The following is a 122,920-nucleotide window of genomic DNA, read 5'->3' as shown; positions in this document are numbered from 1 at the left end:
AAACTAAATTTAAGAATTTTTATAATCATTTTTATTAATTTGACTGGACTACTCGCCGATCTGGTTGAAAAGGATTTTTCCTCGACTCGCCGGCTAAACGAAGGTAAGATTGAGAGCGAGTGAGAGGTCCGAGAAAACTATACCCCTCTATCTCGCACTCACTGGTTACCGAAGGTGAATGAAGTGAAGCGGTGGAAGCCGAAACATGCACGCATCGAGGTAATGGTGTGTGCCTCACCGATAGACGAGGCTACCTGTGGGGCTGTGAGAAGCTGGTAGTCATGGTGGGGGATAGTTTCATAGGCATTCTGGCATCACTGCCCCTGCTCTGTATAGAGACCGTGCACACCAACACAATGATAGCGAAGTGTCAATGTATAATTGTATACGTATAAATAAATTACACTGAAAAACTGCGAAAATTGACCGATAGTTTGCGCTGATAGTATGCATATATACACCAATATACATTATTATCTCACCGTCATTGTATAACTGTATACGTATAAATAAATTACACTCAAAAACTGCGAAAATTGACCGATAGTTTGCGCTGATAGTATGCATATACACCAATATACATTATTATCTCACCGTCATTTTATAACTGTATACGTATAAATAAATTACACTCAAAAACTGCGAAAATTGACCGATAGTTTGCGCTGATAGTATGCATATACACCAATATACATTATTATCTCACCGTCATTTTATAACTGTATACGTATAAATAAATTACACTCAAAAACTGCGAAAATTGACCGATAGTTTGCGCTGATAGTATGCATATACACCAATATACATTCTAATGATGATCGGTTGGACACGGTACGAGTTTTAGCGGGAATAGGTATTAAGTCTACTTTATACTAAATAAAATAGCCAAAGTATTATTATCAATTATAGAACATAAAAGATTGATATAATTAATATAGAATTTTCCAATAACGATATTGACTTATATATATATAAGAACATAATTAGAATATTGGAACAAAACCATACTTAATCTAACATAACCTACCATTTCAACATGGGAGAAGATAGATTAGGATATTCTAATCCCAGTGTGACAAAAGAAAAAGGAACAAATGACTAAGTCAATCCAAACGTTTCTCAGGAACAAAGAAAACTAAAGTTACCCAGATAACATTTTGTGTGCAGATTGGCAGCAGATTGCTAACAAAAGTGCTCAAATGTTGTTGTCAGATTGCCATCAAGTATAGAAACATTTGACTTGGTATTTGCCGTCAGAACCAGCACATACTAGTCTTCTAGCAGAATGGCGCCAAAAACAAAACGGAATCTGTATACATAACCTGAGCGCAGATTTATAGCAGATTTGCGACAGAGTCTGCAGTACAGGCTCTGACAGCAGATTCAAAACAAAAACAAAGCAGGATTTGTTACTCTATGTACGCTCTTTAAAATGTTACCCAATAAAACCAAAAATGTTGAATCAACGTAATTTCTTAACGCGTTATCTATAGTTGAAACAACGTGCCCTATGTCGCCAAAATCCACGTTTCTATCAACGGTTGATTTAACGTTTACACAACGGTTAATTTAACGTTTCTGTCCGCTTGAAAAAATTTTAGGATGAATAAATTGAATCGCGTGAATAATTTAACACTTAAATTTGCATTAAAATCACAAAATATTATAAGTTATCATTATACAATCAATTTTTACTAAAAAAAAAAAAGAAAAAATATTAGGAGATGGCTGGACGCGAACCTGCGTGCAGCAGGTTTTTCCTCCTACACGTAATCTATATGAATTAATTGTCTTTATATTGATTTCTATCAATCATCGAATCTTACACACTATAATAATCTGCATCCTAGAAGCACAGCGGACGATCCTTCGAGTCTCCTTTCTCCTGGAATTGGCTACAAATCGTAAAATAGCTGAAAGAATTTCTAACATGGCGCGCACCTTAACCACTAAGCTACGTTAGCATATGATATATCGTTACAATTTTGATGAATATGCAACTGTTATTGAAAATCACCTTACATTATTTTTTATTTCGAATTAAATCCTAAAAATCTTTGTTGTTAAATATTTTTATAAATTACAATTTTTTAATCATTTGAATAAATATTACTAAAAACAATATTTGAACTGTTTCCTTGACATAATTTCAGTTCACGAAGAAAACGTTGTGCTAACATCATTTAATCGTTGCATCTATAGAAAAAATCAATATTTAAAATACATTAGAAAGATTCCATCAATTCTACCGTTTCATATTAGTTGTGGAGAAAAACGTTGCTTCATCAACGGAAGTTAAACGTTATTTCTCTTGGAGAATACAACGTACGTTTAAAAAATGTTAGAAAGATGCCTTGTTTTCAACCGTTTCGAATTGGTTATGGGTAAATACGTTGTTCCCTCAACGTCAATTAAACGTTATTTCTTCTGGATATTTATCATTATATGTTTAAAAATTTTCAGATATTATAATTAATATAATTTTAAACGATGTACCACCTAGTGGCTTTAACGTTGTTCTAAAAGACGGCGTCATGTTTATCGTTCTGCGCATGCGTCATACGGCGTAAGACATTTAAATCAAGTACGCAGAGTCTGCTGTGTTTCTGCTGCAAATCTGCTGCAGGCTCTGCCGCAGAGTCTACTGCGTTCCTGCTGTAAATCTGCTGCAGGTTCACTTGCGTTTCTGCTACAAATGTACTGCAGGTTCTGCCGCATAAAGCGATATCATATTGTTGTTAATCTGTTAGCAGAAACTGACAAGTCAGGTTCTGTTTCAAATATGGTGTCATTTTGCTGACTAGATTTTGTAGCAGAATTTCGTTTAGTTTTGCACAATCGGATAAGGCTATCTGGGAGACTTACATAATAATAACAGACTCAATGAGCTCTATACTCAAGATTAAATCCACAAATTATAAAAACATCTTCAATTTTTTCCTGTTGAATATAAATCTTATACTATTCCAACTATCAAAACGGAATATTAAAATTGTATTAGTTTGGGCTCCAGGTCACATGGGTATAGCAGGCAATGAAAAAGCTGACAAAATTGCATCGGATACAAGCCCCTATACCCATGTGACCTGGAGCCCAAACTAATACAATTTTAATATTCCGTTTTGATAGTTGGAATAGTATAAGATTTATATTCAACAGGAAAAAATTGAAGATGTTTTTATAATTTGTGGATTTAATCTTGAGTATAGAGCTCATTGAGTCTGTTATTATTATGTAAGTCTCCCAGATAGCCTTATCCGATTGTGCAAAACTAAACGAAATTCTGCTACAAAATCTAGTCAGCAAAATGACACCATATTTGAAACAGAACCTGACTTGTCAGTTTCTGCTAACAGATTAACAACAATATGATATCGCTTTATGCGGCAGAACCTGCAGTACATTTGTAGCAGAAACGCAAGTGAACCTGCAGCAGATTTACAGCAGGAACGCAGTAGACTCTGCGGCAGAGCCTGCAGCAGATTTGCAGCAGAAACACAGCAGACTCTGCGTACTTGATTTAAATGTCTTACGCCGTATGACGCATGCGCAGAACGATAAACATGACGCCGTCTTTTAGAACAACATTAAAGCCACTAGGTGGTACATCGTTTAAAATTGTATTAATTATAATATCTGAAAATTTTTAAACATATAATGATAAATATCCAGAAGAAATAACGTTTAATTGACGTTGAGGGAACAACGTATTTACCCATAACCAATTCGAAACGGTTGAAAACAAGGCATCTTTCTAACATTTTTTAAACATACGTTGTATTCTCCAAGAGAAATAACGTTTAACTTCCGTTGATGAAGCAACGTTTTTCTCCACAACTAATATGAAACGGTAGAATTGATGGAATCTTTCTAATGTATTTTAAATATTGATTTTTTCTATAGATGCAACGATTAAATGATGTTAGCACAACGTTTTCTTCGTGAACTGAAATTATGTCAAGGAAACAGTTCAAATATTGTTTTTAGTAATATTTATTCAAATGATTAAAAAATTGTAATTTATAAAAATATTTAACAACAAAGATTTTTAGGATTTAATTCGAAATAAAAAATAATGTAAGGTGATTTTCAATAACAGTTGCATATTCATCAAAATTGTAACGATATATCATATGCTAACGTAGCTTAGTGGTTAAGGTGCGCGCCATGTTAGAAATTCTTTCAGCTATTTTACGATTTGTAGCCAATTCCAGGAGAAAGGAGACTCGAAGGATCGTCCGCTGTGCTTCTAGGATGCAGATTATTATAGTGTGTAAGATTCGATGATTGATAGAAATCAATATAAAGACAATTAATTCATATAGATTACGTGTAGGAGGAAAAACCTGCTGCACGCAGGTTCGCGTCCAGCCATCTCCTAATATTTTTTCTTTTTTTTTTTAGTAAAAATTGATTGTATAATGATAACTTATAATATTTTGTGATTTTAATGCAAATTTAAGTGTTAAATTATTCACGCGATTCAATTTATTCATCCTAAAATTTTTTCAAGCGGACAGAAACGTTAAATTAACCGTTGTGTAAACGTTAAATCAACCGTTGATAGAAACGTGGATTTTGGCGACATAGGGCACGTTGTTTCAACTATAGATAACGCGTTAAGAAATTACGTTGATTCAACATTTTTGGTTTTATTGGGTAACATTTTAAAGAGCGTACATAGAGTAACAAATCCTGCTTTGTTTTTGTTTTGAATCTGCTGTCAGAGCCTGTACTGCAGACTCTGTCGCAAATCTGCTATAAATCTGCGCTCAGGTTATGTATACAGATTCCGTTTTGTTTTTGGCGCCATTCTGCTAGAAGACTAGTATATGTGCTGGGTCTGACGGCAAATACCAAGTCAAATGTTTCTATACTTGATGGCAATCTGACAACAACATTTGAGCACTTTTGTTAGCAATCTGCTGCCAATCTGCACACAAAATGTTATCTGGGAGCATAAAAGGAACGTTAATTATGAACATGGTCGACGCCAACAGCATATTCAAAATAGAAAAAAATAAATATATTGAAAATTTTATACTTCACATATACAATCCCAGAAACAAAACGGATTACGAATTTTTTCAGATATTTAAAAAATCAAAATTTAAAACGCGATGGTTTGACAATATAGTAATGACAAGACATGAAATATGTACAATGAACAAAATTCTCACAAATCAATTTATTTGTAATAATTTTCTTTTCAAAATTGGAGCCATTGACTCCCCACTCTATGATTTCCAACATAACACAAATCAAACTCTAGAGCATATTCTCTGGGACTGTCCAAAACGGGACAAAAATAGGCACATGCTTATCAATATTATTAAAAACATTCCAGAGAAAACAATATTCAATGTCAAGGAAATATTTGAACAGGGGAACACAAATAATATAAAAACGCTTTATAAATTTTTACATAACAAAACATAAAAGGAAGGATGTAGGAGTCCAAAACTCTTAAGAAGCTTTCAGAACAAATTCATAGATGTCATCAGCAATGCTAATACCACAAAAAGAATGGAAGATCACCACCTAACAAGGTGAAATCCATACCAAGGATATATAATAATAATAATACATTCTTATCTCACTGTCATTGTATTAGTGTGCACGGCCTCTATAGTGCCGAAAATGATGTATAAAAAGTATTCAAAGACTATTACATGTTTTCACCAAAAACAGCAAAAATGTTAATTTTAACAGCTCGTATCTCCAGAAAAAAAATATTTTTCACTTTAACTTGCAGTAAAACTTGTATTTTCTTATATTTTAACTTATACTTAAAAAAAATCGACGGTGTACTCCAAAACCTGTCCATTTAGACGTGAAATGGCCAATAGGCCTCTTACAACATTCGTGTTCCGATAAGAAATAGCATATATCAGATATAGGAAATTTGCTTGTTGTAAAATTATTCCCGGATTGAACCAAATTACGATACTGACCATTGCCAAACCCTTTGTTGCTCCGGATAATCACAAAATGTATGTAGCCTTCATAGTACACAAAGGTCGTCGAATATTCATAAGATTTATCCATAATCAAAACTCGTTTGGAAAATCATTTTTACTCATTTTGAATTTTGACATCAGATATTTGGCAACGAATGCTGATCAACATAATAAGCCTCTCAAGTCAGATCATCAGAGGTATACAATAATCTATACGGCTCTCTGTCGTTAGGTATTCTCTACGCTAGGACACTTTAGCAAAGTTGAAATAATTTAGATGAAAATGGCAGTTGGTTTTCGATTGCCAAAATCTTGTAATGTAAATAGTGTTGGCGATGATGCAATAGATTATTAATATTATGTTGCATATATATTTATATAAGACAAAAAATTAAATAAACATATTCCAAGAAATTCTCTTAACATTTTCATTTTAATAGTTTGTAAATTTACAACCTATTCATATTAAATCAATTTAAATAATACATTTCTTTCTAAATTAAGTAATAACATTTTTAATGATAATCCTGAAATACTTTGAAAAATATAGTATTTTCTTAAACTCTGTATCCATGATTCAAGGAATTGGTCCAAGTTTTAGCTCCAAGAATTATTTAGCAAATCAATTTAAAGTTTTAACGTAAAAGCGACAATTCAATTAAATGTATATTTATTCAAATTAAAACTGAAAACGAACTCTCGAATTGTGGAAAAGTGTTTTATACCATTATTAGAAAAAAACCTGGTAACATTATAAGCTTAAAATAATGATTTTTCAATATCTATGAAATATATTTAGATGTTATAAGCTTACATTAATAACATTTGCCAGGTATATTTTTTACAAAGATTTTATAAGGAATAATTTTTATGCTATAATTATATAAAATAGATGACGCTGTTTTAAATATGCTTTTGTAGGTATTCATCGAATAAAAATACAGAAACAGAAGCATCGCGTTCAAGCAGCATACTTTTCAAATCAATGGTATGACCAGCTAATTCACGTACACGCTCAGCTTGACCTTCCATAAACTGCTCTTCCATGTAATGGGCAACAGATGCATCTAGCTTAGTATGGTGTTGAGCTTGGGAATGAATGCGTAGTGCTTCTTCAGCCAGCTGCTTTTGAGTATCCAAAGCTTTAGCTAAACTGTTCAACTCATTTAATTCCAAAATTCTACTCTCTTTAATCTGAAATAAAGTGATTCATATTAAATTACACATATTGAATAAGAGATTATTACAGAATTATATCTACTTACTGCTTTCTTAAAACGAGGAAGCTGATTGAAGTTCATTCTGCCACCTCGCTTAGCAATAAATTTAATGACATTAATAGCATCGTCCCAAGCTTTATCAGAGAGTTGACGATATAATCCTTTAAATCCATTTCGGTTAGCTTCATAATTTCCAAAATGTGTGGACATTAATAAATATTCAAAACTAGACTCAATGTTAGCATTTGCATATGCTTGAAGATCCGCTTGTAAAGCTTCAATAGAGCCATATTTGGCATTACAATTTGCAAGAAGTTTGATATCTACAAAAACATCATTTCTAATATTATAAAATGTATTATATGAAAAATTACCTTCATTGTATTTAATAGTTGAAATTAGACCAAACCAGTAGTTCCTGCCTTGACCCCACAAATGCCTTCTATATCATTATAACAAAATTCAGCTGTAGTCATTGCCAATAGAGTAAAAAGTACTCCAAGTAGATACATTATGGTATAAAAGTATTGTAGATAGGTGTTATTTACTAAAAAAAAATTGATTAAATCTTAAAGCCTGTACTTTTATGCAATTGTATAAAAGATTTAGTAGATCTCTTAGTTTAAGCAAATAAAAAATTATGGAACATTCTTTTTCAATTGAGTATTATTTGAATTATTTCATTTTTTAGTTTAACCAATAACATAGTATAAGGGATAGAGATAAGAACCTTAAAGGCTAGCAATTTTGTTCTTTTTTCCATTACATACGATGTTTCTATTAATTTCTAATTTAGCAAATAATATTAATTAATTAGTAAGATCAAGAAATAGACATAACGGCTAACACTTTTGCTCGCTTTCTTACAATTACTACAAAAGCTGTATTATTAGCTAAACTAAAATATATCATGTGATAGAAAATATTATAACCTATGATTGACACATTGATTATGATATATTCCATATAACACACCTTAGGCCCGGTCTTACAGGTCTCAATTAAATTAATTATGCTATAATAAATGTCACACGGAATATATGTAGAGTATTTTGTATGATATATTTTATGTTAAATATAATATAACATAATTAATTTAATTGAGACCTGTAAGACCGGGCCTTAAAAAGAATAGAAGTAGAAGAAAGTGTAGGTAAAGAAAGATCCAACAGATTAATATGGAGGTTAGAACATTTTCTTACCTGTATTTACTATGTAATATATAGGTTATAATAATTATAGATATCGAATTTAATTCTTTGAACAAATAGTAAAGTCAACCTAAGTGAAACAAAAATGACAATGCACAATCCACATATGAATAAATATATTAGTGTAGACATATTCGAAGTTTTTAAAAATAAAAGCAAGTGTAATAGAAAATACTAAGGCAGTTAAGCTAACTATTACTGAAATGCGTTTTAATCAGAGAAAGACTTTTCAATGAACAACTGAAATCCACCTAATAACGTACCTTCGAAAACACGATACAAAAGATTAAAAACAAGTGACGTGATACACGCTCGTCTCGTTGCCTTTTTAACAATGATATTTAATAGATAATTCTAGTCTCTTGTAATACGACCGCGTTTCATTACGATAAAACGTGATTTATCGATAAGGTCGCGAGTTACTGCGTGTTACTATTCAGTAATTAAGTATTGAGGAATAATTACGTTGGTCACTATTCTGCTTCGTCTCTTCTCTGTCTTCTCTGATGAGAATGACGGATTTAGGCAATCTGTATAATCTGGTATAATTTAATACACATACAGTCATACAATCTCAGTTGACTATTAGTGACGGTTTTCGCGATAGAACACAAAGCAGCAAACATGTATGTACAGGCACCGCCAGAAATGGCGTTCTAGTTTAGTATACTTTTTGCATACCTTATGTATATTATGCGTATGTAAAAAGTGTACTAAAGTAGAACGTCATTTTCATTTTTAACATTTTTGGCAGTGCCTGTACGCCAGAAGAGAGCGAAGTTCACAGGATAAGTCATTTCCAGTTATTTCATTTCAACAGATGCGATAGGACAGTTAGTCAGCTGATGTGACGATGCGAGTATCTGTACGGCGCATGATCAGAGTCAAAGATATAGCTATTAGCCATCTCGTTGAAACATTAAGATAAAGCTACAATTGCTTTTCGAGAAAAACTAAACAACACGCGTCTTCGTTTTAAAATTGAGAAATAAATTACAAAGAATAAAGAGTGATATTTTAATGCGTATGCACATGTGTATTTCTATTACTACCACAACACTGTATCTGGAACGCTAATTAACCACAGGTCTGTATCTATGCTTGTATATACTGTTCAGCGTAAATGTGTAGAGATGATACAAGTAAATCCTGTTAATTAAACACTTGCTCTAACCGGAACCAGATAACTCGGGTTATTCCTTTTTCCTTTACATATTTATCTGCTTTAATGAAAAACATCGCAATAAAATGAGAACAAGAACGAATGACGGGGAAGACTTTATTCGTACATAATACTTGTAGTGATCAGTGATATAGCAATAGCATTGACTATAGGTATTTAGTGGTTCTCATTTATTAAATAAGCTAATGTTGAATTATTTTCTTATCTAGTTCTACCAGAAGTTATACTTGTCAGCCTTCTATACCAGTGTGTGTAAAGGTGTCTTCCAATCATTGTCTCTACGAACGGCATCCATCAACGTTCATTTCATAACCTTATTCTAACAATACTACGATACAATGAAACTACTTTTTCTGTTTTTCGTTGTTTTAACATCGCTTGGCTCTACTTTAGGAGACGGCCTAAAATGTAAGTTTATATTTCTCTTTTCTTCACACATTCTTTCATATAAGTCAAAAGTATTTTATATATATATATATATATATATATATATATGCTCTTCTTATCTTTATTTTTTATGAAATTATTTATTTGTTATAATTTCATGAAAAATAGTATTCTTTTATATTTCATGTAGATTTTTTTTAAATATTTAATTGGTACTGACTTTATTACTATTAGGGCCGGTTGTTCCACCTATTGGTAAAATTTATCTGTTTGGTAAAACTTACAAACTGTAGTAAATTGTATTCAATTTTACAAGTTTTATTAAATGGATAAATTTATTCAGACATTTGCCAATAAGTGAAACAACCAGCCCTTAGAAGTACCATGTTGAATCATAATAAACAGTTTTTGCCATGATATCAAGTTTATCTATACAGAATTTATCATGTTACTTTGATTGGTAAGGGTATTTATGTGATATCATAAGCAAATTGATCATTTCTATGGAGAATGTTAACACATACGTTTAAACAGTTGATAAATTTGCTAAATTATTAAGTTAGTTTAATCAATACTTATAGTTATTTTTAAAATAAGAATAATATCAGATCGAACAAAAATTGTTCAAATGTCTTTAAAGACCCCTACATGTTTTTTATTACATAATCCTTTAGCTATTGCTAGGAAGCTTCTCAAATACTAAAATTGAATATATTTTGTACAAACTTAATTTTCTTGAATTGTCCATCAATAGGTTAATATATTAGTTAATGTAAACTGTATAGTATTCAGCCACATACATGTACAATTGATATTTTATCAGTATATAACTTTGTTTTTTCTTCTATTTTGAATCTTCAATTGCATTTTATCTTAATTGATGGTGTTTGAATTATGTCGTTTAGTGCTATATCTGTTTCTACAGTTGGCTCAAATTATTTTATACTAAAAATATATAGGGTAAGGTACTTAAAATACCTCAGAGTTAAAATATAAAAATTCATTTATTTCTGTAATTATAAAAAATATAAACTTCTTATAAGGTTCCTCTCTGAATGTATATACAAACGATTTTCTAAAAGATTCTATAAAAAAAAAAAAAAACAATATTTATTGTAGCGGGAAAGATACATTTATTCTTTTGCCAATGGTCTGTGTCATCCTGAGAGCTCTAAGTATCTCACCCTATGTATCATAGATGACAAAGCTAGTAAGAAATATATAGGAAATATTAGATTACTTGAAATAAAAAGGAAGAAGTAGAGATACTAACTATAGGAAGATAACTTTTGAACCATATGAAATCCCAGCCTTTAATTAAAAAGCTGTTCAGGCTTCATTGTTCACCAAATCGACCATCCAATATTTGGCTATGAGCAAAAATAAAATTAAAAAATATTTTATAAAACTAATTGCCAAGTTTTAATTTTATGTTATCTCAAAAGTATAAACTATTGTTTAAAGTATTTTCATCATTCAAGTTTATATTAATTATTCAATGATTTGACATTTCAAAGCTAACATTATTGTTAGAGAATATTAAGTTAAAGATGTTGTCAGGTAGCAGGGAAAATCAAAACAAAATAGGATATTATTCTAATGAAACTGATTTATGTTAAGATATCCATGAGTATGCAAAAATTTAATTCTGGTACATTTTTGTATATCTGCAGCCATTACATTGTAAATTAAACATTACACGAAGGAAACTGAAAGTGGTGCCTTTCCATGGTTAAATTCTATGGTTAATATTTATTACTTTTGATTAATTCCAATAAAATTTTTACAATAATCAATCTAATTTTATTGATCTTATCAGATGCGGAAAATAAATGTTATAAATATGCAATAAGAGCTGACTGGAACTAATAGTTTATAGGCTTCTTTATAATAAGTTATATTGGATTTTATCGGAACCTAATGGTATATATTTTTACTGACTTTTATAAGAATTTATGAAAAAAAAGATTACAAATTTACATTGATTTTTGTAATAAGAATGTAGTGGATCATTACCTATAGGTTTTTATATGATTGCAGAGGAAAATACAAAGAGCTATGTTACTATATTAGAATTTGATTAGAGTCCATAGGCAATTTTTGTATTGGTTTCTATACAGGGCGTTTAAAATGTCTTTATACCTCAAGTTATCTCGAAAACTAAGTGTGTCAGGAAATAATGTGATAAACACTTATTTTTATTATTTTTAAAATTCTAATCAATGAACATATCGGTTTGATCTTGAGACGTACACTATAAAGGATACACAAAGGTCATCTTGAGGTTTTTAAATAAGTGCCCAATTTTTTATATCAAGTGTGTGTGTGTGTGTATGCTTATAGACGATCTCAAGACTTTTCCAAAATATATAAATGCATTATTTCATCCAGTAATTCATTAGATATTTCGAGTTGAAATTAAATATAGATGTAGGTTTGGCTGAAGTAGTGTAGGTGATCACCACACGTTTTTCCGCATAGTCAACATGTAATGTCAACTCGAAATATCTAGTTAATTACTGGATGAAATATTGCTTTTATATAGATAGTGTTCTGGAAAGCTCTTGAGATTAATTAGAAGTATACCCCTATACCATAAATATCCCTAGGACTCTCTGAGGATATCTATACACCCGGTGGAGATGCTGAAGATGATCCCTGACTGTCGTATCCTATCAGGATATGCTAAAAAACTTGGGCGTTTATTTTGAAAAACTCAAGATGATCTTCGTGTATCCTTCAGCGTACCTCTCAAGATCAAACACATACGTTCATTGATTAGAGTTTTAAAAATAATAAAAATGAGCATTTATTACATTTTTTTCTGACATGCTTAGGTTTCAAAATAACTTTGGGTGCAAAGACATTTTGAATACTATTATTTCTCTATAGATAAACAATATCTGATGAATCCACAAAATTATGCAGGAATATTTGTTTTAATTTTTCATAAGAATAATTTGGAAAAATGTCTGAATATTATTGTATTCAATTTGAAGAAAATTTGTGAATGTTAATTGTGTATTTGGTTCTGAAATATGACGAGCAAAACACGAGAAAACGAAGAAAATTCTGTCGATTTCACTTTACTTTAAACTTGAGATTAAATATTTAATAGAAGTAGGTTTTTTTATTCCATACCAAAACCAAATATGTCGCATAAAAAAAAAATTTAGTTTCTAAGGATTGGTGTCTTTGCCCAAAAAGCCGGGATTAAGTATGTGTATCAACTTAAATTTTTAATAGTAATAATAGCTCTCACAATGTTTTTCTCCTCTACATATCATTTTTTTATTTTTAAATAAATTCATATTAGTTCATACATATAAAATTTCATGGATTAAACTATTAAAACAAAATATATTTGGAAATTGGTCTACATGAAATTGAGGCTGATACACCTACTTAATCCCGACTTTCGAGCGAAGACACCGATCCAAATAGTTTGAGATTTGACTTTAATCCTAGCAGTTGGGTGTAAGTAAACTTAAAGATTAAGAGAATGCATTGAGCGTTGAAAAAGTACTTCTAAATTATTTTCTACAATTTTAGAAATTTTAATATTTTCATAGGGACCAAATTGGTCCGTATTGATTTGCTTAATTGACGTAAAGCTTACTTTTTGGATTAAAAAAAATCGGATATTAATAATTATATTTTATTTCCCATCAATAATTTCGAAAAAGGGAGCCTTTACGATGCTGCGCCAAAGTTCAACGAGTAGTTTGAGACCGAAAAGAAACAAATATTCCCATAAATGTAGAAGATGATTTGGAAAAATTATAATAGCGCAACAAATTTAAAAATTGACTTATAGTTACGCTATTATATAGTTTTTCCAAAAAAAATCTACATTTATGGAAATATTTGTTTCTTTTCGGTCTCAAACTACTCGTTGAACTTTGGCGCAGCATCGTAGAGGCTCCTTTTTTTCGAAATTATTGATGGGAAATAAAATATAATTATTAATATCCGATTTTTTTTAATCCAAAAAGTAAGCTTTGCGTCAATTAAGCAAATCAATACGGGCCAATTTGGTCCCTATGAAAATATTAAAATTTCTAAAATTGTAGAAAATAATTTGGAAGTATTTTTTCGACACTAAATACATCTCCTTATAATAATAAACGTACCAAGAATTTTTTATATACGCATGTTTACGTTTGAAAAGGTTAATTTGACCGGCAATTGGTAACTTTAGTGCTAAAGTGGTTCTTGCGCGACTCTCTAGTCAAATAGAGTAGTAGATAATTACACAAAATTGAAAGTAGTACTTTACTTACTCTGGTTACGATAGAAAAAATCAATTTGTAAAAAATAAATAATTTAAGTGTTATTTTTATTTATTATCATTAATATTTTAGAAACAATTATATTAAAAGAAATTACACACCCACAAAAAACAAGCTTCGCTTGTAAAAAAAGGACGGCAAGTACATGAGTCGTATCTAGCATGATTAATATATAGTAATATAAAATATTTTAATTAATAAAAATAGTGAAATCCAAATGTTAGGCAAGTATAAATTTTTACCATAGCGAAAATTGAAATTTGGAAAAAAGTAAATAGTAATACAAAAATTACTTGCCGGGCCCGTTGTATGCAATTGTATTAAATAGCTACATTTTTAAATTACGAGAAGCAACGCTGATATTGCAAGATAGCGACTTACGCATGAATATTACGGGCCCGGCAAGTAATTGCTGTATTACTATTTACTTTTTTCTCTCGAAATTTCAATTTTCGCCATGGTAAAAATTTATACTTGCCTAACATTTGGATTTCACTATTTTTTTTAATTAAAATATTTTAGATTACTATATATTAATCATGCTAGATACGACTTATGTACTTGCTGTCCTTTTTTTACAAGCGAAGCTTGTTTTTTGTGGGATTTTATAACGTTTTGTAAGAATAATATATGAGTTCAAACTAAAAGATTGTTTTAACCCATGCAATCTAACAAAATATTTTCCAATGTCCTCATCGTTCCAAATGTAAAGAGAGCTTCAAGTCAAGATATTAAATTTAATAATATGTTAAATAAAATACAAAATAATACAATAATGAGTTCTTGTTATATAATTACATGTTTGAAGGCTTTTTTTTATAATATTCATTGACAATTTGAATTATATTTCAAAGATTTTATGCCCGAAATTACACCGGCAAGTTTTCTTTATAGTATGTTTATTAATCAAAATTTAATGCATCCTGAAAAGAAATTAAACTACAGAGCACTAAACTCACATAATAATGATGTGTGTGTGTGTGTGTGTGAATTTAGTAATTTTTATATATATTTTAAAGGGAGAATGAGCTTCAAGGCTCTAAATGTTCATAATATTGATGAAAATTTAGTCAATTTTTGACATTTTTGGGGAGGCTGCTCTTACAAATGAAATTTGCATTCTACCAGTTTTATGTAGAAATTAGATTATTTCAATGTAGTTTTAAGTTTGCTAAACATGAAAACAATTTAATAACTGCAAGGTGGATAAGAAATAAGAGAGATACAGTACGTATTATGTCCATAGAGATTTATAGTCTAATACCTAATAGATTTTTGTTAGGTCTTCAATATTATATTTAACATGTTTTTTGTAATCCCTTAAACTTATTACATTTTATTCGTCAAGATTTTTTAATATCAACTTAAAGATGCTTTTATAGTTAACTCATACACTTTACATTATGCAAAAACATTTTTATTATCTTTTAGCCAACTTGATGGTTAGATGCTTTAAAGATTACGTACAGTATATGATCTCTGCAAATATCCTGTTAATTTAAAAACCATCAAATTTCATTTTTATAACAGTTACTTCTACAGTTTAAGTTTTTTAATCTCAAGGGGGGAGACTCGTGTAATACCACGAAAAAATAGCTGATTTTGTAATTTTTTTCAGGTGTAATGGAATATATAATCGAATCGCAGTTTTTGCTATTGATTGTATGTATTCTCAAAAGGATTATCTTATTTTTTTTTTACTTTAGTTGAGTTACACAAAAAAAGTTAATTAACTTTAATGTTATAGAGTCCACATGAACACCCTCAAACGGCATCACGTGTAGTTTCCTTAAGAAGTCGAAAATTCATGTTTTTCTTCTTTTACTACAATCCTAATAAATTTCCCCTCTAGATGAATCTCGTTTCATTAAAAAAAAGAAATAATTTAAACATAAGTATCAACTGTGAAAAATAAAGTCTAATTTTGACAATTTTTTTGTTCATTTTTAAAACAGATTACTAAATATTAATTCGTGAAATATTTTTAAATTGAGGTTCATCTATAGGGGAATTTTATTTTACTTTCAAAATAAAACAAATAAATTTTAAATCGGTTGAGAACTTTTCGAGTTATGCGTCCCGCCAATTCGGAAAAAGTGGTTTTGAGAAAAACGCATTTAAAGTTTCCAATAGGAGACTCTCAGCTGACGGATGATAACAGGATCGATAACTGTTGACTATAACAAATATTTCTTCCAAACTTATATGAAATATAGTCTCAGGCAATGTATGAAAAATAAGGTTTGACCGTACATAGTAATAATAAAAGCTTTTATTTCTAGTGGAACAGTACGCTCCGTAAGCAATATTATTGCACATGGCGCACAACTACAAAAATCTCTATAGCTATGTACTCAGTACGAATTTTAATGTAATATTTTAAAGGTCATATCTTAAGGCTATACACTATCCATTTATGAAAAATAAAGCCGATTTTAAAAACTTCACGAGGCTCCCCCCTTAAATGTTTTACTGACTATACTATTTAATTTTCTCAGCTTATGCGATTGCTGACACTGTTATCTTTATTAATTGTTGTAAGTTAAACCTAGAGTTGAACTGTGCTTATTAATGGGTTACACTACACAGAATTTAAAAAAAAAAAATTTCTTTATTGGCTTAAATGATGCATAAATTATCCAAGAATGTAATGCAAACACAATTTTGTCAGAAAAAAATTGAATAAACTCTTTTTAACAACATTAATTCGATCGTTCCAAAACGTTATGATGGCCGCTCGCATGCGCGCGGCATTTCAAATATGCTATAGCTTGTTGATAAGTTTAGACAGTACAAATCAAATTAATTTCTTCAAAAAAAAAAAAAATACAAAAAGCGTTTTGTAAATATCGAAGAAGCCTTATCACATGCTACAATAACCGTTAGATGGTAAATAAAAACGCAGCAAACAGCTCTAAGTGCTACTACGAGTTTCGCGTTAAAATAAGTTACGGTGGTGTTTATTTGGTTATCTTCTGTGAAAATGAGTGAGAAAGTGTACAAAAAAGGGTCGAGAGGGTCCTCTGCCCGTGTTAGTCGGAGTAGAATCACAAATAGGAAGCCGCCCAACCGTCATAGCTTCGAAGGCAACACTGAAGATATTTCGAGACTGGCGAAAAAAATTAGATCTTCGACAGCAGAAAATGATATTGAAGTGGATGCTGCATTTGGCTATCGTATCATCAATTTTCTTGCTGCCCGGGCCATTCCACGTCAAAAACGGACAGATTTCGGAGTACAGCACCGATTTTCCTTTTAAAAATATATATTAATATATAAGAAAATACAAGACTTTTGGCGCTAGTTAGAGTCAAAAATTTTTTTTCGTTCCGGAGATACGAGCTGTCAAGGTTTGCACTTTTGATGTTATAGGTAAAAACACGTAATCTTTGAAAATTTATATATCCTAAACGAATAAAGATAGAAGACTCTGGCTGGAACGAGAGTACTCAGGAAGAATAATATTTTATTAGAAAAATATTAAAAAAAATAGTTTTTTATAATTGGTTAAAATTATTAACAATTAAAATAAACATTTGAATTAACAAATGTGTTGTCATGCTCTGACAATTATAGAAAAATATCAGGAATGTTCCTTAGAATGTCCTCTACGAAGAAAAAAATTAAAACGCGTATGTTCTCTTGGTGTTCATAGTGAAAAGAAATATTTTATCACGACGCGCACGGCCAGAAGCGTCGTTCGAGCGGCGTAAACCGGTGAGGCGCATGCGTAACTGAGCGCGACTAGTCTCTACATGTCGGAATCCATCAATCTATGAATAATGCGAGTTAATAACATGTTTTAATTGTTTCTTTATGTTTTTATAACTATAGCATTAAAATAATTTCAACGAGATTTTTTTGAAAAGCGAAAATAGTTAAAGGAACTAGAAATTATCGTGCATTTTTAACGATAGATTCAACAACACAATTACAAATAAAGCTTTTCCTCAATCAGATAATTATACAATTGTACAAGTTTGTTAAATATTTTCAGTACAGCAGTTTCATATTCATAATATTTTCTTCTGCCATATTTTATTAAAATATGTAAATATAGATTAGTATATAATTTGTATATTCAATGCCATGTACAAATGCCTTATTTCTTATTATTTTGTAAATAAATGACTACTACTTATAAAGCAGAATAATAATAGATATATCGTTAATTTATAATAGTTATAAAAACATAAAGAAACAATTAAAACATGTTATTAACTCGCATTATTCATAGATTGATGGATTCCGACATGTAGAGACTAGTCGCGCTCAGTTACGCATGCGCCTCACCGGTTTACGCCGCTCGAACGACGCTTCTGGCCGTGCGCGTCGTGATAAAATATTTCTTTTCACTATGAACACCAAGAGAACATACGCGTTTTAATTTTTTTCTTCGTAGAGGACATTCCAAGGAACATTCCTGATATTTTTTTATAATTGTCAGAGCATGACAACACATTTGTTAATTCAAATGTTTATTTTAATTGTTAATAGTTTTAACCAATTAAAACAAACTATTTTTTTTTTATATTTTTCTAATAAAGTATGATTCTTTCTGAGTATACTCGTTCCAGCCAGAGTCTTCTATCTTTATTCGTTTAGGAGATATAAATTTTCAAAGATTACGTGTTTTTACCAAAAACAGCAAAAGTGCAAACTTTGACAGCTCGTATCTCCGGAACGAAACAAGATTTTTGACTCTAACTAGCGCCAAAAGTCTTGTATTTTCTTATATATTAACATATATTTTTAAAAGAAAAATCGGTGTTGTACTCCGAAATCTGTCCGTTTTGACGTGGCATGGCCCTGCTGTTTTTAGCACGTTGTCGCAAATTCTGGTCTGTAAAAAATGCAGTGGTAATGTGACTTTTTTGGAGTCGTGTAAACGCCGCGTGGCCTGGGATTCAAACTTGTTATGGTCCGTGAAAAGTGCGGGAATACAACTTTTGACAGTTCTCCCTTGATTAATGATCATGCTTAGATGTAAATCGACGGCTTATTTTGGCTATGAGACTTATTGGGTATGGGAAATCAAGGAATAAGTAAATTTTGCGCCTTTATGTGCCTCCCAAAACCGGTCTATCAAAAGTCGTATGATGAAGTCGTGCAAAGTGTAGCTGTAGCAACAGACGCTGTAAAATCAAAACTCTTGCGGAAAGCTGTCGAAGAGGAAAAGAAAATTTCTGTTGAAGAAGGTCAGCTTGAGGGACTAACCGTATCAGGAGACGGTTCATGGAGAAAGCGTGGCTTTTCTTCTCTCTATGGCTTCGCAAGTTTGGTTGGTTTGTTTACAGGAAAAGTTATAGACATTTGTGTGAAATCAAAGTATTGCAAAGAGTGTGAATTTTGGAATAAAAAGGACACTACTGAGTATGAAGAATGGTACAAGTTACACGAACCATACTGTAGTGCAAATCATATTGGATGTGCAGGAAAAATGGAGCCTGGCGCAGTCGTGCAAGTGTTTTCACGTTCCGAGTCCACGTATAACGTTCGATACGCCTATTACATCGGAGATGGTGTGACAGTAAAACATTTGAAAGTATTCAGGATGCCAAGCCGTATGGTGAATTTGCTGTTACCAAGAAAGAGTGTATTGGGCATGTACAAAAAAGGCTTGGGACGAGATTATGTAATTTAAAAAAAGACGTTAAAAATCTTGATGGTCGAGGCAAGCTGACTGGAAAATTGATCGATGAATTAAGTGTGTATTATGGTCTTGCTATACGTCGAAATACAGATTCAGTGGAGAATATGCGTAACGAGATTTATGCTACTTTATATCATAAGATATCTTCAGATGAAAAGCCTCAACATGACAAGTGTCCAGAAGGACAAGATTCTTGGTGTTCTTGGCAAAGAGTTAAAGCTATGCATACTCTCGATATATATATATTCACAAAACAGCCATGCCAATGCAAGTTTTCGATGCCGTTCAAAAAATTAATGAAGATTTGACAAGAGACGATCTGCTTTCCCGTTGCTTAGGAGGTTTCACTCAAAATGCTAACGAAAGCCTCAATGCCGTCGTTTGGACTATTGCGCCAACATCAGTTTCCAGCGGTAAAGCAGTGGTTGATATCGCCACTGATATTGCTGCTATATTATATAACGATGGTTTTCGAGGTCTTTTAAATTTCATGAACACACTTCAGCTGAGGATTAGTTCGGAATTACACAATTTTGTCATGGAAACCGATGAACGTCGATTAAAAGCAGCAAACCGCTCGGCAACGAAACATCGAACAAGCGTTCGGAAAGACCTTACGTCGCTCAGAAACGAAGCGGAAGAGAAGAATGAATGCTTGGAAGGACAGTTATATGGTGCTGGGATAGCAGAGTAAAGGTGAAATAATTGCAAAACCGATATTTTAAATAATTCATATAGTAAATACGTTTTGATACTTTAAATGCGTTTTTCTCAAAATTATATTTTTCAAAATTGCATACACTGCAACTCGTTCAATTTTTGTCGAATTTATCTGAAATTTTAACTGTCACTTCTTAGACAAATTATCTAAGGAAGTACACACGCTTTTTAAGATTAATAAATAATTAAACTTTTTATTAACGATTTAAAGTCGATTTTTAATGAAAAAATAAAAAAAAAAGTTCAAACAGTCGCCTATTTTCGAATTTTCGGTAAAAATGAATAATCGTGTGTACTTTTTTACTCTAGGTGCTGTTCGGAGAATAATATAGTGCACGCAGATTCGCTCCTCGGAAAAAACACATGTTCCGTTTACCGTTTGTTAAGACGCCATTTTGTATAAAAATTTAAAATAAAAATTGCTTTAATATACCTCAAAACACGTATAATGAAGACTAAAAATTTTATTTTAATCCATTGAATAGTTTTCAAGGAAAAAATTCATTTTTCAATGCGCCTGGGTAGTGTAACCCCTTAACAGACTACAGTTCTTTTGCAAAAGATTTATTTTCATAAAAATACAGACTCTTCTATTTATTTCATAAAATCAGGAATGCTAGATTATTATGTATTAATAACTTATTCATACTAATTATCTGAAAGATCATATACCAAATTTAGACAATTTTTTTGGAGACGATTCAGTAATTTATTATTACTCTGATTAGAGAAGTGTGGATAAATATTTGGTTTGTATATTCTTTTATATTATCATTGAATATTAAATAACAATTTGCAAATATTCATCTACATTTCTCTAATCGTAGTAATAAGAATGTTTTATTGTCTTCTGGAAAATTGTTCGAATGTAGGATATAACCTTTTGGACAGCTGTTATCCATTTCGGTTGAAAGAAATGAAAAAATAAAACATGAATTATGTTAATGATTTCAATGCATCAAAGTATAGCATATATAATTTTCAAATACTTTAACAATTTCTATCAATTAATATACTCCTGATACTAATTGATGCACATTAATGTTGAATGTAAACTGCTCATTACACGGAGAGAATATTACAGTACAATTTAGTGAAAAACACAATCATTTTTACTGTATTTTAAAGTATGGTTGACATAAGTCTGCATTACAGTACATTTTAAAGTGTACACGGTAAAAACTCGAAACCAAGAATATCTATTGTGTATATCACTGATTTTTGCAAGAACGCATGGGAAATTTTATTGTGGTCCCAACAGTAAAAGTTTTGCAAGAAAACATGGGAAATTTTACTCTGGTACCAACAGTAAAAGCTATAGTAAGAATTAATACTTGAATTTGTACTGTGTTAGCACTGCAAATCTTAAAAACGAAAGATATGCCCCCCACCATTAACACATTTTTCACTGACATGAAAGGCTCTATTATATCACAGTAGCATATATATATATATATATATATATATATATATATATATATTTTTGTAGTTGATTTATAAGTGTATATATATATAAAGTCACAACTTACCTTCTGACCGAACTATACAATTTTTCCTTGTGTAAAAACCACATACCTTGACGGGATTCGAAGCTAGGATCCTGTGATTACTAGTCCAGCGTTTAACCCACTCGGCTACTTGAATCTTAATAACGTGTAGGCTTAGAATTGAATTTTCATTAAGCTCCACGTAAAAGCGGGCAGATTACCGATTTTGTTGAAAATAAAATATGTTAAAATATAAGCAAAATACAAGAGTTTTGGCACAAGTTAAAGCGAAAATTCCTTTTTTATTCCGGGCATACAGGCGGTCAAATTTTATATTTTTACTGTTTCTAGTAAAACACATAATATTTGAAAATTCATATTTCCTAAACAAATTAAGATAGAAGGCTCCCGCTTAAACTAAAATACTTAGAAATATTAATATTTTATTAGAAAAATATAAAAAAAAATAATTTGTTATAAATTTTTAATACCGTTAATAAATGTAATAAACATTTAAATTAACAAATGTTATGTCCTAGTCTGAAAATTATAAAAAATAAAAAACAGAAATGTTCCTTGAGATGTCCTCTACAGATAAAAAAATTATAATGTATATACTGTCTTATAGTGTTTATAATAAAAAAGAAAACGATTTTATCACGATGCGATCTGCCGAAGCTTCTGACCGTGCGCGTCCTGACAAAATAATTTTTTTTTTCACTATAAACACCAAGAGAGTATATACAATATCATTTTTTTTATCTTTAAATAGCATCCTAAGGAAAATTCCTGATTTTTTTTTATAATTGTCAGAGTATGACAACACATTTGTTAATTTAAATTTTTATTAAAATTGCTAATGGTGTTACAAATTCATAGCAACCTATTTTACTTATATTTTTCTAATAAAATATGAATCTTCCTAATTATTTTGGTTTCAGCCAGAATCTTCAATCTTAATTTGTTTAGAAGACATGGTTTTTAAATATTGTGCTTTTGCCAAAAACATCAAAAATGCCAACTTTAACAGCTCGCATCCCGGAAAAGCAACATTTTCTTCACTCTAACTTGCGCCAAAAATCTTATATTTCCTTATCTTTTAACATTTCATTTTGAAAAAAAAAAAAAAAAGAAAGGATCGGTGCTGTACTCCGAAATCTGATCGCTTTGACTTGAAATGGCCCAAAAGCAGCACGCTTATCCGTGTTAAAAATTTTAGGTGTGTAAAAAATATTTTGGGTTCGATACCAAATTTATTGAAAGATATACATTAAAAGTTTCACACTATAAAGAAACATAAACTTTAATATTTTCAAAAATGACACACTTATGTGATAAAAAGTGTGTAATTTCTTCAAATGGTGTAAACCTATAATATGTGTGTCGTTCAATACATTTCATCTCGGAACTAAAATATTTTTACACACTTATGATTTTCAACACGGATAAGCGTGTTACTTTCGTTATATTTAGTGTGCAAAGTAACAACAACACATCTAATTATAAAATACACATTAATGTGTATAGAATAACGGATTATATTCTGTCACATAACACACTTAGAGTTCACAGTGTAATGATTGTAACGTAGAATTTTGAAATTATGTCACAGGACGATTTTAGTCATATCCTATTGGGGTCAAGATATACATATTGAGAATAGTACATTTATTATTTAATTTGACGAATTTTTACTTTAATAAACAGTAAAAATTACTTTTAACTTTTTACTGTGTTAAAAAGGACTATTTTGCCTGTACACTTGAGTAAACATTGAAATGCAAACATTACTTATCGATTGGGTTTACTGCAAAATTTATGAACTTGATTTTTTCGAAGAAATTATACTAGAAATTACTGTGCGACATTGTAAGTGCTACCGAAATTAAAGCATTTTACATCGGAATGCAGGGTTATGTCAACAGTACTGTGGCTCCACCGTAAAATGTACTGTAATATTCTCTCCGTTATAGCAATATTGTGAATATAAATCTGAGATTATCCAGTTGGTTCTATCCTCCGTGATGAAAAAAGGACTGTTTTATATTAATTTAATCTGACAAAGAAACTCCACAAAGTACCACAAAACTTATTCCATTCTCTATTGTAAAATAGAATATTATACTTATCTAATAATTGTTTATTCCTTTTGTAACATGACTAATCGAATTTATTTATGGATTTTCAAAATTAACACTATTCTAATCATAAATTAACCTCACTGTATCAGGTGCACACACTACACAGAACGCGACAGAATGTCAGATGAAAATTTGAGACAATACTAAATATAACCTTATTAATACTCATTAATAGTAACATAGCGAGGAAAATTGTCGAAGTGAAACATGCGTTGGCAACGCAGGAGAAGAAATATTACGTCAAAGCGACTAACTTCAGGGCGGAGATATTCGCCGAGGATTGAAGGAGAAGGAGAAGAATCGTAATATTTCGGTATACATAGAGACAACACACAGACTATAAGATCTCTGGATTGCGCGAGCCGTTTTTTTAATGTTCGAGGTCTGATTTGAAAGCTCTTTGAGAAGCTTCTTAAGAAAAACTATGGTTAAATCATGCCAATGCATAGTTCACAAAAGATATGTCGATTTAAATATTAGAACACCCAAACTTGCTGTATAAGTTACACGGTAGCGCTCGACGATGTATACATAAATGTACTTGCCGTCTAGATGCTACCGTGTCTCTTGATAATCATTTGTGGCTAATATGACAGTCCTGCTGCTGTAAATTTATTTAATTTATTATTTAATAAATATGATATTGTGTGAAAAAGTTAAAAATAATAGCAATACATTCATATTTTAAACACATAAAATAACTTCAATATGGCTGCCTAGAACAACTATTACTTCCAAGAGATAGTGGTAATAAGTGTGAAAAAAAAGCGTTATGGTAAAATTCTGTATTAAAAGAGAAGAAATTACATCTGAGTTACATGGACGCGTAATATCTGGTAGAGTTGTTATATTTTTATATCATTAGCTTCTCGTCCGCCCGATTTGTAGACAGAAAAACTTGCTTTTTTTGCGCCTTTAATTTGTTGGAAACAATATCAGATGATACAATGAATGCCAAAAGAGACACAACGATACAAAGAGTTACTATTTATAGGTATATGTAATGCGAAGTTGTAAAATTGGTGGATTGCGCTCGAGCTGATACAAATTTTACGTGAGAATAATCGAAGCGATTGTGCGAGGGTGTGGGTTAGTATAATACTTTTCACCAGGGCTTTCTGCGCAGGGCTAAATGCATAAATGCTCTGGCAGCCTAAACGTTTCAATAATGTTATCCTTTTTCACCGAAATTTGATCTAATCGACGTAACATATTTAACGGACAATTTGTCGAGGTTTGTATAAGGTGGCAAAAAATAGTGGCACTCGGCTTAGCAGGCTAAATATTAAGCGATATGCGGGAGCGACCGTTAACTCATGTGCATTTCACTGGCCGAAGGTAATGTCGTTCGCCTCGGTTGACGATATTATTGCCTCTCGTTTGGTTTCGTCGTACGAGGCCGAATTTCGGTCAATCAGAAGCGCGTACCGAGTTCCGCTCTAGTTTTACTTGGACGTAGCTGAAAAGTCCGCGCTAGCTCTAACGCTTTTACGAAAATCATGTTAGGGGAGATGTGATGCGATCACCGCGACCAGGCGAGTAAGCGTATACGGTTACCACGGTGGACGGGGGGGGGGGGGGGGGTATGGTTCTACATTCTCGTCCCTCTCTCATCCCCAATAAGTCAGCAGGAAGGAAGGATTTCATTTTCCACTGGCCATCGGCGCAATCGAGCTGATTCTACGATGAGTCGGTTTGACCCGAATGGTATCCGGTAGAGAGAATGAAACGCGCGGTATGCATGCATTGAAACGCATTATAATTCATGCATCCCTACAATCTACGCACTTTTGCATTCGCAAGCTCAAGGTGGGCGGATCGTTTAACAATATTTACCTGTGTCACGATGAGCGCCATTGGCTCTGAGATCACTGCACGTATAGTAAGCATTGCATTACTGCCGGCCAGTGTACGCAATGACGGATATAATGATATATGACGCACTCTGTGCATGAGCGCGCGACTGAAACTTTATCTCTCCTACGAGTACTTCGTCGGAAGTAACGATTCGACTTTCTAGCACATGGCACTCGTAGGCTACGCCATAAATGTCGATAACCTACACGCTAATTCCTTGTTCATCCACCTATAATTATAAATGCAACGAGAACAACTCTTAAATGCCCGAAGCAAAAGGTACTTTCAATTATACATTTGAAATGTTTTAGAGAGCTCCTACAAGAATATACTATGACATATAGGATTTTCTTTCATGAATTTAACGTGATCCTTCCTTCATTCATGCCTCCATACACGCAAATCTCTTATGAAAATATTCATTGATAAAAATTGCTTGCCACCTGAATCAATTTTCACATCTTTTTTGTGGACTTGTGTAGATATGCAGATAGTCTGTATAGTGTTCCAATTCAATCTATATTATCAGGAATTACACGTATTTGCATCTTTTCCATTTGGCTCTCCTTATTTTTGCCCTAAAGACTATATTATACTGATTCATTCGAAACAAAAAGTTCAAAAAGTCTCTCTAAAACTTTTACTTATACATTTTCTCTTTAGAACTTTGCTCTCCGAGAGTAGATAGGGTAACGAATGAATCTTGTATACAATAAACAATCTATAAAATATTTTCTTTTTATGTCTGCTTCATTAGTCACATCGTTAGACTTTCAGCATTATGATTAACACTAGATTTACGGACTGAGCCAATTTGACTCATTGAAAGGTATTTCAAAATCATAATTTATATGTAAAAAATGTTTTCAATAAATAATCTTTCATTTAATTTAAAGTAGAACTAATTTCTATTTATAAAATTTTGATTTTCCTGTATTATTTAAATTATCTCACTTTGGTAAAAATAGGTCTAATCAACGTCCGTAAATCTAACGTTAATAGGACATTTTAAGAGTTGAAAGTAATATAAGCCACTTTAGGTTTCTATGTTTACCGATAACAATTTTCCAGCCAGTGAATAATTTTTCGTTATAATAGTGAACAAAATGCTTCGTACCAATAAATATTGTTCACAGTTATAATGAAAAATTCCTAATTGGCTGAAAAATTGTTCTCGATGTAATCTTCCTGAAGAAATAAAGAGCGATAGAAAACTCGGTAGAATTTCACTAATCTTTTAAAACCAAGTTTACATGTACAATCTCTTAGCAATTGATTTTTATCGTTTATTCTAGCAGCTTCCATGAATAGATTTTAACTGCGTAAATCATTTTATACGATCTTCTGTGTGTATCTTTCAAAAATATTTCATTTCTTCAAAATAAGTTTAATCACCATCTATATAAATCTATAGTTAAACTTTGAGTTTTCCTAATTGTTTTGCACTTAATACCAATAATGCTAAATTATTAGTCATTCAAAGATTTACATTATTACTGTTCGATGTTTGAAAACACTGGACTGCCTGCACTATACTGACCATCTTGTTTGTATAATGATAAGAAACTGATAAACTCTACGTGATCGTATTCACGAAGTCATTATTTGTATAATTCCAAAGTCCTCTGTTAATATCTGATCATAAATTTCTTTGTGTTATATTGCTATCTCATATATATATAAATGAAACTATCTTTTTCTATAATAAAGTAATTTTCTGTAATACTTTACAGTTAATGATTTTAATAAGTTATTTTAAAGCTATGATATTAATAAACGATTGATTGATTTAAAAATTGGTTTTTCAAGGTACACTGAAGCCAACGGACATACCGTCAGCATGGATCGATATGGTTGACCCCTGCATAAAAGCATTAGAGTCGCAAGTGAAAAATGAAATAGAAGCTGCAATGACTTATCTGGCTATGGTACGTAAGAATAATATAAGACTTTTATTTATATCCATTTTTTTGTTTAATAGTATACCCAATGCAATTCAATTTACGTAATTTATCATTTACATTGCGAAAACTTGTTTCTTGTGTACGTGTGCTAACTTCATTTCATATGATTTCCTACAGTACTGAAGTATCACGTTTGGCAAATATGCACAAGAATCAGTCTACCATATAAAGAGTAAATTAGGAGGAATGCACCAAATTTTGCAAATGTATTGCATAAATAGGAATTGAGATTAATGCACGCCAGTTCGGAAATACTACAGCAGAGCTCGGAAATTTTTTCACTTTTTACCTGACTAAGACTATATTCAGTAATATCAAATCTCTATTAGCGACTATAGTAAAGAACTAAAAAGTACGAAAATTTCCGAGCTGTGCTGCTTTAAAAAGAAGGCCCGATTTTAACAAGAAAATATACAATTTGTTAATATAGCAAAAATTTTCCGAGTTGCGTAACATGTTTTGGCCAAGAATCTATATTAATTTGACTACCGCTTAGTAAATATTATTTCTATGAAGAAGATTTATAAGACTTTTGTGGGTATAATAATAATGATAATAAAGCTTAGTAACTTTCTCACACGTTGTTAATATTTTTCAAGTTTATAAAAATCGTTTTAGGTTTAAATCCGTTAGATCGATAGCCCACAAAAATAATTATGCATTTAGAAAAAAATGTATTATGAAATGAAACATAATTGGCTGAATTACGTTAAGAAGATTAAATTCGGCGAAATAAATGTACTGATTTGCGCTTTAACAATAAAAATAGTTTAGTTAAAAAAGATTTCGTTGACTCAGCTGAGAGAATAATTTAGCAAATTTGTAATTTCAATTAATAAATATGTTTTAAAATGTTTGAGATAATAAAGTTATAGGATTTGATATTGATTGGTAAATGCATGGTTAATTAAAATACACCACCTCCTCTTTTTAACCTAATTGCACGTAATTTTAGTCCAATATACAGGGTATCCTATTTTAACCCCTCTATTCAAATATTCCGAGAAACAAAATTACTCGCTGCACACACAATTGTCCAATTCTAATCCTTTTTTTAGTTAACGATATTAATTGATTTATTTTCCGAATTTATATCAACTCAATCCTTTAGGTTGCGGAGATATTTATTAAATTCACAAGAGAAATTATTTGCTTATATTCAATCTTTTCTTATAATGTTCATTACTTTCAAATGTTTGTCTCTATCCGACTTATTTCTTGTAATAATCTTTCTCAGCAGAATTTTTTATTTTGTAGGTTTTATGTAACTCATTGTTATTTGAAAATTAGAAACTTACGCAATTCGTAATATTTTTCTACTTACTCAAATAGAATTTCTTAATGTTTAATCCTCTGTTTATTCTTTTATATTGTTCAACAGGGCGCACATTTTGCTCGTGATTCTGTGAATAGACCTGGATTTAGCAAATTCTTCATTGAAAGCGCTAGTGAAGAGAGAGAGCATGCGATTAAGATAATTGAGTATCTGCTGATGCGTGGACAGCTGGTTAGCGACGTTAGCAAGCTACTGAAGTTTCCATTGGTACGTGTTAATTTTCAATTTTTTACTATATTAAATATTAAAATACCTCAGAATTAAGGTCAACATTATAAGATAGATTTAAGGATAGCACTCTGTATGTAAATAGTATTAAAATATATTTTTTGATGATATTTTTATAACTCATTTCTCAAGGTCGTATGTGTAAGGTAAGCGATTTGATTACTGGATATATTCATTTTAAAAGTCTATAATAATTGCACATTTTCTAATAATTGAATAATTCGTTGAGAGAGATAGCAAGAACGTTTGTATTTCTATCAGTAAGCAACGAGGATTCAATAGGAGTGCTCTAACCAAAAAGTTTCATTATGAATTTATCGTCAGTTTACACGGTGCGCTGTGCGAAAGATAAGATTTTGATAAGTCGCGTTACATGTGAAGAGGAAGAAATTGACTGATGAATTATATATAGAGAAAATAAAAATGCTGTGGGATGAGAATAAATCGTCGGAGGCTAAATATCCAATAATTATTATTTATCGGTACACTAACTATCATAGTTTATGAAACAACTGTTTTCTGGAAATCACACAATTCAGAAAGGTTTAATTATTTTCTTTTTTGTTGTTTTGCATTTTTAATGATTTTAAATATCCATTTATTTACGTTATTTTCACGCTTAGTGGTATCTGTAGTTTAAAAAAAAAAGTCAGAAATTTCCAATAAAATATGTTACTTATCTTTTGACAATAACCACATATTGTTTGCCCTACATATTTTAATTTTTCCTTGGCCTATGTGGTCGTATCAAGGAACACGGCAGTGTTTCGACGGTGGTACATATATACATCGCTGAGCGCTACTGTATACCATAAACAGCAAATTTGGCCGTCCAAATTTTAAAATCGATTTATCTTCATAAACGATGCATTGCAATGATTTACGTAAACCTTTCCTTAACCCGTTTCGGCCGAGAATGCCACTCATTGTGCACTGGTCTTTCACCGCTCACTACTAACGCTACAAGCGCGTTAGAAAAAATTGAGAGGGTCATGTTTTTTTAAAGTTAGAAAACTCCCCTTTTCTACGGTGCATCCAAAATTGCTAAAAAATATTGTTAATTATGAACAAACGTCGATTAAACACCAAAAAACATGATTTTTCCACTCTTTTTTTTTTTAAGTTGTTTTTTCAATGACTGTCCCTTTAGCAATCGACTTGAAACCTTTTTAACCGACGAAATAAATGTCTGAAGTTAAGGAATGCATTATTTAACAATTAATTTTTCGCTTCGACATTTTCAAAATGGCGCCTACACCGCAAAAATTTTGCCAATATAATTATGAAGTTTTTCCTCGTAAACAAAGAACTTGTTAGTAGAGTGTTAAGAGGAAAAAGTTCTTGAAATCTTTTAAAAAATGTCTGAATTTTTTCAACGGGTTTCGATTAATTTTTTCTTTCGCAAATGACAAAATATTTGCAAAACCGAAAAATTGCTCAAATCGCCTCAAAAAAATTCTTATGTATTCCCGCGTAAAAAATTCAGTCTTAGAAAGAACTTGATGGTGATTTGAACGATATTTGTAAGATCTTTGAAAGATCTTACATTCGTATTTCATGAAGTCTTGCTTATGTCGATTAACAAGACAAATTGTAAGCTCTTTCCAAGATCTTTCAAAGATCTTCGAAAGAGCTTACAAATACAAAAATGGCGTTTTGGATTTTCAAAGATGACTTCAAAGATGTTTTCCAAGACGGTTTCAAGATAATTTCCAAGATAGCTTCCAAGACGGTTTCAAAGATGTTTCAACAACTTTTTGGTAAAATTTGTAATTGGTAACCCGAGTAGACAGCGAATATAGAGTATTCGATTCAATTGTCGATACTATAGATGCATTTTAAAAAATGCAAAATATGGATTATAATCAATTTATTTATTTTAATATATTACCTATTATAATTACAGACTAACAGTTATCAATTAATTTTACAGCATGACAATTTTTTTCCGAAATGGGACTCGAACCTGGAACCGATGTCAGTCTCACGTGCAACGGTCCTACGTTTGGTCCACTCGGCTAAATTTCGATTTCTATCGATAATTATTTTCGCATGTATAGAAACAATGGACAAATGTATCGTATATTTTAAGTTAAATAAGTGAAGTTATGTACAACAGGTTTTAGGTTAGCCGAGTGGACCAAACGTAGGACCGTTGCACGTGAGACTGACATCGGTTCCAGGTTCGAGTCCCATTGCGGACAAAAATTTTCATGCTGTAAACTTAATTGATAACTGTTAGTCTCTAATTATAATAGGTAATATATTAAAATAAATAAATAAATTCATTGATTATAATCCATTTTTTGCATTTTTTAAAATGCATCTATAGTATCGACAATTAAATCGAATACTCTATATTCGCTGTCTACTCGGGTTAACAATTACAAATTTTACCAAAAAGTTGTTGAAACTATCTTTGAAACCGTCTTGGAAAAAATGTTTGAAAGTATCTTTTGAAATCATCTTTGAAGTCATCTTTGAAAATCCAAAACGCCATTTTTGTATTTGTAAGCTCTTTCTAAGATCTTTGAAAGATCTTCGAAAGAGCTTACAATTTGTCTTGTTAATCGACATAAGTAAGACTTCATGACATACGAATGTATGATCTTTCAAAGATCTTACAAATATCGTTCAAATCACCATCAAGATCTTTCTAACGGCCGTATTCATAGTCGGTCCTTAAGGAGCTCCTTAGATTAAGGACGCCTTATTCACTAGGCAAGGAATGAGCCAATCACAATGGGAATAGCGATGACTCTTTCATTGTGATTGGTTGATTGTTTTATGCTACAGTCTGCTCAATATTACTTTAGTATACTTTAATTGCATATATATATGATTTTTTGCTTCCTTATCTTAAGGAAGGTCTTAGGCTTCCTTGAGGATGAGATTCCTTTACTTATAACTTTTTATGCCGTATGGTTGGCTGCATTGGTATATAGGCATAATTTGCTATAGTATATTACTTTTATACAGTGTGTGTCATAGCTGACAGCTGTCAAATGGTGCGGTTAACCTTTTTTTTCGAATCGTAAACGAGAATAATATTTTCGGAAAACGATTGCAGAAAAGAAGAAAGGATTTTAGTAAATAACAGAGAAAGAAAAATATATCAGATGAGTAATAATTAATATCAAAACATAAAAATTATTGTATATTTTTAAGGAAATATACTTTGTGATTATTTTATTTTTGTTACAGGTGAAATTCTGTTCCTGATGAGTTTCAATTATGGAAAAAAGTACTTATAGATCAATAAATGAAAAAGCATTAAATTATAAAGCATTTCTATGTAATCCAGTCATTTCAATAATTGTTTCATAATGTTATAACAGTGAATGTGTAAGCGATTGATGTATATACAATCAAGTTTTATTGTAAATTAGTAATGATGTACAATAATGTTTTGATTGCTACTTTTATAAATGAAAACTAGTTCAATTAACCTATTATTTATATTTCTTCCCTCATTCCAAATTCTATATACACATAGTACGTAATTGCATATTCTCATATTAGTCATATATTCTTTAAATTACTAACAAAATTATTACAATTTTATATTTGTAGGGCATATCGGTTTGTTGCAATGATTTTTATTATTCGATCAATGTAAAACAAGTTGCATAGGGTTTCTGTTAATGTTTTATTGATCCACCACATCCTTCCACATCTTGTGTGACATTTATTTGGCTCCGTTGCACTATTTTCTTCTAGTCTATAACATATAACATTAATTTTCTAATCATTTATACATACACACAGATCTGATAATACTGCTGATCTGCAATTATTTTTGTAATAGTTGAAATGATTGTTAAACCATTATCTTGTTTAATTTGTAAAATGGACATTTGAATGATACTATTAAAATTTGGCATCTTTTCTGCGAGATATGTTCTCATAATACTTGTGAAAATAAAGTTCTTTAAAAGGTATTTGTATACTGCTGAGTTCATCTTGTTTTCAGCTTCAAATAGTTTTCCCACTACACGCATAGATATCCATTTTGAATATAGAATACTTATTTCATTACATCTGTTATGATGTTGTTAGGATTGATAGAAAGACATAACAATTCTTTGAAAATGATATAATATATATCTAGTAAAAAGATAAATTAAGATTTTAGAAAAAATGAATTTCACAAACAAATAGGAGTAACAAAATATGTATCATATATTGAGGATGGATATCCAAATGTGAAGTTGGATAATTATTTGAAGCTAAAAACAAGAAGCATTCAGCAGTACATTTAAATGTATTGGAGAACAACATCCTCTCAAATGTAAAGAGAAGATATCCTATGGAAGAGATGCCAAACATTATAAGCACAATAATTCAAGTGCCCATTTTTCAAATTTAACAGAACAATGGTTTACCAATCATCTTAATATTTAAAAAATCAGTTAGTTAATAGAATAGCCATATCCAAGTGTATTTAAAAATAGCACAAAAATATTGGTATATGTTGAAAACTTGAAAAAGGGATTAACAAGGAAAATAAATGTCATACAAGATGTGGAAAGATGTGGTGGATCAAAAAGACATTTGCAGAAACCCTTTGCAATTTGTCTTACATTGATCGAATAATAAAGTCATTACAACAAACAGTTATGCTCTACAAATATAAAATTATGGTAATTTTATTAGTAAATTAAAGAATATATGACTAATATGAGAATATGTAATTACGTACTATGTGTATATAGAATTTGGATTAAGGAAAGAAATATAAATAATAGGTTAATTGAACTAGTTTTAATTTATAAAAGTAGCAAACAAAACATTATCGTACATCATTACTAATTTACAATAAAACTTGATTGTATATACACCAATCGCTTACACATTCACTGTTATAACATTATGTCTAAATTATTAAAATGACTGGGCTACACAGAAATGCTTTATAATTTAATGCTTTTTCATTTATTGATCTATAAGTACTTTTTTCCTTCATTGAAACTCATCAGAAACAGGATTTCACCTGTAACAAAAATAAAATAATCAAAAAGTATATTTCCTTAAAAATTTACAATAATTTTCATGTTTTGTTATTAATTAATACTCATCTGATATGTTTTTTCTTCTCTGTTATTTACTAAAATCCATTCTTCTTTTCCGCAATCGTTTTCCGAAAATATTATTCTTGTTTACAATTACAAATTAAGGTTAACCGCGCCATTTGACAGCTAAGGACAAAATCCATTTTGCTACAGTTAAAATTCTCTAGATAAGGAGTCCTTAATCTAAGGAGCTCCTTAAGGACCGACTATGAATACGGCCGTAAGACTGAATTTTTTTACGCGGGCTCTTCAGCTAATTTTGAAAACATTTTATTCTTTTCAATTTTTTCTTAAAATAAAACGCATCTATCGTCTTTTTGCCGTAAATACTATTCGCGTCGCCCAAATATCACCATCGTAGGGGTCAACGAATATAGATATTCTCTTTCGTTTTTTTTTTTTTTTCTTTTTTTAGATTTTAGTAAGTTTATATAATATTTTCATTAACTTTTCGCACTTTCCACCTTCTCACAAAATATGCGAACAGATTCAAATTTCGATGAATGCAAAGACAAATGAAAATTACGAATGGTTCCGTTCAAAATCGTGTTGAAGAAGGAAAAATTGTTCCGTTGCGGATAAAAAAATAGTCCAAATCTGAACCACCAGTACTTCCGTAGTGCAAAAATAAACAAATGACTGTCAGTGCCGATAACTAACAGAGTTACCAAGGTATATCGCGAAAGCGAAAAAACAAATTATTTCGAATTTTATAAATTTTCTGTTAAAGAACAGTCCTTTTTAAGAAAAAATTGACAAGAATCATATGTTTTCAAAATTAGCTGAAGATTATATAAGAGTTTTTTGAAGCGATTTGAGCAAATTTTTCGTTTTTGTGAAAATCTTGTCATTTGTGAAAGAAAAAATTTAATCGAAAACCGTTGAAAAAATTCAGACATATTTTTTAAAATATTTCAAGAACTTTTTCCTCTCAGCACTCTGCTGACAAGTTCCTCGTTTACTAGGAAAAGCTACATACATATATTGGCAAAATTTTTGCGGTGTAGGCGCCATTTTGAAAATGTCGAAGCGAAAAATTAATTGTTCAATAATGCATTCTTTAACTTCAGACATTTATTTCGTCGGTTAAAAAGGTTTCAAGTCGATTGCTAAAGGGAAAGTCTTTGGAGATTCAACTTAAAAAATAAAGAGTGGAAAAGTCATGTTTTTTTGTGTTTAATCGACGTTTGTTCATAATTAACAATATTTTTTAGCAATTTTGGATGCACCGTCGAAAAGGGCAGGTTTCAAACTTTAAAAACATGTACCTCTCAATGTTTTCTAACGCGCTTGTAGCATTAGTTGTGAGCGGTGAAAGACCGGTGCACGGTGAGTAGCATTCTGGACCGAAACGGGTTAAAATGCTTTTGAAAAAGTTTTCATTTGAGACCATGAACATCAAACATAAACGATTCATGGATTCCAGAGATCTTACATCTCTTTTCACCGATATGCCCTAAATATGAATTTCTTCTCCAATATCTCTCAGACGTCTCACCCTAAAAATGCCATTTGCGGATGTCTCAATCTGTAGTCGATTGCTAATGTCAGCGACAAAGCCGGCGCAAGCGCAGTCAAATAAAATCGATATAATAAATATACGTAATCCGGTGATTAATGTTTTGTAGATATTATTCATACTATATGCAGGGGGGGGGGGGTGTCTTAGCAATGATGCTTTTAATTTTAACCATATATTCTTGAGAATAAACTAAGTAGACAATTCCTGTACCATTACATTCGTAAAAGCATCATTGCTGAGATAAATCAATTTTAATCCGATAACTCAGGGTTTCGATTCAACGGAAATAACGGAAATATTACTTCACTCTCACTTTCGTTGACACTTATCTTTCGATAAACAAAAGAAGCTGGTACTTTACCGTTTCGTATTGCCACACGCGCAACATGTGAAACTATACCAATTATAAGCATTACCTCCTGATGCCTTACATTCTTGATCCTTGTTCTGATGAAATTTATTTTATGCCTATTTTTGAAAGGATCCTCTGAAGTACCTATTTAGTTGAAAATTCTGGGTAACAATACGGTTTTATTTGTAGATTAATTTTGAAGCCGTTTTATCTTTTCGGTGACGCGACATATGAACTGCTTTAAGGTAGTCAAAAAATAAGTATTATACACGGAGAGAATATTACAGTACAATTTAGTGAAAAACACAATCAATTTTACTGTATTTTAAAGTATGGTTGACATAAGTCTGCATTACAGTACATTTTAAAGTGTACACAGTAAAAACTCGAAACCAAGAATATCTATTATGTATATCACTGATTTTTGCAAGAAAGCATGGGAAGTTTTATTGTGGTCCCAACAGTAAAAGTTTTGCAAGAAAACATGGGAAATTTTACTCTGGTCCCAACAGTAAAAGCTGTAGTAAAAATTAATACTTGAATTTTTACTGTGTTAGCACTGCAAATCTTAAAAACGAAAGATATGCCCCCCACCATTAAGACATTTTTCACTGACATGAAAGGCCCTGTTATATCACAGTAGCATATATATATATTTTTTTTATTTGATTTATAAGTGTATATATATGGTCACAACTTACCTTCTGACCGAACTATACAATTTTTCCTTCTGTAAAAACCACATACCTTGACGGGATTCGAAGCTAGGATCCTGTGATTACTAGTCCAGAGTTTAACCCACTCGGCTATTTGCTCCTTAATAACGTAGAGGCTTAGAATTGGACTTTCATTAAGCTCCACGTAAAAGCGGGCAGATTACCGATTTTGTTGAAAATAAAATATGTTAAAATATAAGAAAAATACAAGAGTTTTGGCACAAGTTAAAGCGAAAATTCCTTTTTTATTCCGGGCATACAGGCGGTCAAATTTTATATTTTTACTGTTTCTAGTAAAACACATAATATTTGAAAATTCATATTTCCTAAACAAATTAAGATAGAAGGCTCCCGCTTAAACTAAAATACTTAGAAATATTAATATTTTATTAGAAAAATAAAAAAAAAAAATAATTTGTTTAAAATTTTTAACACCGTTAATAAATGTAATAAACATTTAAATTAACAAATGTGTTGTCCTAGTCTGAAAATTATAAAAAATAAAAAACAGAAATGTTCCTTGAGATGTCCTCTACAGATAAAAAAATTATAATGTATATACTGTCTTATAGTGTTTATAATAAAAAAGAAAACGATTTTATCACGATGCGATCTGCCGAAGCTTCTGACCGTGCGCGTCCTGACAAAATAATTTTTTTTTCACTATAAACACCAAGAGAGTATATACAATATCATTTTTTTTATCTTTAAATAGCATCCTAAGGAAAATTCCTGATTTTTTTTTATAATTGTCAGAGTATGACAACACATTTGTTAATTTAAATGTTTATTAAAATTGCTAATGGTGTTACAAATTCATAGCAACCTATTTTACTTATATTTTTCTAATAAAATATGAATCTTCCTAATTATTTTGGTTTCAGCCAGAATCTTCAATCTTAATTTGTTTAGAAGACATGGTTTTTAAATATTGTGCTTTTGCCAAAAACATCAAAAATGCCAACTTTAACAGCTCGCATCCCGGAAAAGCAACATTTTCTTCACTCTAACTTGCGCCAAAAATCTTATATTTCCTTATCTTTTAACATTTCATTTTGAAAAAAAAAAAAAAAGAAAGGATCGGTGCTGTACTCCGAAATCTGATCGCTTTGACTTGAAATGGCCCAAAAGCAGCACGCTTATCCGTGTTAAAAATTTTAGGTGTGTAAAAAATATTTTGGGTTCGATACCAAATTTATTGAAAGATATACATTAAAAGTTTCACACTATAAGGAAACATAAATTTTAATATTTTCAAAAATGACACACTTATGTGATAAAAAGTGTGTCATTTTTGAAAATGGTGTAAACCTATAATATGTGTGTCGTTCAATACATTTAATCTCGGAACTAAAATATTTTTACACACTTATGATTTTCAACACGGATAAGCGTGTTACTTTCGTTATATTTAGTGTGCAAAGTAACACCAACACATCTAATGTAAAATACACATTAATGTGTATAGAATAACGGATTATATTCTGTCACATAACACACTTAGAGTTCACAGTGTAATGATTGTAACGTAGAATTTTGAAATTATGTCACAGGGCGATTTTAGTCATATCCTATTGGGGTCAAGATATACATATTGAGAATAGTACATTTATTATTTAATTTGACGAATTTTTACTTTAATAAACAGTAAAAATTACTTTTAACTTTTTACTGTGTTAAAAAGGACTATTTTGCCTGTACACTTGAGTAAACATTGAAATGCAAACATTACTTATCGATTGGGTTTACTGCAAAATTTATGAACTTGATTTTTTCGAAGAAATTATACTAGAAATTACTGTGCGACATTGTAAGTGCTACTGAAATTAAAGCATTTTACATCGGAATGCAGGGTTATGTCAACAGTACTGTGGCTCCACCGTAAAATGTACTGTAATATTCTCTCCGTGTATTAAAAAAGCAATTAGAAGAAATTTTATTATTACCTGTTTTTGAAAATTTTACTGTTTTATTACACAGAACTGTTTGCTGCATCACTGGAAGAGAAAAATGACTCGAAAATAGATTTTCAAGTAAAGCCATAGTCTTCTCCGGAAATTTCGACCTAAGTGGAGAGCTTGAGGGATCCCTTATGAATGAATAAGCGTTTTTTCATTTTATGAAAGGAGAATTCATAAAATTAAGAATAATTCTTTCTTTATGCCGCGGATTGTTCATAATTTTTACCTTCTTGACTAGTACTTTAGCATAGTCTCTGCTTGAATGGACTTACCAGTAAAATTAGCCAATTGCTTGACCAGATTTTAGTTTATAGTAACTAGAAGTTGATATGGTCACCAAAATAAAATATTTTACAATTCACCAAGCAAATTGTAATAAAATGAAGAGAAAAACATATGTATTTGCTAGCTTATCTGAAATCTTCTCGTACCTAAGAGCCTGCAAAGGCTATGAATAATAATCTACAGCATTATTAAAAAATTATTCTTAATTTTGTGGCTTCTTCATTCATAAATTGAGAAAGTCTTATTTATTTTTAAACGAATCCTTCAGGCTTTTCACTTATTAGGCCGAAATTTCGAGGCAAGGCAATGGCTTCACTTGAAAATCAATTTTTGAGTCATTTTGCTCTTCCGATGATGCAGCATACTGTTCTGTCTGATAAAAAAGTAAGATTTTCAAAAACATGAAAAAATAAAATTTCTTGTAATTCTTTTATTAATATAGTACTTATTTTTTGACTACCTTAGACCAGTTCATATGTTGCGACACCGCAAAGATAAAACAGCTTCCAAATCAATCTACATATAACTCCGTATCGTTACCCAGAATTTTTAATTAACTAGATACTTTTGAGGATCCTTTTAAAAATAGGCAAAAAATAAATTTCATCAGCACCAGGACTAGGAATATAAGACGTCAGGAGGTAATGTTTCTAATTAGTATAGTTGCACATGTGTGTGTGTGCGTTTGGTAGTACGGAACGGTGAAGTGCGAGCTTCTTTTGTTTATTGGAAGGGAACTGTCAACAAAAATGCGAATAAAATAATTTTTCCGTTAAATCGAAACCTTGATTTATCGGATTAACATTGATTTATCTCAGCAATGATGCTTTTACGTTATCAATGGTATATGATTTTATGACTTAGCTTGTGCTCAAGAGTAGGTGGTTAAAATTAAAACCATCGTTAACGATATTCCCTGTATATCGAAATTACAATTCTTCTCCATAATCGTCTTCTTCAGTTTTACGTTTATCTCGGACTAAAGTCGATCGCTAACGAAAATGACGTCACTTTCACAGCCCTTCCAACAAACTATACTCAACCATGAAACTATAGTTTTGAACTGTCAAATAAAATCGATATAATCGGTGCAACTAATCCGGTGATTACTGCTAACTTTATATTGTAATGTGGAGTTATTCATTATGTTGTGACAATAAATGTTAATTTCTCAAATTTACAATAAAATTTAATTAAGAACAACTGAAGGAGTTGAAAATTAGATAAGTATAACATTATATTTTACAATACACAGAATATAATATACTTTGTGATATTTATTTTTAAAATTAAATTAAGAAAGAACATTTCCATTTCTAGTGCTGAGGATAGAGCTGACACGATTCAATAAAATTGATCTTTACATATTTACTGTATTGTGCCAATGACAGGTATACTTTCAACATTGATGTTCATCGGTCATTATCAGGAGCATATTAATTGAAAGAATTTGTTAAAGTATTTTACATCATATGTTAGCGTTCAGTATTGAAATCATTAACAAAATGCATGTTTTTCTTTTTCTTTTCTTTAAACTGATATGGCTTTCAACTGTCCAAAAGTTTATATCATATATACGAATAATTTTTCAGGAGACAATGAAACTTTCTTATTACTACCTTAGAGAAAAGTTGATAAGTATTTATTAATCATTATTTAATATCCCATAAAAAACAAGCTTGGCTTGTAAAAAAAAGGACGGCAAATACATAAGTCGTATCTAGCATGATTAATATAGTAATATAAAATATTTTGATTAAAAAGAAAATAGTGAAATTCAAATGTTAGGCAAGCATAAATTATTGTTACCAAGGCGAAAGTTAAATTTGGAAAAAAGAAAATAGTAACATAAAAATTACTTGCCGGTGGCCCTGTTCTAAACGCTTTATTTAGACTTGGGTAATAAATTAATTTTACACCAATAATTTCGTTTGGATAGTTGTCACTGTCTGTGTAGTATTGTGTTGATCCGATCTGTTACGTAAGAATTTTCGTACTGTCCTTTCGCTGGGCCTCTCCTTGCGATCGTAACCGATAGCCGCCGAATACGACAACCGCCGACTACAGCCGAGAAGAATCGAACATATTAGTTCGGTGGAGGCGCGAAATATGGAAGACAGTTAGCTATATCGAGGTGATAGGATGTATATTTCATTACATACAAGTCGTGCACAACTTAGTATGAATGCCAGTGACCTCGTAGTTTTGTATATTTTTGTATGTGCATGTCAGGCCTTTGATTGATAGAAACACATCCATGTATACATATCGTACATGTATATATATATATATGTATGAATGTGTATTTGTGTAAGTATTTGGATGCATCCATTTTTTATGATAATAATATATGCAACAGGCCCGTTGTATGCAATCGTATTAAATAGCCACATTTTTAACTTCCGAGAAGCTACGCTTATATTGCAAGATAGCGACTTACACGTGAATATTACGGGCCCGGCAAGTAATTTTTATGTTACTATTTTCCTTTTTCCAAATTTTAACTTTCGCCATGGTAACAATAATTTATACTTGTCTAACATTTGAATTTCACTATTTTTTTTAATTAAAATATTTTATATTACTATATTAATCATGCTAGATACGACTTATGTACTTGCCGTCCTTTTTTTTTACAAGTGAAGCTTGTTTTTTGTGGGATCTTATAACGTTTTGTAAGAATATAGGTATTAAAACTAAACAATTATTTTAACTAATTCAATCTAACAAAACATTTTCCAGTGTTCTCATCGTTCCATAACGTAAAGCTTCAAATCAAAATATTAATTTGTTAATCTATTAAATAAAATATAAAATATTACAATAATGAATTCTCATCATAATTACACTTTTCGAGGCTTTTAATATAGTATTCAATGACTGTTTAAATTATATTTCCAACATTTTATACCCAAAACCACCTTAAAGCATTTCGCTTTCAAGAATTTGCTTCTAAATTTACCTCAAAATCCACATTTTTCTTAGGTGTAACTCTCACTATCAACTTTGCATTATGGCACTTTCCCCACAGCACATTAGTGCCATTTATATTTTCCTTTCATTAATATAAACTAGGAAATACACTAATTCCTGCAATGGATGCCTCTCTTCTTTAGATATATAATTTTCAGCTTCCTAAATTTATTCACTGTATGCCCCATCACATGTAAAATATTGCAATCATGAATTCTTTCCATATTTACAGATCTATATGATTTGGTTATAATTTTCATCAACTATGAGATTTCTAATTCCAAAATTGTATATCCAAAATCACCTGCAAGCCCTTCACTCTCAAGGATTTTATTATAAATTAACTAATATTTATCCATCATTTTTTTGGCTGTTACTCTCAACGTTAACTTTGAATTATTGCACTTTCTCCAGCCGACTAGTGCCATTTATATTTTATTTTTATTAATATAACCTGGAAAACACACCAATTAATACAACGGAAGCCTCTCTTAGATGTACAGCTTTCAGTTTCCTAAATTTATTCACTGTATACCCCATCACATGTAAATGATTGAAATCATGAATTATTTTCATATTTACACATCTGCATGATTTTATTATAATTTTCATTAACTATTTGATTTATATTTCTACAATTTTGTGCCCAAAATCATCTAAATGCTCTTCACTTTCAAGGATTTGCTTAGAAATTGATCCCTTTTTCTACCTTTTTCTTAACTGTTACTCCCAATATCAACTATGAATCAGGGCTCTTTTTCAAGCAAACTATATAGTGCCATTTTTATTTTCTTTTCGTTAATAAAAACTAGAAAATACACAAATTAATGCAATGGAAGCCTCCCTTTTGTGGATATACTGCTTTCAGTTTTGCAAAATTATTCACTGTATATTCTATCGTATGGATCATATTAAAATGATGACTTCTTTTCATTATTTCACTTCTAGATGTGATGTTATTATTATATTTATTATTTAATTGACCTATATATTTCAAAGAGTTTATGTCCAAAGTCACCTGTAAGCCTTTCACTATTAACAATTGACTTCCAAATTTTTTAATTTCTCCACTCTTTCCTTAGGTTTAACTCTCAACATTAACTTTGCATTATGACTCTCGGACGAATTCTATGGCGCGCTACTCCAGCAGAACGGGCCGCTGCGCCACAAGTGTGCACTTGCGGAAAAACGAAAGTCGCTTGTCGTACGTTCAATACAGCTGCATATTATCCGGAGTGACAGTAGTCACACGTAGAAAGGAAAGAGTTAAGAAATTATTAGACACCAAATTATCTTGTCACTGTCCGTTCGCAGTGCGCATCTGGCGCTGGGTGACTATAGTCACCGGCCCGTACGTACCGAGCGTCGGGCGTTCGGTGACTATACCGACCGTAGCGAAAGGGTTAAATATTGCAACTCAAGCCTGCACAATGACACAATAAGCACGTTATTGCAATTCAATCTGAAATAAAATCTCACTAAGTAACAAAAAATATATTACATATTATATTATAAAATTCAATGTTATTCTTATAAAAAATTAAATTTGAATAATTTTTTTTGAGATAATCATAATTTCTTTCTATTCTGACTAGAGAAACGTAGATAAATATTTGGTTTTAATAATTTTTTATATTATAATTGAATGATATATAACGATTAGAAAATATTCATCTACTTTTCTTTAATCGTAGTAATAAGAAAGTTTTATTGGCTCTTGGAGAATTGTTTGTACATATGATATAAACTATCGAAGAGTTACATTCCACATCAGTTTAAAGAAAAGAAGAGTTAAACATGTATTTTGTTAATGATTTCAATACCTGGAAGTTTAGCATATGATTTTCAAATACCTTAACAATTTCTTGCAATTAATATGTTTTTGATAATCATCAATGCACATAAATGTTGAAAGTATACTTCTCCTTGGCACAGTGTTGAAAATATGTAAATATTAATCTTACTTTATCCAGTCAGCTCTATCCTCAATAATGAAAATAGAAATGTTCTATCTTAATTTATCTGAAAAAGAAATTTCACAAAGTACTACGAAGTATATAACCTCCTGTATTCTAAAATATTATGTTTTACTTATCTAATAATTGTCGACTCCTTATGTCATTATTATTCGAATTTATTTGTCATTTTAAAAATCAGACACATTCACTAAGATAACAATGAACAACCTCACTGTATTAAATATACGTTACCTTACATTACAATTGACAGTTAACAAGTCGACGGATTAGTTATGTCGATTACATTGACTTTATTTGATAGTTCACAACCATAATTTTGTCGTTGAGTTTAATTGGTTGGCAACGCTGAGAAAAAATGACGTCATTTTCCTCTTAGCGGCCAACTTCAGCCCGAGACATACATAAATTTGGAGAAGGAAAAGATGACGAAGGAGGAAAATCTTAATTTTCGATACATATATATATATATATAGTTAACTGAGTATGATATCTCTGGATTGCCTAAACCGATTTTGATGTTCATGGGCTCAAATGTAAGCTTGTTCAAAACTATTTTAAGAAAAGCTTTACTTGAATCATGACAATAGATTATTCACCGAGATAAATCGTTGAAAATTGTGACGGCCGAACTAGTTGTATAAGAGAAGTAGCGCTCGATGGCGGTATAGACATGTCTTTATCTATTTTTGTATGTACTTGCCGTCGAGACACTATCGTGTCTCTTGATTTTGGAATTTCGAAAGAAACAGATATAAAAACTGCTACAAGCGGACAAGGAAAAAGCTTCGCTAGCATTAACTTTAGGATAAATAAGAAAAATTGATAATTGCAGCATTTATATGAGTTTTACTTTTATTTTTAGAAACCTCTTCGTGAAGATTGGAACAGTGGCGTTGAAGCTCTTTCAGATGCCTTGAATTTAGAAGCTCAAGTAACACGTAGCATTCGTGAAATTATTGCAACATGCGAAAATCCGAAAAACAACAATTTCAATGATTATCATGTAAGTTTTAAATTGTATTTATCAAAGCGTTAATTATACTACAAAAAATTTCTGCAGCTCAATCGTACTATTTATGGACCCTTCAATGGTATTGCGTAATGTTCATAAAAACGGTGCCCTAGGCGGCATTAGGACGCGTTGCAGAGCACATCGTTTTTTGTTTTACTCACTTAATGGGGTCACCCTGTGTAACAGCCGGTTTTCTCGGGATTTTTTTTTTTTTTTTTTTTTCTACGAGGATTAAAAAGATATAAGCTCCAAATTTCTACTATTTATTTGTTGATATTTTTCTAATAATCTTGAATTTTTTCATCGTGTAAAATCTTCATAAATAAATGTGTGGCACCACTCCGAATTGATCCAGGTCGAAAAAACCGATGTCGATGGTCTTCACGATTCCGGCTGATTGGCTTATCTGAAATTAAGAAACCAAACGGCAATTGAATCTGTAGGAAGGATTGTATAGGTATAGCGCAAACTAGAATCCTTTGAAAATATGGAAAATTGAATATTTTACATGGATTAAAACAAAAAATTGATTTTTCACATTTAAAAAAATTTTTTGTTATGTTATAAAAATCGGCTTGGAATTTTTAAATTATCCTAGTTTGCGCTATACCTTCTGACGTTACTGACTATCCCAAAGGGTAGAATAGGAAGGGAGGGGGGAGTGGCCCCTCACCGCCCAAATTCAAACCCCTGTGTGTGATGTTAGCACCGCAACTTTTTAAAATTAAAAAGAAAACAGCGTTCTAGTGGCACCTCGACGAATTCTACAGTTCCTTAGCTGTTTTAGAAACAGTTCCTCAATTTTAACCCCTTTACTGCCAAGGAACGCCGTCGCGCTGCTCTCGCCAGTTGTGAAAAATGCCAGCGTCGCAATAGCGCTCTTTTTCACACACAGTTCACTTTTGGCCCGCGCAAGTGACCGCCGTGTTACCGTGTTCGTATTTTTATGCATTATATTGCATTCTAACTATCTTCGATCGCATATTCTTTTTTACTGGCATTTTTAGCATATATTCGTAAAATATGTATGGTACTAAAAGGGTTAAGCCGAAAAAACGAAAATTAAAAATTAGGGTGCTAAATTCACTTTTTCGTACCAAAAACATCTCAATAACTTTTGAAATAATGGTTATATAACAAATCTTTTTAGACATATAGATGGAACTCGTTGAGTTGCTATTAGAACCACTGAAAAAAGTAAATAAACAAATAACAAAAGATTATTCATTTATATTTATTTTTTTCTTTTTTAATGGTAGTTTCTATACTACGATGAAAAGTTCTATCAGTTTGTGCAATAAAGATTTCCGACGAAACTGATAGATAAAAAGTTACAGCTGATTTTCGGTATGACAAACGCGAAAATTCCATGTCCATACATGGAAATATTTTTTTGCCAGTTCTAGGCTAGCTCGTGGGAGTTCTTATCACACCCCATCGAGTAGAATCAAAAACTCTTGATTATATTAAAATAATCTCATACTTTTTTAGTTATATTTTTATAGAAACAAAAACTTATACACACATGCACATATGTTGCAGTTTATTAGGCTCTACTTATTTATTATGTTCATTTTTACAGGTATTGTCACAGAATAATAAGGCTGTACAGAAACAGCAACGCGATCACCACAGTAACGATAAGAATAATATTTAAACCTGAGACATACTTTAATTTACTGCGAATAAATAAGTAAACTGAGAAATCTAATTATTCTTTTTACTTTTTCACGTAAATGATAACCTGAGGAATAATTCCGGTGCTCAAGTGTTCTTTCATACGTTTTTTTTTTTCAAGTCATCATAATTGTAAAATGCATTATTATGTGTATAAACGAAAAGAGTGTAATGACCCATACGTTATACTATGTACGGATGTGTAACTTACTACACCAGTGAGTAGATAAATTGTATCTGCAACCTTAATGGTTTTTTAGTTATATTCACTAATTTGTAATTAGAAATTTTTTTATTTTGCATTTATTGTGTAGGTAACTAGGATCGGATAAGATGCTCTTATCAATAATAATATGTGGACCGAAGTTTCTGATGAAGGTTGTTCCTGTGTGTATTGTTTACATAATACACGATAAGATGATAGGCTATAGTCTATTGGCTCTTGTACTCCTGACAGCTCGGTTTCTATCAAAACATTAAAATTGACAATTAGCAATATAGTTTGTAACAATTTAGAGTATCTATTACATTTTGCGCAATGTTTTCTATAAGTACAATTTGGAAGGTTAGACAATATCCAGGGTGTTTTGCGTAAGACGCTCCAGAGCATAGATATAAAATGATGAGTATATCTCTTTAACTATAAGAGATATTCAACTTTTTCATATGACCTTTTTGAAAGCAAATAACAAGAGGTTTCGAAAAAGTCCTATGGGTCCTATGCAGAAATTGAATATATTTTATAGTTAAAGAGATACGCGTCATTTTGTTTTCATGCTCTGGAGCGTCTTACGCAAAACACCCTGTATATATATATATATATATATACACTGCAGGCCAAAAGTTTAGGACCACTTGGTAAAATTGTGAACAAGACAGGCTCTCCTTTAAGTGCGTGTAGTTTGGCAACCCTAAAAGGTAGAACAAATTTAAGGATATCGTCGTGAAGCTTATTAAATTCCGCATCCTACTGCATTAATTTGACCTAAGAAAATCTAAAGGGTGTCTGTATTCAAGGAGAGGAACATGACAACATTTTCGACGTCTCTTTAATTATTGATATCAATTTTCAATTCTTTGCACCGCTCATAATAATTGTCTGAGGCATTTGGAATTCAAGTAGGTGAAAGCTTGAATCTTTAGCTTTCATGCAAGTCCAAAAACGTTTATAAATTCTTATTAGGTCCGCAATTATTACATAATTAATGAAGCAGTGTTCGGCCAGCATTTTTCCCGTAAAACATCTGCTCACTGAGCTCTTGAAGTAAATTCAGGTCTGTATAAATTATGGGTGCAAAAAGGGGGAACCACGTTTAACTTTTCTTTCATTTGATTAACAACTATTCTACGGTTTCAAATAAATCAATGAAAGTTTGAATACAATTAACATATTTATACTTTTATTGATTGAATTGGAACACGTAGTATTGTTAATAATAAAAATAAAAAAAATTAAAAGTGGTACCCATTTGGCACCCATAACTTATACCGACCTGCATTTGTTCTTAGAGCTTGGCGAGCAGATGTTTTCCGGACAAAATGCTGGTCGCACACTGCCCGACTAATTGTCAAATAACTGCGGACCAAATAACAATTTATATATGTTTTTGGTCTTAAATGAAAGCTTAAGTTTCAAGCTTTCACATACTTAAGTTTCAACTTTGTAAGACTATTACTATACCTGGTGCAAGTCATTGAAATTGAGTATCCATATATAAAGAGACATAAAAAATTGTATGATATCTCTATTCTATAATATGGGCAACTATTGGATTTTTTTAGATCAAATCATTATGGTTGGATGCGGAATTTTATAAGCTTTCCAACGGTACTCTTAAATTTCTTTTAACTCCTAGGGCTGCTAAACCACTCGCACATAAAGAAGAGCATGTCGTTCTGACACTTTTGTCAGGTGGTCCTAAACTTTTGGCCTGCAGTGTACATATTCCGCTAGATGACCTGCATTGCAATTTACATCTAATACACGACTATTTCGAGTTATCAACTCTTTCTTCAATAGCTCTATATTTTGTAATATGTCTGCCCTTTACTGACAATGGCTACTTAAAAGTTTACCTTTTGTTAATATTGTGCAAGCAAGTTTAGTTGTTTCATTGTTACTTTGCTCAATTCCTTTCTTATAGGCAGTATTTATTGCACTACCGGTTAATAGAATCTGTAATAACGAATCAAAAGCGCAAGTATTTTTTACTGAAATTTCTGTATAGTTTTGGCTTTTTACGCTTTTACATAAATTGCCATTTTTTACATCGAGAATGTCAATTACGTTTAGATTTTTAGTAAAATCCCACTCTGGGCAATAAGTTACATAATTTTCCTTCTTTTTTGACTGTTGTTTATTTGGAGAATTTCCTTCAAGTCCTTTCCAATTTTCTCGTTCATTTAAATTATCTCTGGTATTGTTTGGTGTGCCTGGCTCATCCACTATTTCTGTCGAATACATATCCTCTATATTTCCACTTAATTCTATAAGGGATTCTTTAAATCAATAACTGTTTTCTCTAGTTGCTCCTCATTCGTAATGATTTCTCATGACTGATATTCGTCCAAATTAGTTTCCTCATTTGATTTAAATTCATTTTTTTTTAGCCAAATGTGTCCCATTTTTGTTATTCTTCATTTTTTCATCAACTGCTGCAAGAGATAATAATTTTATTCTTCCCTCTAAATATTTTGTATGATTTAGAGCGAATTTATCAACGCGCAAAGGAATCTGCCCCTTAAATACGCATTATTTTATGACAGAAAATTCTGCTTCTACCGAGGATGATGTTTGCCGTATTTTCTTTGTCATTACAATATTTGCACATCAATCCTGACCACAGTGTTACATATGGTAATAAAGTTTTTAGTTTTTCGGCAGCCTTTGGATTGAAAAATGCGTTAGCGAAGTCACTACTTTCAGACCGCGATGCGAAGTTAAATGCACGAGCAAAGATTTCATCCATTTAATTCACCCAAGCGCATTTGATTGTCTTTACGGGAATATGAATGTCAAGTGATAGATCTTCATCTATATCAATATCATCTCGTTAGCTTTTATTATAGCTTTTTTTTGACGTAATTTAAACAATTTTCTGATATTACATTATAACCTGCATCACGAATACCACAATCTTCAATCAGTGCTACAACTAAACTTGACTCTGCCAATTTCTCAATTTCTGTCAATGTTTTTAGCTGCAATAAATGTGCAAATGATCTTAAATAGAAATGTCGTATTTTTTTTTATTTTTTTATTCGAACAATCTCACCTTGCAATTATAGCTATCATGAATTGCTAACGTCTAACGTATAAAATAACTAATACAATTATCAGTTTTCTTTTACACAAGGATAACGTAACATTTTTGCAAATAATCTTCAATATCGATGCAACCAGAAAATGCTCGAGCCACTGCTATTAAAATTACCTTGCTAACGTCGCTCACTACTTTTCTCGGTGCTTTTACACCAGATCCTAATATTTCTAATAAAAAAATTAGTTATTGTGATTGCATCTTGCTTTGCGGAAAGCATATGAAATACTGGTATACTACAATCCTATGTGACGGACATGCATTGGTATAGAAATATATTTTAGATGACTTTTCACACCATTTGATAATTTTATCCTTTTAGCTACGTGCCACCTGTAGCATCTATAGTCATGTAATGCTCTTTGCATCTTTTACGTGACTCTCTCTCTCTCTCCCTCTCTGTAAGTGGATAAACTGTCTGTTGTACTGTCCCACTATTAAGTCACACACAAGTTTTGCTGCCTTAATTTCCCTATGGGGTTTTGTTGCAGCTATATTTAGTATCTGATCTCAGGCCATCATTTGAGATATAAATTTTGTCGATACTAATTGTTTCCTGGTTGGATTTTGAGGATTTATTTGGCTTCTGATCCTAACCTCCAATTTGTTTGCCCCGCCTATCTGTCACGATCAGCTGCCTGCGCATGTCCATACCTACAGTACGTTCTGCTTTACGCCGCTCTACAGCAACTATACCACGTCAATGTGACTCCTTGCTACGCGGGTAAAGGACGACACGCAATGAGACATACATATAGCGCGCGCATACTACGCACTTTGGCTTCGTCTTCAACAACCTGTCCGAATATCCCGTATTGGCCATAGTTAACCGGACACCCTGTATATTTATTAACTTATTTATTTGTGCGTTGGCTTGTTTATTGGTGTGTTAACTTGCTTATTTATTTGTTTGTTAACTTATTTATTTACTTGCTTGCTAACTTATTTATTTATTTGTTAATTTATTTAGTTATTTGTTAACTTATTTATTATTTTCTACGTAATATCTGCGGTTTTGCGTTTATATTTACGTTTTATTTGCGACCATTGAAATGCCGGCTATTAATTGTGGATTATGCGGGGGCTTTGTTGGGAAAAATGATCTCACACAGTTTTGTTTCATTCCCGGGCATGGATATCATACATCGTGCGTCCGGCGTGAACTGAAACTCTCTTCTACAGACGTCATCCCTATGCATAACTGTAATATTTGCGCCAGATCAACCAATCATGTGATCCAGCCCGTAAATGCTAATGTTAATAAGCCTGTTGCTGCATCAACTGCGTCGGAGAATGATGCTAGTGCAATTCCATCTGCTGAGCCATCACTGGCTGTGCTTTTTGCTGGACTTAATGAGCGTCTTGATGCGATTAGCTCTAAATTAACAAAAATTGATGATTTGGCTGTGAAAGTAGATTCCTGCATTACTAAGCTCGACTCTATGTCATCTCGTATTACTGAGGTTGAGAGCACGGTTGGTGAGCTGAAAGTCACCTTTGACAAGCTGAATTCTAGGGTCAGTGTATTAGAATCGACTTCGCGTGAGAACACCGTAAAGCAGGATCTGGCCGTTGATTTGCAATCAAGAATTACTCACCTGGAGTTTGATTATAATAGGACTCAGCTACTTTTTTCTGGCATACCGCAATGCAAAGATGTCTTAGACGCTAAACTTATTTTGATCATTTTTAAGGTCCTCTGTCTTAACCTTGGGCCGGAGGTTATTGTCAGTACTAGACGTCTCCATGCCAGTAAGGCGAATAAGCCGGGAACCCTTAGTGTTCAATTTACAAATGAAGCCACTGCTTCAAGCATAATCTCAGCTAAACGTTCACTAGGACATCTCACGGCTAACATGATCGATGCTTCATTTGATAAAACTAATGTGTATATTAATAGGTTTCTGCCCCCTGCTTTATATAAGTTGCTAAGTGATACCCGATCTGCGGCTAAGAAAGCGAATTATGAATTTGTATGGGTGGATGATCGTGGTAATATTAAGGTTAGAAAATCCTGATCGTCAACGGTTATTAGAATTGACTCTAAAGCTGATTTCTCTAAACTGGTCTTATGAGACCCTTCCCCCTCTACTTCATGTATCTGTTCACACACTGTAAGCAACGTTTTGAAGATATGTCATGTTAATGCGCAGTTGGTACCGGCTCACCTTTGTGAATTTAGAAATTATTTTGTAAATCAGTCATATGACGTTATTATGGTCTCTGAAACCTGGCTTACCCCGGTGATTTCTGATGATTTTATTGCTCTACCGGGTTATTGTGTCTTGCGTTGTGACAGAGCTGTTAAGAGGGGTGGAGGGGTCTGCATTTTTTATCGTGACATCTATAATGTCAGGCTAATTCGATCGTCTTCCTCTGACGCATATATACCCAGGGTTGAATACTTATATGCTGAGTAAATTGCGAACTCTACTAAACTTTTCCTTGCTGTGATATACCGGCCTCCATGTATTGCTTTTGGCCAGGATTTGGAGGATGTGTTTATGGATATTTCTCAGAATTATGCTTGCAAGGTTATCATGGGTGATATAAATACGGACCTTGGTTCGAACACACCTGATTGCGCCTACTTCCGCCGTACTATTGAACTTTCCTCACTTTATCTTGTGCCTTATCTATCAACCCATCACACCTCTACTTCGCATACATGGCTTGATGTCTATATTGTGGATGGTGATGAGAGAGTTCAAAATTTGTCTCAAGTTGCTATGCCTTTTCTTTCTGGGCAAGATCTGATTGATATTGTATATAAATTCACCATAGATACTCCACATCCTGTTTCCGGCATACGTGTTAGGCATTGGGGAAACTTCGCGACATCTCAGGCAGTAGCTTCTCTTGCTAATTTTAATGAAATATTTGTTGCGGGTACTATTGATGGTGCTGTTGAGACGCTGAGTCACGTGTTGACGTCTTATTTGGACGTGTTTGAACCTAGTTTTACTTTTACGCCCACAAAACCTCGATCTCCATGGTTGACCTCCAGTGTTAAGGAGGAAATAGTATACAGAAACAAATTTCGTCATAAATTGCGTCGCCTATCTTACGCTTCATTGGCCTATCAATCCCTACGGTCGGATTATGTTCTTGCTCGGAATAGGGTTCGTGGTATGATTCGGTCTGCTAGGGAAAAATTCTGTATTGCATCCATAAATCGATGTTCCAACCCTAAGTCATTATGGAACTGTCTTCGCAATCTGAATATTATTCCGAGAAGTTTACGCGGTGCTGCATGCAGTTTTGAGCCTGATCTATTGTCTTCCTACTTTTGTTTTTTTTTTCAAGGTGTCTCTGACTGGTTCTGATCAATTGTCTTTCCCAGTTGATCTAGTACCATTACCACCTTACAATGGGGATAACTTCTATTTCTCTCCAATTGACCTCCCGACTATCCTCAGATTCTTTAGAATTTCCGACTCGCTCTTAGCTGGCAGTGATTTGCTTTCTTCCAGGCTTCTGCAGGCTTGTTCTACCTCGATTCTACCTGCCTATCTTGAGATCTGCAGCCTTTCTCTATCTTACTCATATTTTCCGAGTAGCTGGAAGCACGCTTGTATTACTGCGGTCCCTAAGGTGAAAAATCCCACTGAGCTCACTGACTTCTGGCCTATATCTATCATCCCTGTACTGTCTAAAATCCTCGAGCGTATTGTGCATAGGGAAATTTTGCGTTATCTTAAAGATTCGATCTTTTCAGACGAAACTCAATATGATTTCTGCCAAGGGCGCTCTACTCAAGATGACGGATTACGTACGCCTGGGTATTGATAAGAGACAGGTAACTGTGCTTGTTCTCTTTGATTTCTCTAAGGCTTTTGGCACAGTTAACGGGATCCCTCAAACCCTCTGTAGCCAACATTACGGAACGAAAAACGAGGGAGAATTGTCCAGTGCTATTTCTCAACTGATTTCAATGTTTTTGGGCATGTTGGAATCGTTAGGACTCGCACTTTGTCATAAATAAAGCCGTATTTTCCAAAAAACGTAAAAAAGTAAAATTATTTAAAAATTCGCATTAATAATACTTAAACGCAAAACAAATCGAAAAATCGGGCTTCTTTATGACGAGGTGCCAGACCTAACGATTCCAACAAGCCCAAAAACATTGAAATCGGTTGAGAAATAGAGCCGTACCATTGTCCCGCGTTTTTGAGGTGGACGAAAAGCAAAAATTGTTAGGAAGAAAGCTAGGCTTCCACCCCTCTCGCGGCTCACGCTAACGTGTTCCCCCACTCTAGCATCGAAACTTACTGCGAAGCTTTCGTCTCATAATTACGCTATTCCCCTATCTGTAGCTATACACATATAAATACCGCTAAAATAATGTGGAGAACATTTCATCTTGCCGATATAATGAAATTGCTAAAAATGCAATTATCATTTTGAAATAAAATTGTAGAAAAGGAGATTTCGTAATGCTTGAAATATCTAGGGCATACGGCGAAACGCGGGACAATGGTACAGTCGTATTTTTCAACAGAATTTGATGAGACTAGTCATAACTAAAGCCGTTCTTCATGTAGATTGTCCTAAAGAGCTCGCATTTTCGATAAAGCCTATAGTTTTCTAGTTATGAACGATTGAAGATGGACGTGCGCAACAGCTGATCTACGCGAGAGAAGAAATATGTATTTGTGCGCCGTGCAACTTCAAACGTTCATAGCTGAAAAACTATAAGCTTTATCGAAAATGCGAGCTCTTTAGGACAATCTACATGAAGAATGGCTTTAATTATTACTAGTCTCATCAAATTCTGTTGAAAAATACGACTGTACCATTGTCCCGCGTTTCGCCGTATGCCCTAGATATTTCAAGCATTACGAAATCTCCTTTTCTACAATTTTATTTCAAAATGATAATTGCATTTTTAGCAATTTCATTATATCGGCAAGATGAAATGTTCTCCACATTATTTTAGCGGTATTTATATGTGTATAGCTACAGATAGGGGAATAGCGTAATTATGAGACGAAAGCTTCGCAGTAAGTTTCGATGCTAGAGTGGGGGAACACGTTAGCGTGAGCCGCGAGAGGGGTGGAAGCCTAGCTTTCTTCCTAACAATTTTTGCTTTTCGTCCACCTCAAAAACGCGGGACAATGGTACGGCTCTATTTCTCAACCGATTTCAATGTTTTTGGGCTTGTTGGAATCGTTAGGTCTGGCACCTCGTCATAAAGAAGCCCGATTTTTCGATTTGTTTTGCGTTTAAGTATTATTATTGCGAATTTTTAAACAATCTTATTTTTTTACGTTTTTTTGGAAAATACGGCTTTATTTATGACAAAGTGCGAGTCCTAACGATTCCAACTAGCCCAAAAACATTGAAATCGGTTGAAAAATAGCACTGGATAATTCTCCCTCGTTTTTCGTTCCGTAATGTTGGCTACAGAGGGCTTGAGGGATCCCGTTAATCATGTACTTTTGCTACGCAAGCTTTCAGCACTTGACTTTTCGGAATCTGTATTGCGGTGGTTTTGGTCATATTTGTCGGGCCGCAAATGTGCTGTTCGTTTTCAGGACTCTGTTTCTTCGTGGCATTCAGTTACATCTGGTGTACCTCAGGGTTCTGTCTTAGGCCCTTTGCTCTTCATACTGTATACGGCTGACGTTGCTTCTGTTTTTGCTGACTATCTCCTTATACGCTATGCAGATGACATTCAGGTTTGTCCTCGATGTAATCCTGGAGATGTTGATCAGTGTATTGCCAATCTTAAGGGGGTATCCTGCTTTGGAAGGCCTAAAAAACTGTTTTTCACGGAATTTTTTTAAGATAGAAAAAAATAACCTACTCCAGCGAACTTTCAGGAATATTTTAGTATATAATTGAACATTATAAAAAAATTTTTTTAAAGAAAAATATCAAAATGCAGCCAATTATTAGACACATTTGTTGGGCAATCCGTAATCCGAGTCTTCTATTGGCGGGAGTGATAGCTCTTAATTTTGATCTGAAACAGAAAGCCAAAAAAATATTTCATTTTCATACATGTATTTTCTATTTGAACCAAGAGAAATCCGAAGAAATTGTGAAATTTGAAATTTTTTCCGGATTTTGAAGCAAAAAGTGCTTTTTACGAGAAAAAAATCTCTTCAATGTGCTGAAAAAGTCTTTTAGAAATTTATTTCCAAAAACCTTTTTGGTTCATATAGAAGAGTAGATAAAACTGAAGCTAAAAAACTTCGGATCGTTACGATAGCTTATTTATGTTTTTTGCAAACACACCCGCCAGTTTAGAAAAAGCGCTTTGAACTTTATGAACTGGAAAAATGTTAATTTTCGACTACTTACGGTAATAATTCGCTAATCAGCTATTCCTGCGCCATACAATAGACCTTCAGCTTCCTCATGGAACCCATTTTGTTGAAGTTGTTCAATTCTACGGGCCGTACGAGCTTCCTTACTGGAAAGAGACGAACGTCGTCTTTCTCGTTCAATCCGTTGTATGTCGACATTATCCGCAAACATTTTACATTGCTGGCCAATTTTCAAATTGAGTAATTGCATGGTATGCAGAACTGCTGAATATCCTTCATTGAACATTCCTGCAGCCATATACGTAGCAATTTCTACGATTTTTTGACCAGAATTGAGATGTTTCGGAGTTATGCGCCAGACAGTGGAGTTGAACGATTCGTTCGAATTTTGCGTGTGTCCACCTAAGCATCGCGTCATGAGATCGTCATTCGAAAGTTCTTCGTAGATTGGACGAATATGTTCCTCCACTTTTTCGTCAATCAATCGAGCAGAATGTTTGAAGAATGCAAGACGATGACGAGGGGAGGAGCGCGCGCGTTTCAGTCTGACCGAGCACTGGCACTTGCTCGATGCCCCGTTGCTTTTAGTGCTGTATCTTCGGAAATACTGCGAATCCGACTCTATAACTTCGGATATATGTTCCTATACATTGCGACATGATTTCCTGCCATTGTGGGGAAGGCACGATTTTAACAGAAAGTCAGTGCAAAGGCACTCAGACCTTATTTGTAAAGAGCGCCAGGCTCATAAACGCTAAATGAGCCAGTCTGAGGCTTGCCGGCTTGAGACTCTGAAGGAAGTGGCATGCTAGGAAACCAATGTGAATTCTCTTTGGAAAGTAATAATACTAAGTTAATAACAATTAAAATAAAAATTATATTTTCGTAAATGCTCTGTCTATAATTTACAAATGTAAAGTCAAGATAATTAAACAGTTATGTATGGGATTTCTCCCCAAAGCTACCGTTAACTTCTAAAGACTAGAGCAATGAAGTTATGAATATCCACAAAAGAATAGTGCTTATATAGATACGACAACTGAATATTGAATAATATTGAGGAGGTGTCCGATAATTGCATGACTTTCAGCCTATATACTGGACCGAAGATCTTCTTTTAATCCTCCCAGCGCTAGTCCTTCAAGAACCTAAATACTTGCTGTACCATTCCTGTAGGAACCGTAGAAGACACAAGCAAAAAGGTCACACCGAGTCAAGCAAGGCATAGCTAGGTCCCACAATATTTAAATCATTAATAAGAGAGTGGAGTGACTAGGGTTATATGATGGAGTCTATTACACTCCTTTGTCAGTGTGCTTAAGCACCAATTCATTAACAATATTTCACTCAAAATACAATATTACCCTTAGTCTGAAAATACTTTGTGATATAACCTATGTACAAGTATATAAGCAAAAAAAAAAAAAAAAGAGATTAATATGTATATTTGGCATTAAAGCCTTATTCCTGTCATCGTACAGGCTATGGAAGTCAAAATCCAACTCATTTCAATAATAACTTACTTTCCCTATTGGAAATATTAGGCTATATGAGTGTAAAGGAAAAATTCTGTATCTATCTCCTATAATTGGAGTTGGATTCAATAGTGCTTCCTACTCAGACCTGCTATGCCCCATCAAGCCTGGAGCCACCAAGTTAGTCGCAAAGGAGTATTAATAATTAAACGTTGAGTCCTAATATCGGTCCTCAACGCTTACCTTCATGCAATAAACAGTGAAATAAAATTCAAGCCTGGCATGCACAGCAGTGTTAATCTTAGGTTAGGAATAGTGGAATGGAGTTAAAGTCCCAATGAACCTCCTGACAGTTCCCAATTTCCTGTCTAACCTCCTTCCTTCCTTCTTAGTATATCGAATCCAGTTTTCGGAGTCCACTTACATGGGGGGTAACTCAACCAGATTACAGCTTTCCTCGGATTTTCCACAAAAGTACGTCCTGTCTTGATGACTGGTAAAAGTGGTGTCTCTGCGCCTTGGTTTTCGGTCGACCAGGCGATCACGGCAGCTGTGCGCGAGGCACAGCGCCGCCACCCGGGATCGAGCGAAACCTTGTTTGTGCGCGGTGTTTAAAAAGTCAAAAGTAATTCATGTAGCAAGGCAAAGGAATTTGCCTTGTTACAACATATAAGGAATAGATTTAAGCAATAAAAAAAATCGATTTTTTGAACGTTCTAAAGCAGGATACCCCCTTAACCCTTTCCACTCCAAGGCTGTTTTGTTGTTATTCCTCAGTGTCGAGTGACACTCGACATTGGAGTGGAAAGGGTTAAATTGACTATCACTAGGTTTGTTGATTGGGTTAGGCGCAATGACCTGGACCTAAATCCCTGTAAAACCTCTGCCTTGATTCTTGGCTCTTCTAGATTTATTAATGTTATGGACTTTGGTAGCATTTCTCCTATTATCGTTGATAACTTTCCCATTCCGTTTGCTACCTCGGTACGTAGCCTGGGAGTTATTATTTCCGCTACCCTGAATTGGAGAGAAACTGTAACGGACATCTGCGCAAGGGTCTACCGTACATTGTATTAATTGCGTTCGAATCAGGCTTGTCTGACTACTAATTTGCGGTTGAAACTAGTCATAACGCTTATTTATCCTATATTTGATTATTGCTCACTGGTACTAACGGATATAAGCGGTGTCGCGAATATGTTAGACTACAGCGAGCTCTAAATGACTGCGTGCGTTTCGTGTATGGTGTGAAGAAGTCAGATCACACACATCACACCTTACTTTAAGGGGGCCAGTCTGCTGAAAGTCGAGGAGCGGCGTTCTTACTTTCTTGGTATTGCTATGTATAAAGCCTTTTACTTGCCGCAGCTTTCGGTTTTTGGTAAACCTGTTCAGGAGCTTATCTATCCTGTGTCTGCCTTTTGCAACACCAGGCGTAATTCTCTTGACCTTAAAGTTCCAATCTGTAGAACGGCTGCATACCAGGACTCTTTTATTTCATCTGGGGTTCGATTATGGAACTCTTTGCCTCTTCGGATTCGACAGACTGCTACCCTCAATAATTTTAAGGATGCGCTGTATCGCCATATCCTCATTGGAGCTACCAACTAGGCGCTACCATTGTAATGGTTCTTTATATTTTTAAGTACTTTTTAGTATTAATGAAAATTTTGTTATTTTACTTTTTTATTGGTTCAGATTTTTATCCATTTCTGTGTTAATTCTCTTATTATTAGTAGCGCATTTACTTGGGAGACTTGCCAGATTTTCTCCTGGTGACCTCCCCCTTATGCAATATTTATAAATGATATTTATTTATTTTGTATATTAATTTAATTATTGTAACTTGATTCTTCCTTTGTACATGTGGGGCCTGCCCTTGTATAATTAAATATATCTATCTATCTATCTTTGTTTCCATAATTTTTGCTGCTCTTTAGACCAATTATGGCAACAAAATGGCTCAAACCATACATTTCGTATTGTTTCAAAATATGTCATATATTTTGAAGTCTGCACAATTTTGGCAGGATCTTTTGTGACCAATGGTAATTTAAGATCCGACTCTTCTGCCTTTGCTTTCCACAGAACGTCTGCATTATATAGTGTGGGAGGTACCGGGTCACCGAAATCCATCAATCTATTCGCCTCTTCAGTACGCCACACAAATACTGATTTTTTTGCATCGAGTAACTCACCAGCAATTCTATGCCTCGTTTCCTTGTAATTACCGCTTCTTTTTATGAATTATGTCTGTGCGAGCATTTTTTAAAAAGCAGACAAAACTGGTATCTTCTCCGTCGCGAGGCTTTTCATAACATGTACCCTCTAATATTCCTTATCAATCTTTACACAACGCCAAAAATTGAGCATAACAGCCTTCCATTATTATTGGGATGGACTTTTCCATTTTTAAATGAGAACGCACACTTAATTTTGGTTTGCTCCCAAATTTTAGCCGCGAATACATCAGTCCAGCCCGACTGAAAAACCAAATATTCACGACCTCGGTAGGCCTTTTCGGGTGAGATTTTTGCCCGGCAAGTGGTACAAATTATTAATTTAAATTTTTTATTAAAGAAAAACTCCTTATTTTCAATTTGAGAAATTTCTAAAGAGCTGTTTGTAATATTAAAACTAACATTTTTATTCATAACGAAATGCTTCATTATTAAGTCGCGGATGCCTCTTCTAGTTGGGTTTATAATACTATACACATATTTTGGGTTATAATCGAGTTATGTTTGATCATTTCATTAGAAATTTTTTCTTAGACTATAGATGATGAAGGCAAAACATTTTCATCTTCATCTATCGCTCTAATTTCTATATTTTTTATAAGGCTCGTTAATAATTTTACATCATACATCTGGAAAGATATTACAGAATTAATTAATAATGAATAAAGTTTCCACTTGTCTATCACCGTAATACATAAACAAAAGATATACTACCTTAATTGTTATAAACATACTTTGAAAGTTGCAGATAATAATAAAATGAAAATCCAGCCTGGTCAATCTGCCAGTGATAGACTTCGTTTATTATAGAAATGTCTCCAAACATTAAACACCAACTTGTTAAAATCAATTATTATTATTTATAAAATTATTGGAAGCACAAATAATTCATTTGCACAAAATCAACTTTACATAATTATTTCATGCCACAGATAACTTTTGTTAACCTCATATACGTACCACTAAACTCACTTAACACATCCGCTTATTGATTTTAGTCGTGAATTTTTACTAGCGTCACTACACTAAGAAAAAAATATTAACTTTCTTAGAAGAAGCTAAAAATTATTGCTACATGAATATGATAGCCAAACGCTTCGAGAAACAGAAAGAAGATAGATGCTAGGTGATAGTGGTAGTCAGGGTGGCAAAAAATGCATTAGTTTTGATAATGCATTAGTAGTTTCATTGTCCATTACTTTTAATGAATATTGGAAAAAGAAAAAAATTACTAATTATTTTTCGTAGTTAATGGAACTCAGATGCCATTACTTTAAGTGGATAATGAAGTTCAGACCTATTATCCATTACTTTTAATGAAAAATGAAAAAATATTTACATTATCTATCATTTTTAATGGATAATGGAGCTCAGTTCCATTATGCATTATTCTTAATGGAAAATGGAAAAATATTTACATTGCTCAATATTTTTAAAGGAAAATTGAAAAATATTTACATTAATCATTAATTTTAATAAAAAATGGAAGAATATTTATATTACTCATTATTTTTATGGATAATTGAGCTCAGTTGCCATTACGTTTAAAGGATAGTGGAAGTCAGTTGCTGTAACTTTAACGAGTAACGGAACACGAGTTTCATTATACATTATTTGATGACTTTTATTATATGTATTAAATTAATCACTTTAATTAACCGATTAACGTAAATTGTACACGTTTGCACTGCATACATTCGACGCCGTTAAATAGAACAAAACCAGTTGTAAAAAAATCAGTAACCAACGTTTTTTTATAGATTTTTGGGAGTACTTTTAGAATCCAAAGTGCAAAACTTGAAATATAGCTGCTTTTGTAATTATCTTTGTGATTTTAGTGCAAAACTCGAAAAATTTTGCGACTTTTTTTTTTAAGCAAATATTGAAATGGGAAATCTTTTAAGCAATGGTTCTGAATCGTAGGGAAATCATGCACAGACAATATCTCTTTGAAAATCATTCCCAAGAGAACATTAAAGATTAATATGGGCAATCTAATATGGCGTCCGGAAATCGAAAAATTAATGAATCACTGATCAAGTTTTTACTTGCAAAGGATTAGCATTACAACAAAAATTATAGAATATAAAGTGTCTAAAATTCACACATATTCTTTATACATATATTTCTAAGCACTTTTTGTTCTATAAATTGGTTTTATAAAAAATTGTATACAACAAAAAGTGCCTAGAATTATATAAAGAATATGTGTGAATTTTTGCAGAATTTTTTGGGCCATTTTCGGATCATAAAAAAATATGACCGTATCCGAAAAACCAAAAAAAGCCCAAAAACTTCTACAAAAATATAGTTCTTTTTTAATCATAATTTTTAACAAATTAAAAGCACCAGAATTTTTTTTATCGCCACCATAATAAATATTTTTAGTAAGAAGAGACATAGATCTATTAAAAGCAATGAGTAATGGGAACTGTGTTTCATTATCCATTAAAAATAGTGAGTAATGTATACACTTTTCCATTTTCCTTTGATTATAATGGATAATGGGGACTGTGTTCCATTACCTATTAAAATAATGGTAACTAAATTTCATTATCTATTAAAAATAGTAAGTAATGTATATACTTTTCCATTTTCCTTTGACAATAATGGGTAATGTGGACTGTGTTCCATTACTCATTAAAAGTAATTTATAATGAAAACTTTTTTCCATGATCCACTATAATAATGGCAACTAAGTTTCATTATCCATTAAAATAACGAGTGATGTATTGTGTTGGAGATTGGAGTATCGGTGCGAGCGGTCTGGGACTCTCAGGCTGTCTCACTGCCGCTCACACTCTGTCCCTCTTGGTCCTACCTCCAACAGAGGTCGATAGATGGCCCACGGCGCGGAGCTCTCTCTCTCTCTCTCTCTCTCGCTGCTATGATTTGGGCCCATTGTATATATAACTGCCCAAGAGTTCCGTGATAAGCGCCTGTCATTTAAATTGGTCTATAGACTCTAGACTCGAGAAATTCTTTGGATAATTAGCAGCTTAGCCATTCCTTCCTTCTATGCGACACCACTAGGAATCCTAGCTCGCAATTCTTCTTCCTCGTCGGTTTCTTGGTCTCCAGGAGAACGTCGCGTAACCTTTTCTGCTCTAACTTCGTTGCCTGGGAATCTCAGGTGCGAAGTATCCTACCCTGGGACCTGGGATTTTTTGCCAAGGTTGGGATTGCCTAATTTGTAGGTGTCATTGTGGGTGGTTCTTACTCTATACTCAGTGAGCGATCTTCATCGCATGTATATATTCATATTCTGTATTGATCGGAGTAAAATAAACAGATTTTCTACCAGTTATTCTAAGCGTTATTTTGTCTACTAGAGTTCTCCTATCCTATAGCTATTGGAAGATATCATCCAGTCAACTTTCCAACATATTGTTTTCCCATTATCTGTTGAAAGTAATTAATAATATAATTTTTTCTTATTAAAAAATTTACATCCCTGGTGATAGTAAAGCCAGTCTGGGTGTAAACGTTCCCCCACTCTAACCTCGTAGCTCATAGTATTGTATGAGTTGGGTGGTTAGAGTGGGAGGAATGTTTACACCCAGACTGGCTTTACTACCATTAACACCTAGCATCTATCTTCGTTCTGTTCCTCGAAACGTTTGGGTATCATTCGTGAAGCAGTAATTTTTAGCTTCTTCTAACAAAGTTAATAATTTTTAACTTGTTACAGTGACGCTAGTAAAAATTGGATATAGAATTTTCGCGTATGCCATATAGAAAATCAGCTGTATCTCTTTTCCTGTGCCTCCGATCGAAAATTTTAATAAGAGTTTTCGATTCTTCTCAATGGGGTGCCATAAGAACTCTAACGAGCTAGCCTGGAAAACTATTGAAAAATATTTCCATGTATGGACATGGAGTTTTCGCGTTTGCCATACCCAAAATCAGCTGTAACTTTTTATCTATCAGCTTCATCGAAAATCTTTATTGCACAAACTGATAGATCTGTTCGTTGTGGTGTGGAAACTATACTATTAAAAAATTGATAAATAAAAAAATTTTTGTTATTTGTTTATTTCTTTATTTTTTTTTTAGCAGTTCTAATAGCGCCCCAATGAGCTCTATCTATATGTCTTAAAAATAGTTTTGATAAAACCTTTATTTTAAAAGTTATTAGGATGTTTTTGTTAGGAAAAAGTGAATTTAACATCATAATTTATAATTTTCGTTTTTTCGGTTTAAAATTGATGAACTCTTTCTAAGTTAAGGAACTTTAGAACTCGTTAGGGTGCTACTATAACGCTGTTTTTTTAATGTTTAAAAAGTTTCGGTGCTAACTTCACAGCGATATATTAGTGGGTACTAAATCACCATTTATCAGTCCTAAAAACCGTAATAACATAACATTTCATATACAGATGTCACTGTATAAAGTTTTATGAGAAATTTCTAAAATAAAAGGCAGAATGTTTAGACTGTATTTAGTTCCAAAATCGAAAAATTTGATTCTACGATTGAAATTTCTAAAGTAAACAGCTTCTGAGTGATTACTAAATCATACTGTAACTGGCCTATTTCGTGTCTAGAGGTACCCTCGAATAAATCATGCAAAATGTCACACACGTTTGGTTTTCAGTAATATGAAAACTTTCTAAAAATCAAAAATGCAGTCTTCAACTACTCCATTTGAACACTGTTCTAAATCTAACGCATAATTTTGTTTGTTTCGTAATAGTTCAGGATTTTCGACTACCTGTGTATATCTGCTTAATTTGTCTATCGAAAATACACTACAATAGTATAGTGTTACTTTCACTATTTTGTGTACATAACAATTTACCTCATCGTGACTTCCCTGTTACTATTGTTTATTTTTCACCAATTTACACAAGTTCAAATATAATTCGCAGATACATGAATATTGTTTGGATGTCTTACTTTCTAGAACGTCCGAGGCCTTCTAATCTCAGCCTACAAATGTGTCCGATTTCGTTACCTTTTCGAGCTATAGGTGACACAGTGTTTACCTACATGATATGGTTCCAGTACAACCGCTCTTCAATACAATTTGAACGCACTATCAAACACGCCGTTTCGTAATAACAATAATTGGAATTAAAATTATTCGTACAGCCTGTAAGGTTATTCCCGCCAGTGTGAGGAGCCACTCGCACTGCGAGTTTTCCAATAACCTTCGCCCCGTACTTACTTTCGGTAACAGGGCGCCAGCTGGTCAGCTGAGTGGCCAACAACCCCACGGGTATCATTTGGGCATCTCATGCCTAATACGTAAATGCATTCTTGCAGCCCTACGGCCATGCATTTGGACGGTAGCGGTAGCCTGGGTCGCTCAGTATGCTGGGTCGTGGAGAGAGGGGAGGGAGGGTTCCTTAGAGGAGTACGAGCCCCGCAGTCCTATTTCCTGGGAGTCTCATACATTTCCCCCTTCACCACCCACACATAGGTGGTGGTGAGGAGTACGGGAAAACAGTCGTTATTATATTTGGACATGGAGCTTGTCAGGGTCGGATCACCACAAAGGCAATGTTCTCAGTCCGTCCAGCCATAGCGCAAGCCTAAGGGATTACGGAGGGCACAGGGACACATTTGTGTGGCCTAACTACGTCCCTGCACAGTCTCCTATATATTTACCAGTCGGTAACCAGTCGTGACGCGTACTACAGCTGTCCGACGTTTACTCCATTCAGCCACACTACGCGATTTCGATTAAAGACAATCTTCGCGTAAACAAAAAAAAAAAAAAAAAAATTGACGAATATATCATATAGTTTAGGTCAAATAAATGAACCTGTGTGTCAAATAACTTCTTGGTTAGCCAAATTGACCATATGTCGGACGACTGCGCGTGAGATTAACATCGTGTTCCAAGTTCGAGTCCTACATGGGAGGAAATTTTTCATGCCTAAAATTTATTAATAAATATAAGTCGATAATAATAATAGACATTATATGAAAATAAATAAATAAATTGTTGTATTTTTTTTACATTTTAAAATAATAGTATTGCAAAATAGGCTCGCGAATTATGGAGTTTTAACTATAGGCCAAGCAACAAAAGTTTTTTCAGGACATTAATACTATCAGAAAACGAGCCGCGCCATTTTATTTGGAAATACCCATAGGTTATTAGGTTTATGTTTTGGACTCGTAAATTTCATTTTCCTTTTTTTTTTTTTTTTTTTTTTTTTTTAATTACAATTTTAATAAAATATTGATATTTGTTCGTTTTACGCGTTTATCTCCAAAACTATCGATACTATCAAAATGTCCTCAATAAACAATTTGTATAGAGACTAAAGAGGCGAGTAATTTGAGATCAGTTTTAAGTCGATCGGATGATTCGTTACGGAGAAAATGAGAAAACACTAAAAAATTGGTACCTCTTTTAAAAATAAATAGTCCCGCTATTTTTTAAGATTAAGAGCTGAAGCATTCAGAGAATGAAGATATTTGTGTCTACTTTACACTGTGCAAAAGCCAGACACCCCCTCGGATTAGTTATTTGTGCAAAATCGCGCAATTTAAATTTTAAAGGCTCTATTTGCCGAGAAGGCTGGATGCCTTCTTGATCAGGCGATTTTGATTTTCGTTAAAAATTTTGAAAGTAGAAGTTAGTGAGAATAGAACGTATATCTTGGTTTTCCGATAGTCTATCGGTAAATATGCGAAAAACGCAATGAAACGTGAGTGAAAACGGTGGAGCGGTCGAAAGTTGTGTGGTGGTGGGGATAGCGCGCCAGCGAAGAAGAAGGCTATGTATATAGTAATACAGACGCGTCGCGCGCGCTAACTGCTAATCTTTATTTCTCATTATTTCAGGAACCAGTGGAGTTTTTGAGATGATTTTTTTTAATTGATGTAGAAAAAAGTGTAAAGTCCGATTCTGCTATTAATTTTCTATAATTACTAAGGAATCAAATTCTAGCATCTATTTTTCTTTTTTCTAAGAACCTCCAATCCCTTCGACGCTGCAGTTCAGAAAAGTACTTCTTGTTCTTCATTTTAGCCGAAGCTCGTTATCCTGAAAAATCCTTTTACCCATTCAAACATTGTAGCCCGGCGACAAAAATTTCATGAATTACACTATTAATTCCGAGTGGTCTGAAGTTATTTGCAAAAAAACCAGAATAATATTAAAAAGAAGCATTATAAAATTTTAACTGTTATATTCCAATAAGTAACATATATTATATATATATATATATATTTGTACTTTGTAGGTAATTTCTAATAACAATAGACAAGTTTTGAAAGAAAAATAAATGCTAGAATTTCATTCCTTAGTAATTATAGAAAATTAATAGCAGAATCGGACTCTACACTTTTTTCGCCATCAATTAAAAAAATTCATCTCAAAAGCTCCACTGGTTCCTGACAAAATGGGAAATAAAGATTAGCATTTAGCGCGCGCGACGCGCCTGTATTACTATATATATATATACATGGCCATCTCCTCCGCGGCTCGCTATCCCCACTACCACGCGACTTTCGAGCGCTCAACTGTTTTCACTTACGTTTCATTGCGTTTTTCGCATATTTCCCGATAGGCTATCGGAAAACCAAGATATACGTTCTATATTCTCACTGACTTCTACTTTCAAAATCTTCAACCAAAATCAAAATTGGCTAATCCAGAACGCATGCGGCCTTCTCGGAAGATAGAGCCATTAAAATTTAAATTGCGATTTTGCACAAACAACTTATCCGTGCGGACGTGTTTTGGATTTGCACATGTAAAGTAGAGATACAAATATCTTCATTCTCTGAAAGCTTCGGCTCTTAATCTTAAAAAATAGGGGAACTATTTATTTTTAAAAAAGGTACCAATTGTTTAGTTTTTTCTGATTTTCTCCGTAACAAATCATTCGATCGACTTGAAAATAGTGTTAAATTATCCGCCTCTTTATTCTCTTCAAATCATCTATGGAGAACATTTCGATAACATCGGTAGTTTTGGAGATAAACGCGAAAATCGGAAAAATATCTTTTTTTTTTTTTTTAAATTGTTATTAAAAAAAAGGAAATTGGAATTTGCGAGTCCAAGACATAAACCCAATCATCTATGTGTATGTATGTCCAAATAAAATAGCGCGGCTAGCTTTCTAATAATTTTAATGTCCTGAAACAGATTTTTTTTCCTTTATTGCTTGGCCTACTAAAATGCTTTATCATCCGGCGATACTGTCTCCAAGATGTTGTGAGGGATTCGCAAAAAACTGATTGCGACCTTCAACAGTTTTACGCGGGCACAGATGTAGTTAATTTTAATTGTTCAAAGTCAAAAGCTATCAAGTGCCAACTCTCAGACTGCTTTAAAATAGGCCATTCTTCAAATATTTCCTATGCAGCGCCTTTAAATTTGATCATTCTTTTTTGTCTGAGATTAAAGGTGATTTCTCAATGACGCATGACAAGCTCCCATGGCATTCTGGTATTCTTCTGTAACCAATCTTTACTCTCCATGTATTCATCTCAAATACAAAATTAGTAAATAGAAAAAGTTATAATAAAAGATTAACTGTAAAAGTATTTTTCAGTTCAAATTAATATTATTAATTTTGTATACAATTACCTTCCATCAAAATTAACACTTGGTTTTCCTCAATGACATTATTGTCTGCGCTGTCATGAAGTATCTTTAAATCATAGAGACAGTTTCTATATTTATTTAGCAATTTCCCCCCTTTACTACTATTGATTTATTTCTGTGTGAATCTTATTTTCGAATGGAAGCCTAGGTATATAATAAATGTTCAACTCTCTCTCTCTCTCTCTCTCTCTCTCTCTCTCTCTCTTACTCTTGCTCTTTCCAGCAGCTACTCATTTGACTGAAAGAGAGCTATCTTTTCCTCACCACCTTGCGGTAGATAGCTAGGTGCGTTTTTGTTTTTACATTCAGAAAAATTTTTCAATTCATTAGCTGTTATTCATTGCAACAATAAATTAGCTTTATTATTGTAACGAATATCAGTTAATAAATGGAAAATTTTTTCTGAGTGCTAGTGGTTTCCCCAGTAGGCCTAATTCACTAAACTTGTATTGACTTATAATTGTTCGAAGAGCCGAACTCTGCCTTCAAAGCAGAGGTAGGCACTTCGAGCAATTATAAGTCAATACAAGTTTAGTGAATTAGGCCTACTGGGGAAACCACTAGCACTCAGAAAAAATTTTCCATTTATTAACTGATATTCGTTACAATAATAAAGCTAATTTATTGTTGCAATGAATAACAGCTAATGAATTGAAAAATTTTTCTGAATGTAAAAACAAAAACGCACCTAGCTATCTACCGCAAGGTGGTGAGGAAAAGATAGCTCTCTTTCAGTCAAATGAGTAGCTGCTGGAAAGAGCAAGAGTAAGAGAGAGAGAGAGAGAGAGAGAGAGAGAGAGAGAGAGAATTACAATGTTACCACGCTCCACGCTGCATCGCTCTCTCTCTCGCTCACTTCTAGTAGCCTTTCTCTCTAGCAACCAATACGTTTAGCGTAACTACGTTGCAGAAAGAGACACTGCTAGAAATGATAGAGAAGCAACGTGAGCAGCATTGCCGTCTCTCTCCGTCGTTCATTCTTTCTCTCTTACGCATCGGCCAATCACGCGCTTAGTCCCCACTATGGGGCATCAAGAGGATCTCCGTCTCTTGATACGAATTAAGTGGCTAACCCGTATAGCAAGATAACGACTTACACATGGATATTACGGGCCCGTCAAATAATTTTTGTATTGCTATTTACTTTTTTCCAAATTTCAATTTTCGCCATGGTAAAAATTTATACTTGCCTAACATTTGGATTTCACTATTTATTTTAATTAAAATATTTTATATTTTATATATATTAATCATGCTAGATACGACTTATGTACTTGCCGGCCTTTTTTTACAAGTGAAGCTTGTTTTATGTGGGATATAATTATCAAACATTCTATATGATGTAATTTAACGATGAAAGGAATCGGAACAATAACGAAGAAACAGGCAGCTTAGAAGATGTGATTAATGTTGCACTTTAATGCACTTTATTGTACTTTACGGTACTTTACGCACTTACAGTATTTTATTATTACATTTTACCGAGCTTCATACACACACACACACAGCTAAGGAAATGTTCTATAACACTATATATTTCCAAGCTCGTAGATGCTTAGTAATGTTTCACACAATACCTCGCACAGCAATAGCAGTTAGTAACCAGCAAACCTAACTACTTATGCCCTGTTCTTCATCTTTATTTGTCTCAAAACAGAAACTCGTAGAACATTCTTTTATATGCTTAAACGATGAATGCAGGGAGAAGGGGGCTCCATTGTAGTCGGAGAGAATTAGATTTTTTTCCACTTCGTGCTATATAGAACTTTTTGTTTTAATCTGTAATTTAAAACGTCCTTGAAGAGCTCCTACAGTTTCTAATACGAAAGAGGTCGGGAAGCTCATTATTATTGCAAATAAGTTAGAAAAATGTGTTTTCCTCCAGTTTATTTTGAAGAACTAAATTTTTTTTTTATTGTATCAAAAAATGTTTCAAATAATAGTTTTTCGCAATTTAATTTTCTATAAGATAGATAGGGGTTTAAAAAACAAATTTCTTTTTAATTTATAAAATCATTAGTTGAATTTCAGGAAGCGGAAAAAAGTTTATTCAGTAAAAAAGAATATAAAAAACGCTTGATTGCTACCGAAATTTCACTGAAAGGTATCTTTTAATTAATAGAATATGCTATACAGGCCACTTTTTGGTATCTAAAAATGGCGGCCTATCGCAAAATTATTTATACCAAAACTTCATGTAGCTACCAATTTGTTTCTGATGGTCATAATTTAACGAAACCATTTGCAATCCATTGGTATTAATGTTAGTAAACAAATGATAAGAAGAGCATATTTTCAAAAAATAAGAAAAGCATTTTTTAACAGATAAAATCCGTTTCTACGGTTTGCATTTCAACAAATATTGAATCTAAAGAATTGGAATAAAGCCTATTGCAATGTTTATCAAAAATATCATTATAATTGGACCAATAGCAGCCGAGATCCTTAACTTTCAGTTAATCAATAATTACGTTAGAAGCATTGGGTCTTTTAACATGAAAAATTTGGAACGTTTATAGTACACATACTACCTCGAAATATGAATTTTTTTCTCAAGCTTTCGACGGTTTAGTTCATTTAACACCAATAACAAAACTTTGCCGAAATTTTTGCACACGGTGCTAGCGATCTATCCACCGAGTGGCACCGTGGTGATGGTAACGGATTAGCAGCCGCGGAGACGCACTGGAGACAGATTACTCTTGATTATAATAATGATTATTAGACCACCAAAGGTCACACGATGATGAGCGTTTTTTTTTTATTTTACTTGATTAAACCAATGAATTATATTATTGCATTAGAAAACAATAATTTTCAAGTTTTCAGTTGGTTATGCACTTTGAATGATTAGTTAAGGTAGTTGTTTCATTGCATTCAGACTCTACTAGTCAGATATATTTTAAGTTCAAAACAAATAAAATCCTATTTTACAATTTAATTAATAATGATGAATTATCAAATAATAGGTGGAACACAATCTAAAGAAAAGTTTGCATTTTCATATTTGCATCTAATTCCATTTTACCAACTATCATCTTTTAATAGTTTTTTTACTTGGTTCTTTTCATAAAAAAAAAATTATTTTTCGCTCGATTTTATTTTTTGAAGTGCCATATTAATTATAAAATTGTACTCTGCAACTTCACCGCGAGTCGGCTTTATAAAATAATGATTAACGTGCATGGAAATCTCTTTTATTTAACAAAAAGATGCTTAATGATATGTGAAAAAATGTTATTATTATTGTTTCTGTAAATAAATTTAAGAGTTAATTCGGTGAAGTTGTAGAGTATAATTTCACAATTAATATGGTACCTCAAAAATTAAAATAAAGCGAAACAAATTTTCTTGTATAAAAAACCATGTTAAAAAAATAATTACAAGATGATAGTTATTAAAATGACATTAAATGTAAATATAAAAGTGCAAACTTTTCTTTTACATTGTGTTCTGCCTATTATTTGATATTTCATCATTATTTATTAAATTATAAATTAGGATTTTTTAATTTTAAATTTAAGATGTTTGTCTAGTACAGTCTGAATCAAGCGAGACAACCACCTTAAATGCTCCTATGAAATTTTCATGTCAAGAAATATAAAGTTAAGAAAAAATACTCATTATCGTGTGAACTTTGGTTGTCTAATAATCATTTTTACAATAAAGTGTAATCTGTCACCAGCGTGTCTCCCGTCACTGCTGATCCGTTACCCCCACCACCGCACTACTCGGTGGATAATACTGGATAAATCGTTAGCGTTGCACAGTGGTTCCGAGGACACATTTGGAAAGGATAAATTCAGATTTATAAAAATCCAAGTAGGGTTCAGTTTAATTCATTTTCTTTTATTATTTTGAGACATTCGCACCTATCACCTTCTGCCGAATTTTGTATTTTTTCATTTTCTTTGATTTTTTATTTTGCAGCTGCCATCTATCGACCATTGGGAACATTTGCTTTTGTAATAGGCCGTTTTCCTCGTTACTTGTTACTCTTAGGTTGTTGGGATCATTGATTATGAATCTGATATTCAAATTGAAAAATGCAAAATGGCGGGTGCAATATGGCGGACAACACTTTTAAAACTAATCAGATACGGTCAATACTTAAGAAAGAACCGTTTAAACTTCTGCGGAGAATCCTAAAGTGACAAGTTTCAATCATATCTGATTAATTTTAGAAATGTTACGCGCCATATTGCACCCGCCATTTTGAATTTTCAAATTCCCCCCGAATATCAGATTCATAATCAAATATCCCAAAAACCTAAGAGAAATAAGTAACGAGGAAAATAGCCTATTAGAAAAACAAGTGTTCCCACTGCCCGAGTGATGAACGCTGCAAGTTGCACTAAAAAATCAAAGAAAATAAAGAAATGCAAAATCCGGCAGACGGTGATAAGTGTGAATGTCTCAAAATAATCAAAGAAAATTAATTAAAGTGAAACTCACCTGGATTTTGATCAATCCGAATTTATCCATTCTAAATATGTCATTGGAACTACTGTGTGTCGGGTGCAAAAATTTCGGCAAAGTTTTGTTATTGGTTTTAAATGAACTAAACAGTCGAAAGCTTGAGACAAAAATTCTTATTTCAGGGTGGTATGTGTACTATAACTGTTCCAAATTTTTCATGTTAAAAGACCCAATGCTTCCGACGTAATTATTGATTAACTGAAAATTAAGAATTTGGGCTGCTATTGGTCTAATCATCCTGATTTTGTTTTAAATTCATGGATTTTTAGAAATATTGCAATAGAGTTTATTCCAATTCTTTAGATTCAACATTTGCTGAATTACTAAACGTAGCAACAGGTTTTATCTATTAAAAGATGTTTTTCTTATTTGTTGAAAATATGCTCTTCTTATCATTTGTTACTAGCATTAATACCAATAGCTTGCAATTGGTTTCATTAAATTATGACCATCATAAACTAATTGGTAGCTACATGAAGTTTTAGTATAAATAATTTTGCGATAGGCCACCATTTTTAGGTATCAAAAAGTGACCTGTATAGCACATTCTATTAATTAAAAGACACCTTTCAGTGAAATTTCAGTAGCAAGCAAGCGTTTTTATACTCTTTTTTATTGAATAAACTTTTTTCCACTTCCTGCTATTCAAATAATGATTTTATAAATTAAAAAGAAATTTATTTTTTAAACCCCTATCTATCTTATAGGAAATTAAATTGCGAACAACTTTTATTTGAAACATTTTTTGATACAATAAACAAAAATAGAGTTTTTCAATATAAACTGGAGATAAACACATTTTTCCAACTTATTTGCATTAATAATGACCTTCCCGACCACTTTCATATTACAAACTGTAGGAGCTCTCCAAGGACGTTCTAAACTACAGATTAAAACAAAAAGTTCTATACAGGGTGTAACAGCAATTATGTTTTTAATTTTAACCACATATTCTTGGGACCAAACTAAGTAGAAAAGTCCTCTACTATAAGGTTCGGAAAAGCATCATTGCTGAGATAAATCAATTTTAAATCGATGAATCAGGGCTTTGATTCAACGGAAAAATTACTTTACTCACACTTTCGTTGACAGTTCCCCTTCAAAAAACAAAAGAAGTTTGTACTTCTCCGTCGTTCCGTATTGTCGTACACGCATACACACACACTCACGCAACTACGCCGATTAATAATATTACCTTCTAATGCCTTACATTCCTGTGATTCTGGTGCTGATGAAATCTATTTTCTGCCTATTTTGAAAAGGATCCTCAATAGCATCAATTTAGTTGAAAAGTCTGGAGAATATTACGGCGTTATTCGTAGATTAATTTTCAAGTCGTTTGATTTTTTTGCTGACGCAACATATGAACTGGTCTAAGGTAGTCAAAAAATAAGTATTATATTATAAAAGCTATTATAAGAAACTGTATTTTTTTCTACTTTTAGAAATTTCACTGTTTTATCAGATAGAGCAGTTGGCTGCATCATTGGAAGATCAAAATGACTCTAAAATAAATTTTCAAGTGAGGCCATAGCGTTCTGTGGAAATTTCGACCTAAGTGGAGAGCTTGTGCGATCCCTTTACGAATACATAAGCTTATTTTCATTTTATGAAAGGACAATCCACAAAATTAAGAATAATTTTTTCTTTAACCCATAGATTATCCATAGTTTTTGCCTTTTTGCATAGTGTCTGTCTAAATGGACTTGCCAGTAAAACTAGCCAATTGCTAGACCAGATTCTATTTTCTAGTGACTACAAGTTGATGTATGGTCACCAAAATGAAATATTTTATAATTCACCAAGCAATTTGTAATAAACTTTAAAAGAAAATAGGATAAGTATTTACTAACTTATCTGAAATCTCCTCGTACATAAGAGCGTGTAAAGACTATGAATAAAAATCTACAGCATTAACAAAAAATTATTCTTAATTTTGTAGCTTTTCCTTTCATAAAATGAAAAAAAGCTCATTTATTCTTAAAGGAATCCTTCAGGCTCTCCACTTATTAGGCCGAAATTGCGAAACAAGATTATGGCTTTACTTGTAAGCCAATTTTCGAGTCATTTTGTTCTTCCAATGATGCAGCAAACTGCTCAATGTGATAAAGCAATAAGATTTTCAAAAACAGAAAAAATACGATTTCTTATAATAGCTTTTTGAATATAATACTTATTTTTTGATTACCTTAGAACAGTTCAAATATGTCGCGTCACCGAAAAGATAAAACGACTTGAAAATTAATCTACGAATAACGCCGTATTATTTTTCAGACTTTTCAATTAAATGGGTGCTATCGAGGTTCATTTTAAAAATAGACAGAAAATAGATTTCATTAGCACCAGGATCAGGAATGTAAGACATTAGGAGGTAATATTATTAATCGGCGTAGCTGCGTGAGTGTGTGTGTGTGCGTGTACAACAATACGGAACGACGGAGAAGTACAAACTTCTTTTGTTTTTTGAAGGGGAACTGTCAACGAAAGTGAGATTAAAGTAATTTTTCCGTGGAATCAAATCCCTGAGTCATCGGTATAAAATTGATTTATCTTAGCAATGATGCTTTTCCGGACCTTATAGTATAGGATTTTTCTACTTAGTTTAGCCCCAAGAATATGTGGTTAAAATTAAAAACATCATTGCTTTTGCACCCCGTATAGCACGAAGTGGAAAAAACTTATTATTTTTCTGGCCTCACTCCCGGACTATTAATGTTAAACCTTTAAAGGACCGGCGTTTTTTTAATTCAAAAATGATATCACAGATATGGACAATTCATTCATATGTAGGCCCAGCATGTCCAACCGAACTCCCCCCTCTTTTAATGGCCACTAAAGCGGCCAGGCCAGCCGGGAAAGCTTTGGCCAATAAATTGAGTTATAAACAAAAATTATATATCTTTCAAAAATAAAAATTTCATTTTTGGGGACTTTTGATATCGCTGTTTACGAATATCCACTGAAGAATTAAATATTTTAACATTCAAGATAGCTGACTAGTACATATCGTAGTCTCTACTTGATGGATTTGAATACTTCCCTTTAGAGTTACCCAGAGCTAATGGCGAGGAGTCGGAAGTTTTGTAGCTCCATTTTTTTCTCATTAAATATTTTTATGAATTTCTTTATTATTATTATTGTGATTTTTTTATATTTTTAGTGTAATTATAATTAAAATAAATTACTTTTCTAAAAGATTCTTAGGATATTACTGATGATTTATTTAAACCAATTCTGATAACAACTCGGATTCAATGATATTAAAAACGATATTTACAAGCTTTCTACAAATTTTAAAATGATTCTATATAAACATTTCGAAATATTAGAAAACCACCCACTAAAGTGGCCACGCCGGTCCTGTAAAGGTTAGATATTCAACTGGCACTGTGTAGTGGGTAGTAGAAGATTGGCAGGCCACACGTTTACGCGAATTAAAAGAATCGGAGCTGAAAATTCTCGTATTACAAACTTATGTGCGTGTAACTTTGTACATGGCGTAAATCTCAGTGTATAAGTGGAGATTGTATTTATCATAGATGTGTGCAGATATATATATATGTATATATATATATATACATATACGCGCTTCTTCGCCGATCGCTCTGTCCTCCACCACTCGACTTGTTACAAAAAGAGTCGCACAACTAGTGTAACATTAGAATTTTCCTTTGTTAATGCTGCTGCATTTTATTGCTTCAATAAGGTATAGCTATTTTTGAAATGATTGTACACAAAGAACTTTGCTAGACTGCCTATTTATTGAACACTCTCTACAATGACCTTGTTGTTAGAAGTCCGCATGACGACTGGTTCCCAGACTCACAATTATCAACTTATTACTCCAATTTCAAATCACTCAGTGGCGTAGGACTTACTCCTAATTATATATATGTAAACAACGCGTGCAATTTAAAATTAACACGACTACTTCCAAGCGCTCGGCTGTTTTCGACCATGTTTGCCCCTGTTTTTCGCCTATATAGCACAATATTTTCACAAAACCAAAATATACATTTTGTTGAGCTTAAGTTGCTCTTTCTAAATCTTTTTTTTTTATCTGAATAGGATAATCCGAATTGATAGGAGAACCTTCGCAAAAAAGCTCATTAAATATTCAAACGTTAATTACGCAGAAACTAATTAACCAACAATGTTCAAATTTCTACACATAAACTAGACGTAAATGTCTATCATCCCTCAAAGTTTCAGCTATTAAATTTACAAAATGGCAGAGTTGTGATTTTTCAAAAAAGGTACCAATGTTCTCGTTTCTTCTAATTTTTTCGGCTCCTAATTATCCGATTGGAGATTTTTAAAGCTCATTTTCTTTGTCTTTCCATTCTGTACGATTCGTCCATTGGCGTCATTAACATTGCATGAACCGTTTTCAAGATATCAACGAAAAACGAAAAAAAATCCATTTTTTTTTAAGAAAAGTTTTAATAAAAAACGAATGGAAAAAAGTTGAGAGTTGGAAACATGAAACTTAACTTTTAGGGATAGTTCCAAACGTGACTGTGCCATTCGCTTCCGGTTAGGTTCTATGTCAAGAAACGGGTAAAATTTAGCTCTATTACTTGGCTTTCTGTGAACTTTCATGGGTGCGCAAGGCAATTTAGCGAGAGGTCAATCCGACGGAACCAACAGTTCGATTGATATTTCTCTGTCAGGCACGAGTAATTGTAATTTCACACTAGTGCATACGGAACTACTTTCTGACATTCGAGAGTTAGACTGACCATTTCCTTTGAACGTGCCAAGCAGCGTTGCCAATTCCGCCATTTTTATTATACTACGCTGTACAGTGATGTCAGTGATGCCAGAATCAAGCTTTTAGCAACAAAAATAAAGTTAACCGCTAGCCAGCAGCATTATTGAAAATTTGAAGGGAAGGGATATATACCCCTTCCCTTCAAATTTTCAATAATGCTGCTGGCTAGCGGTTAACTTTATTTTTGTTGCTAAAAGCTTGATTCTGGCATCACTGAACAGCGTAGTATAATCAAAATGGCGGAGTTGGCAACGCTGGGTGAGAATTACGAGCTTCCTTTGTTTATTAAAAGAGAATTGTCAACGACAGAGAAAACAAAGTAATTATTCCGTTGAATTAAACTCTGATTTACCGATTTAAAAATGAATTATTTCGGGAACAATGCCTTTCCGGAAAAAATGCTACAGCACTTTCCGGCTCGGTTTGCCTTCAAAAATACTTTCTACAAAATACGCCTCATTGCTGATATATCTTATATGGTACAGAAACTGATTTTCATATTAAAAAACTCAAGGGAACCTTAAATATACTAAAGTATACATGAGCTGTATTCAATAATATCGCCTTATTACACAACTTCGAACCAGACACAAGTTTGGTCTGAAATATTTTTTATTAGGGTTGTCAGACGTCACGACAATTAAATATTTGAAGATAAAACCGATACAATGTATATGAAATTATTTTAATAATTCATAATCTGCCTTTCCATAAACTTTGTACTGTTAAATTTATTTAAATTGATGAAGCAGGAATATGTATGACTAATAAGGTTTTTTATATTTTCTGTTTACAGTTGGTAGATTATCTGACTGCAGACTTTTTGGATGAACAATATAAAGGAGAGCGCGATCTTGCTGGAAAGATTTCCACCTTGGGTAAGATGATGTCGACCCATGGTCCTTTGGGAGAATTTTTGTTTGATAAAAAGTTATTAGATAATCATTCTTAATACTTATATATCTCTTTTGTAAAAATTGTCACTAGTAATTTTAATTTACAACAATTTTTAATTTTTGTCATTTTTAGCGTATAATATATTATAATAAGAAAATATTAGTAATACATTTGATTTTTTGTATAAACTATTATTGAATTAAGTAGGCTATTACTGTTTTTATAATACTTTATTAATAATGATCTATAAAAATATAGCAATATATGAAACTGTCTTCTTAAGTCTGCCGAACTTAAACCTTAAGCAGGAGGGTGGTTCTGAGAATAATGCCTTTATACTTTTTTCAATCTGGAACTTCAATCATTGAATCGTATAAGTAGCAATTGGTTAAAAAATTAATTTGCCCTAGCATATTGGCCAGAAATTTTCAGGAAGATTTGTTAACCTTTTGCACTCTAGCGATGCAGCTCAAGTGAAAAAGTTAATGAACGGGATGTTATTATTAGACAGATTTTGTATATTTAATAACTTTTTATTTTAGAATAGTGTCTAAAGTTTTATTAAAGTTTGTCACCTTTTCTATTTTGCGGTTTTAGGATGGCAGGATTAGGTGGACAGCCTTTATAAAATATCACTTACAATTTGTTAATCAATATAAAAAAAATATTATCTTTATGCAAATACAAAATATTTTACCAAATATATATTAAATATTTTACTCACATGATATTATGGTTAGAGATCATATAAACTATTCATCTATTAAACTGTTAAGTTATACTTTATTTTGAAAGAAATTGTATTAACTCCTAATAACTTCAAGGTAACTTTATCCGCCTTGCAAATATCAATATTTCTACAACACTATAGACGTAATTTTCTAGTGTTTGGCTTATCTTGAATACTGGATAATTTTGATCATGTGGAGCGCAAAGCAGCCGCTATTTCGGTATTTCAAATTTCTAATGGTTCTAGGGATCCTCCGAAGAACCTTTCTGAGATCAAAATACTCTTTTCTTCTATGTCAAATTGCCAGGTACGCACGCGATACGATCGCAAACAACGGCGTAGGCTTTCACGAATCCAACACCTGCAGTTGCCATTATTAAGCTTTTCGCTCCGGGGATTTTTCCTTTAAAATTGACCTCGCATTTTAGCTGAATTTCATGACTTAAGTGAATGAACTTCTTATGACAAGTCGCCACACTGAGTGCTGGTTCATGTATGGACCACTCCCGGAGAGAAAGTTAAGGCTAATGTAAAAAATTATAAGTGAAGGTTTAAGAGCGCTTTTCAATGTTTTTTGATGTGTTGATTACAATAAAAATAGTGAAAAAAATATCAGATTCATATTTGACCCTGCACTTTGAAGGTCAAATAATGAAAATGCGTATTTCAGCTTGAAAATTGGTATACCTATGTTTTATGAACCGCTAAATACGATAAAAATAGTAAAAAAAGTTCTAGTCACCTCTTTGACCTTAAAATTTGAAGGTCAAAGAAGTCATTACAATTTTTTTTTACTAATTTTATCGTATCCAGCGACTCATAAAACGTAGGTATACCAATTTTCAAGTGCAAATACGCATTTTCATTGTTTGACCTTCAAAGATAATTTTGAAGGTCAAAGAAGTAATCAAGATTTTTTTCAATATTTTTCCTAAATTTAGTGCATTAAATTGACCTTATAAACATCTATTACGTTCGCTTTTCTTGTTTGTCTATATATGGACCAGTCCCGGAGCGAAAAGGTTAAGAAGGCTCCTACGCGTAATGTCTCGAACTCGGGCCTAACATTGTTTAAAATTTAGAACACGCTGAATCTAACGGTACTCTTATTATACCGCTTATCGGCCAAACATTCAAGAAATTTGAGCTCAAAGCTGACAATTTTAACGTGGACTCTTATGGCAGATAAAGTTGAATCAATTAATTACGAATGAAATCTTATTTCTCCAGTACTTTTCTTATTATATTTTGTAAGAAAAAATCTTTTTTAACCCTTTCCCTTCGAGCGCCGCTTATAAGCGGCGCGCATAATGTCTTGTACGTACGAGCGACGCCTATAGGCGGCGGCCACGCGACAACTTCTGAGTCGTCACCCCATACATTCGGCATTCAAACGATTCATACATAAGAGCAATCTGCAGTGGATAATTTAATACTCATTATATAGTAACGAAGATTGTTTTATTTGGCAATATTGTTATTTAAGACCTAGGAAAATGTATATACAGCAACAACGCATATTGTGAGTATTCGCGGCGCACACCCGTACAGAAACATTACTTCGGCGAACTGGATATCCAAAGCGAAAGGGTTAAATGACATTAATGAAAATATCGGTTATCGTACTAAAAAAAAGATATTAGCGAAAGTTTGAATGAAATCGGGGTATTTCCGGCAGCTGTAGGGGAGCCAGCTGATCTCCAATTTGGGGACAGCGTTCGGGAAAAGCGCGTACAAGTTGAGATTCCAATTTCAAGCAAAAACATTAAATAAAAAATAAATCGTCATAATTATATTTTTTATTTATTTAATTATTTCTTAGCTATATTTATCACCCTGTTACGTCCTGAGTTGACTGTGAGTTGTATAGTAGTCTCAGGAAGAGTTTAAGTGTGGGTTCCAGTGACTGGTGTCTACCAGCTGGTAGTGAGTAGTAGGAAATTCGATGGAGGATTTTTGTTGAAGGATATAACACTGATTTAGATTAGGCTTCGGTGCTTTTTAATGGTTTTGTTTATTAATCGTAACAAATAAAAGAGCCTTGCAACACTTTTTTCGTTGATGGTACAATTTGCAGTGTCTTAGAGACTAATCAAATTAGCCGACGCCGGGTCCTGGATCATAATCCAGGGAGATGGCTGAGCCAATCAAAGCATTTCTAAAATGGATCTGTAATGAAAGGAACGTAGAGGATGGCTAGGAGCGGTTGATGTCAAAAGAGATGATCGCTCCTGTATGCTTGTGGGAAATTGGCACAGGTAATATATTGACTGTGGCCATCAGGCCTATTGGAGAATTAAAGGTGCTCCTATCACAGACCTCAAATGGGCGTAATGCCGTCGCTGAAGGTTGACATAAGCAGGTAAATTGGCTAACCTGGCTTTCAGGCTACTTCGGGGAGGAAAGCAACAGGAGTGTTTCTTTGTATTTATTTATAACGTAAGAATTTCGAATCTAGAATGGAAGGTAACGCGTATTGACTTCGATCGTTCTCGGTCTCCCTCGGCTTCGTTCGGTGGCGTTCGGTAAAGCGATTTTTCGGCGGCCGAACAGGCGCCCCAAGCGAGTCAGTTTCGGTCAGTTCCAGTCGATTCTTCGAGAGATTTGACGAACGTGGAAAAACAGAATTCATGTAGTGAACACGATCAAAATAAACTCGTCTTAACAACAAAATATTTGTATTGTGAATATTATTCTCCTTAACTTTACATGCGAACTACGTTAATCACAACGGTTCTGTAACATTTTATGGTGCCGAAACCTGGGACTAAGTGACAAGGAAAAGTGGAATTCGTAGTGGTCGAAAGTGATAGAAGGAAGGTGGTGCTATCGTGAGGTTAGCAGGACAAGAAAGAAAAAAACGATATTTGGCCATGACGAAGAAGAGAACCACGCGCACGGTGCAAAGAGCGGCTGTGGAGAGTACGGCAAAAATAGCCGAAATACCGAAAAAGAGGACGAAAAAAGGAGACACGAGAACCTGCGGCAATAATGAAGAAGAACGAGTCGATAGCGGCCAAATAGGACCAAGCAACATGGGAGTCACGGATGAACGACAAAGAATGACGTCAGAAGACGTGCCAGGCGACCTGCTTCAACAAGTCGGGGAAAGTCGAAGGGAGATAATCAAGAACCCGGAAAACGAGGCAACGATGGGTCGATCGCTCGAAGAAAATGATTCAAGTCAAAGCGAAGTTGTAAAACGACGAATAATTAATACAGGTGACGTATACGATTTGCCATCGACTTCGACCGACGTTCGAGGGGAATCGTGCGAAACGAGAAACTGGTTACATAGTACAGCGCGAACGAAGGATAGAAGTGATGCGTTTCTCAGAGAACCACGGGGACGAAGTCCGAGTCGCGAAAATGTGAAAGGATCAGGACATCCTAGAGTTATAAAAACGATAAAGCTAGGAAACGCGACGGAAGATTATTTATCCCGGTTTACGGCAGCGATGGAGGCGACGTTGCGTACGGTCCGCGAAGCGACTCTGGGTAGTGATAATTCGCGATTGGTAAATAGGTTAGTAACAGCGAAAGCATTACCCAAATTTTCGGGAAATCCTCTTGAATGGTTTCACTTCAAAGAAACATTCGAAATTACGACGGAACAGGGGGAATATACGGAGCGCGAAAACGTAGCACGATTATTCGCAGCCCTTGAGGAAAAGCGCGAGAGACAGTTAGTACACTGTTAGCGATCTGCCATGAGTCACGGACGATAATGCGTACGTTGGAACTACATTTTGGAAACAAAAAAATGATCGCGATGCGGATAGTTGGCGAAATTAAGGAACTGCCGGCAATAGGATCGGGAAAGATTAAACTGGCACAATTTGCAAGCAAGCTCAAAAATGCGGTAGCGGCCTGGAAGTCTTTAAGATTAACCGGTCATCTTTATAACCCTGAATTGATTGATTCTGTGGCAAAGAATTTACCATTCGCCTTGAAATACGCGTATAACACATACACTGAACTATCGACGGCCAACGATATGATATTTGAAACCCTCGCGGATTTACTGTTCAGAGAAGCAGAAAAGGCCATAGCTGGGGAAATTTGCGATATAGAAGAGGTAATGATCAAAGAGGGCGAAGATATCGGCAGAAAAAAAGTAAACAAAAGGACGGGGAAATTGTTTACGTTGGTCGCCACAAAAGAATCGGAGATAACTAGGGAAGCGTGTCCGGTAGTCGCGAATGAGAAGACATATAGATGTGCGATCTGCAGGCGGGATAACCACGAAATGTCTGAATGTAGAACGTTCGCCAGGGAATCGATTAATAGGCGACGTTTCTTGACGAGAAAATGCAAACTGTGCTATAAATGTCTGAGACAGGGGCACGTACAAGCGAACTGTAAGAGTACGAATTGTGCGGAATGCAACGGTCGGCACCATATATTATTACATGTACACAAAGACAACGCGGTACAAGATGAAAGGAGAAGAGGCGCAAGAAATGATGGCGAAAATCGAGAGCGTCGAAAGGGGGAAACGTTGTCCACGACGGCGCATAGCGCATGACAATCAATGCGAGTAGGGGCCTTATTGAAAATGATCCCTGTTCGAATATCCACCGGCGCACGATGGAGGGTCACATTCGCACTTTTAGATGACGGTTCGACCATCACATTAGTAGACAAACGTATAATAACGGGAATAGGTATTGTAGGGATGCCATTAAAATTAACGATGAGATGCATAAACGACCGCGCTGGAATATCGTTGTGTTGCGAACAGGTTAGCTTTAAGATTAGCGGAGAACTTGAGGAATATTCGATCAGAAGAGCGATGGCTTTAGACGAGTTAGGGCTTCCGACTCAAACGTTGGACGCGGATATAGTGCGTTACATAGCGAAAAGGGAAAGCATTTTCAAGCGGCCATACGGAAAGGCAAAACCGGATATTTTAATAGGGCAAGATAGTTGGCAATTGATCGCTACGGTAGAAATGAGGGCTGTAAAAGACAGTGAGCTTGCGATAACGTTGAAACCTCTGGGATGGGTCGTGCACTGCGTCTATCGATACAATATAAAAAAGGGTGAGGAAATAGAATGGGTACAGGTGAATGAGGAAGAAGCCGACGGTATTGCGGACAACGCGATGGACGACTTAATAAAGGAATACTTCGCAATTGAAGATTTCGGCGCGAAATATGTCGAGCGAAGGAAAAAGGGAGATAGAATGGCGCTCGATATTCTTGAACAAACAACGCGAAAACGAGGTGATGGCTCGTGGGAAACCGGTTTATTGTGGAAGAGTGGCATGATACCTAAAATCGATAGCAAAGCAACCGTGATGAGAGACCTCATATTGTTGGAAAAAAGGTTAGACAACAACAATGTGTATGCCGACTTGTTCTACGAAGAAATGCGGCGATTAATTGATGCGGGTTATGCGCAAAAGGCGGAATAAAGTTCAATAGGCAAACGTATTTGGTATCTCTCATACTTCGGCGTAACGAATGTAGACAAACCGGGTCGGGTTAGGATCGTCCAAAACGCGAGCAAGAAAACGCAAGGGTGGAGCTTGAATGATCAACTAGAGGCAGGACCGGACCTTTTAAACTCTTTGCCGGGCGTTATGATTCGTTTCCGACTATTTGCGGTAGCCGTAGTGGCAGACATAAAGGACATGTATATGCGTGTACATGTGAGGAAGGAGGATTGTAGCGCGCAAAGATTTTTGTGGAGAGGAAGGAACCGAAAAAGGGACCCGGACGTTTATGAAATGACGCGATTGATATTTGGCGCCAAATCACCGCAAGGTAGCGCGATTTATGTCAAAGATAAGAATGCGGACTTGTTTGTAAAAGAAAAGCCTGACGCGGTGGAAAGTATTAAAGAGGACAGTTACGCGGACGATTTCCTGTCTAGCCGACCCATGATAGAAGAAGCAACGCGGTTAGTGAGGGATGTTATTTCGGTTAATTCCTGCGCCAACTTCGAAATGCACGGATGGGCATCGAATGAAAGCGAGGTAATGACATCGTTGCCCAAAGAAGGCCAGGGAGAAAAATGGACGACGAGTTCGTCTAAAAGGTTGGGTAAAGAGAGGGTCCTGGGAATGTTTTGGAAAACCACGGACGATATATTAGGGTTCAACGTAAACATGGGAAAAATACCAAAAGCGATGATGAATGGAAAGAGAAAACCGACGAAACACGAGTTTTTAAAGATAATCATGTCGATATATGACCCGCTAGGATTATTATCCCCGTTTACGGTAAAATCGAAGATATTGTTGCAGGAAATATGGCGAAGCGGAATCGGCTGGGATGAGACGATCAGAGATGAGGAATTCGCGGGATGGATCAATTGGGTAAAAAATTTACGGGAGCTAAACGAATATTATGTACCTCGATGTTTGACACCAAAAGGCAACAACAGTTATTCAAACGTACAACTGCACGCGTTCGCGGACGCGAGTTCGAGAGCGCTCGCTGGAGCTATTTATTTAAGAATAACGTCACCGGACGCAAAGGTGCACGTAATGCTTGTCATGGGGAAGTCGCGCATCGCCCCGATGAAACCCTTGTCGATACCTAGGTTAGAATTGCAAGTGGCGGTGATAGCGGCGCGATTATTGTATGTGGTCGAAAAGGAGATAACGATAAAAATAGATGAAAGAGTTCTGTGGTCCGATTCCGTAACAGTGATTAGGTGGATAAAGTCGGATCAAATGGTAAGACAATCGTACGTCGCTCATCGCCTAGGGGAAATAAGTGAACTCAGCAAGGGTACGGAATGGAGATGGGTACCCACGAAAATAAATCCCGCGGACCGAGCGACTCGATGGAAAGCTGCAGGAAAAGAAGAAAACGATACATGGTTGACGGGACCGGATTTTTTGAAAAACCAAAAATGCGAGTGGCCAGTACAAACGGAACTGAGCGAGGAGCGAAAGAAGGAAATAGATCGGATGGAGATGCGAAAAGCGATGGTATTTTGTACACGGGTAAGGGTTTCCGAAATGCCGATAACCGTGAAAATTTTCGAATGGAAAGGATTGTTGACCGTGGCGCGAAGGATCGATAGGTTTATCGCGAGATGGAGGAAAAAACATAACCCAAACTGCGAGGGGGAATAAGAAAAGTTAGAGAATTTCTTGTTCAGAACCATACAGGCAGAATCATTCTCAGAAGAAGTAGGCGCGATCCGTAAGGGTATCGATCAGAAAAGATAGTAAAATCGGGAATATGCGACCAAACTTGGATGAAAAGGACATACTGCGAGCCGAGGGGCCCCTCGGGAAATTAAAGGAATATTTCAATAATAGGCCGATAATCTTATCGAGTAAACATCCTTTCGTCGTAGCGCTAATTAAAGAATACCATACTAAATATTATCACTGCAACAGTGAGACCGTTATGAATGAGTTGCGGCAGAAATTTTTTATACTCGGGGTGCGCAAGAAATTACGGTCAATTATGAATGATTGTGTAATATGTAAGAAGCAAAAGGGTAAGCCGAAAAATCCTTTGATGGGGTCGTTGCCGGAAAGACGATCAGCGTACAAACTTAGAGCGTTTTCTCATTGCGGCATTGACTATTTTGGGCCGATGGTGGTAAAAATAGGTAGAAGAGAAAAACGGTGGGGGGTATTATTTACTTGTATGACCACAAGAGCAATACACTTGGAATTTTCCGACAACTTAACATCGAGCGCTGTGATAATGGCAATACAACGGTTAGCGGCAAAGATAGGATGTCCGAAGGTGATGTACAGCGGCAACGGCACCAATTTCCGAGGAACATGCAAGGAACTTAAGAACGAGTTGGACACAATGGATGCAAATGGGCCACGGGAATTTGGATTGCGTAATGGAATGCGATGGATCTTTAATCCTCCCGACGCTCCTCATATGGAAGGTGCTTGGGAGCGCCTTGTCAGGAGCGTGAAAGTTGCGTTGCGTGTTATATTAAGGGATGAAGTAATAAGTCCCGAAGTATTATATACCTTGTGCTAACGGAAATAGAACACACTGTCAACTCGCGGCCGTTGACACACGTATCGTTGGACCCGGAAGACGACGAGGCGATAACACCTAATCACTTTCTTATTGGAAGCTCGTCGGGAGCCATGGTTTTAGATAAATATGACGCAGAAATCGGAAATCTAAGGAAGCATTGGTGTGTTGCACAGCATTTCGCAGACGCGTTTTGGCTACGGTGGCTAAGGAAATACGCGCCCACATTGCTTCCGCGCAAGAAATGGGTTAAGAATGAGGAGAATTTTAATAAAGGAGATATTGTAATACTCGTATATTTGCAAGCGCCTTGTAACTGCTGGAAAAAGGGCGTCATTGTAAAAGTATTTATAGGGGCTGAAGGAGTCACCAGAGTAGCCAAAATAAGAACATGCGGAGGCACGTATATCAGTCCGGTACACAGATTAATTCGTTTAATAAAAGCTAAGCCTAGTTCATGTTACATACAGTCGTTATAATAAAAATGTGCTTATTGATAAAAATAAAATATATATATATATATATATATATATATATATATATTTTAGATAATAAATGATATTAAACCAATGGAAATGTCAAAACAAGATATTCAAAAATTTGTAAAGGCAAGTTTTTGTTATATTTGTGAAAAACCATTTAGTGTAAATGATGTAAAGGTTCGAGATCATGATCATATCACAGGATTATTTAGAGGTGCTGCTCATAATTCATGTAATATAAACTATAAATTAAAACTAAATATTCCAGTCATATTTCATAATTTAAGTAATTATGATGCTCATTTTTTAATTCGCGACATTACAAATAGTTTTGAAGGCGATGTAAAAGTAATACCGTTAAATATGGAAAAATATATGACTATAATTAAATTTATAAAAAATAGTAATATTAAATTTATATTTTTAGATTCATTTCGTTTTTTGAATTTTAGTCTGGAAAAATTAGCCAATTACGTAGATCAGAATAATTTTACGTGTTTGAAATTAGAATTTCAAAATATTAGTTTGAATGCTTTTAATTTATTAACACGTAAAGGTGTGTTTCCATATGATTATGTTAAAGATATAAATGTTTTAAATGAATCAAAACTTCCATCTCGTGAATTATTTTACAATCATTTAAATGAATGTGAAATTTCAGAGAATGATTATACACATGCTCTTAAAGTATGGAATACTTTTAATATTCAAAATATCGGTGAATATTCTGATTTGTATCTAAAAACAGATGTTCTGTTGTTTGCAGATATTTTTGAAAATTTTAGAAAATCATTTATAAATAATTATAGACTTGATCCAGTTCATTATTTTAGTTTACCAAGTTATACATGGGATGTAATGTTATTTTATACTGATATTAAGTTGGAATTAGTAACTGATATAGATATGTTAACATTTATTGAACGAGGTATAAGAGGTGGTCTCAGTCAATGTTCTAATAGGTATGCCAAGGCAAACAATAAATTTTTATCAAATTATAATTCAAGTGAATCATCTCGTTATTTAAAGTATTTTGATGTAAACAATTAATATGGTTGGGCAATGTCTCAGGCTTTACCTTTTGGACAATTTGAATGGGTTGAGAATTGTGAAAATTTCAATGTAAATGACTATGCTGATGATTCAGATACAGGATACATCATAGAAGTTGATCTTTCTTATCCTGAAAAAATTCACGATTTACAAAGAGATTTACCTATGTGTCCGGAAAATGAAAAACCACAAAAATCAAAAATTTCAAAACTATTAGCAACATTAAACAATAAGTATTGTTATGTAATGCATTATAGAAATTTGAAACAAGCTTTAAATCATTGTGTGGTTTTGGAAAAAATACATAGAATTTTAAAATTTAAACAATCATTTTGGTTGAAGAGTTATATTGATTTGAATATAAATTACGAACTGAAAGTAATAGTGATTTTGAGAAAAATTTATACAAATTAATGAATAATGCTGTTTTTGGTAAAACTATAGAAAGTGTACGTTAGAGATGTAATGTTCATATAAAAAATAATTGGGGAGGTAGATACGGTGTAAGATCATTAGTATGAAAACCAAATTTTTATCGAATTTCAATTTTTGACGAAGATTTAGTTGCAATACAAATGAAAAAATTAAATATTATTATTGATAAACCAATATTTATTGGAATGTGCGTTTTAGATTTATCTAAAGTATGTTTATATTGCTTTCACTATGATGTAATTCTACCAAAATTCAAATTAGACGTAAAACTTTTGTATACTGATACCGATAGTTTAATTTATGAGTTTAAGTGTGAAAATATTTACGATTTCATTCGAGAAAAAATAGATTATTTTGATACAAGTGATTATCCTATTAATAATAAATATAATATACCTTTGGTTAATAAAAAAGTAATTGGTTTAATGAAGGATGAATGTAACGGTAATTTAATGTCAGAATTTGTGGGACTTCGATCAAAAATGTATGCATATCGAATCAACGGTGTTAATAAGGATAAAAAATGTATTAAAGGTATTAAAAGCTATGTTGTAAAAAATATAGAATTTGATGATTATATAGATTCTTTAAAAAATTTCAATACATTAATATGTAAGCAAAATATAATAAGATCAAATTTACATAATGTCTTTACAATTTGTGAGGAGAAAATAGCGCTAAGTCCATACGATGATAAAAGATATTTAATAGCAAATTCAACTGATACATTACCATGGGGTCATAAAAATGTAATACAAGTAAATTATGAGAATTAATAAAACTTTTTATTTAAAAAAGACATTTTGATTACAATAATAATTACAATACGTTATTTTTATTAATCCACGAATTATGGTTTGAATTTAATCCTAACCATTTTACAAAAATTTATTACCTTTTTTCCGTAATACTTTTTCTACTAAGTATACAGCAGTAGACATACTATGCCGATTCTAGCCCCCCCCCCCCCCCCACTCCTGTCCACTCAGATGAGCCTGGTTGCGAGGTAGTGGGGGGAGCCAAGAAGTGCTAAGCGGTGTTGGTGGGGGAAATCGGAAGCTCCACGTGAGCTCGCAGCAGGTAGAGGCGAGAGGGTTGCGGGGGTGCGGGAGGATACTTGCAGCCTTTTGACGTCACACCCCAACTCGTCTGACGTCGGTCCCAGTCGGTAAAAGCAGTTTCCTAGATGGTAAAACAGATTCCCCCTGCATTGATTTTTTCGATCGCGTAACCTTGAATTTTTTTCAATATGCTTTTGTTGGAATTGTGGATTTTCAAGGTTTTCGATTGAAAGATAAAATAATAATGATGTGAGGGTGAAGGATTGGTATGAATTTTAGGAATAAATAAATATTATACAATTATTAATTTAAAAATAATATAATTAAGATAATGTATAAAAAGAAAATATTTAATTTTTCTTGACATGTAAGTATATGACACTAGAAATGTGGATATAGACAGCAAAGAGTCTACTGTAATATTCTGTCCACACAGCGTATGTCTCATTTTGTCTAAAGAGTGTATTCCTCCTTTCACTATGATGCTGACACTCAGCTCCCAAATAGCAACAGAATCTATGATTAAAGAAAATTATTTATTATTAGTCTTGATCTTTTATTTTTTCATGCAGTACTTAATGTTAGGAATGTGTAGACTTTTATTAATTCTTACCGATGGGTGGTTTCTGTTAAATACACTCACGATCCCTATATTCACATCGGCTGCATATTGCGCACCCGTAACAGTAGCAGCCGATGTGCCAGCGCCTGATTTGGAGTGAGGACAGTACCAGGTTGAGCAGGAGCCTCCGACAGCTGATTTGTCACCTGCGGTACCAACCGGAATGGTTTAACAACCGCAATAGGTTTCCCTTGATCGACTAAATTCTTTTTATTTGGTAGGACAACTTCTCTTTTTTCGAAACCCATTTTTTAACAATGTCACTGCTACTTTTTATTTTATTGCAAATAGATCTGTGGTAGAAGCAAACTTTAATGAGCAGTCTGGAACTACTCAGATTTTTATAACATCTCCAATACCAACTATCTTAATAAGAAACGCCCTTTCAACGACAGTGTTGAGGGTACTTATACGTGTCATTTGATGAAATTACACCCCAAGTTAGATAAACAAACACATATCATTATCTTACTAAGCTATGAAATTAAAATCTTCGTGAGAATGCATGTAATAGTTTAGATAAACAAACACATATCATCATCTTACTAAGCTATGAAATTAAAATCTTCGTGAGAATGCATGTAATAGTTCAGATAAACAAACACATATCATCATCTTACTAAGCTATGAAATTAAAATCTTCGTGAGAATGCATGTAATAAAGATTCAAGAGAGAAGCATGCTTCAGATATACAAATATCTTTTTGGTATTAATTTCAGCACGAGACGAAAATTATTAACCTCGAATACGCTCCACGCTAGAGCTTACTATATAACAATATGTCTACGTATGATGAAGTTGAGATCTCCAGCAAGAACATATCCTTTTTAAAAAATTTTAATGTATATTTTGGATTTTTATTCAGAAGATAGATCTTTACAAATATATTGATCGCTAACACATTGAAGATCATCTCCTCTTTTCTTAAAATGAAAATGTGCTTGAATGATTCATGCATATTCTTTTAATAGAATCATAATTTGAGTAATCAGCAGTATATCATCTTACTAATCAGTTTTAATGACACCTTAAAGTTCTGCACACGTTTCCAACAAAAATTTTTTTACCCCTTCCATCAATGAATTTTACCCCCTCCATCAACAATTTTTCCTATATAAATGGATTCGAACAATAGTGAACCAGCTTCAATCTGTTCAAACTTTAGTTAGTGCATCGACCACACAACCAGCAAGAATCTTCAGATCAGTAAGAATACTCAGCTCAGTTTATACCTCAGTTTCAACTGATTACTTTGAAAAAACTGCTAAAGAAAGGTAGGAATATATTATTCAAATATTGTTTTAATTTTTTTCAATAATAATAATAATAGTTTTGTGTAATACAAGGTCTAGATAAAATGGCATTTTTAACTGGAGTTAATGCATTCGCTTTCATCCCTGAAAAGACATTTGTTAAATTAAACAGTCTCGAGGAAAATAAAGAATATGAAATAATTGAAATGATGAAAATAAAGACTAAATATGGAATGAGGATAATAGCGAAACTATCAACGGAGGATTGGTTTTATCTCCCTGCCCGGATGGTTGCCTTACTCGAATCGCAGGATCAGTTTACGGAGCTGATAAATGCAGCATCACAAAATATTTTAATCATGAAATACTTAGGCGGGAATTATAATAATTTAGAATTTAAGATTAAACAATAAGTGTTTTGCATAATAAATGAGTGAATAAAATGCTTTATATATATTTATTAAAAAGTGCTTTATTTTTTTTCTAACCTTATATATCTAACTTACATTTCTAACTATATTCGTAAGAGGATTATAGTCTATAATTTTATCATGTATAATTAAACAATAGGCTGTAGTATTACTCGGAATATTTTTCCAACACTCGATTTCAATCTTAACATCGACCGTGCCGGTTTTCACTGACTCGTTCTGATGTGAACAATCAATTACAAAGAGCGGACCGTATTGCAAGAAGTTTAGGTAATCGAGCATTGGTTTCGACAGTTTTTCACCAGCATAATATGAGTGGAAAAACTTTACATACATATCATAGAGTACGGAGTAGCGAGATTTCGTGAAATCAGTGTCGAGACGATCGTACGGATAAAATTCAGAATTTAAATAGACTTTAACATCACGTACATCGCAATCGCTAAATTTAAGTACATTCGAATATTGATCGTTCTTCTTATTCTTTCTAAACGCCAGTATCACGTATCGAGGCTTCTCCAATTGTGTAGCTGCTTTAACAGCCCATGTATGTCGCTGTGTTTGAGGTAAAAGGGGATATTCGTAGAGCTCCCAGGAACGAAAAGCCATGGTGAGATTTTTATTCTGCTCGATAATGCGTAGAAATTGTAGTTTGGTAAATTCATTTAAAGTTACGTGAGGCATTCTCCATTGCACTCGATGCAGTTCAATCCCAGAATCGGTAAACTGATTCGAAGAAAATATTGAATTTATATCATTACGCGCTCGTATCAGAACGAGCTCATGGCGTGCATTGATAACGACACGTTTGTAATCTTCGCAGAATCCCAACAGCATATGCAGGGGAACGCAAAAGCTGAATGTGTCAGCAACATTTTCACGCTCTTGAGTGGCAATGAACCAGCCAGAATGACGTAGACTCATACTCTCTTCACTGCTTAAAGATATGAGATTCTTCATACTGGTAGTGATACCAACGTTTTTGTACCGATCAATCTCAATACCGTTCAATTCATAACGAATTTCATCGAACAGAAATGCCATGGAATTAGCGTCGAGCATAACTTTATCCGTCAAAGGTATAGTAGCAGCACGAGTACCTTCAATCAGCTTCCCCTCTATGTAGAGGTAACTACCACTGGGCAAAAGAATCAAATCTTGCTGTTGTATTGGGATACGAATTTCATCGCTATTTCCGAATGATGCATTCGCATACGGATTGTAAGCATGTATTTCCAATTTAGTGATGCGGTTGTCGTACGCAGGCTGTGCGGTAACGTTCAACGGATCCATGATTTGTTTTCTTCACAGTCAGACCCAATGAGTGTAAATAATCTATATTTTTTCTTGTCAAAACTTTTTTGCCACCGATCACGTTGTTCCCTATTTCACTCTGAGCTGATGTATTCAGCTCTGTTGCAGCTAATTGACTGATTGGTTTATCGAGTAATGTTGGTTTATAATCGTCGGTATTGTTATGTACATAGAGTAAACATACATAACTCATTGTTACAATAAGCATAATATGATTAATATATTTAATATTATTTTCATTTGAAGACATAATTAATAAATCTAAATTATCATAGTTATACTAAAATACCAATAGCCTCATTGTAAAGGAGAAATGCTCCTAATAGCGACAAATTCCTGAGTGTAATACGAAGCGCCAGACGCAGCTCGTTCACACTGTCGCCAAGGCTAAGTCCCGACACGTGGCAAATGCACTTCGACGGCAGTCGAATGTTCTAGAACAATGACGCATTTGACCATTGGGACCCGCAAATGTTACCATATAAGGTAATGTTTGACGCTGCACTTTGAGGGTAAGAGCCCCAAACGTGCAGCCCCAAAAATCAGTTCGAGTCAAAAGCTAGAAGGAACAAGTCGAGTCTCCTAGGACCTTCAGTCCTCTTATCTCTTAATCTTATCCAGGCAATCCTTTGTCTCTTAAAACTATAATTATCTAGCTCATAGCTCTGGTTATCAACTTGTATAAAGAAGAAACATTGTAAATCAAAAATCAATAAACCTTATTATACAAGAGAATTTCAAGTTTGTCGTGAATCAGCGATTGAACCACAACAGTATTCTTATAAATCAACATCTTCTAATGTGTAATCGTATGGTGATTTCCTCCTTTCCAAAATTTACAGGACGATTGTCTTGATCGAGAATACGTAATGTGAGACGATCGATTACCCTTGCAATGACTGGCAAGTAAATGACGTTCTTCGGTGTTTCCGAGATTTTATAGCCTGGTGGAACGCTTGGGAAAAATTCGTGGATGACATGTCGTGGTCTACCGTTCGTATATGCACCAGCGGTAATGTTACATTCGATACGTAGAATATTTACTTTTAAAATGTTCACAGGTTCGTCCGATTCAGCCCAAGTGTGTGGTAGGATTACGCGGTCTGACGAAAATCCTAGCAGAGAACCAATATTATTAATTTTTGTAAAATCAATAGAATATTTACACATTATTTCACTTTTCAATGTGTTATTATTGGCGCGCAGAATAATAACATTATCATCATAAGGTAACTCCAACCGCATACGCAAGTATTCATTTATCGCACTCAAGTCATAACAGCCTGAGGTATGGTTATTAGTTTATTTTTACCAAAGTAAAAATTATTATTCGTTTCATCTACATTGGCGATCGAGTAGAAACTTTGAAAATCTACGAGCCCCAGTTCATAGTGACCGTCGTCTAGATTGATCGGAGGGAAAAAATTTGATTCCAATACATGTCCAAGTCCTGATAGCGTAAATGTTAAAGACATTTTGTCTGTTCTCTTAGAAATTTAACACACAACTGACCACAAATGCTAGTATCATACGACTGATATTGGTCATGATTGTAATAAATTGTACTAAGCGGACCGAAGTACCGTACGAATTCAGTCGGTGGTTTCAGATTGCCGAAAGAATCGAAATAATTTACAAGATTATTACATTTAACGTAGGCAACCCAGTGAGTGCCCGGACCATTAGAATCATCAAGGTTAACGATTGCACATTCATTAGACCATGGACCGTTTCGCGGTAAACTTGTACGCATAAAGACTCCACGGAAATTTGGTATATCACGACATACGTGAGATAAATGAATATTACTTGTAGCACCAGATCTTGGTAGACCGTGTACAGTTACTTTTTTGTTCGCTTCTTTGATATTGATTTTTTTGCTACGCCTCCTCCGCTTCGTTTGTACGGTGCGAGATACAGCCCCCGTCCGTCTCTTGCAGTTGCTTCTATCATACAATTGTGATGCTGCATTTCTTCCAACAGTTTTTTCGCAGCTTTGGCATCGTTTACAGCTTTCGCTATACATGATGCTCCACCTGCTAGTGCTCCCACCGCACCTAGCAGTGGGAGCAGAGGCAACAAGCCGCCCCGTTTTTTAGGCACTCGAATTTTACGTTTTTTTACAGCACTATTTCCAGTTTTTATCGCTGCTACTTTCCTCACCATATCTGTTTGTAATCCTAAACCAAGTTTACGCTTTGCGTTCATAGACGCCCAGACAGCTGTTGCTGCAGCACGCTCACCCAAGGTTGCGTCTCCAGCTATGATACGTCTACGTGCACGTTTTGCGAGCACTTTATCAGCTTGATGACGCTGCGACAAGTCTTTGTATTGCGAATATGCGATATCGTGTTCTAGACAGGCTTCGTCCAACTGATTCACACCTCGATCACCGCGTGCTAATCGTTCTTGAAGTCGAGTTCCTGGTCCACAGTAATTGTATCCCGGTAAATGAAGCTCAAACGGTAGTTTGTTTATTGTTTTATTGAGAAATGATCCACATCCAACGCACGACATGTATAACAATCTTTTATCAACGGTGGTAGTCCATCCGCATGAGTAGTATTAGGTAGATTAAAATGTTGTAAACAATAGCGATATTTTTGAACCTCAGGATCTGCACGAATATGCTTGGGTAATTTATTCGAATATCTGTCAATACTGTGTGAATAGTATTTTAAAAGTACAATTTTCGGTACGTATTCCAATTGATCACTGCTTAACTCCTCCAAACTTGTAACATCCAACACAAATGCAGGCATAATGAAAACTGATTCAATTTTCTGATTTCATGCCTATAAATAGCTCGTGCAATTAAGATTTAACCTCACAGTCATTCGAGAATGCATTTCGTAAAGCAGCCATTAAGTATCAATATCTCTAATACCGATTATCACACTCCCACCGTTAGTGATATGAAACGTCATGGAACTTTGCTACCGTCAACTATACGCTGTATAGTTTGCGGACCCTCAAATTGTGGGAAAACAAACGTATTGCTAAGTCTTATTGAGAGTCCTCACGGTGTAAGATTTGGCAACCTGTACGTTTACTCGAAATCGTTACAGCAACCGAAGTACCGTTACTTGGAACAGCTATTGACAGATATGGAGGAAATTGGTTATCATCAATTTTCAAATAATAGTGAGGTTATAAATGTGACAGATGCATTACCAAATTCAATCTTTATATTTGATGATGTGGCTAGCGATAAGCAGGACAATATAAGAGACTACTTTTCAATGGGTCGGCACTCGAGCATCGATTGCTTCTATCTTTGTCAGACCTATGACAAGATCCCAAAACATCTGATTCGTGACAATGCAAATATGATAATCATTTTTAAGCAGGATGGGACTAACTTGAAGCATGTTTACAAAGATCATGTAAACACTGATATGACATTTGAAAAATTTTGCGAATTGTGTTCAAAGTGTTGGCAGGAAGATTATGGATTTTTAGTAATTGATAAGGACAGTGGTATGCAAAATGGTCGATATCGGAAGGGATTCAATGAGTATGCAACCATCGAGTAGCATAAAGCATCATATCAGTGCTGGAAAGTGTTAGTTTAACGTAGTGCATTGAACAGTGTAAAGCTTTTAATTACACAAAACGGAACGGTTACCTTATTAAGCAAACCAGTTATACAGATAAACGGGTCGCTTGGATCGGTAAACCGGTCGGTCGAATCGTTAAAGAGGTCGGTTAACCGCTAAACCGATTGATTGAACCGCTAAACAGGTCGGTCGAACCACTAAACTGGTTAGGTGAACCGTTGAACCAATCGATTGAACCGCTAAACAGGTCGGTTGAACCGCTGAACAGCTCAATTGAACCGCTAAACAGGTCGGTTGAACCGTTAAACCGGCAGGTGAACCGTTGAACCGGTCGGTCGAACCGCTAAACCGATCAATCGAACCGCTGAACAGCTCGATTGGACCGCTAAACAGGTCGGTTGAACCGCTAAACAGGTCGGTTGAACCGCTAAACAGGTCAGTTGAACCGCTAAACAGATCGGTTGAACCGCTAAACCGGTCAGGTTAACCGTTGAACCGGTCGGTCGAACCGCTAAACCGGTCAATCGAACCGCTGAACAGCTCGATTGAACCGCTAAACAGGTCGGTTGAACCGCTGAACCTGTCGGTCGAACTGCTAAACTAGTTGATTGAACAGCTTTAAAGATCGATTGAACTAGCACATTGACTGCTTAAACAATTAAAAGTTTACAAAAAAAAATTGATGAAAAGTCACTATTTAAGAAGATTGCTGAAACGAGTGAGGTGATTCGTGAAAAACATCGCGCACTGAAATCGGAAAGATCAATGGTGGAAAGTAGATTCAATGAAACTTTTAAACCAATAGTTGATCCACTGAAAAAACTAGTTATGCAAACAGATAATAGCAATGAAGAATCTTATGACTTAAACATTGATCTAAATCATGACAAGAAGCGGAAACGTTATCATACTTCAACCCCCAATGAGTATATTATCAAGAAAAAAAAGAAATTGCATAACAATGACGGTACTCTTACATATAAATCATTGATGATCTATGATGATGATAATGATGAAAAATCTACTTTTGATAAATCAATATTACCAATGAAATCAATGCCAGAATCTACATCATTACATTCAGAGCCTGGACAAGAATCTGCAACATTACATTCAGAGCCAGGACAATAGTCTACATCATCATCACATTCAACATCAAGACAGGAAACCTTAGGATTGCTCAAAAAACAAATAAATCATTCCATAGATTGGAGATCATTTCCACCTATTGCACGTCATTATATGCAGTTGTTCCTTTTCGGTAGTAAAGATCAAATCGATCATGGTTTCGGAGTTACATTACATGAAAGGAACCAATATGTGATGGGAAGATGTACATTTGATATTAGTCATGAAGGTGATATTTTAATTGATAAAAAGCGCTATATTGGTACGAGAGGTCTTTTTGAATTAATCTTCATGAAAGAGCCTGATAGAAAGCTCTACAGCATTGATGACAAGATCATATATAAGCAAATCCTTGAACAAACTAAATCATATAAAAGAGCAAATGATAGTTACCAACAGGTTCAAGGGAATAAGGTTCCAAAGTATAAGAAAATTATTCAACCACTAATGTACAATAAAGTACCATCACAACGAGTGATAGCTGGTAGTGGATTTATGCGTGTTACTGATGAGCCTGCAAACTATATACATTGGAACGATCCTAATGAATTAGTTGATCGATTGCGACTTTTAATTGCATCAACCACCGCAGGTCATACAAACCACCATAATGAAATACAGTCAATAATACAAGAGTTGCGTGAAGAGGATCTTATTCTATAAAAGGGTACAGTTTATAAACATTTTCGTCAGTTGCATACCACACGTCAATATGTCAATTAACAAATTTGGTAGTGGTTTTAACTTAAGGAAAGAATTTAATATTGGTACATTAAATGTGACTAAAAGAGCACTGGATTTGAATAATAAAAAAATAGTAAATTTAACTATTGATTCTGATAATAATACATGTCCTGTGAATATAAAGTTCTTGCAACACAGTTTAGCTAAATTGGAGGAGAAAATTGAAGAGAGAATAAATAAAAAAATACAGGAGATTGAGGCAAAACTTTTGCAAACAGACAGCAAGATTAATGATGGATCCAAAAAGTGAATGTTTAGGATGCATCATACATTTTATACTCATGATAATCGATTGCTTTCGAAAGAAAAAGAATCATGAGGGAAGAAAAGAAACAGAAATTATATGTGCCTGGGGGAAAGGTTGTAAAAAGAGAATCGGGGAAAATCGTGAGTGAAGAAAAGAAACAACTGGTGCAAGAGTTACATGTCCCTGCGAGAAGAAATTTTCCACGACGAAAAGTCATAATACGTAGTTTCGATGATCTCTGGCAGGCTGACCTTGTTGATATGCGTTATTACGTTGATGCTGGTCATCACTATATTCTGACAGTGATTGATACCTTATCGAAGTATGGTTGGGCAGTAGCGCTTAAGACAAAAAGTGGTAAGGAAGTGACCACAGCTATGAGAAAAATTTTAAAGAGTGGAAGATGTCCCAAAAATTTGCAAACTGATAATGATAAAGAATTTTACAACAACGAGTTTCAACTGCTCATGAAAAAACGTGGAATAAATCATTACTCCACGTACAGCACGTTAAAAGCGTCAATAGTCGAGCGTTGGAATTGAACGTTAAAAACCGAAATGTGGAAACGTTTTACACTGGACGGTAGTTACAAATGGCGAAATATACTGCAACAGCTTGTGGATGATTATAACACACGGAAGCATCGTACTATAAGAATGCGTCCAGCTGATGTGAAACCTGAGCATGCTGAGCATCTGCTTGCTACTGTATACAACACAATTAAGATCGTTGGACGTTCCAACTTCAAGGTCAGTGATTTTGTGCGAATCAGCAAATACAAGAACGTGTTTGCTAAAGGGTACACAGCGAACTGGACTACTGAAATATTTCAAGTTACAAAAGTGCAAAGGACAAATCCAGCCACATATTTACTTAAAGATTTTCATGGTAAAGATATATATGGAGGATTTTATGAATGTGAGCTCCTAAAAACAGCTAATCCTAATGTATACCTGGTAGAAGACGTGTTACGTAAGAAAGGGAACAAGGTTTATGTAAAATGGTTAGGTATGGATAAAACACATAATTCGTGGATAAATAAGAACAATGTTTTATGATCATTTATGTAATATAAATATTCTTGTATTTAAAATAAATAGGAAAAACATGTTTTTTATATAATATAATAAATACACAATTATTCTTTTAGTCTAAAATTACCCCAAGGTAGAGTGGCTACAGTACGAGGTGTGACAAAACGCTTATCATCATGCGGACTGAGAGCAATTTTTTTCTGTGTAATTCAGAAAACTTTATGTAATTTAGATCTAATTGAATTTTGATTGCGGGATTGTACATTGAAATTATTCAAACAATCCTTGTAATCATCAAAAGTTATGCTTCTATCAACAACATAACCTTTGACGCCTTTAGCTTTTTTGATAATTTTTGTACAACCCTGTACTTTAAAAGTATACATTTTTGATCTCAGTCCAATGAACTCCGTCATGATCTCACCATTATTTTCATCCTTCATTAATCCTGGAACCTTTTTATTAGCCAATGGTAAGCCGAATTGATTATCAGATGGATAATCGCTAGTATCAAATTTCGTAATATCATTTTTCATGACAGAATAAACATCATCACATTCGATACTGTATATCAGACTGTCCGTGTCAGTATACAAAGCTCTACATTTGCTACCAAATGTAGGAAACATATAATCGTAATGAAAATCATACAAACAAGCTTAGAGATATCTAAAATACTCATGCCTACGTACACCGGTTTATCAAATTTCGCGGATAATTTCGATAATTGTATTGCAACCAAATTCTCACTGAATATTGTGCGACTGTGAAAATTCGGTTTAGAAATCAATGCTTCTGCCCTGTATCATCCCTCTCACTTGGTAGCGAGCTTCACGTCTATTCTATTCCTTACGTTTTCCATAGTTTTACCGAATACTGCGTTGTTCATTAGCTTAAAGAGATTCCTTTCAAAATCGTTTTTCGATTCTGTACGTAAACGTGTGTTTAGCTCAATGTATTCGCGTAGCCAGATGGACTGCTGAAACTCTAAACCTCTGTGTATTCGCGTTAATCTAATACCGTTACGTATACATTGCTGTAATACACGATAGTAGTGTGGCTAGGAGGATTCTGGGTCCGGGTGGCGAGGGGGTCGGGGTTCCGCGGGGGTAGGGGAAGTAGGGGAATTGCCCCACTCCTCGGCTGAGACCGATGGGCGAGGGGGTCGGGGTTCCGCGGGTGTAGGGGAAGTGCCCCGTCTCCTCGTGCGGTTGTGCGCATTGTGTGTGTGTGTGTGTGTCACCCACGTTAAACTCCTTTGGTGTTGGGTACATATGTGACCTCCCCCCCTCTTACGTTAAGCAGTGGACGCCTTAGAGAGAGAGAGAGAGAGAGAGAGAGAGAGAACTTATATTATCTTACTAGTTATAGAGTGTTTCATAATGCTAATGTAGGGTTTTTTGTTCTTTGAATACGGTAAAGGAAAAACTCTCTTTATTGAAATACAAATTTATTGGTTTTATTTACAATGCTTATTTTTTAAAAGTTTTTCATACATTCTACAGCATTATGAATGTATGTTTTGCAGATTGAACACCACTCTGGAAGTGGACAATTAATGTGTAGGTGACCATACTTTTTACAATTAGTACACCAATAATGTGGTGTTACATCTATCTCAGGTTCCATTTGCATAGCCTCTGTTCTTGCGAAAATAGGCTCCGTTTGTGTGCTACTATTTTTCACCTGGGACATATTTGAAAACATTTTGTTATTTTTTTTTTTCAAAGCAAGTATACTTACAAAAATCACCTCTTCTTCTTCCTCCTCCCCCTCCTCCTCCTCCTCCCTTTCCTCTTCTTCTTTTTCCTCTCTCTCCTCTTCTTCCTCCTCTAAATCAATGGCTGGTAAAAAATAAAAAGAAAAAAATTAAATTTTTTTTTCGTTATTCTTCGTTTTGAATAAAAAAACAATTGGTCAAATAGTGGGATTGTTAACAGTTTTCAAAAATATGTGTGTCGTAAAATTCTTTCATGATTCTATTTATTGACATTATAATTATGTCATGTATTACGACATAAACAATCTGTATGGATGGGTGGGTTTTTTCTTTTAAAAGAAAATAAAATAAGTACTTACATTTCATGTGCATATTATGTTGAAGCATAGCTTCATATTCTTCGAAATAATGATTATGAGAAACGTTAATTCTCTTAATGTAATCAGACATCGATTCTGCTGGATTTTCATCCTCCTCCTCTACTGGATTTATTGTCACAAAACACAGTTCACTTTCCATTTTTTTTTTTTTTAATTTACTATTGTAATATCCGCACTGATGAATGTTCGAGGACTGAATGAAGCCTCTGAAGAAATCTCGTCGAGAGAAAGTCTTTGTCGTTCATTTGTTAAATATAAAGTTACATTTTTTTTTAATCAAAAAGGATACACTATACCCTCTGAATAATCCCCGTATAGATATTTCATTCTATTGTGTTATAAACCTATAGGTCAATCACAATGGAAATGCATCGCAAGAAAGAAAAGAAAATTACCCCTTCCAAAACTTTGAAATTAAATACGCTTAACATACGATAATATCGTTTGCAAAGAAGTCAAGTTAACAGCAGAAGAAGAAGAAAAAGCTTCAGTCTGTAAAACTTATTCTGCAAAGCAGATCCAGTAGTGTCACACGTATTCTGCATAGCAGTAGTGTCAGACGTATCGAAGAAAAGAAAGAGATTAAGTGTGTTAGAAAAAAAAACTTCTTTTGTTTTTATATAATAAAAAATAAAGATAAGGAAACATTTTTTTTTCATTTGATTAGTGAATGCATTTAAAAAAAAAATGATTTTTTTAACTCTAATAAGGCTAATCATTTTTTTTTATAGAGAGATCGATAAAATAAAAGTGAATTTTACAAAAGTTAATAATCTGGGAAACATAATACCTAAACAATTTGTTAAATTAGATAGTTTAAAGGAGGATCAAAATTATGAAATTTTAGAAGTTGAGAAAATTAAAACAAAATATGGGGTGAAAATAACTGTAAAATTGGCAAGTGATGAATGGCTATTCTTGCCTGGAAGAATGGCAAAACTGGCAGATGACTTGGAGTAATTGAAGCAGCTGCAAAACGCTGCGGTAGCAAATAATTTAATAATGATATATAAAGGTGGTAAATACCACAATGTAGAATTTAAGAATAAAAATTAAAAATTTTTTGTTTAAGAAATAAAACTTAATTGCTGCTTATATTTATTTATTTATTCCCCACGTCTCATCTCCCGTAATGTAAAATTTAGGAATCAAACATTAAGAACTTTAAAAAAGTATTTTATTTTTTTTCATAAACTTATATTTCTAACAATAATTTTTATTAACTTAGATTTCTAACAATATTCGTAAGAGGATTATATTGTACAATTTTATCGTGTATGATTAAACAATAGGCTGTAGTATTATCCGGAATGATTTCCATACACTCGATCTCGAGTTTGACGTCGACCGTGCCGGTTTTTATGGACTCGTTCTGATGCGAGCAGTCGATGACGAAGAGCGGCACGTACGTCAAGAAGTCCGTATAGTCGAGCATGGGTCTCGCGAGTTTCTCAACAGCGTAATAGGAGGTGAAAAACTTTACATACATGTCGTAGAAGACGGAATAGCGGGATTTCGTGAAATCAGTGTCGAGACGATCGTACGGATAAGATTCGGAATTCAGTTAGAGTTTGACATCGAGTACTTTGCAATGACTGAATTTGAGCACATCCTCGTGCTGATTACTCTTTTTGTTCGTTCTGAACGCCAGAATGACGTATCGCGGCTTCTCCAATTGCGTGGACGCTTTCACGGACCACGTGTGTCGTTGCGACTTGGGCAGAAGGGGATACTCGTAAAGTTCCCAGGTACGAAAAGCGAGTGACAGACTCTTGTCCTGCTCGACGATACTGAGAAATTGGAGTTTTGTAATTTCGTTCAAGGTCACATGTGGTATTCTCTATTACACTCGTAGCAGCTTGATCGACGAATTGGTGATTTTCACCGATGAATAAATGGCGTTTTTATCGTCGCGGGCGCGAATGAAAACGAGCTCGTGACGCGCGTTAACGACGACTCGCCGATAATCATCGCAGAATCCCAGCAGCATTTTCAGGGGCACGCAAAAGCTGAAATTCTTAACAGCCTCCTTGAGCCAGCCTTTGGCCGTAGCGACGAACCATCCGGAATGACGTAGACTGGCGCTCTCCTCGGTGCTCAGGGAAACGAGATTCTTCAGAGTGCTGGTAATACCGACGTTTCTGCATCGGTCGATCTCGATACCGTTCAATTCATAACGAATCTCGTCGAAGAGAAAAGCCGCGGAATTGCAGTCGAGCGTAACTATATCCTCGTTGTTGGCGCTCGCGTCACGCGTGCCCTCCACCAGCTGGCCCTCGACGTAGAGATAACTCTCGCACGGCAGGAGTATCAAATCTTGCTGCTGTATGGGAATGCGAATTTCGTCGCTGTTCGCCAACGAGGCGTTCCCATACGGATTGTAGGCATGCATCTCCATTTTGGTGATGCAATTGTCGTAGATCAGCGGTACGGTGACGTTCAAGGGATCTGCCATTGTTCCACTATGTACTTTCGCCCAATCTCTTCACGGTGAATCCCAATGATTGTAAAAATTCTATACTTCTTCTCGTTAGCAAGAAGCTCCTCTTGTCGCGATTCCTGCTTTCACTCCGATTAACCGGTGTATTCGATTCCACGCAGGACGAACGACTAGCGAACGTTTCATCCAGTTTCACCGCTTTATAATCCTCGTTACTTTTGTAAATTAACATTTTTCTTAATGTGCAATCTTATGGTAATTTCTTCACGTCCAGAATCTACGAGACGATCGTCCTGATCGAGGATACGTAACGTGAGACGGTCGATTACTCTGACGAGGACCGGTAGATAAATGACGGTTTTCGGTACCTCCGAGATTTTATAGCCCGGTGGTACGCTGGGAAAGAACTCGTGAATAATATGTCGTGGTCTACCGTTGGTGTACGCACCAGTCACCACCCGCAATGTTGCACTCGATGCGTAGAATATTTGTTTTCACAATGTTCACGGTTTCGTCGGATTCAGCCTGGGCGTTCGGTTCGATCACGCGATTCGACGAGAAGCCCAGTAGTGAGCCAATGTTATTCGGTTTTCCAAAGTCAATCGAATATTTACACAATATTTCACTCTTCAGTGTATTATTGTTCGCTCGTAGAAGAATAACGCTGTTAATGTCGTCTTTAATTTCGTGTCTCGCAGAAATTTGATACTGCAAATACTCATTTATCGCACTCAATTCGTAACAGCCTCTGGGTATCGTCAGTACCTTATCGTTATCGTAGTAAAACTTATTATTCGTCTCGTCCATATTGGCTATCGAGTTGTACGTTTGCATGTCCACGAGACCGATCTCGTAGCGATCGTCTTGCAGATTGATCGGGGGAAAGAAATCTGAATTTAATACAGATTTACGATCCGATAATGTCACGGTGAAAGACATTTTGTTTTTTTTCAAAGTATCTGTTCTCGCAGGAATTTCACGCAGAACTGACCGCAATTCCTTTTATCGTACGATTGATATCAATCATGATTGTAGTAGATTGTAACGTTAGGACCAAAGTAACGCACACATTCTTTCGGCGGTTTCAAATTTCCAAATGAATCGAAGTATACGACGATGTCGTTACGCTTGACGTAGGCTACCCAGTGGGTACCAGGGCCGCATTGATCGTCGAGATTCACGATCGCGCACTCGTTGCATCGCGGCCCGTCAAGCGGCAGAGATGTGCGCATAAAGACTCCACGGAAATGTGGTATGCGTCGGCAGATGTGTGCCAATTGTATGTTACTAGTAGCACCAGAATCCGGAAGGAGAGTTTCTACATTGCGACGAAATTTCCCCTCATTCATTTTCTTCCCGCTCCTCTTCATCGACCGTTTTTATTGTTGTTTTTTTTATACCTCCACGGTTCCCCTCTCCGACAACTCGCTTGTACGGTTTCAGATAAAGACCTCGACCTCTCTCGCGCTTTGCCGACACTTCATCGCGCGATTGTGACGTTGCATTTCCTGCAATCGTTCTCTCTCAGCTTTTGCAACGGTTTACAGCACTCGCTATACCCGATGCTCCACCTGCCAGTGCTCCGACTGCACCTAGCAGTGGGAGTATAGGTATTATACCACCCCGTTTCCTCGGCACTCGAATTCTTCTCTTCCTCGTAGTACCAATTTTTTTCTTGTTGTTCTTTTTTTTAGCCGCTACTGCTTTCTTCATCCCTACAATATTATTATTATGTAATCCCAAGCCAAGTTTACGCTTAGCATTCATCGATGCCCATACGGCTGTGGCAACCGCGCGTTCACCCAAGGTCGCGTCTCTTGCGGTAATACGTTCACGCGCTCTCCTCGCTAGCACTATATCGGCCTGATGACGTTCCGGTAGATCCTCGTTGTGCCAATTTGCTAAGTCGTGATCGAGGCAGGCCTCGTCCAGCGGATTTATACCACGATCGCCGCGCACCAATCTTTCGCGTAGTCGAGTGCCGGGCCCGCAATAATTGTAACCGGGCACGTGCAGCTCAAATGGCAATTTTTTTAAGACTTTATTAAAGAACGATCCAGACATTTAGAGCAACTGCTTCTCTCTCTCCTCTTGCTGACAAACGTAACAGTCTTTTATCAGTCTCGGTGGTCCGTCGTGGTGAGTAGTATTAGGTAGATGTAGTGTTGCAAGCAATATTGATATTGCTGCACATCCGAGATGTGCCGAGGTAATCTTTCCCACACACTCGCGATACTATCTGGAAAGTACTCGAGCAATACGATCTTCGGTATGTGTTCGAGCTGATGATTCGTCAAGTTCTGCAGGGAATCGACGACGACTAGCATGAACGCCATTGTAATGGCAACTGACCGAATAGTTCCGTAATTCGCAAAATATAAATGAACGATTCAGCTGTTCCCGAAGGTTAATAGCGAGGATGCATTTCGTAAAGCACGTGCCGACTATTCGCGTGACAAATTTGGATGCTCACGATGCTACCACGCAAATAAAAAAACGTCACGGATCGCTATTACCATCTACGATACGCTGCATAGTTTGCGGTCTGTCGAATTGCGGTAAGACAAACGTGTTGCTGAGCCTCATAGAGAGTCCGCACGGTGTGAGATTCGAGAACCTGTACGTCTACTCGAAATCGCTGCAGCAACCGAAGTATCGATATCTGGAGCAGCTTCTGCAGGACACGGAGGAAATTGGTTACTTTCAATTTTCAAACAATTGCGAGATTGTGAACGTCGCGGATGCAAAGCCGAACTCCATTTTCATATTCGACGATGTGGCCAACGACAAGCAGGACAATATAAGGGACTACTTTTGCATGGGTAGACATTCCAACATCGATTGCTTCTACCTCTGTCAGACTTATGCGAAAATACCAAAGCATCTGATACGAGATAACGCAAACTTGCTAATAATATTTAAGCAGAATGGAACTAATCTGAAGCATATTTTCAACGATCACGTCAACAGTGACATGTCGTATGAGAAATTTCTCACATTGTGTTCGACCTGTTGGAGTCGCGATTACGGTTTCTTAGTAATAGACAAGGATAGCTCTCTGAATAACGGTCGATATCGCAAAGGTTTCAACGAGTACGCCACAATCGAGTGAACGGCCTTGAGTGTCGATAATCAGGCCGGTAAGGTTTCAACGAGTACGTCACGATCACGGCCTTGAGAGTGTCAGTTTAAAAAACAGCGTCAGATAGTCGAGTGCCGACGAACAGGCCGGTCGGATCTGTTAAGAAACCGCGCCAGTAACAGGTCGGTTAAAAACCGTATCGGTTCAATTGGGGGAAAGCTGTTGTATACAGCATCGCGATGGATGAATAATCGCTTCTGAAGAGGATCGCCAAGACGAGCGAGGTCATTCGCAACAAGCATCGTGCCTTGAAATCGAAGAAGGGGATAATGGAGAGCAGTTTGAACGACACATTCAAGCCGATAGTCGATCCATTGAAGAAACTCGTTTCGCAAACGGAGGATAGTGATAACATAAATAATAATAATAATTCTTTTTTCAAATACAACGATAAATTGAGGAGGGGAGCCTACTTCACATCGACACCGCATCGAGTTGCTAAAAGAGCGAAGAATCTTAATAGTAGTGATGAAACTATTACGAATCCATTGGATTTCATGACCGACGACGAGTCTTCTATAACCGATCAAACGTCGCCCGATTCGAAAAATAGTTTGCTAGAAAAATTAAATATTGATGAAAACGAGGAACCACGCTTGTTACAATATGCCTTTCAACATAATCGAATACATCCGATCCCTGGCAAGTATATTAAATTACTTCTGACGGATAGGGAAAACTTGATTGATCGTGCTTATGGACCTCGTTATAAAAATGAACAACTGACGCTTGGTAGATGTAAATTTGATATTAGTCATGAAGGAGATATTATTCTCGATAAGACGCTATACACCGGTACAGTAGGTACTTATGAACTAGTTTTCATGAGAGAACCGAATCGAGCTATTATAAAACCCGAAGATTTGGAACAATACAAGAGTATTCTCAATCAAACTAAGGCGCATAAACTGTTAAACGATACTTTAAAACAAACCAAGGGTAATAAAGGTGTAAAATATACAGAAATTATGAAACCATTGCTATTGGGAAAACCAATGTTACCGCCTGATCGGTTACCATCAACATCAGGCGCAAGAAAATCGTCAACGTCTGACGCGTCAACATCAGGCGTTAGTAAAGCGTCAACATCATAAAAAAAAGGGTAAAGGTCTTATGCGTGTCACCGAGGGACCAATCAACTACGTATATTGGAACGATCCGAATGAATTGATCGAACGTTTGAGACTTTTGATCGCATCGGTGGCTGCCGGTAATACGAGTCATCACAACGAGATACAGTCGATAATCGAGGAGTTGAGCGACGAGGATCTTATCGTATAAAGAAAGTTGCACATTACATTCTTACCTCAGTGTAATATCAACGTCTTTCGGTAGCACGAGGTAAAAAAAAAATTAAATGTATGATGATTGTTGTGAAATTTGCATTTGCTTAACATACATCGTAGACTGTATACTCTCGGCATTACGAGCCATCAAAAAGAGGAATAATAATAATAACGAGGAACAAGAGACTGATTTTTGAAAAAAAAAAGTGACAGTAGTGCATTTATTTCGAAATGTCGATAAATATATTTGGAATTGGATTGGATGGTGAGAGTAGGAAACACTTTCACGAACCAAATTTAGAATATTTACTGCTTGAATTTAAACAATATTTGACAATGACATTGAATAAACTTAATGAACAATTTGAGAAAAAATGAACCAAATTTTGCAAACAATTTGCGAAAAATTGGATGATAAAGTGAGTAAGGAAGATCTGATACGTGAAACACTTAGCAATAATTATAAATTCTAAGAATCTGTCCATTTTTGAAAAAAATGAGCAAAGAAAAGATACAGTTGGTGGAGGAGCTCCATGCACCGGCAAGGATAAATTTTCCACGCAGAAGAGTCATCGTGCGCGACTTCGACGATCTCTGGCAGGCCGATCTTGTTGATATGCGCAATTACATCGATGCGGGTCACCAGTACATTCTCACTGTAATCGATACCCTCTCGAAATACGCTTGGTCGGTGGCATTAAAGACCAAGAGCGGCAGAGAAGTGACGACGGCAATGACGGGAATCCTAAAGACCGGCAGATGTCCGAAAAATTTACAGACCGACAACGGCAAGGAGTTTTACAACAGTGACTTTCAGGCGTTGATGAGGAAACGCGGGATAAATCACTACTCGACTTACAGCGTGATGAAAGCGTCGATAGTCGAGCGCTGGAATCGTACGTTGAAGACGGAAATGTGGAAACGATTTACGCTGAACGGAAATTACAAGTGGCGCGCTATGCTGCAAGAGTTGGTGGATGCGTACAATGCGCGAAAGCATCGTACCACGGGAATGCGTCCCGTGGATGTGAAACCCGAGCATGCAGATAAGCTACTCAAGACAGTTTACAGTCACATTATGGTCACAGGTCGTGCCAAGTTCAAAGTCGACGATTTCGTACGAATTAGTAAATACAAGCAGATGTTCGCCAAAGGCTACACACCAAATTGGACGACCGAAATATTCGAGGTGGCGAAAGTGCAGAGGACCAATCCCGTTACGTATCTCCTCAAGGATTCCAGGGGTACGGAACTGTTGGGTGGATTTTACGAATACGAGCTTTCAAAAACTATCAATCCCGATGTGTATCTGGTGGAGAGATTATTGCGCAGAAAGGGCGATAAAGTGTTCGTTAAGTGGCTGGGATTCGACAGGACGCACAATTCCTGAATAAATAAGAACAATGTCTTAAAGGAACTTTTATTAAGATGTATCATGACAAAAAATATATGTATTCTTAAAATAAATAAATAAATAAATTATTCTTTTAGTCTATAATGTCCCCAGGGTAGAGTCGCCGCGGTGCCGGGTGTAACGAAACGCTTGTCGTCGTACGGACTGAGGGCTACCTTTCTCTGACTGATCGAGAAAACTTGGTGCTGCTTCGATCGAATTAAATTTTGATTGCGAGACTGTACGGTGAAATTATCCAAACAATCCTTGTAGTCGTCAAATGTTATATTTCTATCGATAACGTAACCTTTGACACCCTTGGCTTTTTTAACAATTCTCGTGCAATCCTGCACCTTGAAAGTATACATTTTTGCCCTCAGTCCTACGAACTCGGTCATGATACGACCATTGTTCTTGTCCTTCATCAGACCAGGTATCTTTTTGTTGACGCGTGGCAAGTCATACTGATTATCGTCAGGATAATCGCTGGTGTCGAATCGCGCGAGATCGCGTTTCATGTACGAGTAAACGTCGTCGCACTCGACACTGTATATCAGACTGTCCGTGTCGGTATACATCGCTCTACATTCACTGCCGAATGTAGGAAGCATATAGTCATAGTGAAATTCATTCAAGCAAATTTTTGAAATATCTAAAACACTCATTCACACGTAAATGGGTTTATCAAATTTCGCGGACAATTTCGACAATTGAATCGCGACCAAATTCTCATTGAAAATCGCGAGACTGTGAAAATTCGGTTTAGAAATCAGGGTTTCCGCCCCGTATCTTCCCTCCCACTTGGTTGCGAGCCTCACGTCAACTCTATTCCTCACGTTCTCCATTGTTTTACCGAAAACCGCGTTGTTCATCAACTTGAAGAGATTCCTCTCTAATTCGTTAGTGGACGCGGTGCGCAAATGCGTGTTCAGCTCGATGTAATCGCGTAGCCAGGTGGACTGCTGAAACTTTAAACCGCGATGTATACGCTTCAGTACGAGTCCATTACGGATACATTGTTGCAGTGCGCGATAATGTATTACGTAACGCGTCTTATCGTTTAAAGTAGCCAGCAGCTTCTCTTGGCTCGCGCCCGGCGGTTTCTCGCGCACCATGCAGAACGGTAAGTCCGCGTGTTTGTCGTGAAGCTCGCGCGGATACTCCAAATCGACCTCCAAAATATAACCCTCGGGATGATCCGAGGGTATAGCGGAGACATCGAGATTGGCAGCGTCCTCGATCCATCGGAATCCATGGGTGGGCAGCGGCTGACACATTGGCCACCAATACAGATTGTTTACGTCGTAATACATGAGATACTTCGACGGTTCCGCCGGATCGTAGTCCCGCATGTACCGATTGTTGGCCCTCTCGTAGCGATGGGAGCACTGACTCAAACCACCGCGTATACCGCGCTCCACCAACAGTAACATATCCACGTCCGTGAAAAGCTCCAGCCTGATTCCCGTATGCTTCAACATCGCGTCCCAGGTGAAGCCCGGTAGCGTATAATAATGGGCTGGATCCAAGTTATAATTTAGCATGCAACTATCGCGAAAACTTTCGAAAACGTCGGTCAACAATAGGACATCGGTCTTCAAGTACAGGTCACTGTACTCCCCAAGTGTGCGCATCTGGAATTTGGTCCATAACTCTACGGCATGACTGTATGCTTCCTCGCTGATATCGCTGTCGGTCAGTCTGTTGCGAAACGACTGGCGCGGTGGTAAAGCCGTCTCTTCCAATCGAGCCGCACTATCTATATAGTCGTAAGGAAAAATACCTTTCCTCGTAAGCAAGTTGAACTGCTCGACGCTCAAGTCCGAAAATTGTGACCTCAAATTTGTCAGCTGAGATTCCGCCAAGTACGAGCTCAATTTGTCCAGACTGGAGGCCATAAATTTGAACGAATCGATAAATCTCAGCCGTATATTATAATTTCGCAAATATTTAGTGAATGAAATGTATTTTTCCTTATGTACAGGCAGCAGATATACCGATCCCTCGTACAAATTGGCGATCGTCTCGAGAATAAAATGCGAATCATAGCCGGAAAAATTGTGGAAAATAACTGGAAACACATGCGAATCTTTAAAATTTAAATTACAATTATTGTGAGCCGGTCCTCTGTATCTACCGGTTAGATGATCGTGATCGCGAATTCGAAGTTGATTTGGAAGAAACGGCTTTTTGCATATATGACAATTGGGGTCATTATAGTGACGCGATCGTTCGATAAGACTAAGATTACGCATGGGTACGATAGTCCCCAGTTTCTCGCTCGCGATGCGCGCAATCACCTCGAGCTCGCGTACGAACCATTCGATGCAGTCGACACCCCGATGAGCATCGTATCTCGAGAGTGACGCATCGCGAGCACTTTTTAAATAATAGCCTACACTTATAGGTTCATGTTTCTGATAAATATTACTACTACTACTGTTCGATTGTTCAACTTTTGATAATATGCACTCGAGATCCGCGTATACGACGAATGGGCACTCGCTCCCCATTTTTGATGTTCTTGAAGGAAACCCAGCGATCCTCGGACTCTCTCGGTAGCATCAATCGGAGATTATCGTTGAGCCGCGCGCAATCCTGCTCATGCGACTCCAGCTTCTCCACTGTGCAAAAGTAGTGGAGACATCTACAAAAAAAATATATATAAAACATATGCAGTTATATCTGTATCATTATTAATACTGCTACACTACAAAAATTTTGGCTGACCCTAAGATATTCGTAAACGATAAATTAATCAAACTCTAAAACGAAAGTTGGGCGCCAGGTTCCCGAAAGAACCACTGTGCTGTAGTAATCGCAAAATACTGTAATCGTCAAACGAAAATGCCAACTAGCTCAGTGAATATAAGAGTAGGACTGCGGAAGCGGAGAGTGAGTGAGTTCCTGAAACGTAAAATGCAAAAGGATTTGGCAGTTCGGGTCAAATCACTACATACTATATTCGATAATAAAGTGTCTATATTTCCAAAAAAAGACATTGCTGTATTTGTCAGACTTCATAGCGCATAGATCGTTATTCGTATTCTACAAAACTATAACTCGGAATGGCGTAGAAGACTGTTTTCCGGAGTGCTCGGGATCAATCCAACGAATTTCTTTACTAAACAACTAACTAATCAAATAAAGGCCTACCCAAGGCAGGTGATTCTCCTGCGACCTTTTAACTAAACGAAACTATACTCTCGCGAAGAGAACCGAACGGAGTAGCTCTTTCTGGGAGAATTCACCTCCGGGGTTCCTTCTGACGAGAAAACGAACTGTATTACCACGAGGTGATCGAACGAGGTAGCTCCTTTCGGGGAGAATTCGACCTCGGGATGCACCCCTGGTTAAACGCGACGAACTGTACGAAACGTAACTGAAATTCGAAACTGAACGAATATCCCGGTCACTCTTTATACCCGAATTCGAACCATCAACTATACTGTAAGCGCATAACCAATTTCTCGGAAAATACAATCCTTTAATACGACATTATATACACGGTAATCGTTAAAAGGACTTAACGTAAGTTATAGATAAAAATTATGTACATTTCATATCCGAAAACCCAAAGACGACTGTGTCCTTGAATTACTAGCGAATCTCAAAGTTTCTCGATATTAGACTATTGTTCCAACTTCTCATTTATGTCCCTAATTCCCAATCCACGCACTTTGGGAGTATGTTTAACTCGTAATTCGAGGTTTTTGACGATTTCACGGCTATTAACCCATTAACGTCCAAAATGTCAAAATTTCTTGCACGTTTTCAAAGTGATTTTTTCCTATGTAATTGGCGTTGAAAAAATTCTTGAACCACATATTCTGATGTAAAATTGCATGCTCTTTCAGAATCCGTTGCCAGATTCATGATAAAACTCACAGGAAAAGAGATATGCTCGATTGAAACATAAAAAACACTTAATTTTCGAAAAAAAAAATTTTTAGGATTTTTTTTCGAAGTGTTACGGTGAAGATATCACCTGGCGACCGTGATCAAAGGTGATCATGGGAGTTGAAGTTTAACAGGGAATTTTTTTGTTTACCTTGAACCATCGCTTCTTTACAAAATGGCGGAAAAAACGAATTTTATTTTTTCAACTTTATCAATTTTTTTCTCGAAATCTATGGACTTTAGAAAAAAATTCATAAGAACAAAAATGTCTTAGAAGCACTCGAGAAACATCCTAACATTTTTTCAGAATTTTTGGAGACATTTTTGAAAATTCCATTTCACAAGTTTCCCGGAAAATCAAAAATTGTCTCAAAAAATTCTGAAAAAATTTGAGAATGTTCCTCGAGCGATTCTAAGGCATTTTTGTTTTTATGAATTTTTTTCTAAAGACCATAGATTTCGAGAAAAAAGTTGATGAAGATTGAAAAAAAAAATCGTTTTTTTCCGCCATTTTGTAAAGAAGCGATGGTTCAAGGTCAACAAAAAAATTCCCTGTTAAACTTCAACTCCCATGATCACCTTTGATCACGGTCGCAAGGTGATATCTTCACCGTAACACTTCGAAAAAAAATCCTAAAAATTTTTTTTTTCGAAAATTTAGGTGTTTTTTATGTTTCAATCGAGCATATCTCTTTTCCTGTGAGTTTTCTCATGATTCTGGCAACGGATTCTGAAAGAGCATGCAATTATACATCAGAATATGTGGTTCAAGAATTTTTTCAACGCCAATTACATAGGAAAAAATCACTTTGAAAACGTGCAAGAAATTTTGACATTTTGGACGTTAATGGGTTAAGCGCGTTTTCCGAAGTTTACTCGTGATATAAGGATTTCTAGGAGCTGGGACTCCCGCTAACCTTTTCCGTTGGAGCTGGAGAACGGCGGCTGAGCAGAATAAAGCAGAGCAGAGCAGAGCGGAGCGGCGTCGAGCAGGGCAGAGCGGCGTCGAGCAGAGCTGAGCAGAGCAGAGAAGAGCAGGGCAGAGATGAGCAGAGCAGAGCAGAGCAGGGCAGAGCAGAGCAGGGCAGAGCAGAGCAGAGCAGATCGGAGCAGAGCAGAGCAGAGCAGGGCAGAGCAGAGCAGAGCATGACGGAGCAGAGATGAGCAGAACAGCGCAGAGCAGCGTCGAGCAGAGCAGAGCAGCGAGGAGCAGAGCAGAGCAGCTTCCACAGTTATTCACTACGTCTTTTCCGAAATACGAGTTGCCGAAAATCACGTCCGATCTTCTTCAGAACTAAGTAACGAGTTGCCGAAAATACGTCTGATCCTCTTCAGGACTAAGATACGAGTGTCGCAAAAATCGGGAGACACCAGCAACGAGCTGTTGGTCCCTTATCCCCAACTCTTCGTAACTCTAAATCTAATTGGCGGAGCCGATTAAGCTATTGGTACTACCAATCAGATCCAAGGTCTGACTTCTTCCGAAAATTCAACTTGAATATTCGGGAGCCGCGGAAGGCCGTAGTTCGTTAGACCCATTTAACATACGACTTATGGGCCACGATCGTTACTCTACTTTATGACCTATCAATCACCGAACGTTATACGGTATTTCCGATGATAGGTAGGCCAAGCGTATAGGACATGATATTATGGCCTTGATAATATGAACATAATATGTTTCAATGTTCTATAGATATATATATATATATATATCTTTTTAGTGAACATGTACTATCTTAAAATAGTACATGGTCACAACTCTATCCTCCCACGAAAAAGAGACCGAATCGAGGTCGAACACCCCTCACCTCACTAAACGACGATACGCGAGGACGTAACTGGATTCGACGTAAACGTCAGACGGAATCGGTAGCTCATCGTCCCAAGTGCTACGTGAATCTGTAGTAGTCGTAAGTCGGCATTTTCAAAAACAAAAAGAAACGCTATATTCGAGATGGGCTATTTACACGATAATATAACGGTAGCTTAATACTAAGCAGTATACACGGTACTGCAAAATATCTGTACAAAATAAGCGTGATACGCACTGTAAGGTTCTATACTAAACGAACTTATTTACACGGTACTGTACGGAATCGAAAAAGGCATACACGATAAAGAATATACGTCATACCAAACGTAAACTGAATCTGTACTAACTGTAGCGATATACACGATACGAATCGAAATCTGTACAAAAGCAAACTAAAGTAATACGATACAGAGTTCACCGAAACTCAGAATCGTAAGAAAACGTAACCTAAAGAAGAGAAAGTATGTACAAGGAACTATACGAGAATCTACACGTAACCAACACAATATACGGGTCGCGAATACTATTTCACGCAATTACGCTATCGAATCTCGAATAGTCACGAAAAAGAGAAAAAAAAAAAAAAAAAGAGGCGCTCCAAAAGAAGAATCAATGTCTCGAAATCACCGTAATCTCAAGTTAGGATCCCCGTGACTCTGGTAAACCTGTAAACGATAGCTACGGTAGGGGAGAAAATGATATTAGTTCCCGATGCATAAGTCCGAGGTTGGCGAAGTTCCGAGAGGTCGTTGTGGCTGTCAGCGTCAAAAATAAAATGGACAACAGAAGATATATAAAGTATAAAGATATATTTATCGAAGGCCCTCATGGGCATAACATATATATATACAAGGGGGGGGGGGCCGAGACATGGAAGGCCTTATCGGCGCTGGAACGGGCCTGGCTCGCCTGATAGGTCAGTGTCCAACGGGGCTGGGCGCTGGTACTGCGGACTACATCGCGGACAGGTCCGCGTGGAATATCCCCGCCGTCCACAACGAAAGCAGAAGGCCCCTGTCCTGGGCCGAGGGCAGCGGGAATAATTGTGGCAGGAAGAGCCACAAATAAAGCATCCCCGTTGCACGGGGGGCGGGGGGTCACGATAAATGAAAGAAAGGACCTCCGCCTCCAGTTCCGACCAGACGTCCAACATCTCCTTAATATAGGAGACAGCTTCTCCTTTGGCTTCGGCCACCAATTCGCGGTGGGGGAGCCGAAAGTCGGGACGAGACATCCTACAGTGGCTAAAAAAAAATTAGTGGTGAGTTCCGATCTACAGAGGATGGGAAGAGACGAGCACAACGGGAACTGAGGACGACATTACTGGACATATAATTTTACATCGTTGACGTGCGTTTTGATACGCGTTTTAGCTTCTACATGTTCGATTTCGATAACTGTAGGAGAACGGAAGTGAATTACGCGATACGGTCCTTGATATCGGTGAGCGAGTTTGGCTGAGAAGAAATTAGCGGAGGACGAAAGAGGTCGGTGCCGAAAGAGGACTAAGTCGTTAATTTTCAGAGGCCGTTCCCTTCGTCGTAAGTTGTATTTTTCGGTCTGTTGGTGATAGGCGGATTCTAATTTGGAAGTGACCCACTCGTGAAGATCTCTCATCCGTTTCATTCGTTCTTTCCACGGATTGATCGTAGAGGAGTCAGCGGCGAGAGGCGTATCGTTGACCCTCTCGAGTTCTCGAGGAAGAGGCTTGAGATCCCGACCGAAATTTAGAAAAGCCGGACTACACTCGATAACGGAGTGGTGGGCGGTATTGTAGGCGAAGTTGAACTCTGATAAGTGTGCGTCCCATTCACGTTGGTTTTTACCGACGAACGCTGTGATCATGGTTTTGACGACCCGGTTAATACGTTCGACAGGGTTGGCCTGGGGATGATACACGGGAGTGGTCGAATGGTGAATTTTGTATTCCCGACACGCTTGCTCGAGTAGTTTGTTTACGAACTCGGTTCCATTGTCTGATAGGAGCACTCGAGGGGTTCCCCAACGGGTGATCACCAGATCAAGAAGGAGTTCTTTAATTTTCGCACCATTTACGGTACGTACGGCCCGACATTCAATCCATTTCGTAAAAAGGTCTTGGAAAGCAACGATATAGACATTCTGATGTAAGTTTTTCGGTAGTGGGCCCATAACATCGACCGCGACTATTTCCCAAGGCTGCTCCACGAATCTACGTCCCATTAATCCCACTGGTGGTTGTTGGGACACTTTGGTACGCTGGCAGATATCTCATTTACGGACGAAATCCAGGACGGTTCGATACATCCCAACCCAGTAGAAGCATCGACTAATTCGGTGGTAGTTTTTATCGACACCTAAATGACCTGACATGGGGGTATCATGAAATTCATGCAGAAGATCTTCGCGAAACTCACTCGGTACGACTAGTTTCCACGGTTCGAGGTCTTCCAGTTCCTCAAGGTATCGACTAGTACTACGTCGATAATATAAGAGATCCTTCTCAATTTTACAGTCCGGGAATTTAAAGGGAGTGGCTTTAAGAGTGTCACGACGAGTTGTATACCACGAGTCGGTAGTATCGGCCCATCCCGTTGTGGGGTAGTTCATAGAAACGGCGAGAAAACAAAGCTCGGGCTCACCGGAGCTGGGTATGCGTGAAAGTGCATCCGGTACGAAATTTTGGGAGCCTTTCCGATATACGATCTCGAAGTCGTATTGCATTAATTCTAAAGCCCATCTGCCTAAACGACCGGATGGATCTTTTAAGTTGTTAAGCCAACGTAAACTATTGTGATCGGTCATAACCATGAATTTGTATCCCTCTAAATAACCGCGAAATTTTTTAATTGACCATAGAACAGCAAGACACTCTAATTCGGTGGTGGTATACTTCACTTCGGCTGGGGTGAGAGTACGACTTGCGTACGCGATAACGCATTCTCCTTGCTCATGAGTTTGCGTGAGCACGGCTCCGAGTCCGACGTTACTCGCATCGGTTTGAAGGCAAAAGGTTCGATTGAAGTCAGGACAAGCTAACGTGGGTGTCGAAGTTAGTTTGCGTTTTAGGGTATCAAACGCGTTGGATTGTGGGGTAGCCCAAACCCAAACCTGACTCTTCTTGAGCAACTGATTTAACGGAGCGACAATCGTTGCGAAATCGGGAACGAAGCGGCGGTACCACGAGGCCATACCGAGGAAACGACGTAGTTCTCTAATATTACGCGGTGCGGGGTAGTCTATAATCGGCCGAATTTTCTCAGGGTCGGTACTAAGACCACGATGATCGACAATAAAACCTAGATAGGTGACGCTAGTTTTACAGAATTCGCTCTTATCCGGGTTGATCAAGAGTCCGGCAGCAGTAATTCGCTTAAAGATTCTATCTAACCATTCGAGATGTTCCGAAAAAGTCTTCGTGACGATAATAATGTCATCTAAGTAAGCGAAAGCGTGAGGTTCCATATCCGGTGTAATGATTTTATCTAATAACCGCTGGAAAGTCGCTGGAGCGCCTGTCAGCCCGAATGGCATCCGTTTGAATTGGAACAGTCCCCGACCTGGTACCGTAAACGCGGTGATGGGTTTACTGGACTCTTCCATTGGCACTTGAAAGTATGCTTGACTAAGATCGAGGGCGAAAATATAATTGGCTGATCGTAATTTATCCAAAATAGCGTTCATGAACGGTAAGGGATAAGCATCTTTTCGCGACACCTCGTTGACTTTACGAAAATCTAGACAAAACCTATAGGAACCCTTCGATTTTCGTACCATAACTATGGGCGATGACCAATCACTATTCGAAGGTTCAATGATATCTTCCTGTAACAGTCGATCTACTTCCTGGTTTATAGCCTGCTGAATAACCGGCGAAACGGGATAATATCGTTGTTTGATCGCTGTCGGAGTTTCTACGATGATACGATGTTCGGTCAGACTCGTTAATCCCGGGGCCTGTTTTAATATCGGAATTTGTTCATCCAAGAACGTTTTTAAACGCACCGATTCGCAATCATTAAGGACTCGAAGTGCGTTGCAATAGGGCACGTTGTCCCGAGCATCCACGAAGTTATACTGTCGATTCGGTTCGTCACGATAACTCCATGTGCTGTTTCCATAATTAATAATAATACCAAAAATTTGTAAGGCATCGATCCCGAAAATGAAGGGTACGGCGAGAGACGGAAAGAAGAAGGTAGGAATAACTTGACTACGACCTTCTATTTGATATGAGAGACTATAACACTGCGATAAGTTTTCCCGATGGCCATCAGCGGTCACTATCGAAATGGGCGAAACTGTAGATACGGATACATTGGCCGTCGTAATTTTCAAGAGGCCCGACTTCCCAATAAAAGAACGAGATGCGCCACTATCAACTAGAGCTAAAATGGTGTGGCCCTGAACCTGAATTTCTATATACAAAAGGGCGGTAGAAAGCGAATATATTTTCTCGATACCGGACGAGAATTCTCGCGAATGTCGACATGAATTTAATTGCACCGCTGGAAACTGTACGTTTGATATATCTATCTCCGGACACGATCCGGTATTTAACGTGTCCCTTGGCCGTTTCCCGTACACTTCGGACAATTACGCACGGTAAATCCATCCCGACCACACTTATGGCAGAAATAACGAGTCCGAGTTTTCGGACAGGCCGAATAACGATGACCTTTCTCCTGACAATTCCAACAGAGGGAATCTACGGTGAAAAAAGTTTGGACTTCCGAAGGTTCCACGACGAAAGGGTTAGTCGTAGTGACTGGAGCCGGCGGTATGATGGTCGGAACGGGTGGAGGATCTCGCGAAGGTTTCTCCTTCTTAGTCTTCTCCTGGACAGCCAGGACAGGTTGTTCTTCGGCTGTCATCGCGGTACGTGTACGACGAGTAGGTCGTCCGAAGGCTAAATCCGGAAAAAGAGAGTGTTCGGGTAATGGGGGAGCTCGATACCTATTTTGCCGGGCTAAACTACTCTCAATCTGTATAGCGCGGGATTCTAACGCATCGAAAGATACTACGTTATTAATATCGATAAGCGCTTGGATTCGCGGAAGCATATTAGTGTGAGCCCAAATGATCCACTCTTCTTCCGACATGGGCGGCGAGACTCTTTCTAATAGTACGCGGATGCACGTGAGATAATGATCCACGGGTTAATCTTCTGCCTGCGTATGTTGGGCTATTTCTACGCGCAGAGATACTTGGAGTGAGCGAGCTCCGAAACGCGAACGAAAGGCGCGCTCAAAATGTACCCAATTCTCCCAATCTCGCTGGTGACTACGAAACCAGTGGAGAGCCATGTCCGATAAAAGCAAAGGGAGGTACTTTAATAGTTCCGCATCTGGAAGATCGAAAATAATGCGAGTTTCCGCAATACGCGCTAAGAAAGCCTCTACATCTTCACCGGATTTGCCGCTAAACGAAACGTTCATTCTCTTTAAGGTAGAATGTAGTTGGTTGAATTGCGCGGCATAGTCCCGATTTGCGAGAGATCGAGGAAAACGCGGTGTCTGAAGGTGACCTCTATTGGGGCGATGGTACCTTTCCCTCGGCTCTTCCTCTTCGGGGAA

The 122,920-nt window shown here is 35.2% G+C and overlaps 6 protein-coding genes and 2 pseudogenes across 8 annotated transcripts; 6 read left to right on the top strand and 2 right to left on the bottom strand.

The window, feature by feature from the left end:
* Positions 1-6,727: 6,727 nt before the first annotated feature.
* On the bottom strand, positions 6,728-9,092 carry Fer2LCH (Ferritin 2 light chain homologue). Its single transcript, XM_066740388.1, has 4 exons — positions 8,857-9,092; positions 7,590-7,727; positions 7,226-7,503; positions 6,728-7,154 (listed from the first exon to the last, which is right to left on the bottom strand). The coding sequence occupies exons 1-4, from the start codon at positions 8,957-8,959 to the stop codon at positions 6,864-6,866; spliced, it is 810 nt and encodes a 269-aa protein (XP_066596485.1). The 5' UTR covers positions 8,960-9,092; the 3' UTR covers positions 6,728-6,863.
* Positions 9,093-9,264: 172 nt separating this feature from the next.
* Fer1HCH (Ferritin 1 heavy chain homologue) lies at positions 9,265-79,932 on the top strand. 3 transcript variants are annotated; one of them, XM_066740390.1, is made up of 6 exons: positions 9,265-9,478; positions 9,784-9,982; positions 27,921-28,039; positions 29,457-29,624; positions 45,362-45,502; positions 79,120-79,932. In XM_066740390.1, the coding sequence occupies exons 2-6, from the start codon at positions 9,913-9,915 to the stop codon at positions 79,273-79,275; spliced, it is 654 nt and encodes a 217-aa protein (XP_066596487.1). In that variant the 5' UTR covers positions 9,265-9,478; positions 9,784-9,912; the 3' UTR covers positions 79,276-79,932. The 3 variants fall into 3 exon arrangements, with proteins under 3 accessions (XP_066596487.1, XP_066596486.1, XP_066596488.1); XM_066740389.1 differs by having other exon boundaries at positions 9,267-9,478; positions 29,457-29,618; XM_066740391.1 differs by lacking the exon at positions 9,784-9,982 and having other exon boundaries at positions 9,267-9,478; positions 29,457-29,618.
* Positions 19,115-20,637, top strand: LOC136781554 (uncharacterized; annotated as a pseudogene).
* Positions 79,933-84,508: 4,576 nt separating the features above from the next.
* LOC136781527 (uncharacterized) lies at positions 84,509-87,139 on the top strand. The gene is made up of 3 exons (XM_066740414.1): positions 84,509-85,346; positions 85,425-86,991; positions 87,070-87,139. The coding sequence occupies exons 1-3, from the start codon at positions 84,509-84,511 to the stop codon at positions 87,137-87,139; spliced, it is 2,475 nt and encodes an 824-aa protein (XP_066596511.1).
* A 13-nt stretch (positions 87,140-87,152) lies between these two features.
* LOC136781526 (uncharacterized) lies at positions 87,153-87,923 on the top strand. Its single transcript, XM_066740413.1, has one exon. The coding sequence runs from the start codon at positions 87,153-87,155 to the stop codon at positions 87,921-87,923; it is 771 nt and encodes a 256-aa protein (XP_066596510.1).
* A 575-nt stretch (positions 87,924-88,498) lies between these two features.
* LOC136781525 (uncharacterized) lies at positions 88,499-90,669 on the top strand. The gene is made up of 5 exons (XM_066740412.1): positions 88,499-89,123; positions 89,172-89,377; positions 89,477-89,836; positions 89,917-89,950; positions 90,017-90,669. The coding sequence occupies exons 1-5, from the start codon at positions 88,499-88,501 to the stop codon at positions 90,667-90,669; spliced, it is 1,878 nt and encodes a 625-aa protein (XP_066596509.1).
* Positions 90,670-100,514: 9,845 nt separating this feature from the next.
* LOC136781524 (uncharacterized) lies at positions 100,515-101,312 on the top strand. The gene is made up of 2 exons (XM_066740411.1): positions 100,515-100,672; positions 100,841-101,312. The coding sequence occupies exons 1-2, from the start codon at positions 100,515-100,517 to the stop codon at positions 101,310-101,312; spliced, it is 630 nt and encodes a 209-aa protein (XP_066596508.1).
* Positions 101,313-101,392: 80 nt separating this feature from the next.
* LOC136781523 (uncharacterized) lies at positions 101,393-102,075 on the bottom strand (annotated as a pseudogene).
* Between the last annotated feature and the right edge of the window lie 20,845 nt (positions 102,076-122,920).

This window comes from Prorops nasuta, unplaced genomic scaffold, assembly GCF_024137725.1.
Source record: "Prorops nasuta isolate Cenicafe-Biocafe unplaced genomic scaffold, Cenicafe_Pnas_1.2 PNAS00023, whole genome shotgun sequence".
NCBI classification, from domain to species: Eukaryota; Metazoa; Arthropoda; class Insecta; order Hymenoptera; family Bethylidae; genus Prorops; species Prorops nasuta.
Note: the sequence above shows the minus strand (reverse complement) of the source record. Positions and strands in the feature narration are given on the sequence as shown.

What these genes read in the sequence shown, in the direction of transcription:
- Fer2LCH (XM_066740388.1), bottom strand. Translation starts at nt 8,959, where the DNA reads ATGACTGTATGTGTATTAAATTATACCAGATTATACAGATTGCCTAAA. An exon ending in GGTCAAGGCAGGAACTACTG is followed by an intron (nt 7,504 to 7,589) that starts GTTTGGTCTAAT and finishes ATGTTTTTGTAG; the next exon opens with ATATCAAACTTCTTGCAAAT. An exon ending in TTCCTCGTTTTAAGAAAGCA is followed by an intron (nt 7,155 to 7,225) that starts GTAAGTAGATAT and finishes ACTTTATTTCAG; the next exon opens with ATTAAAGAGAGTAGAATTTT.
- Fer1HCH (XM_066740390.1), top strand. Translation starts at nt 9,913, where the DNA reads ATGAAACTACTTTTTCTGTTTTTCGTTGTTTTAACATCGCTTGGCTCT. An exon ending in TTTAGGAGACGGCCTAAAAT is followed by an intron (nt 9,983 to 27,920) that starts GTAAGTTTATAT and finishes TGGTTTTTCAAG; the next exon opens with GTACACTGAAGCCAACGGAC. An exon ending in ACAATTTCAATGATTATCAT is followed by an intron (nt 45,503 to 79,119) that starts GTAAGTTTTAAA and finishes TTCTGTTTACAG; the next exon opens with TTGGTAGATTATCTGACTGC.
- LOC136781527 (XM_066740414.1), top strand. Translation starts at nt 84,509, where the DNA reads ATGATCCCTGTTCGAATATCCACCGGCGCACGATGGAGGGTCACATTC. An exon ending in GCGGCGATTAATTGATGCGG is followed by an intron (nt 85,347 to 85,424) that starts GTTATGCGCAAA and finishes TAACGAATGTAG; the next exon opens with ACAAACCGGGTCGGGTTAGG. An exon ending in GTGGCGCGAAGGATCGATAG is followed by an intron (nt 86,992 to 87,069) that starts GTTTATCGCGAG and finishes TTTCTTGTTCAG; the next exon opens with AACCATACAGGCAGAATCAT.
- LOC136781526 (XM_066740413.1), top strand. Translation starts at nt 87,153, where the DNA reads ATGCGACCAAACTTGGATGAAAAGGACATACTGCGAGCCGAGGGGCCC.
- LOC136781525 (XM_066740412.1), top strand. Translation starts at nt 88,499, where the DNA reads ATGTCAAAACAAGATATTCAAAAATTTGTAAAGGCAAGTTTTTGTTAT. An exon ending in GTTCTAATAGGTATGCCAAG is followed by an intron (nt 89,378 to 89,476) that starts GCAAACAATAAA and finishes GCAATGTCTCAG; the next exon opens with GCTTTACCTTTTGGACAATT. An exon ending in ATATAAATTACGAACTGAAA is followed by an intron (nt 89,837 to 89,916) that starts GTAATAGTGATT and finishes AGTGTACGTTAG; the next exon opens with AGATGTAATGTTCATATAAA.
- LOC136781524 (XM_066740411.1), top strand. Translation starts at nt 100,515, where the DNA reads ATGCGTTATTACGTTGATGCTGGTCATCACTATATTCTGACAGTGATT. An exon ending in GGAAGATGTCCCAAAAATTT is followed by an intron (nt 100,673 to 100,840) that starts GCAAACTGATAA and finishes ACTGGACGGTAG; the next exon opens with TTACAAATGGCGAAATATAC.